The sequence below is a fragment of the Melanotaenia boesemani genome, chromosome 10 (genome assembly GCF_017639745.1).
Source record: "Melanotaenia boesemani isolate fMelBoe1 chromosome 10, fMelBoe1.pri, whole genome shotgun sequence".
NCBI lineage: Eukaryota > Metazoa > Chordata > Actinopteri > Atheriniformes > Melanotaeniidae > Melanotaenia > Melanotaenia boesemani.
Window position 1 is genome coordinate 25,575,241 of NC_055691.1, and position 141,938 is coordinate 25,717,178.

At 37.8% G+C, this 141,938-nt stretch overlaps 11 protein-coding genes across 14 annotated transcripts; 7 read left to right on the forward strand and 4 right to left on the reverse strand.

The window, feature by feature from the left end:
- Window positions 1–4,612: 4,612 nt before the first annotated feature.
- Window positions 4,613–17,408, forward strand: stra6 (signaling receptor and transporter of retinol STRA6). Of its 2 annotated transcripts, XM_041997350.1 has the most exons (18): window positions 4,613–4,684; window positions 4,782–5,181; window positions 6,248–6,314; window positions 7,181–7,263; window positions 7,958–8,091; window positions 8,494–8,660; window positions 9,485–9,610; window positions 11,239–11,309; window positions 11,773–11,852; window positions 12,066–12,127; window positions 12,460–12,622; window positions 12,802–12,877; window positions 13,283–13,416; window positions 13,778–13,895; window positions 14,246–14,347; window positions 14,431–14,594; window positions 15,086–15,223; window positions 16,276–17,408. In XM_041997350.1, the coding sequence occupies exons 2-18, from the start codon at window positions 5,111–5,113 to the stop codon at window positions 16,512–16,514; spliced, it is 1,995 nt and encodes a 664-aa protein (XP_041853284.1). In that variant the 5' UTR covers window positions 4,613–4,684; window positions 4,782–5,110; the 3' UTR covers window positions 16,515–17,408. The 2 variants fall into 2 exon arrangements, with proteins under 2 accessions (XP_041853284.1, XP_041853285.1); XM_041997351.1 differs by lacking the exon at window positions 4,613–4,684 and having other exon boundaries at window positions 4,756–5,181.
- Window positions 17,409–17,720: 312 nt separating this feature from the next.
- islr2 (immunoglobulin superfamily containing leucine-rich repeat 2) lies at window positions 17,721–22,104 on the reverse strand. Its single transcript, XM_041998243.1, has 2 exons — window positions 21,644–22,104; window positions 17,721–21,047 (listed from the first exon to the last, which is right to left on the reverse strand). Exon 2 carries the CDS (start codon window positions 21,036–21,038, stop codon window positions 18,894–18,896), a length of 2,145 nt encoding a protein of 714 aa, XP_041854177.1. The 5' UTR covers window positions 21,039–21,047; window positions 21,644–22,104; the 3' UTR covers window positions 17,721–18,893.
- Window positions 22,105–24,329: 2,225 nt separating this feature from the next.
- On the reverse strand, window positions 24,330–36,744 carry sema7a (semaphorin 7A). The gene is made up of 14 exons (XM_041996417.1): window positions 36,332–36,744; window positions 35,997–36,136; window positions 35,331–35,372; window positions 35,136–35,231; window positions 34,841–34,943; window positions 34,559–34,669; window positions 33,864–34,006; window positions 32,622–32,800; window positions 32,261–32,369; window positions 30,369–30,564; window positions 30,057–30,169; window positions 29,337–29,482; window positions 29,112–29,170; window positions 24,330–28,191 (listed from the first exon to the last, which is right to left on the reverse strand). The coding sequence occupies exons 1-14, from the start codon at window positions 36,459–36,461 to the stop codon at window positions 27,770–27,772; spliced, it is 1,989 nt and encodes a 662-aa protein (XP_041852351.1). The 5' UTR covers window positions 36,462–36,744; the 3' UTR covers window positions 24,330–27,769.
- Window positions 36,745–37,548: 804 nt separating this feature from the next.
- commd4 (COMM domain containing 4) lies at window positions 37,549–40,741 on the forward strand. The gene is made up of 8 exons (XM_041996419.1): window positions 37,549–37,611; window positions 37,880–37,951; window positions 38,066–38,131; window positions 38,218–38,257; window positions 39,333–39,452; window positions 40,170–40,250; window positions 40,369–40,545; window positions 40,676–40,741. The coding sequence occupies exons 1-8, from the start codon at window positions 37,609–37,611 to the stop codon at window positions 40,714–40,716; spliced, it is 600 nt and encodes a 199-aa protein (XP_041852353.1). The 5' UTR covers window positions 37,549–37,608; the 3' UTR covers window positions 40,717–40,741.
- A 1,029-nt stretch (window positions 40,742–41,770) lies between these two features.
- On the forward strand, window positions 41,771–45,164 carry neil1 (nei-like DNA glycosylase 1). The gene is made up of 10 exons (XM_041996418.1): window positions 41,771–42,215; window positions 42,545–43,026; window positions 43,108–43,227; window positions 43,921–44,029; window positions 44,114–44,207; window positions 44,299–44,420; window positions 44,506–44,533; window positions 44,620–44,690; window positions 44,766–44,979; window positions 45,066–45,164. Exons 2-10 carry the CDS (start codon window positions 42,572–42,574, stop codon window positions 45,077–45,079), a joined length of 1,227 nt encoding a protein of 408 aa, XP_041852352.1. The 5' UTR covers window positions 41,771–42,215; window positions 42,545–42,571; the 3' UTR covers window positions 45,080–45,164.
- On the reverse strand, window positions 45,157–53,242 carry man2c1 (mannosidase, alpha, class 2C, member 1). The gene is made up of 26 exons (XM_041996416.1): window positions 53,010–53,242; window positions 52,448–52,573; window positions 52,246–52,369; window positions 52,078–52,148; window positions 51,810–51,987; window positions 51,524–51,713; window positions 50,331–50,437; window positions 50,137–50,247; window positions 49,951–50,043; window positions 49,720–49,836; window positions 49,550–49,645; window positions 49,296–49,441; window positions 48,847–48,970; window positions 47,802–47,923; window positions 47,633–47,718; window positions 47,411–47,557; window positions 47,216–47,295; window positions 47,034–47,128; window positions 46,853–46,957; window positions 46,603–46,759; window positions 46,279–46,422; window positions 46,072–46,181; window positions 45,910–45,989; window positions 45,675–45,817; window positions 45,446–45,549; window positions 45,157–45,374 (listed from the first exon to the last, which is right to left on the reverse strand). Exons 1-26 carry the CDS (start codon window positions 53,108–53,110, stop codon window positions 45,263–45,265), a joined length of 3,069 nt encoding a protein of 1,022 aa, XP_041852350.1. The 5' UTR covers window positions 53,111–53,242; the 3' UTR covers window positions 45,157–45,262.
- A 4,396-nt stretch (window positions 53,243–57,638) lies between these two features.
- On the reverse strand, window positions 57,639–70,550 carry ca12 (carbonic anhydrase XII). 2 transcript variants are annotated; one of them, XM_041996179.1, is made up of 10 exons: window positions 70,408–70,550; window positions 70,161–70,181; window positions 67,822–68,001; window positions 66,749–66,891; window positions 64,575–64,670; window positions 64,412–64,475; window positions 63,441–63,598; window positions 63,145–63,271; window positions 60,103–60,187; window positions 57,639–58,836 (listed from the first exon to the last, which is right to left on the reverse strand). In XM_041996179.1, exons 1-10 carry the CDS (start codon window positions 70,469–70,471, stop codon window positions 58,758–58,760), a joined length of 1,017 nt encoding a protein of 338 aa, XP_041852113.1. In that variant the 5' UTR covers window positions 70,472–70,550; the 3' UTR covers window positions 57,639–58,757. The 2 variants fall into 2 exon arrangements, with proteins under 2 accessions (XP_041852113.1, XP_041852112.1); XM_041996178.1 differs by having other exon boundaries at window positions 58,778–58,836; window positions 60,103–62,547.
- A 6,541-nt stretch (window positions 70,551–77,091) lies between these two features.
- si:dkeyp-73b11.8 (BPTI/Kunitz domain-containing protein) lies at window positions 77,092–79,860 on the forward strand. The gene is made up of 6 exons (XM_041997491.1): window positions 77,092–77,195; window positions 78,145–78,336; window positions 78,903–79,079; window positions 79,214–79,258; window positions 79,425–79,503; window positions 79,617–79,860. The coding sequence occupies exons 1-6, from the start codon at window positions 77,129–77,131 to the stop codon at window positions 79,705–79,707; spliced, it is 651 nt and encodes a 216-aa protein (XP_041853425.1). The 5' UTR covers window positions 77,092–77,128; the 3' UTR covers window positions 79,708–79,860.
- Window positions 79,861–82,423: 2,563 nt separating this feature from the next.
- On the forward strand, window positions 82,424–96,293 carry usp3 (ubiquitin specific peptidase 3). The gene is made up of 15 exons (XM_041997536.1): window positions 82,424–82,860; window positions 83,112–83,172; window positions 83,773–83,910; window positions 84,279–84,362; window positions 84,548–84,629; window positions 84,911–84,990; window positions 88,305–88,418; window positions 88,705–88,818; window positions 88,980–89,129; window positions 89,314–89,417; window positions 91,583–91,663; window positions 91,783–91,901; window positions 92,003–92,116; window positions 94,240–94,307; window positions 94,971–96,293. Exons 1-15 carry the CDS (start codon window positions 82,770–82,772, stop codon window positions 95,437–95,439), a joined length of 1,869 nt encoding a protein of 622 aa, XP_041853470.1. The 5' UTR covers window positions 82,424–82,769; the 3' UTR covers window positions 95,440–96,293.
- A 2,169-nt stretch (window positions 96,294–98,462) lies between these two features.
- On the forward strand, window positions 98,463–104,112 carry fbxl22 (F-box and leucine-rich repeat protein 22). The gene is made up of 2 exons (XM_041997537.1): window positions 98,463–98,900; window positions 102,123–104,112. The coding sequence occupies exons 1-2, from the start codon at window positions 98,563–98,565 to the stop codon at window positions 102,469–102,471; spliced, it is 687 nt and encodes a 228-aa protein (XP_041853471.1). The 5' UTR covers window positions 98,463–98,562; the 3' UTR covers window positions 102,472–104,112.
- A 27,752-nt stretch (window positions 104,113–131,864) lies between these two features.
- LOC121647632 (circadian-associated transcriptional repressor) lies at window positions 131,865–140,810 on the forward strand. 2 transcript variants are annotated; one of them, XM_041997231.1, is made up of 6 exons: window positions 131,865–132,011; window positions 133,919–134,381; window positions 134,713–134,788; window positions 135,606–135,684; window positions 137,135–137,261; window positions 139,203–140,810. In XM_041997231.1, the coding sequence occupies exons 2-6, from the start codon at window positions 133,959–133,961 to the stop codon at window positions 139,596–139,598; spliced, it is 1,101 nt and encodes a 366-aa protein (XP_041853165.1). In that variant the 5' UTR covers window positions 131,865–132,011; window positions 133,919–133,958; the 3' UTR covers window positions 139,599–140,810. The 2 variants fall into 2 exon arrangements, with proteins under 2 accessions (XP_041853165.1, XP_041853166.1); XM_041997232.1 differs by having other exon boundaries at window positions 139,206–140,810.
- The last annotated feature ends 1,128 nt before the right edge of the window (window positions 140,811–141,938 follow it).

The window sequence follows — 141,938 nt, forward strand, 5'->3', positions numbered from 1 at the left end:
ATATTTCTCACTGTTACTTGCTCTGAAATGTCGGCAAGTAAATATAATATTTAATCAATAATATTGAACACAATAACCCAAATATTAATTCAAATGGGTTTTGTATTGTAGTACATTATTCAGTGATATATTCCTGCTTGTGCACAGATGTGATAGATTGCTAACACAGGTACATGTTTCTCTAAAGAAATCCTGGAGTCAATGAGTTCAAAATTAGGATGGTTGGTTTTGAATCAGTCTTCAGCTTTATGAAGACAACAACTTCTAAACACCAGTGGTAGAAGATGGTAATCGTTTTTATAACTCACAATAAGATAATCTTTTCTCGCCATGTTAAAGAAGTTTGAACTCTCAAGAAAGTGTAAAAAAAAAAAACAACAACAACAAAAAAACAAAAACAAACAAGAGATAAAAACTTTTGTTTGGACAAAGAGAAAGTGAGAAACCATATTTATATGCTATTTATATGCTTTTTAGGATTTTCACCCTTCTCTACAAAAAAAGAAGTCAAAAATATTTTCAAAGAAGGAGCCACTCACCAGCTTTCAGATTAACCATTCTTCAGAAGCACATTACGTTTAAATAAAGAAAATGATCAAATTCAGCTTCCAGTAACAAATGAAAATTCCACTGCACATTTCAAGATGACTTGACTTGGATTAAAGGGTCTTGCCCATGCTGGCTTGCACAATGTAATGGTATTATCACAATTAGACGGATGTGTCAGCATCTGCTTTCCATCGAACTGTCTGGGACTCCACTTTATTGCAACAAAACTGCAGCTAAAATGGAACTATGTTTAAGAACAGACTGTGACTATGATAGTGACAATTCATTCTGTCATGACACAAATGTCATTGGGAAAGACACAAATAACTTCAATATTCATCCCAACTGAAAGACATCCACGTGAAAATGGCCTGAGTATTTGCATTGATAAAACTATATTGCATAACCTGAACACATTAGTCTCTACTATGTTTCACAACAGCTTTTTCTCAGTTTGCATGCTGTAGTACTTTTATGATGCTTTCACCATCACAAGATAGAGACAGATCAAAGTCCCAACTCCGCTCTGGATGAGGTGTCCAGCAAAAAGAAGAAGAGCTGAAGGAGAGAATGCTATTTATTTAATTATTGAACTTCTCAAAGGAGGGTGTATGGTAAAAAGCCATGCAGATGCAGCCAGAGGTTCTCCAAACTATGAACAAAAGGTAAGATCCTGATTTGGGAACTGACTTTGAGAGGATATGTACATTACTCTTGAGTGATATTTTTGGGAAATTAAGTACCAAATTAGACCAAGGTGATGCACAAAGTCCACGGTTTATTTTTATTTATAAATGTATAAATATGCGCGCTATAACTCGGTATCAGCTTTGACATAAACCTTCTTCCACGCCTACTTGACGCTGCGGCGGTGCACACACCTGTGGTCGGTAAGTCCAGTGCATCAAAGTTTATATGTTAGCCACTTCAGATCAGATTTAATTCAACCACATGTTACAAACGTTTTTTGTTAGCCTCGCCAGTGAGACTCGAACACGTGAAACAAAAACTATGTTGAATCGCCGTGGAAAAGTTACAAGGTATTCTCGTGCACACGCAGAACAGGTGACTCGATTACCTGTTGTAGCTTTCAGGCTGAGGACCTTTGTTCAGAGGATCAAGCTCCTCTTCAAAGGCATGAAATATGTCCGTGAAGTCAGTATGAAACCGAATCCGACCTGGTTGGTGCCTTTCAAGGAAAATGAGTGAGGCATGCGCAGCTCTGTGTCTGCTGCTCAATTGTGTTGAATTTTGAAAAAGGAAAATAAAAAAAAAATAAGAAAAAGGTAAAAACTGTATTTGAGTTCCAAAAATAAATTCCCCTCAACTCAACAGAACTCATTCTCATGCAAGACTCGGCCAAACTGTGCACAAACCATAAAATTAATTTTTAGATATTATAATCGTGCATGAACCTAGATTTTGTCTGGAGAAGGCATGTTTCTGACATTCTAAACCTCTGAAGGTATTTGGCTTAATTAATTTGCTTGACTTGTCGCAGTTGATGTTGTGGCTGTTTACATTGTTAAAAATGGATTAGTCAATCAGTAGCTCAATTATGTTTGTTTTCACAAGGCTCATGCTTAACATAGTTCCTATAGCAAAAGGCTTTTGAGCCGACTTCCTAAACCTGATACAAGTGAACTGTCTGGCTCAATCAAACTGCCTCTCTGTGATGTAACTGTTCAAAGCATTCTTTGTTCAGTGACCCCTTTATTTGCTGGGCTGCTTTTGCATAGGGAGCACATTTGATTTGGTGGCTTACTCTGCTTGAGAACCCACGTTTTCTCATGAGTGTTAGAGGGAACATTTTGTTGCTTTTTTTAAAACTGTGTAACCGTAATCATGTCATAATGAGTGTTTTCTGACATGGAAGCAGTGTTGCAGAACTGGCTTAACCTCTGCCAGAGCAGTTGAATATAGGCATTGATCTCTTCAGACATGTTATACAGCATATAAACCACCCTTTGAGTCATGTGGTGTTGCATATTCATATAAATACGAACTCTTTCATTGTTTCTTTATTCAACTTATTGGAGAAAAAGACTTAACTGGAACTGTGGTGTTACCATGATCCTTGACCTCAGTCTGCCTAGTAGCACTCACATGCTTGTGGTTAAATTATGTGGGAGGCCCTCTGTGATTGCAGAAAAACTTAATGTCACTAGGAAAGACCAACAGCCCAAATGTCTCCTGAGAAAAGAACAGTAGTACTCTTTTGAGTCTTTGCAGTAAAATGATTTGGTCTCAATTGACTGGTTGAGATTATGATTGGCAGTCTTTACAACTCTTGTGGGAGACAAGGTTCCAAAACTGGTTTGGTTTAGGTAACAAAGTAATTAATAAGGTAAAACACCAAAACTGGGTTAAAAGAAAAATACTAAAAGGTGCCCAGTGTTTTAAGCATTGGTAACGAGCTGAGATTGAGACCAGGCTTGAAATCCTCTCATTTGGAAGTGAGGATAAGTGCATGCTTGGCATACTTACACAGAAAATGACTTAGAGTCACATGACTAACAAATAATCTAAATTGTTTAAGATAATGAAGATTCAGATTCTCTGTTATCATCTACACAGTAAAACGGGTGATTACTTTGTGGAATGATGCTCTTGATTTGATGGACCTTCTTCACATAAAAGTTAAAAATGACATGTTACACTTTCACTCTAAGTATAATGATTTTTTTAAACATTATGACAGGGTTTTGCAGGGAAGTAGTACTGAATAATTTTTCAGTTAAGTTGTCAGAGACAAAAGTGGAGAAAATTTTAATATCTCTCCCTCCAGTTTTGTTTTGTTGGTTTGCTATTAACAACAAATAATTATCAACAGTTATGCAGCTCTGTCGACAGGTAAAATAAAATAATTCATCTAATGTATATCATTATGATGCTGAGCTGTACAACGAACTGTGACATCCCAGGCATCTAGCAACATTGGTAATTTAAGCTCTAGCAATAAGAAGCCAAGAGTCTGTTGAAGATACTGCTGTGAAAGTGTTGCAAAACTGTAAATGGTAAATGGTCTGCATTTATATAGTGCTTTTCTGTACTTGGAATGATACCCAAAGCACTTTACATTATATATCACTTTCACCCATTCACACACATTCACACACTGATGGTGGAAGCTGCCATGCAAGGCACTAGCCACAACCCATCAGGAGCTATTTGGGATTCAGTGTCTTGCTCAGGGACACCTCGACATGAGCTCGACAGGCCGAGGATCGAACCGGTAACCCTCAGGTTTGCTCTTCCTAAAAACTTCAAACTGAGCCACTAAAGATAACCAGCAATACACTCATAGACTTATGAAAGATCAGAGAAATTGTTATTGAGAAAGGCAAAGAATAGACAGACTTGTATGTAGAAAGTGATTCTATGATTGATTGTACTGGACAACTGTCTGGTACAGGATGGAGCAAGGTTTGGCGTTTGTTGGACATTCATGTTTCATAAGCTGACTATAAAAAAAAGAATCCAGAATATCAAAGATGAAATTCCTTTCCTCGGGGCAGTTTGACAGTACCTGTTATTAAATCCATTTCACTTGCATACTGTATCATGTACTCTGAAAGAATAGATTCATCCTTTTCTCAATATATACTCCTCTATATACATTATGATCATGATCATTTGTAATACTGTATAGAGTTTAGTTTTGAACAACAATATATAATCCCTTTAATTTATAGCCTTTTTCAGATTAATATGTGCTTGGACACCATTATCTTCTTTTATCAGTAAAAGACAAAGTACTGAGGTGAATGAGCCTTTCTTTGATCCTTATCAAGCTTGGGGGTTGAGAGTTATTAACTGGGAGTTTCCCTCCCTCCTCAAAATGGGATCTTCCATCCTGCTTAACGTGGTTCCATGTTGTAATAGTGACTCACACGAATTAAATATGGGTAACCTTTTGCAAATGCATTTGAACTATGACAGAAGGAAACAATGTGAGAATTTCCCTGTTATCAGCTTGGAACTCTGATAGCTCTGATTGGACAGGCTCGATGCCTGCAGCTACCCACACAGTAAAGCTGGAGTTTTATAACTTTGCACACCTGACCACTTCTACCACCAGCCACTGGTCCAGCAACACTACTTCAAAAGTAGATGTAATCCCAGTAAGCCACAGGTGGCCTTCCAGATTGGCTATTGGCTTCCCAGATCTCCACATTTCTCCCTCCTCTCACACACTGCCCCCTTCTCACTCTCTTCTCCTTCTTCTCCAGGCTCCTGGTGTGGTGGTAACCCTCAGCTGAAATAGGGACCCAAAGCAGGGTAGAGGCAACACACAGCAGCCGGGACCTGTCACATTACTGTCAGCACTACTGCTGGACCCGGGCACCTGAATACAGGCTGTGAGGGAGGGTAGCAGAGTGTGAGTGAGAGTAGACCAAACACAGGGAAACAAGGACGTCTCTGCAGCAGAGTCCAGCGTGGGCCTTGGAAGACACTTTTTCCCCTTGAGGCAGAGGGATCACAGCTGTGTGTTGCCAGAGACTGTTGTTAAAATTATTCCAGTTCCTCTGCAAGTTCTTTTTGAAAAAGAGCAAGCACAATGGATAAGGATGCTATACAGGACTATGAGTACCCTGACCTGGATCCTCTGCCAACAAAACTTGAACCAGAGTAAGTAAAGTTTTTAGTTATTGTTATAAACTTGTGTTCTTTCAACTTTGTCATATTATTTTAAATGTTATTTAAGTTTTTAATACTTTATTTTTTTAAAAAAATCTGAAATATTGAATCAATCTGTACATCATTTAACGTTAAACAGTAGTTCTTCTGTCTTTTGTTTGAATTTAGTAGTGAGGCACACCTCCCATTGAGATATTTGGTGACACTTATGTATTTGGTGACATATTTCTACAGGGCCAGTGACAGTGTGTGGTCCTGTTACAGTTAAACTTACTTGTCATGTTGAGGCTATATTATCGTCAGGTTTGTAGAGGTTTAATGTTTCTGTAGAAACTAGTTGCTATTTGATTTTTAAATTTTATCATGTTTTTTGCAGGAAAGTATTAAATTATAGTGTGTATAACCCAAAATATCCAACTGTATACAAGCCAACTTATCATCCACAAATTATAAAAAATGTAGTCTGATCAAAGCAAATTCTTAACTGATCATATATTAAACAAATTTCTATTAGGTCTACCTCAGATCAACAATGTAACAGAAATATGATGAAGAAGCCTTAATATTTAAAAGATAAATCATCTGTTGTGTAAATCAAGTGACTGAGTTGCTTTTCTGGGGCCACCACTGTAGCTTGTTAACTTATTTGGAGACCCTAAAATATTCTGCGTGTCTTTAAAATTTATATTCTGACTTATATTGTTTGGATAAGCAAGAGATATGTGACATGTTTAGGTTTACAGATTATACAGTATATGAAGAACTGTCCTACATAATTTTGTCAGGCTAAAGAAGTTGTTTGAGGCTGTTTTTCTGAGTTGCAATTACCACCTCATGTGCATGGGAATGTGACTGTGGGCATTTGTTGTTTTCCTGTCACGCTGATACAATCCGTTTAAATGCAAATCTTTGCTGCGGGATTTCAGCCACAAAGTTTCCAGCCACAAATGGTCCTGACAGGGACATGTGAGAAGTTTGGTGAGGTGCAAAGCTTTAAGTTTTAAGGCTCAGATTGCTTGTTTTGCTAACATGTGAATGTTTTGTTTACCCCTTGTAGAAAAATCTCACCATGTGACCCCACTGCTGATGACATGCTCTATCATTTATGCATCACTGCCATATCTGTAAGTCTGCCATCCTGTCACATTTATACTGTATGTCCCAACGTTGCACCATTCATTGTCATTTATCTTATAGGTGTATGATATAACAACGTTTTTATCAGGTCATAAAGTGTCTTTAAGATATCATTGGTGTCATTACCTTCATAAGGTTATGCAAGGCAGGCTCTCAAAGTCAGTCTTATCTGATTGCTTTTGTTAAGTAAGTTCTGTGTCTCCTGTTTGTCTGTTAGTAAAAAGATCTCTGAAAATATTTGGTAATCTGCCAAGGAACAAATAATCCTTGGTGTGGAACAAAAAGAAGTACCACTAAATACTTGTGCTTCTAATAAATCTTAATAAAGGTGATTATGTCTTTTTTTATGGATATTCTGACTAAAGGTTTTGAACTAATATATCAGATTTTGAAAATGGTGCAAATTTGCTTCAGTTTTCCCCTCAAATCATCCAAATTTAACATGAATCTCTTATGTTTGTTGTACATAAACTGTGATTTTGGATCTCTCCTCTTGTACGATTGCATGGTGATGCCATTTGGTTTTCAGATTCTGTACTGTCATCTGTTTACAGATGATCCCGATTGTTGCTTCAGAAAGCCTTCATTTAAAGTGAGGCATTCTTTCCAGCCACACATTTCCTAAATGTGTCACAGGTCATGACAGGTCATTGAACCCACACTGATCAGTGATCCTGACTAATGACAATTCATTCAGACCACATCCATGGGGAGTACTAATGAGACTGGGGTTTGGCCTTTTGTGGTACAGACTCTTGTCATTTTTAATGTAGCTGAATGAGATCTAAACTATGGGGAAGCCACAGCTGCCTGATGCTCTGCAAGTGAGGATAACAGATATTTTCTCTTCTAGCTGGTCATCATGCTGATCCTAGCCATTTTAGCCAGGCGTGCAAAGGTGGGCGACAGACAGAAAGGTCTCTCAGGTTTACTCAGGTGAGTTTTATTTACTGCTTATAGGACAATTGGGGTATTAACTTCCAGAATGGTTAGCCTGAATAGTCATTCTGTTTGTTGTTTAATTAAACTGCACATCGTCTTTGCTGCTGTCAACATTTTCCAAAAGAAGTCTACTTGGGCCTTATTTGCTTCCATTCATTATTTCACCATAGTATTAAGTTTAACCTGGAAACATTTTTATTTAGATGAGTAAACAAACCCATCTAGTTAGCCATTTGGCATTAGAGGTGAAAGCTCAACATTCCAGATAGTGTTTGTTACTTCAGTTGCCAGATCATAAATCAAAGATGGGACATGGATGTTTGGATTATTTTAATTTGGTCTAATTTAATTAGCTGAACATTTCTAATAAACCAGCAAAAAGTTAAGTAACAACAGTTGTATTGATTTGACCATGTGATGGGCCAATACACACAAAATCTGTTCACTGAACACACCACTGGAAAAAAAAAAAAAAGAAATTGTTGTGCAGTGTAGCTTGTGTCAGTGTAGTTAATGATGTGTATTTGACACTAAGGACAAATGGAAGCCAAGAACAGCCTGAAATATCATGTACACTTTAAGATAGTGATTCAAGGACCAAAGGTTTAGCTAAAATATAAAAATACAGGGTTTTGATGATTTCTCATTTGATCAGTGACCACTGAACACCTGCTGCTTTATTTTACAGTCCTGTCAACTTCCTGGACCATACACAGCACAAGGGCCTGGCAGTGGCTGTGTTTGGAGTGCTTTTGTGCAAACTGTGGGGTCTTCTCATCTCCCCAAATCCCCTCCCTTTCACAACAGACTCAAAGAATAAACGTGAGCTCATTATCCTGGCTGAATTCATTTTTTCACATAGACTTTCTCTTTTTATTGCATTTATTTATCATTCTTCTGCTGTAGAAGTGCAAAAAAAATGTCAACAAGAACTGTTAAACAAGTTAAACTGAGACGTGTCTCCTTCAGTCTTTGTTAAATATATGTATTATATAACTGGATTATTTTGTTTCCATCTGCTATTTTTGACTCAGGCGTTTTGAGCAGCTTTGTGTCTGAAATTACATAAGAAATGACTGTAAGGAGTCGGTCCCCTGCTTCTTTACTCAAACCTCGATCAGAGCAAAGTTCTCTTTACATGAGCTTAGGGCAAAGTTTTCTACTTTGTGTAGCTGAAGCTGTTGTCATGATCTTGGTTTTCACACATTTCTGCTGTATTTGCAGAGAACTGGGTGATTCTGGGAGTCTTCTACTACCCCGCACTATACTACCCTCTCCTGGCATGTGGCACTTTACACAATAAAGTTGGCTATGTACTTGGCAGCCTCTTGTCATGGACACACTTTGGTGTATTGGTCTGGCAGAAAATTGACTGTCCCATGACATCTCTGGTAAGTAACAATCCTTTTCATTGTCAAAATGAGCTCCAGTTCACTTCACTGATTAGAAGAAAAAACACAAGGCACTTTTAAGTTTCATCATTTCCACCATCCAGTTACTCTCTGTATTGTGTGTCTGTCAGAGGATTAAGGATTATTTCAAAAGCAAAGCTGCTTTGTTCTAGTCTGGAAACCCATTGACTACCAAACAAGGCCCGTTTTGTAGTATTTGTAAGAGATGGGGTTTGAAAAGATGAACATTAAGCCTTCAAGGTAGATTCTTGGACACACATTTGAAGCTTTAAATGTTTCCCAATTCCAAATCCCAGATTTTGTACAAAGTTTTGAAAGTTTTCTTTTTTTTCTTGTGATGTGAATGGCTACAACTCAAAACAATTAGTTCCACTGTCTGGTAGTCTTAATCTTGAGGTTTTGTCACTGTTAATCACTTTAATGTGTGTCAGTAAAGATATATTCACACTACAGATTGTGTAATGGTTGTCTTATTCATTTAATGGTAGTGAAGGCTGAAGCATTTGAGCTTTTTCACATTATGAAAGTAAGTGAGCTTTTAAAGAGTTATGAGGAAGAAATCCTTGAGAGCGTAAGATTTCAGAAAAGATTTGGATTTTTTTTTCTCATTTAATGATAACCATTACTTAATGAGGGTCTGATTTTTCTGTGTAGTGAGTGTTTACTTCAGCAAACATGCAGACTCTCTCCATCACATGCTGCGACACAGTCATTACTGTCAATGCAAAACCTATTTTTAGTGTCACTTCAAAACTCCTTGGAGTTGCTGAGTGACTTAAAGTCTTCTTTTTTTCCGTTTGCAGATACACAAACACTACTCCCTCTTCTCCAGCCTGCCCCAGATAGCCTGCTTAGCATTTCTAAGTTTCCAGTATCCACTGCTTCTGTTCAAGGGCTTCAAGGGTACAGAAAAGACCAATGCCACAGAGGTAAGGCTTGATCTAAGAGCAGTTCCTCTGACCTGTCAGCTACAGGATGATTGAATAGCTCTTGCAGCTGTGATTGTTTTGCCTGATTACTAACTCAAAACAAATGTATATGTTCAAGCTAATGAAAAAAAGTAGCAAAGGCGCACATTTCATCTGAATCTGTGCACGTGATTCACCTTTTATAAGCTGCCTGCTAATCAAGAGGCTTACCATGCTCGTTCAGTCTAGGCTTACGGAAAATGTCAAGCCTATGCAGCACACCAGTGGCATAACCATTTTAAGTAGATTTGACGTAATTGGTTTGCGATATGTTCTTGATCAGATTATGAAAAGGTTTCCTTGTTTTTTAAGAGGGAGACACACAATGCTGGTTTTATTTGATGCTAATCGTGGCAAGGGTGAGACAAAGTTTGTGGAGGTGATTGCCTGGATTTTGTGTCACCTCTACCCCGTCTCCCTCAACCTCTTACACAGAAATGAACCCAATAAGCCTCATCGTAAAGAGGCTTTCTAAAATAACTTTCACAAATGACAAAATACAGTTTTAATTCGTCAATTTGTGCTGCAGAGTTTTAAAGGAATTTGGGACTTCGTAAGAGTCAACTAAAGCATGTACAATTAGATCCGTTTCCCAAACTTTTTCAGGGTCAAAACTGTAATTTGGGAAAAATTAACATGAACATCACTAGAAGCCTCATGGATTTCTCCAGGTCAGGCCTTTACTGCAACTGTTCTCCAGTATAGCTTGTTTGTGGGGTTTTTCCTGCCTTTAATTTAACTCAAAAAGTTAAACAGAGTTTGAAATGGTTGAGGTCAGTTAACAGAATCAACCATAGCAGATTATTCCCCTTCTTTACTCTAAAATCTCCAGGATTTTCTAAGTGTGTTTTCAGACATTTGCTCTCTGTAATGTGATAGACCGTCCAATCAGCTTTGCAGCATATGACTGAATCTGAGCAGACATCCATGCACACTTCACTATTCATCTGGCTGCTTCTGTTTTCTGTCATATAATCAATAAATGTTAAAGACACAATGCTGTTGGAAGCCATTTGGCCAAGCCCTCATGCCAGTACTTTGTTTTCCAAATTATATTGTGTGCATCAGATTGGGGACAGTTTCAAATCTAATAGCATTCACAAAATATTTTCTTTAATTTAGTTAAAAAAATAGAAACTTTTGCTGATCTCCTGGAAAGCATTTTTCTCTTGGCTGGATAATATTATGATTTTTTCTTTACTACAGAGAAAATCCTCTGATCATCCACCACTGCTTTCCTCTATAGATCCTGTATCTAGGCTTTTTTTTTTAAAGAACCAGGTGCTCAACCCTGTGATGTTTTTCTCTTTAGATGTACTAACCTGTAGAGCCAGCCACTATTAGAAGTTTTGCTGTCTTTCTGATTGATTTATTTTTGTTTTCTGTAATCTATGGGTGGCTTGCTTCAAGTGCAGTGGGAGCTACTTTCACAACATTTTGTTAAATTTAAAAATATGTTTGGATGTAAAAAATTCTAAAGACCTAGGCCTAAATAAATTCCCTTAAAATACTGTCCCGCTTTACCACACCATCCTTACCTTTGCATGATCTACTGATATAATTTTGCTTTTGATGATTTTTTTCTGAAGGATCTCAGCAGCAGCTACTATAAAGACTATGTTAAAAAAATGCTTAATGAGAAGAAGCCCAGCAAACTGAGGTAAGAATTATTGTTGATTAGAAAGTCACTTAACTTGCCGTGTTTTAGGATAACCCTACTTTTGTGTTTGTCTTAACATTTGCTAAGATGTGCAAACAATTTATATCAGGTTCATATTGTGTATCTAAATACTATTTTAAAGGTATTTGGATCTGGTTGGGTTTTGTCCTATAAGGTTGGCATGATTGCAAATCATTGTAAACTGGGCCTCTTAACCTGTTAGTTGTTTCACCTTTAAGCTTTTAGTCCTAACTATCCGACAGAGACTATCTTAAATTTTTTTTTATCTTGATTTTACTGCAGTCCAAATATATTTTCTTGAGCTTGATGGATTCTAAACTGATGGGGAAATGGTACATTTATAGAAATGTTTCCCATTTTCATGTAGAGTTTAAATTTATTTATTTATTTACTTACTTACTTATTTACTTACTTACTCGCCTACCTACCCTTTTACCTTCAGCACATCAAGCTCGGACAAGCCCAAACTCCCTCAAAGAATAGTTGATGCTGTGAAGTCATACATTTACACACCAGAGGACGGTAAATATGTTGTTTTGATTTTATTTTACTATTTTTTCTCAGAAGTTACGTTCAGAATCAGTCTTTTTATACAATATATATATATATATATATAAACACCAAATAACATTTAACTTTTTGGTATGTGTGTGTGTGTGTGTGTGTGTGTGTGTGTGTGTGTGTGTGTGTGTGTGTGTGTGTGTGTGTGTGTGTGTGTGTGTGTGTTTCAAACAGCTTTCCGATTCCCCCTGAAGTTGGCAATATGTGGTGTAGTATCTTTCATAGCCCTGTATCAGGTAACTATCACATCTGCACTTACACTTGATACATTTACTCTTGTGAATATTCGGTCAAATATAATATATAAGAATACAATAACACATGCACAACAAATTAAATTACCTGCAGTGTTTATTAAATCTTTATTTATCGCTGACACATTCCATAAACTTTAGTCAGTCTTTTCATGAATAGACCATGTGTGCGACATTCAAATGATAGTTTAATTGTTAACATTTCAGCATAGTGTAGGACCACTTTTAACTCCCACATCCAGAAAAACCTTTATATGGTCATAATATTGTCAAGTTTTTCTCTGTAATGAGGAAAAATCTTGATTTCTTTTCAGATGGGTCTTGTATTGATCTCATCAGTGGTGCCAACTCTCCAGACCGCCCGGTATGGAGTGGATGAAGATATTGCAAATGTCTTAGCCGGCTTCAGGATTATTCTGTCTCCTGACAAACACGAAGTTGTTAGAATTGTGGTGTATTACATGTGGTGTGTGGAAGGTGAGTCACATCAGAAGAAGCCAATTGGTCACATGATTTGTTGAGGCTTTTTTTCCCTTCTTAAGCTACATGTACTTTAACATGCTTGCCTCACATACTTTGTTCTGTAATATTTATGCTTTATTGTGTTTCAGTGGATGACAACTATTTAAACTTGTCATGTGCTGATTTCCCTGCAGTGTGCTACATTTCAGCAATGACCCTGTCTTGTTTGGTCAACTTGGCTATGCTCATGCGGTCTATGGTTCTGCACCGGTAGGTCTGAAAACAAAACAGCATACCAGCTCCATTTCTCTTTCTCTTCTGCATTTTCTTTTCTCTTGGCTGAGTGTCCAATAATTGTAATTGTGCTTTGCATTCTTGTTCCTTCATTATAAAAGCAGGCTTATTATAACATAATGGAGTCCTAATCATCCAGAGAAAGCATTCGCTCTGTGCTAACTGCTGCTACAAATGAAAATGACTATTATCTGAAGATGAGAAATGAAATGCTGCCATTACCATAAGCGGCAGTGTAATAAAAGAAATGGATTTCTGAGTCGAGCATTAAATTGTATTCCAGTTAAATGGCCTCATTAATCTACCATATGATTTTATGCATTTAGCGATGAATGTATTGCACAGTGCTACAATGTCTTAATTCTGTTTTTCTTTCTTTAGGTCAAATCTGAAAAGTCTGTACAGAGGAGATATCTACAATGTCTACAACTGCCAGCGCAGTATCAGGGCATCCAGACCAGCACTGGTCTGTTGGATGGGATACACCAGCTTCACAGCAGCTCACATCTGCATCGGTACAATTACACTCTGAGCACTGAAGACAAAGTGATGATGTAAACATTTTTATTCACTTCTTTTACATTTACATCTCCTCGTGGTGTTGCAAAACTGGATATTGTATGTAATATAGTGGGGTATGCTGTGCCACTTAAATATATTGTACATGCTCTAAGGAGCTAGTTTATACTCATCAAGTGTCTGTTTTTCTGTTTATTTTCCTAAAATACCTTTTTCTATAAACTGGTTGACTCAGCTAGAAACTATCTGGGCTTTTTAAGGTTTAGAAGAAAACCTCTCTTCTCTATTTGAGAGAGGTTGTGCTGTAGAATAGTTGGAGTCTGGACAGGCTCTGAAGTTCTGGTCTGTCCTCTGCAGGCATGATCATCCAGACCTTGGTGTTCTTCCTGTGCCTTCTGATCGCCGTCTTCCTCATAATCATACCCATCCTGCACAGGCAGAATCTGATTCTCTTTCAGATTTTGTGGAGCATGTGGTGAGTGTTTTCACATTTGCTTTTTAATAGACAGCTTTCCAAAAGCACAACTCCGCACTGTGACATTTCTTTCTTAGTTTCTAATACATTTTGTAGTTGTAATTTTTAATCTAATGATTAAAGCCTCAAGTTTAATGACCAATAAAGACTCCTTTTTAAGTTTTGTTGTTGTTGTTGTTGCTGACACCTGAAGCAATTTTCAGTAAAAAAAAAAAAAGAAAAAAGGTACTTTTTTGTTCACAGAAATAAATTGGATTCACATCATTTCCTGTTAGCTGCAAACAGTGTTTTGCACCCTTTGTCTTAATTTGTTTCACTGCAGGAAATGTTTGTGGCTTTTGTTCTTTCAGGCCCTTCTGGCTGATGATTCTCTTGGCTGTGTTGATTCAACATATCACCGCCAGGTTTTGCTTTATCAAAAAAACAGCAGGCACAAGAGACTTACACAACAGGTAATGTACTTCTGCATCCATTTTGTCTGTCAGTGCTCCTCGTTTCGTCCTGCATGTTTGATGCACTTTAACTTATCTTACAGGGGTAATCTGTTCCTGCTCACATACCTGCTGTTTCCTGTCAATGTTCTGATTGGGGTCCTACTGGCTCTCTGGCGAATGATTATCACAGCCCTGTTTAACATTGTCCACATGGGACGTACGGACATCAGTCTTCTTAACCGCAATGTGGAGGCATTTGACCCAGGTGAGCTAGATATTCTGCACTATGGATAAATGATGATCAACATAGTTACATTAACACTGGCTATCCGAACACACTGAAAGACAAATAAATATATATTACCAGCATCCTTTCATATTTGTGTTGTTTTTCATGTAAATTGCATGGAAAGCAGTTTTTAAATGAGAAAAAGCCTTTTTTCCCATTTAAAGGCTAAAAATTTGCATCCTGTCGACTTACCTCTTTAGCCAGCTCACTGCAGCTGTATGATATCTGTATTCTGTGCAATGCAGGGACACTAATTGCACACTGATGTCTGAAATGCTGAAATGGCAGCAGATATAAGACATCTGTTGTCAGGAAAAGCAGGTGGTTTAAAAGAAAAGGAGGGAAAAAAAAGTGTGATTGTGCAGCCATTATGTGTGATTGCCTCAAAGCCAACATGGAGTGCAGTTCTTTGTGTTTATTGCTTTTGCCCTGTCAGAGTGATCCCCCCTCCCTCTGTCTTCCTGCAGCTTACCGCTGCTATGCTCATTATCTGAAGATTGAAGTGAGCCAGTCTCACCCTGTGATGAAGGCCTTCTGTGGGCTGCTGCTACAGTCTGTGGGCCAGGACAGCAAAGCTGCGCAGGCGTCTCGGGATGCCGAAGAGGGTCTGTAGTACAAAACTCAGTCCACATCATCTGTACTTCATTTTTTGTGCCGTTATTTTCTTTCACAATAACTATAAGCAAACTGTGCATGAGATGAAGTCTCATTTCAGGTGTTATTAATATACATTTAGAGCTCGGTGCAGAGTTTCAGCCAAATTCTATATTACATTCATTTAAATTAACTACATTTTTTTTTTTCATTTACAGTCAGCATAACACATCGTCAGATCATAACGCTCTCATGCACACTGAGATGATATGAGACCTTCACAGTTCTGATTTAATATGCCCTGAACAAATTGAGTCTCACTGTAGAATAATTCACAGTCTTGCTGCTGGTCTCAATCATATCTGCACTGCCCATATGACTCTGAGCTCTCATCCTCTTGCACAAAAAAACAACCTATTCAATACTTAATATGATGTTTTACTTATACAGATCCAATCAATGTATCTAATCTTTTTTTTTTTTTTCATATTAAATTACCAAAAGCATAAACAACTGCTTTTAGTTTAGCTGTCAAACTGCAGTGATACTAATTACACAAGGAGGAGGTGAGTGATGGTTACCCACGCATGTGGTGACAAAAGGACATGCATTATGGTGAGAAATTAGCTGAAAAATCCAATAAGACTCATCCGTTGCTGTGACATGAAGGTGCAGCTGAGTTCAATTATAAATGTACCATAGACATGGTGTGTGTTGGTATCTAGAGAACAATACAATTATCAGGAATCATCTATTGTTTTACAGAGATTATTCCTCCAGTTGCTGATTACAAAGATGAGCTACAGTAATTGCCTGTTACATATTCATGTATCCTAGAGGGATTTAAGCTTTCAGTATCTTAATAGCAAGCCGATATGCTCGCACAGTACTTACAGGATTAGAATATGATTGCTTTCTATTATTACTCTTTCTGTAGTATCTAGCTGGTCCTGGGTGACCTATATAAGAGTCTCATTTCTGCTTGGATTTTTTTTTTTTTTTAAAAAAAGGTAATTATTTATACGGCTATAATGCCCATGATATAATTTCTAAATGTCTTCAGGGATCCAGCTGGTTCAGCAGGAGAAGAAACAGCACAAAGTGTCCAGTGCCAAGAGAGCCCGCAGGCACTGGCAGCTCCTGTACACCCTGGTCAACAACCCCTCCCTGGTGGGCACCAGGAAGCACTTCCAGCATCAGACCACAGAAAGCTTCCTTAATGGAAGCCTTAACCGCAGCACCAAGGAGGAGAGTAAGAAGGAGGCGGCAACCAAGGAGGCAGCGGCCACCGCCAGCAACTGAACAAGAATACAATCCTAACATTGTATTGGCTGCAGAGGCTCTAGGTTTGAGTCAAATACTGTTGTATACTATTTGTCCAAACCTACAGTATATGTGTCTGCATTTGGCAATAGAAGTGTGTTCTAGCTTGATGCCTCATGTAGAGATATAATGAATCTTTCCTATTTATCTGGAGACTGAGTCCTTTCTTTGCTCTTTGTGTTATCTTATTTGTATTTAAGGGCGTCAGTCTTAGGTCTGATGGGAAAGCTTGGGTGGCACTGATTCATCTAAAATAATTTTCAGTACATTTATGTGGTTATTTTGGGATAGAACTTATCTGCCCTAGATTTTAACCTTATCACGTTTTCCTATACAGTGCAGAAGATGCAAATTTACACTTGCCGAAACTACCACATGGATGTGCAACCCACTGAAACATCCTTTTTAAAGAGGGTATTTATATAGAAAAAGAGAATTATTTATGAATAAACAAATTTAAGTATTTTAATAGACTGGCCAATGAACGCTCTTTTTTTTCAACTCATTTGGCTACATTTTGTGTAATTAATTTAGTAACCTGTGCAATATAGGAGCTACTGGAGAATTACGCCTTTTCTCTGTTTTGTTTGTAGAATATCAAGTCTAAAACCACTTGCTGCTGGCTAAACTCTTTTCTGGTTTCTCATGTTCATCCCGTTGCTTGTCTCTGCGTTTATTTTAAGTGCCGACTGTTATGTAAAAATATAAAGATCCGACTTTTTCCTTCTGATTCTTGTGAAAATAAAGCAAAAACAAAAAGCTTCTCTTTTATGATCTGAAGACCTAAATATTGATTTAAATGCAGATGTATGAAATGTTGCATTTTGTCTTTGTTGAAATTATATAAGGAGGACAAAGAGAGGTGTGTGTCGATTGGCGCTTTAAAAATAGTTTTTTTAAAATCTACATTTAGCATTAAACACGCTTATAGACTCTCTGATTTACCTACAGTAATATTTATTTAATATTATTTACCTCAAAGAAGTTGCATAATAAAACTGTCAAAAGAGGAAAAGGAAAAATATTAGATCTGGATTTTTCTCTTGTTAACTGGTGATAGCTGCGTATATATATATATATATATATATATATATATATATATATATATATATATATATATATATATATACCTGCGCACATCTGCGCTACAAAGTCAGTTCATTTCAAACAAATCCAAACAGTCCGTTAAGTTTAATACGTTTTATTAATTCCACTTACATAAAATTATATCAAAAATCTCAAAAGATCACTTTTCCGTTTTACATGGTTCACAAAAAACTCACTATATGCATCAAATTACAAGAGTGAAGCCGCCAGACGCCCACTGCGCCACTTTTTCGTGCGACTTCACTGAAACGGTCGTAAAAAAAAGAATATTTCAACATACTTGGCTTTACATCACAGGTAAAGACAGTCACATCTAAAGTCCTACAGACTACACTACGAAAACACACACAAGGAAATACGTGTGACATGCCATAGACACGTTCATTGTAAAAAGCGAGAGTACAGCAGGTAGCCGTTGATTAAGAGGTCAAAGTCGCACATTTTTAAAGTCTAACATTACGTGGAACAACATGTTGTTGGTGAATAACCCGGAATTTTTTTCTGTTAAACACAACTGAAAGCACAATCTCCCTTTTGGACTCAGGGCAGCGGGTATAAGCGCCCCTGTGTGCGCACTGACAGTGCGAAAGTCAGAACGTCCGCAGCCTTTTCCTATCCCTATCACTCATCGTAATACTTTGTTACACCAAATGCGGGATTAGTTCTGTGCATAAGTCAAGTGGAGCTGAAGTTCCGACACCTGAGAGGATGGTAAATGGCTCTCCCAGAGCCTTGCACCGAGAGAAAGAAATTGGTCCCTGATGCATGTTTAAATAAAGATCGTTTTATAAAATATGGCACATTTTTGCGTGTTTTTGTGCTCCCCAAAACTGTGGTTAAAAAATGTATATTTTCCATTAATACGCCCTGCAATTAACTCTCTGTGCCTTGCATTTGCACATTTTTCGCGCCTGCCCATGTGCGTGTGACCTACAGAAAGGGATCATTTTGCTGCTTTCCGGTTAGTTTTGAAGTCTGATGAACTGATTAAATTTATGCTTGTGCCGTGCAGTCTATTTTTTAAATCCCACAATAGACTACAAATGTAACATGACTTCACAATCTTTCTGATTAGAGGAGGACTTTCTGAGGTAAAAAAAAAAAAAAAAACAAAGATTAATGACTGGCCTTTCTTTGAAATCATACGCCATCGTTTTTTATGTGTGGCAATGATACGTGAGTTACCTGCTTAAATGTAGGCTACTTAAAAGTAAACTTTTTTACAAAATTCTCGTAGGAGATCCGTGGAGATCAGCGGCTCGGCTGCTTGTAGTTGCCGTTTATTTCCTCCGAGATGTTCACGGCCTCTGCTCCGAGCGGTAATCTATCACTGTATTCGGATCCCACCTCAAACTCCTCCTGGTTGGTTTTGGATGATGATCCGGGGATGGACTCGGTCACCACGCTCCCCTCAGCCTCACCTTCTCCGTCTCCTTCCTCTCCCTCCGCTTCTCCCTCCCCTTCGCCTAACTCGCTGGGGTTGTAGGTTTTCTCTGACTCCACGAAAGACGCCCTGGGATCAAAATCTCTGGTCATTTGTTTCTCCACCTGATCCGGATTCTGAGCTTTCATGATCAGCTTGTAAGTCTTTCCTTGGTACTTGTATAATAGATGGCAGCAGGTGGCTCCCAACAAAGGAACAGTGGCCAGACCCAATAGGAAAATGCTGACAACCACGATGATAAGTAGGGAGGGGATCTTCTTTCTAGTTGTAAAGACTACTTGGACTTGACAGTCCTGCCCTCCATAGGTGAGACAAAGAGTGTAATTTGTGCCAGGTTGTAAGCCATGGAAGCGGTAGGTATTAACCCCTTCCTCTATATTGGACCACTGAACCACTGAGTGTCCATTTCCTGTATTTATACAGAGGTAGAGCATGTCTAGTGTGGTCTTACTGGATGAGGACTGTAACAGACCCAAAGGCTCTTTGTTCACCGTTTCTTGGTCTTCAGTTTGACTGAGATGAAGGTTAGATTTGCTGCTAGGGAGCTGCAGTGGATTCAGCTGCACTTTGGCCTCAGTCTCGGAAACTTCTAATGCAATAACTCCAAAATCAAACGTATACTGCTTCAGGTCTTCCAAAGTCATGTTAAAAGCATGGTTAGAAATGTATTCACTGCTGTCTCTCACACCACACTTGCTTGCAAAGCTGGAGTCCTTAGAAACCCCTCCAGCAAGCTCTGTGTCATCAGGTGTGTCTTTTGAAGCATCAGGACTGCCCTTTGTTTTTTCATTGTGCTTGTCCCAGTTGATCACATTGTTTTTAGAGATTTTGGGGTCTGCAGGCTTTTTTCCAAATGGGCGGATCTTGTCCACAGTTGAATCAGGGATTGAGTTGCTGCTTTGTTTTTGTTTGCCTGCCAGAGCCACTTTAACACTGCTCTCTGCCTTACCTAACTCGTTTACCGCAGAGCAGCTGTAATTTCCGTCCTCCTTTTTACTCAGGCGGGGGATAATGAGAGAGCCATTCCTAAAGACTTGGAATCTGTTGTTGGTTGTTTTATCATTTACAGGCAAATCATTCATTTCTCCGGTGGAGGGCAAGGGGAACAGATGATTTTCATTTCCTGCTGTCACCTCCCAGGTGACCAGTGGTTTGGGACTTCCTTTTGTCTCACAATTTAAGATGACCGAGACACCTTCATAGAGATCTGTGTTGTCGACGTTTGGTTGATATGTTATGGTGACAGCAGGGACTTCACAGTCCAGTTTGGGAATCTTTGCAACCATCACACCCTTCAGAAGTTCAGGGGTTTCACATTGAATTAAATTTGGGTCAGGGACAGAAATTTTGGTTGTTGCCATCCAATCCCTCAGCCACTCCAGACTGCAGGAGCAAGTGAATGGGTTGCTGTAAATCTGCAGATGGGACATAGAAGAGAGGGCACTGAAGGTACCCTCCACAATGGTGGTAAACTTGTTGTTGTTAATGCGAAGTGACCTCAGGTCTTTGAGTGTGGAAAAAGCATCCTTTGGAAGGTTCACCATCTCATTGTTGTTCATTTTCAGAAGCTGCAGGGCTGTGAGGTTTCGCAGATCTTCCCATGGAAAGTTAACAATTTTGTTGTGGCTAATGTCCAAGTTGCGAAGCTGAATCAAGGGGGCCAAAGTGCCTGATTCTATAGTGACTATTTCATTGTGAGCCAGCCAGAGAGAGGAAACCTGAGTGATATTAACGAAGCTTTTACTCTTCAGCAATTTAATCTTATTGGCTGAAAGGCTCACAGTGGTGACATTGGAAGGGAGGCCAACAGGTACTACTAGCAGGTCTTTGTAAGCACAGTCAGCAAACTGGTGGGAAAATTTATCCTGGCAACTGCAGAGCTCGGGACAGCACTGCACAATGCCAATCACAACAGTCCACAAGGCAAGGAGCTGCAGGAGCTTTGTTGCCATTTTCTGCACCTGGAAGCATCAACAAGCAGACATCAGAAAAGGGAAATGTTTTAATGAAATAATGATAAATCATTGTATAACAGAAAAAAACTCTAACGCTAAACAAAGTGTATTGCAACGTTAAAAACAAAGAGACTAATCCCCAAAACAGAATCTGTTAATAATGCAGTGACTGGCGTATTAATAAATAACGTTTCATTGTTTTCATTGCAAAACATAACTACACTGTTTAGAAGTATTTTATAAACATGGCAGAAAAATATAAATGCAGATTTGTTGTTTGTTATATGTGTAGACGTTTAGGGGTCAGATGAGCGCGTTTCTACAGTCAGGTCCGGGCAAACTGGCGCTGTCCATGGTGTTGAAGCGATTTTTGCTCTCTCATTTAATCAAATCCTGTTTACTTTTAGCAGTTAATATATTCGTATTTCACTTAGGCTTGTGATTGTACTGAGTATATTTCACTTTTGCACAAATGTGACACCTGGAATTGATGTACAACCTGAAATTGATCTTTAATATTAACTTCGATCCGGATGTTGATCAAGTTGTTTTTCCTTAGCTTGCCTAAAGTAAATGCCCTATTAACTACAGAATAGTCTTACCTGTTCAATGTTAACTTCAGTGCCCGTGTCTTATAAATGACTCCCGGAGTTTACAGTCCTCTAAAACAACTTTAATGGTGGAAAATGCTGGAGTCCTCACACATCGCGGGTCCTTTCACACGGTTTTTGCATTCGTGCACAGCGCTGCTGAAGGACGGCGGCAGAAACATTTTTCCCGGTGAGTTGCTGCTGCAAGTCCGTCGGCGCTTTTTCCCTCTCCAACGAGTGCGGGGTCCACTGCGCGTGCCCGCGGCTGCGGAGCGAGAAAAGGAACCATGAACGCGCAGCCTCTCCCATCTCTCTTCACTATTAAAGATACAGAAGCTCCTGGTCCTCCGCCCTCAACGAAAATTCATAATTTAGCAGCGTTGTTTAATTTATCACTCCGACCCAAACCTCTGACCTCATTCGGTTTGTCTGTGCAGTTTTGTCTCTAAATAAAGCACTCGGACAAGAGTTTGCAAACCACTTACAGATTTCAAGTTTTGATGCGAGTAACAGGCTGCACACACAATGGCTGCATGTGAAGTGATCTTTGATTTAGAGAAAAAGAAAATAATAATAATAATAATAATAATAATAAAAGAGAATAAAAAGTAAAAGGCTTAAAAGAAAGTCAGTAAAGAGTCATGTAATAGAAAAAATCCAAATATTGGGCCATAAAGTCTCCTGATGATTTGTTGGCGTCTGCCATCTATAAATGTTATTTAAACAAACACAAATGAATGAATGAATGAATGAATGAATGAATGAATGAATGAATGAATGAATGAATAAATAAATATGTGGGTAGAAGTTATTTTTTTTCCTTTGAAAATATTCTTACTGTTGCAACTGGAGCATAGTTCTTTCAGCTTTCTCCCTGGGTTTCTTTAGGTGTGTGTTGTAACTATAATGACGCGCAATTTGTGATCTTGAATAAACATTACAATTCATTTCAGTTCGATAAATATTTGGCTCATGATTTGCGCTCCGTTTCCTGCTTAAATACTGCCACCTTCTGGTGTGCAGACTGAAATTTTCCTGCCAGTTTAAGAAGCAGATACACCATTACAGGAAAATAAGATACAGTGAGTTTAAAGACTAAAATGTCACTCAGATTTACTGAGTCATAGTGAAAGAAAGCCAGAAAGCCATGTCCCTTTAGTCTGATGGCCTGTCTAATGTTTTGACACAAACAGCTTTGTACATTTTACATTTCATGTAAACATCACTTATATACATGCTGAAATCTTCATGAAAGTGTTCTGCTACTGGTTACTTTCAGGGCCGTAGACCTCTATCTTTCCAGGGGAGACCCTACTTTCCTCAAAACAGCAGCGCCTTCATAAATCCCTTCTGAAGTACTGGAGGTCTAACACAAGGTCTTCCAGGAAATCCATCCACCTATTTGGGTCTAACAGTGGTAATTCTTCTCAAAACAGCATCAATTTAAGAGTGGAACAACACTCACCTTCTCCAAAGAGAGTCAGTATTTGGTCCTGTTTGATGTCGAAAGGGTCTAAGTCCCTCTAGCTATCCTTAAATAAAAGGATGGGTCGGGGACCTTCAAAAGTGAATCAGGTTTTTCCTCAAAAAGAAAAAAAAAAAACCTGAAATCTATTATTAAAAAATAAGAGGCAAGATACAAGTAAATACAATCCTAAACTAGAGATTGATGCCTCTATGGAAAAGATCTGCCGCCCTGGAATAAAAAAGGAGAGCTCTCTTATTGGCGCGTGCTGCTTTTTCAACTTTCAACAGCCCTGCTGTAAGTGTGAGTGAGCAGGTTATTTGTAGAAAAGAGAAAGTGGAGGCTGCAGGGACTTTTTGAGGTCTGAAGTTTTACAGTTTTAAGATACCTTTAAACTTTCAAGCTTCACAAATAAATGTAAAAATTAGGAAGATGGTCAAGTTCAAAATTAGTTTTCTCAGCTTTATAATGGAAAGACTTCATTTATTAACTGGTATAGACTCCATTTCTTGTCTTTCTTGACACAGACAGTTCTCTCCTTCTTCAAATTACTCTCACCTTTCTTAGCGGTTTCATTATCTCCTTGACTTCGTCTGACTAACTGTACAGTGTTAACACCATACAAAGAAGAGTGTAAATCACAAATTTAATTATGATACAATATTATATTGATTCAGTGGATCATATCCATGGAGTATCACATATTCTGCCACAATACAGTTCAGGAGCCATTGATCAATATGGCAAAGTTTAAAATAGGTAATAGTTTTTTGGTAATTTTGCTATAATAAACAAAGTAATACAGTCTGACTTTATCATAGTTACATGCCACACCTTTGGATAGTGACATTTTCCTCATCACATCAAAATAAGACACTGTGGTTGCCCCGTGACCCAGAATTGGACTAAGCAGAATATAAATAAATAAAAAAATAAATAATCTTTATTTATACAGCACTTTTCATAGTAAATGTTACAAAATGCTTTAGAGATTTTTTTTTAAAAAGTATCAGCCCTAGTTACTGTAAGGTTGTAAACATGTTGAATTCTGTGTGATAGCAGTGACCTCTGCTGTTCAAAGCCTGAAATTACAGACACAACCGTACTAATTCTAAACTTTAATGGGCCTGACATCTGATATTTAAAAAAAATCCCTGGATCAGGTTTTTGCAGAGAGGAGGGGGAATGCTTCAGTTTCCACCAAAAACTTCTGTTGTTTTAGCTTTCTTCTTGTGCACTTTCCAGTGTAAGTTGTTTTTCTTCTTTTTTGTTTTACTTTCCAGTGAAAGTGTAAGTTACTCAGGAAATCTTAAATGCATACAGTCTAAAGAGATCAAGGTTTTCTTTTATCAGAAAACAGCATAGCCAGCAGGTCACACTCCCTGTATCTGCCAGCTTAGACTTCTGCTTGGCACCATCTTGTCTCCTGGCTACAGTACAAGATAAGATACTGCGTTCTTTAAGTAGGCCTAAGTTAAATCCTATCGGTGATGCTCATTCATTGTTGTTATGGAACCATTTGACATGTTTCTGTTTTCATTCCACAACATAAGATGAGGGCCAGGAATTTATTATTATGGGTGGACACACCAGACAAACTCACATACATGACGACATGTGAGGCAATAGTTCCACCCATACCATGATGTCCATCTACAGGCAAATGAGAGTGGTTGGTCATTTCTTCCAACCAAAGTAACAACAGCAAGGTGTGGACATATCCTGTAGCTAGCATGTTGGCATTGCAGCCAAGTAAAAGCTCAGAAGTATCATTAGTTCTGCAGGCATTATAGAAGTGGAGAGTGTTGTTGAACTCTGTGTGTAAACAGGATGTACTCATTTGGTCACCGTTAAGAGTGCTGAGACTTGAGATCCAGGAAAGGCAGATTAAGCTCATGGGTCTTAAAGCACTGTCTGACCTCTCACCAAGCTGCAAGTACCTCACTGAGTGTTGTGATGGAAGAGTTTTCCACTGTGATGAAGCACAGAACTTCCTTGACACCACTTCAAGACTGAAAGAGATATGACTCTGAGATACTGTTCACAACCCAGTTTTAGCTTCATTTTTTAAATAACTAAATCAATTCATAGCATTTATTAAATATTCAGTATTTTTAGTTAAAGCAGTACAGAAATAAACATTTGTTTCTTACAAAGTAAAATCTCTATTAGAGCTAAAATAATTACAAAAAAATATTAAAAATTAAACAAAACAATAACAATAACACAAATGACAGAACATATCCTTCAGTGCCTTGTTTTCAAAAGATCTGGAATACTGTAAAAAATTAAACAAAGTAATAGATATTAAACAGAAAACAAGACTGGTGGTCTCCTCTCTCTTCAGTTCTAAGAAGAAGGCATTCACCAGTTAAAAAAAGCTTTTCACATCACTGAATACTTCTCTATGTGGTCATATCATGTTAACATTAGCATATCATGCTAGATAAATGATACAATCCAAAAACAATCTGCAAAATCATAATGCTCATCCTAATTAGCTTTGATCCAGATCCAAACGTTTGTTTTCTTTTGTTGCCTTTGCTTTTCTGAAAATGTGTTTGTATCAAAATCCAAATTTTTCATTAAACAATTCAATTGATCTCTTTTAGCAATTAAAATGTAGTCTGCACTATTATCAGTTAAATACAAGGTTTAAATGAACTGTAACAAAGCGTTTTTCTAAATTACCTTTAACGTTTCATATCAGCTTTACTCATATGCAGGGCTGCACATAACACAAAAATGTATTATCTTATTATGTTTGCATTCAAGAGTATTGCATTGTTTATATTCCAGTAACATCTTTTACACATATATGTTGAACTCGCAACACTGAAAGCATTAAAAGGCACAGTAGCTCATTTAATTTCACAACACCCTGGGGATTTGTGTTTTTAAACATTTTAAATTTTAATGCTTTTTAAGACTTATTGCTGAACTAGTTCCCTGATCAACCTTTTCTTGTATTACTAATAAAGCAGGTTTAACATTAATCATTACAATAACACATTAAAAACTTCCCTGGCAGATTGACAAAAGGCAATCATGCAGTGCATGCTCACGCATCAGCATGAGTTGTTGCTGTCAAATGTTTGTTTTCATACACTCTGCAACTCTAATTAAACTGCACATTTTTTCAGATGCTTGTCCAAATACTGGCTGCGTTGAAACAGGATAATTTAGTTTCCCCAATCCAGGTCCTCGGGACCACTTGCTCTGCATGTCTTTGGCGTGCTCCTACTCCAACACACTGGATTCAAATTAATGAACTTCCTCATCAAGTTATTTTCAGCCTGTTAATGAGCCATTCAGTTAATTTAGTTGTTAAAGTAGGATTACATCTAAAACATGCAGGGCAGGGGTCCCGAGGACCTGGACACTGATTTAGTAGGATTCCTGAGCTGCTTCCACAATTCCGTAAAATCCTCTCATACAATGGAGGCAGGAAAAGAAGGAAACCACTCAAGAGCTTTACAATTTTGTAGTTTGTGAGGCTGGAGGAATATGCAAGACATTAAAACCACCCTAACACAGCAGAAACTTTTATGCAGTCAAACATTGGCATGTGTTCTGTAAAAACAGACTAAACTGTCATCTATAAGAAACTCCAGTTCATAGATTGCTTGTATCACCTTATTTTGCTTTAACTAAAACATAATAATGGATTCAGTTTACATTGTGCTTTCTTCATGACATCCAAAATGCTTAAAAATGAATCCTTCATTTGCTCCTCATTCATACTCTGTAGTGGTAAGCTACATGTGTAGACACAGCTGCTCTGGGGGAGACTGACAGAAAAAATGGCAGCCACACCTGCTCCAACGACCATTAAAAGAAATATTCACCAGTAATGCTGACACTGGAGGCAAGGAGGGTGAGGTGTCTTGCCCAAGGACACGACAGATTGATAGAGATGAAGCAGGATTCGAACTGCCACCCCTCCAATTATTGAATGGCCAGCTTCACCTTAGCCACTACTGTCCCCACAAAAGAAGCAAAAGAAAAATGTTTCTTTGCTATTTTTCTTTTTCTTTTGGACAATAATAATAAGAATAAAAGTGTTTTTTTTTTTTTTTTTTACAAATGGTTGAGACGGCATTTCATAATATAGTAACAATAGTGAAATGGTCCCCACAGTAAGGGGATAAGAAAGACTTGCTTTGGGTATTACATACCGAAACCAAGTAATAGAGATAACCCGGGCAGGTTTACTTCCACTAAACTTAATTAAAATTTATTATAGCTATTGAAAAATTTGCTCTACTAAATAGTAGAGGGGGCTGTTAAAGGGTTACCTCTCTTAGAGCATCTCATACAAGTTAGCAAAAACCCTTTCAGCTTATACACTCCTCACAACATTCAACATATGCTCTGCTGTTGACCTGTTGCATTCTTTTCACCTCAATTACCTTATCCTGTTCTGGTTTCTATTTAAAACATACTTGACTGTGAAGGGTTCCTGTGGACTGTTCTGCCAAGCACAGCTAAATGTTTTCATATGCACAATTATGCTGACATGACTGGAGCTTTCATTTGTCCAGCAGGTTCACTGGTTTTAAAGTGAAGTATTCATTAGTGCTGCATCTGTCCATACCAGAAAACAACTTAAAAGAGCTGATAGCTGACCATCTAGCTAGAAGGTTTTGTTATGTTTTAATTATTTGCACAAGTTATGTGTAAATTCCCCACACTGCTACGGCCTGCAGTGTGACCAATATTGTCTGTGGAACAAGACCTGATGCTTTGTTTCCTTCATTAATATGGTTGTTTCTTTCAATGTGCTTTTCTTTAAGAGGAATTATTTGCTCTGTAAGCTGATATGTTTTCACCACTTTCATGTGGTCTCTCTCTTTGGAGAGGCAGTCATAGTTGCCATAGTTTTCCTTTGCCATGGAAGGAATGAGGTGCAGACAGTTAGAATGCATCTGCAGACAAGGACTGCTATGGTTTCCATGCTTCCAGGTGTACACAGCATGGTAAGAGTCTATAGGGCAGGATAGGTAAAAAGGGACACCCTGGTGGACTGAATGAACTGTCCTTATATTCATTGTTGAAGCATCGTCTCGTTTGGACCGTATTACTTGCTTTTGGTCTGAAAAAAAAAAAATTAAAAGAAGGTTCAATAGAGATTTATGGAGCTAGTGTGTTTAAATATGTGAAAGGAAGTAAAAGCACATATCAATTCTAACTGTCTGTATGCACATAATATTTAAAGTTGCACAACATAACTTCCCAACTCTAAAACTCCATGCTGCTGACTTGTTTTTATGGCCCAGTGTCATTTATTCTGTTCATTCCTGGAGCCATCATTACCCAGCAGCATGCTAAGGTTGACAAACTGCAATTCACAAACTTAGCTGGCAAATCTGCCAGTTCAGTTCAGTAGTGTTGCTTTAAGCACTGATTAAACTTTTAATTATAACTCAACTCAACTTTATTTATAAAGCCCTTTAAAGCAACCACAGTTAAAACAAAGTGCTGTACATAAATGGACAAGCAAATCAAATCAAGTTTTAAATAGTTTAAAAACAAGTCCATATTACAACATTTATTTTGCTTTTCTTTTTCACAACTAGCTGAATATCCAAAAGAGATACTCAGTTTTACTCACTGGTGAGATTTTTCTAATTACTAACCAATCATGGAGGGATGGTAGGTCCTTAACTTTACATTGTGTAGAAAAACAGTGCTGTAGTTGTCTTGCTGCCCATGTTTTTTGTACCTAATCATGTTAATGACATGATTTTTCAGTCTTCCAAAATTAATTTGTAATCATGATTTTTATCAGTAGTTGGAGTTTTATTATGTACAGCATTCACATGTATTTGGTTGGTATTTCATTGTTGCTTTAAATGCAGTGATACAAATACACAACTAAATAAAATGGAATTGGAACAGATACAAAACAAACAGGGATAGAGACAAAAAATATGTCCCTATCCCAACATCATAGAGATTTGAATATAAAGTTGTGCACGTAGTAGGAATTATGACTATCTCATCATTAGTTACCTTCTGTTGTTGGAGGGCACACACTTATTTGTCCATTAATGACATTTTGAATCCCTCCACTGTGTAAAAAAAAGAGGTATCTTCAATCAGATTTATTACTGTTCTTATTTTTGATTCACTTTAACTTCCGTCTACAGGTCACACTGACAAATGCTACAGGCATTTAATTCTGTTGTAATATGAAATGTTCAACAGAGTCTTGCTCGGAATACAGTTCACACTTACGTGACAGTTGGGGTGCATCCTAATGCAGTCCAGGAACAATACGGGTCCCGCGCCAGGACACATTCAGCACATGAGTTGTTATACTCTTCACATCTCTGGAGGTCCACGATGAAGATTTTCTCAGAAAATCCCACAACTAACTTTTTCTGAGCAAATAAACCAAAAAGTTAATTTTAGTTTAAACGTTTTAATTTAAAAGCTTTAAACACAACTTCCTCACCACTTTATCATGCATATTTGAGAATATATAAATATGAACTTTTTGCCTCTTGCCACATTTAGTCTCCACCAGCTCCTTAGTAAAATACAGGCTTTTTAACTAACTCTGTCTTTCTGCAGGTATTAAACAAAGAATACTGTGTTTTTACTAGCTGTAAACAGCTGGAAGCTGTAGCTGCAGAGAGCATGATAACAGCCGTGAGACTGATCAAAGAACCATCATACAAAAGCAGCAAGATAAAAGATGCTTTTGAAGCTGTGCAGAGCCAAGGGAAAGAACAAAAGCAGTGATAATGCCCCGATGCAACACTTTTTTTCTAATATATTTTACAAATTTGATTCACTATTTATGTAAAAAAATCTATTTTGTAAAAATAAAACATCCAAAATCGGAAGAAGTTGTGATTATGTGAAAAATTATAGATGATAGGAACATGTGACACAAACCAATGCCATATCCAACATGTCACATTTACAAACTGCATTATTGATGAACTGTACCTTTATATGGTCAAGCTTCATTGCTTGTATGGTTGAATTGTTGGGGAGTTGGGTTTCGGAGATGATGAAAGGCTCTGAGCCAGCTTCTAAGACTTTATGGATTTTACCGGAATCTGTGGGGACAGGGATTTGAGATAATGTTATCCTGGGACTGATAGCATATAGTTATTTTACGCCTACTGTTCTTAGTTACAGACAATGCATGCTTTTAGGTCAAAGCAACACAAAAGCACCAATGGTACTGACAGGAAATGCAGTTCTGAATGCTGTCTTCAAGGTAAACTGTGCAACTTTCTCTAAATCATGACTTACCTGTACCTAGGAGCAGAACATTATATGTGTGCTGGTCTGCTGCTTGGACCTGGTCAACAGCTATTTTAGTGTAATTATTGTTGCTTATGTAAAAGGGTGATGTGTAATGCAGGGAGTGAACCCAGTCTTTCATTTCTGGGTGATCTTTCACAATACTGAGGGTGGTCTGTGGCAGAATCCTGCTGTTCTTTACACACTGCAACACACAAGAACAAAAGGTTTTCTCAATAAAAGACACATGAGTTCACCAAAAGGCATGTGAATGTTTCTCAGACCAGGAAAAACACAATCCACTAATCAGGTGACACAAAGATGGAACTTTCTGGCTGTGAGAAGGAAGACTACTGCACATCAACTCATGATACTATTTCCACCATCTGTATATTTAAACATGGCATGGGGAGGATCATGCTATGGCAATGCTTTCTGCCACAGGGACTGGTAGACTTTTAGGAAAAAGTGAAAGATGGATGCAGAGTGAGTTAAAATCTTGACCAGAACCTAAGGATTTCTGACTGAGGTGAAAGATAACATTCAAATTAGACCAAAAAAAAGATCAGAAAATGACCACGCACTCATATTTCCCATTATAAATGTTTCTGCCAATGTTGCGGCAAAACGATAACTTATTTGAGGGCTGCTGTGGGCTAAACTCAGGGTTACCTGCCAGACGTGCGTTCCAAAGTATTTCCAAGCACTTCTGTGTCAGTAGCGATACGTTTATTCTTTCCATGCATGGTTCCAAAACAAATCCAGACAATGAGTAAACGGTATTCTAACTGAAACAGACTTATACTATAAATTATGTGATACACGGACAACAGAAAATGTGACCACCACCAAGCTCACCCCACTTCATCATTCATTCATCCAAAACACCTGTGAGTTGGTACCTTTCAAACTTTGTGACACACACACGCCCACAGCAACACACCCACCACCCAGATGCCAATGCTGCATGTCACCTGTGCCACCTCATAAATATACAAATATTTTAATATGGCTCATACAGCCAAGAAAGATCTGACAATAATGATATTTCACCCTTTTGTTCGATAAACACAAATTTTTGTTTTGTCCTTGTGGAGAATTTGTGTAAACTGATGTAAAAATTAATTCAAAAGGCAACATTTACTGTACAAGTGAAAGAACAAGACATTCAGAGAGACATTGCTGTCTGGAAGATTTCGGCAACGCCCATATAAGGGTGTTATATAAATAAATATTCTGTAATTCCAGCGTGATGCCCAAAATACACTCCAAACCAAGCCATATATTCAATCATAAAGCTTTAATAGCAGATATTTGGTTTAAGTGAGGAATGGGACTCAATAAATTCAGCATACTGAAAGTGCTGATCTGCTGCAGTTTGAACATTTGAGATCATGTTTATCTCTTAAAACCAAAGTGAGTTTTTAAAACTTGGCATTAACTTGCTTAATATTTACAGTAAAGAAAATGCCCATATATACATATACTAAACAGGCTGCAGCAGCAGAACATTCTGCAGGAAAGCAGGGGTGGTATGTGTGCACCCCTTACAAGCTAAATAAATCCAAACTGTTTATAACAACACAAGGAAATTCTGTGAGTGCAAAGCACAGTTATGGACCTCTTCAGCACCACAACCTGGAGACAAACAAACTTTCTGCAAAACATTATGTTCTCCAAACAAAGAGATGGAAACAATGAACATAACGATTTGCATTCAGACACATATTTTCCACATCTCCACCCATCTTTGGTCAGAGTCTGGTGTTTTTCATATTTTTTTTCTATGAATCAAAATAATCTGACCAGAGTAAATGGGACTCAACTAAAATACACACACTAAAATAACAATATTTTGTTCTGTTCCTATAAAACAACATAGCAATAAAACAGATCCTTACCGCTCCTGGCCTGGGGTTAGGAATGTCCTTGTCATAGCCCTTGAAAGTTGAATTCTCAAATATTTCTTCAATCTTTTCTATTGAATAAATACACACTGCAGTGGAGTTCCTAAAGCAGGAATGGGAAAAACCGAGGTTAGCATAGATAACAACATAGTTGGAGTAATACACTGTGTCTGTTAACTATTGGAACACTATGAGTAACACAACTAATGATTAATAACTGTTGACATTGTGTTGTAATCTGCTCTTTCTGGAGTTTTTGCAAAAACTAAAAAACTGGAAAATCTCCAGTATTTTGATGCTGTCAGTTTCTCATGTTTCTTAGTTTCTGACAATAAAGGAAGTGAAACTGTCGCACCAGCTGCTTGTAAAAAGCGCATAGACTCTTGTATCACGCCAGTCCTTTGCGTGTATCACGTAGACATCTTGGAGGTGGTTGAAATACAGGGACTCCTCTGGAAAACCACAGACAAGTCGAGCCTTAAGAAAGGATGTCCACATGTTCTGGAAGAATCTTTTTGAGCCACCTTCATCTACCTGCAAAATGAGATAGGTGACATCAGGACGATGCTCTCTCAGCTTCTCAAATTCAACAGCTAGGGGTTATTTGATACCAGTGACATTACAGCTACAATGACTAATGGAATAAAACACCAAACCGCTGATAGGGCAAGTTTTGTTTGCAGGGGTGTTGTAAACACGATCCCACTTAAATAACCACTAAGATTTGATTTGTGACTATAAGAACAGAAGTAGGATTGAGACTAACCACATCTGGTAGTAGGATGATTACTTTAATTAAATATGTTGTCCTCAAAGCCTGGCGTTATATCTTCAAAGTAGTCATTCTGCTCACTGTAATTACCCCTGGTTTTGATCAAAGAGTAACTAAAAAATTCCCAGTGAAGTTATTATAGTACATACAACTGCAGCGTCTGATTTGATAATGTAAACATCAAACAACCCTAATATAACATTGCCTTTTTTGTCTCCTTGGTCTGGCAAATTAAGGAGAGGTTATTTGGGAGAAACAACTTGCAGAACAGAAGTGACTAATGTCACACACTGTCACAGATCAATGAATAACTACAAAAGACTGCAAAAGGTCTGCAAGGATAAACTTGAAGTTTGCATTAAGTAACAATAAAAAGTTACATTAACAGTTATAACAAATAGATAAATAAAATGACAATAAAAATAAAATATTATAACTGTGATATTACTGTAAGTATAATAAAAGTGTCCATGGTGATTAGCATGGGAGCTGACGGTATATTTTTTCTCCATGTTGCAGGTCAGCATTTAAATGTACAGCTGTGCATATGCTGGGAAAGCAAACCAAATGTTAATTCCTAGGTTTTACAGAGAAGCTCAAAGTATCATTTTGCTGTGGCTGCAGCTTCTCAAGAACAGGCAGTTTACTGGTTTGTGGTCATTACAAAGTTGCTCTTTTATACTATGATGACTTATTTTTATCCTGTTTGGGGTTTTCTCTACTAGGACAGTGTTCCCAAACATAGGTCATGATGAGTCACTGAGTGTTTTGAAATAGTTGAAAATTTAGCCCTTTGTTGAGGCTTTTTACCACTGTCCACCATACCTTACAAACTCTAGCAACCCGAGAGATCCAGGGATCAGCTTCTGGGTTGTGGTCCGAGTTCCTTTCACGGAAAAAGATGTAAATTTTCTCATTGTCAGGGTCATCTTCTTGCTTTACCCAGGATGCACAGATGAACGTGGGCTCTGTGAAAGGGGGATTGGTTTACTAAACAGTGTGGTGATAACAGACAACACAAAAGAGATTGCCAGGCCAAAGAAAACTAAATGCAGCTGTGCCTTAGGCAGCACAATAGCCAGCTTAATTCCTATCACGCACATGTATGCCTCAGTAAACAAATCCATCAAGTTGCACTTTACATCTGTTTGTCCACAATCATAATACATGTAATGGAAACTTTTTATTCTATCTATCAAGGCTACATGTTTGGAAAACAAAGCTGTTTTTGAAAAAACAGAAATGTGTACACATGGCAGTAAACCGTGCTTTAAATATAGATGTCCCTGCAATAAAGCTGGACATCCAAAAGCAAGAATATTTCACACTGATGTTCAAGTTTACAGCATAGAAGATCTATGCAAGGTGACCTTTTGATACAGGTTGGCATCACATCACTATGTTTTCTTATCTGGACATGTCCTTAACATTTTTGTATAGCTCCACATCGCATTATTTTCGTTTGCTGACATAAAACAAATGATGATTACATTATATATGACTTGCAGTCTTTTCCTCACCTGAAACCCAGTTATCGTACATCCAGACATTAGTTCTGCTTCCAGCATTTCGTCTGAACTGTAATGAACTCCCATCAACATCTAAAGGTGTTGCTGCATAAAGATCCCCTTCTAAAAACAGCAGAAATAGGAAGCAAAATGTCCAATTATTCAGACAACTGCCCTAAAAATGCAGTGGCTTGACAGGGCAGCTTTAACTTGCAGTTACAAAAGACAGAAGCAGTCAGCAGCTCTGACTTTAAAAACAGACTGTAGACTTCTGAAAAGCTGCATGTGACATACCTACTGTGAGCGACAAGCAGTTCTGAGTGTAGACAAATGGAGAGACACCTGTCCCCTCGTAACTCTCCACTATCTCATGAGACCGATTGTTTACCGAAGGAAACTAGACAGAAAGTCACAGAAACGAAATAAAAGTTATCATGACCTGTAATGGAAAAAAAGTAATGAGAGACCAGAAACCAAACACTCAACTTAATTATTCAGCACGGTTCTCAATTAAAGTTTAATTAGAATCATTAAAAGCTTCACTGTGTGTTTTGTGTCCATATGCTCAGTGAAGTATGCAGGAACTCACAATTTTCCAACACTGTGGTTTGTTTCCATTTGTTCCGCATACGAACAGGCTATCCTGAAACTTCTCAATGACAGTGATAACATTTTTACAGGGACCCTACAAGACAGAGATTCTTATTAGACAAAACAGAGTCAAAGCTTCAAAACTTCATTTTAACAATCTGCTCATAAGCATATTTCTGTGAATGTCACAAACCTCATCACACCACTGATGGCCGTTCGGTTTCAGAGGATAGTTCTGTCAGGGATACAAATTGGGAAACACATTTGATAACTTATTAGTGAAGGTAAAATAAAATAAAATAAAATAACTTAGAGCATATAAGCGGTCAAGATAATGAATGAATGAATTTAGAGCATATCACTTAAGGTAATGTCTTCTGTTAAGCTGCTTCTGCTCAAACTAATATCCATTAGTGAAAAGAAAAGATCCACCACACTAACTGGCAAAAGTCTAAGTGACCCACTTATCAAGAATACAAGAACTGAAACTATCAGGATCTCTCTTAAACACGTGTTCACCACCAGCACTTATTCAGCAGCATAGGCTGTGTAAAATAATAATAATAATAATAAATACACACGTCTGTGAACGCTGACAAACAGACTCCATCTGTAACAATAGGTCTGGGCCAACCATCTGTTACAGTAACATGTTATTATGATCCCATGCTGCTGCATCACAAACTGACTGTCTCAACCCAGAGCTCTAGTTTACAGAAAAACTGTCAGCACATCAATAAATCATTAGGTAAGTGAATTGGCGGCAGGTGAATAATTGAACCTTTCAAAACACCAAAAAAAAAAAAAAAAAAAAAAAAGTCTGCAATTAAAAAGTTTGTGTAAGCTCAGAAACACTCACCTCTACTATGTGGCAGTCGCTCACATCAAGTTTTAACACAAAGTCCGAACCTCCCACATACAATTCAGCTGTATCATCCTGGTATGAAAACACGCTGTGGTTCTGATTAACTGCATATTCAAATCCACCACTGATTATATCTGAGGAAAAACGTGGCATTATTATACTTTAGCCTACAGAAATATTACACTGAAATATGAAGTGCGCCTAAAATCCACCATCATGGGGAGTTTTAACTGAGCTTGAATTGCCAAATAGGTTATGTGCACAGAAATTCATTTTCTCAATTGATGTGATATAAATAGGCTAGATAAATAAATAAATAACCTTCCTACCATTGTTTAGAATTCTGGGTGTATTTTTAGACCCAAGAGTTGGTGTGTCCTTCAAATGGAAATTAAAGACTACTTGGAAATTCACAGCGACACGCAAAAAACTTAAACAAATATAGGCAGAAGGATTCATTTTCCACAAATGTTAGACTGCTATTTCTTGATTATGAACGAACTGTTGGCGATTGATGTCTCATGTCGCTCCTTGGCTCAGTCTCCTCCGCAAAGAAAATCCTAATTTAATCATTTTCTGTGCAGAAAAATAATTGCCAAATAAATCTTTCACAAAGCTATTCCATGTTCTCAAAATGGTGCGAGGCGTTAAGGTAGACGCTCATCGTTAATCCACTTGACATCGTTTGTCGTTTGCAGATAACCGGGTTTGGGCGGCACGAGGATGTCTCGGACCATGTCCTGTCCTGGTGATCTGGACAAGACTTCTTTGGCGCAGGTACTTTTCTACGCATAACATTTGTGGGTGGGGCTTATCAACACACATAAGCTGTGTCCCAATTCAGGGTGTGCAGACCCTGAATTGAGACACACCCATAGAACATCCACAAATATACACATGGTATACAATGTCGTGAAAATGACATAGAAAGCAACACGGACATATAAATTTTCATTCGTTTTCAGAGGTAAATCGATGCAATGTCAGTCTTATAGCTAAGTCACGAAAATGCATTCTGTCGGACGTCCTGTATTAAAATAATTTTCTGTTCAATGTGATAAGTTTTTGTTTAAATGCATTTTGTCTTTTTATGTTATAGATATTGTCCTTTTACCTGTAGCACGACTCTGTGTCTTATTGTCTTCCATTTCTGCATTTTTAAGGTTTTAGTTATGTACAATAAATGGCAGCCTCTCTCAGACCAGTTGGAGCATCCACATGCAGCACAGTTTCCCACGATTGACTTTTTTCTTATCTGTAAAAAGTTATATATATAACCATTACATATAATAGACAATCACGTATAGTTGACCTGTTAGGTAGTTATCCAAAGTGTACTGGCTTTTCTCCATAAAATTTTATTTAAACATTTCAAATATTGCTTTCCATGCTCCATGCACCAATAACTGACAAGTACTCACCTAGATTTATTCCTAATTAACTTATATTTCACCGATTCCCTTTGCATCTCTATTCACTCACCATCACTTTTTTCCCCCAACGGATGTGTGTGTTTTTTTAATCACTGTCCGTCCTATTTCCTTAGTTTGTCCAATCAGATGCGAGAGAAACGAAGTCTTCCTGTTCTCTTCTTTCCCTAACAACAATGGTAAACATTTTTTAATCATTGCGTTATTTTATGCAATTTCGTTTATTTATGATACGGTTTGTGTCACACGCAGTTCAATTGCATTATTCTAAAAATATTTACGCAATAACTTAGCTGAACAGAATCGATATTTAAGTGTTGCTATGACGTAGCTAGCATGCAAAGCTAATAGCATTTCATGATAATCTAACTAATATCATCTGTGAAAGCAGCGATTTTTGTTGTTTTATACAGTCTGAAAACATCTGCGATCCTTTCTCTGTTATAGCGGTTCCGTTTCTGTGGAGATTTGGATTGCCCTGACTGGGTACTTGCCGAAATTAGTACATTAGCAAAAATTGTAAGTACACTTACTCCGTAGAAAAGTCAATGCAGTTTTCGTGTCAGTTCTTATATTTGAATTATTGTTTAATGTTTTGAAATTGAGTTTGTCTTCCAACTCATTCATTCACAGTCAAGTGTCAAGATGAAACTCCTTTGTGCTCAAGTGTTGAAGGATTTGCTCGGGGAGGGTATTGATGTGAGTAGTTTTATAAATTCATTATATGAGGACATCACATTTGCACACACAGAGATAAATGTCTCATTCTGTCTCTTTTCTTTTAGTTTGACAAAATTGCCAAACTGACAGCAGATGCAAAGTTTGGTAAGTGTCCCTTCCTCTGACACTTTTGACTCCTTGTCTTTATTGCATAATCAGTTGCATTTATGCTACTAGACTCCCATAATCAGATGTATAACAATGTTTAAACCCTTCATTATCTTTTAATGCTCATCACTATTGCCCTTTTCTTTTCTTCCACAAGGAAGGGACTGTTTATTAATATTTGTAGTATCTGTTTCATCATTGACATGACATTTATCATATTTAATTTTTTTAGTCCTTTGTGCATTCATCTGGAGTTTCTACAAAAATTATTCAGCAGATGTTAAAATCTAATTTTAAACTCTACTTTAGTGAAAGTCATTTAGTAAACATGTAGAAGTATTCAGAGAGATGTAGAATCTGAGAGCTTCAGATAAGTGTTAGAATAATGAAGATTGTCCAGTGTTGCAGTTGTCTGTACTCTCTTGTCTTTGTTGTTGTTTTTGGTGCTACGTCTTCTTGGTTTTAAAATCTGTTGTTGTCATCCCTTCTCACCTCAATCTAACTTTCAGCCAATCAGCATTTGTCTTAACATATAGCATCATTTCTGAAGTCTGTGCATTTTGAGCTATTTGGAAGACTGTCAGCCTATCTGAAAAAAGACCCACAGTCCTTCACTGTGTAGGTGCTAAGAGTGACACAGTCTCAGTTAAACCCCTAAATGGGCTTCAGCTCTGAATATCGGTGATAATTGTGTTGCCCTGCAATCAAACAAGACAGGATTCTGCAGTGAAATTCACTGCCTGGGTTCAGGAACATCTAAAGATCCAATTGTAAGTGAACATAGTTCACTTATAGCTGCATCTGAAAATAAAAGTTTAATAGTCCTGGTGCTAAACTGGGCCTCCTCCAGTCTACACTTATGTTACTTTGGTAAATTATTAAACAAAGAATGTAAAACTGGAACATGTTTAGCTTTTTCATTTCCCAAACACTTAAAGTTTAGTTTAAGGAAGTAAAGCAAAATGGCACTTCCCACTCATGTTACTGACTTGTTTGCAATATTGAGATGCTTACTCATGTTCTTTTAAGTACTTTACAACTTCTTACAGCTTTTTATTCACCCATCTTTTAGAGAGTGGAGACATCAAAGCGAGTGTGGCAGTGCTCAGCTTCATTTTGTCCAGTGCAGCAAAGCATGACGTTGACAGTGAATCTCTGTCAAGTGAGCTGCAGCAGCTTGGCCTCCCTAAAGGTTAGTCTTTCCACTTGTTTCTTTGACTGCCTGTTGGAAAAGTTGGCTTCATGCTGTATAATATAATATGTTGTTACACAGACACATGCTAGATTTTTGCACCAGGAGCCAGAACAGATTGAAAACACCATCCAGCCAAGTGGGATTAAAGTATCTAAACCATTCCAGTGAATAACTGGTGCTTATTGAGCAAACGCTATTGGCAGGACTTTCCCTGTTTGATTTTAAAATATGAGGCCAGAAAGGGAGTTGATTTAAAAAAATGTTGAAGCACTATACTCCCTTCTATCTAAAACCACATGCAAACCTTATCACTTGAGTTTAGCAAGCAGTATATTGTTTACATGAGGTCTTGTGCAAGCTGTACTCAGTTGGTGCATGAAGAGAATAGACTGAGCACAAATAAAGTGAGGACATTGTAGATGGAGAGAAGAGGGTTTGTAGTGCATTATGGCATTTGACCATAGATGTTATCAAACAGCCGCAGAGGTTTGCTGGCTTGAAATTGTAATTCATTTAGCTGGTATAATGCCTCAGTAGACACTTTATATTGAGAGATATGTTGATGTTTTTCAAGAATTTTGCAGTCTTATCTGTCTATAATCGGAATGCTATTTTATTGTACAGATTTAGTACCTCTTCTAATAGTGGATTTAGCCAATTTCAAATGCTTGCTCACTAAAATGCTCCATTAATAAAACATTTAACTTCCTTTAGAACACACTACAGGGCTGTGCAAATCATACGAAGACAAGCACTCTGCACTTCAAGACAAACTCAGAGAGACCAGCCTGAGGTGTGAGTATTTAATTGAAGACAACAAAAATTGTTGATGACTGAGTGCTGACTGCTAGAGAGTTGATGACTGAGTGCTGACTGAAGAGTGCCACTTGTTCTTCCTTGTAATGACTTTCAGTGGGACGACTGGACTCTGTGTCTTGGCGTGTTGACTATACGCTGAGCTCCAGTGAGCTGAAGGAGGTCAACGAACCTTTGATACAGCTAAAACTGCAAACACAAGGAGCAGAGTCAGGCTCCACAGAGACAACTGTTGTCTCTGTTTCTGCTGACAAGTTCAGAGTCTTGCTTGCTGGTAAGTTTTTCCTCCGTCACAATTAAGCCTTTTTTTTTTTCTTCTTCTTCTTCTTTCGTTTCTTTCTTGCAATTCCCATTTTGCAGTCTAGAATTTTAGAAAGATAATTGTATGTATTGTGTTTTTACAGAGCTCAAACAAGCCCAGGCCATGATGAATGCACTACAATGATGAACCAGAAGCTGGACAAATTGTGCTAAAAAAAAGCTACCAAAAGTGCCATACTTAAATCATGTACAGTATTAAATATTTGTGTAAATTTGTGCTGATTTTTTTTTTTAAACCACATTAGTGACAATTGGTGAAAATGTTTCCAGACTATGAATTGTCACTGAACTTAGAAAACTGAGTGGCTGACTTTTGTAAAATATTGTTAATGCATTATTTGACTAATTTTTGTTTTAATTATTGTTGCAAATATTTTTTAAACATTATTATTCATTTACTCATCTACATTTTATCCTTAGATTTTAGTAGCATTTATTAGGCTCTGCTTTTAATTAATAGAGCTACATTATTGTGGTTATTATTCCTTCACAGCTTACAGATAATGCATTCACAAACAGGACACAAACTCATACAGGGTTACTGAGTTCAATACTGAGAAAATAGCAAGGGACCTTGAAACAGGTCTGGGTGTCCAAGCAAGGGAGTTGTTGTGAATATTCTTATCTATTCCCTCCAAGCAGAGCAGAATTATTAAAGAATAGCCTTTGTGTGAATATTGTGGGAATGGAGGAACTGAGTCAGTAGAAAGGCAGAAAAAGATAGCGAAGCAGAGCATAGTATCTTCTTTCCTTTCAGCTATGACGCACCTCAGATGGAGGACCTGGAGGAATCAAGTTCCAGGAGGAAGGAGGGACCACCTTGCAAAATACACATTCACATGAATGCACACCACATGCACGCACATAGCCACAATGCATTGTATCAGTATAAATGAGGAAGATAACTTAGGTAGGCGGGTCTTTTGGCTGAACCGAAGGGTCCCGACACTTCATGTATTAGTGGACCAGAAGCTAAGCTAACAGGCCTTCTCTGACAGAGATATGTATTGCTTCTTATTACTGGCTCAACAAAGAATTGTCAATTCTACTCAATCTCTGGTGTTTTTGCCTTCTTTTAAAAATGTAGATTTTTGAACACTCTTCCTTCTGATGATTTATTTACAGGTGATGAACAAATCTTTTAAAACCAACAAATAATATTTTAAAACTTCATTATGTTGATAACATGTATTTTACCTTCATATACTAATAAAGTATAAAGCAGTTGTTGCTACTTCCGCTATGCCTACAAATCCCATCATGCATCAGCAGGTTTGTTTGTGCTCGTGATGCTGTGATTCATGTAATGCTTCTTAAGTACGTTTGCTAGCCAAATTTGAGTTCGTCTCTTCTGGATTTTTGAGTGTATCATTAAAAAAATGACGAACAATTACAGTCATTACGAACGTAGTCCGTGTATAATTAAAGAAAATATCTCGCGATATCTTCAAACGTCTGGCACGCGCAGATTGCACAACTTGTTGGGTAACAGACGCGTGCTTTTAAAAGCCTTTTGGCCATTACTGTTATTATTTAAGACAGCAACACAGTCACAGTACCGAGTATGTATTTGTAGTATTAACTCTGCTGAACAAACAGTCATACTCTCGTTTCCTGGTTTTGGTAAGTGTGAAACAGAGAAACAGTGTTTTGTCAGGTTGAGTTGGATAATGAAAGTTATAGCAAACGATGTATGTTTGATAAGAAACCGATGTTAAAGTGTCCTGTATGTTGTACAGTCAATGCATTAACTGAGGTGCATCATGTATTCAGATAGTTTGTTGTTGAATGTGCATTGCTTTGCAGCAGTGGTTGGTGCTGATTATATAAGGTTTGTTTAAAAGATTTAGCCTCCAAGCTGAAGAAAAATAACGTCATAATACACACCCATCCCTAATTGTATAATGTGAACAGAGCTCGTGATGTAATCACAAATTACTTCTTCTCTCCAGTTAAAGCACATATTTTTTTCTTGGAAAATGCCTGAGGGACCAGAACTCCACCTGGCCAGCTTGTTTGTGAACAAGATGTGTGAAGGAGTGGTATTTAGTGGACCTGTCAAAAAATCTGAGGTCAGCAAGTGTCCTGATGTGCCCTTCACCTGTCAGGCATATCGCATCACAGCCACTTCCAGAGGGAAGGAAGTGAAGCTCACATTGATTCCCATCAAGAGTGATGATGCAAAACAGAGAGCAAAGCCAGGGCAAGCAGACCAGCCCATGGATATAGTTTTTCGCTTTGGGATGTCGGGTTATTTCCGCTTTACAACAGAGGATGAGCTGCCCAAACATGCTCATCTGCGTTTTTACACCAGAGAGAAGCCTTGCAGAGTGCTGAGCTTTGTGGATGCACGCAGATTTGGCAGCTGGCAGCCCAGTGGGATGTGGCAGCCTGACCGAGGGCCCTGCATCATGTTTGAGTACAAAAGTTTCAGGTTTGTGAAGCTGAGTCTCATTTGTATCACCCGCACAACCAGAATACTTAACTCACACTTACAGGTACAAACTCTTTGCAGGGACAACGTTTTGTCACATCTGCCTGATCGGGCTTTTGATCGACCCATCTGTGAAGTCCTGCTGAATCAAAAATACTTCAATGGTATTGGGAACTACTTGAGGGCTGAAATTCTGTACAGGTAATAACCATGCACAGAAACAGGATGACAAATCTGATGCTTTAATGTATGCATTATTCACATTAATCATCTAGCAGTTTATTTGTAATAGTGAGCTGCTGACTCTGTTTTAGTGACCTAGTTGTCAGCTTTGAGGATAATAAGGATAAGTTGAGAAAACAGATTTGGATGCAGAACTGATGCATCCATAGTCAGCAAAACTGTAGTATTTTAATCTACAAGGACACAACAATCCTTCAAATTTGCACATTTGTCTACTTTGCCCATGTCTTACCTTGACAGATTAGTGGTTTATGGAATAAGTAAAACATCAGACATTGTACACACACAACATAAAACTCTTGATACACTTGTCACATGCACTGTTACAAGTAAACTGAAAGAAAAGCAACAACCAAGTGAAAATGTTGCCACGGATCTGCTTAGTGGTTTTTGGGGTTATTTTTCATGAACTCAGATAATACAGAGTAGAAAAGTGCTGTTTCAGTGGGATTCTTGCAAGTATGAATAAAACAAACCAAACATTTATTCTCAGAAGCTTCAAGGTTGGTTCCCCTTAGATAACACGTGAATCACTACTTTCACACTCCTTCCATGGGAAGGGATAACAATACAGGCCTGTTTAAAAACAAAGGAGTGCTGTTGTTTAATAAAAGAATGGGTCTTAACAGCTGGATTTTTTTTTTTTTTTAGGTTAAACGTTCCACCCTTTGTGCCTGCTCGGGATGTGCTTGAAGGCCTTGTCTCAGATGATTTATTAGAGAAAGAGAAGCCCTTGAAAAATGAGATCCAAGACAAAAAGGTGAAAAAACCAAAATGAACATTTTTCAGACTGGCTGCTGTACCCATACGCTGCATTTTCTAACAAAGTCATTCCTGTGAAAAGACCTCAGTAAGAACCAAGAAGAAAGGACTGAAACAAGAGATGAGTGATCTGCTCAGGCTGTGTCATACAGTACCACTGGAGGTTGTGAACCTAGGTGGGTCTTAATGTGTGTACTGTATTGTCCACTTAAAAAAAATCAACAGCAACATGAAATACCTCCTATTAATGACAGTTTTTTGTCTTAGGTGGTAAGGGCTATGACCCTGAGAAGGCAGACTACTCGGCCTTTCAGGCTTGGCTGCAGTGTTATTACGTGGATGGAATGAAGTCTATTCGGGATCACAATGGGAGGACTATGTGGTTTAAAGTAAATAAGGAAAAAAATTTTATTATAAATCTTTAAAAAAAAAAAAATTCCTCCCATATCAATTCACATTTTTTATATGTTTCAGGGAGATCCAGGTCCAATGGCTCCCAGAGGTAAGTAACACACATCCTGCAGCACATTAGCTAAAGTTTTCATCAACATCAAATTTCAGGTATTTAACTTATATTTTGTTGTGAAGATTCAAAATCACCCAAAGCAAAAAAGAGAGCCAAGAAAGAAGAGGACCATGATTACACAGACAGAAAAAAGGTCAAACTCACTTCTTTACTGTCCAAAACTGAACTAAACAGCAGTAGCTTTTAACATTTCACACTATTTCTTTAGGTGGCTAAAAGTCGTTCCGTTGGCAGAAGAAAGACAAAAGCAGACAAAGAGGAAGGAGCCAGAAAAACACCAAAAAAAGAAAAGGAAGGAGTTAAAAAGGAAGCGGAGTCAAAGAGAGGAAAGGTAGAGAAAATCCAGGAAGTAAACACAACACGGCGTGGAACGAGATCAAACTCACGTAGGAGGAAAAGCAGCCCTGCAGAGCCAACTGCAGGTAAACTCGCCAAAACAGCTTAAAATGGAAAACGCCTCTAATGAAAAAAAATGTAGAGATTTTTATGTTAGATTTTCTCATTGCAGGTCCCCAGACATGAAAATGACAGCGTGACCAGAAAGGGCTGAAAATCCAGACATTTTTATACTTTAATACACTCTTCAAATAAAACAAAAGTTGTTGTACCAAGGTGTTTATTTTATGAAAAGTCATCACTTTGCAAAAGTCTGACCAAAGTACACATTAATATTCCACCTGCCAGTTCTTTTTCACTTGCAAAACATCACAAGATGAGCAGCAGGGTCACAATTTGAAAGGGTTTGAAGTTCAGAGTGATGCCATCGGATGTCATGTCGGCTGGCTGGGTGCGGTCTTGCCTTTCCAAGAGATCACAACTGAAAGAGGTTTTTAGAGGAAATTAGGAAATAAAAATGTTACAGAAGAGAACAAAAGTAGAAACACTTACTGCCAGGCTTTTCTGACTGGAAGGGTGGTCCGCAGTGTTGCACTGACGCTGCTCCCATATGACTCATAGAGACGTACCACAAGGGCCCTGTTTCCATCCTCAGCCTATTGTGGTCAATAAAAGGCCATTTAATCAAGCTAGTTACAGTTTACAGTTGTGGGATTTTTATAAGTTTTCAAGCAATAAGTCTTTTATTTATTTATTTAAAGCTTGATGTGAAGTGCCTTACCTGCTTAATGGTCTCAAGTATGACCGATTTAGTGCTGACAGAGAAGGCGCTCCAGGGTACAGGGTCAGCGCTGCACTGCATCAACCTCAGAGGGAAGTTGAGGTTGTATGCGCACTGGATTACAGAGGCATCTTGGAAGGATCCTGTACAGAAGACATTATCGTGAGTTAGATGTGTGTTTAATGAGCATCACAAGTTTGCCACAGATAACGGCATAAAGATGAATAAAACTTGCCTGTGTGTGGCATGATGGCATAGGTGAACTGATGAGTCCCCATGTCAGCAGTAGCATCTGGTGCCTTAGGTGCTCGCAGTCTATGGAAATAAGTATTTATAGTTGGATTCAAGTACTATTTCAGTTCAGTGTTATTGTTTAGGAACAATGGGGAAACCTCACAAGGACAGAGTCATTGTGTTCTTGTGGATGGAATAACCGTATTTGCAGTCATTCAGAAGTGCAACTCCAAAGTTGTGCTCTGACAAGTCGGCCCATTTGTGACCCCAAACCTAAGAAAAAAAGCACAATAAAAACATGTGAACACAAAAATATTAACAGTCGTGGTTTTTAGTAAACTGACAGAGTGTATTATGATGAGTGTCATACCTCAAATCGGGCCCAGTCCCACGAAGTGTTCCAGTGTGTGGGTCTCTGCAGGTGGCCAAACTGAATCTCGTACGTAGCATTGAGGCTGCGTACTCTTACAGGAAATTCAACCTTGAGAAACTTGTGCGACTCAGCCCACTGCACCTGAAAGTGGGAGATCCAACATGGTGTATTTATTTATTGTTTAGTCTGAATTTACATTACAAAGCAAAAGTAAGTGTAAGAAATCTTGACTGGTAGTGTGTGTCTTATTGTGACAAAGGATGAAGTTTTATTTATTTTTTTTACATTTTACACAAGTTTTAATTCCAGATGTCACAGCACCTTTGTGTTGAACCTTATATAAGGACACATGGCATCCATGACGATCTCCTGGGTGACGGTGCTTTTGTCGCTGATCCTGAGGGTGAAGCTGACGCTGCCTCGAAGTCCTCCTGAAGTCACCACATGAACAGGCTGCAACACCTCCACTACTGGCTTCCTGTAAGGTTGTTTCATTTGTCATATATTTGTTTTTCTATATACTTCTCAAAACTATGATGTTTTACTGAGAAGCAACATTAATGACTGAGACCTTGTCTGAAGATGGTAGTCCATTACATCCCAAGCATCCCAGTACAGGGGGACATCATCAAATATAACAAACTGGTTTCCAACACAGCCATCAGAGACTGTTTCTCTGAAACGCGCAGAGTCTGTTATGGAATATATAAGAATATATGAAACACTGACGTTAAAATGTTGTTTTAAATTACCTGTTTGGGCTGATCAAACACAATGATGCCAATGTGCCATCTTTGTTTATCACAGTATGCAAAGTCCCATTCTCCATAAGGACAGTGCCATCAGACTGTAATGTTAAAAATAATAAATAAAAAATTAGACACATTCAAATTAATAGATCTAAATTGATTGTTTATTTATATACAATACATACCTGAACAGTGACAGAAACTGGAGTCACTGGCTGTGTATCTTTGACAGGAGACATACCGATGCTGGGAACTCTCACTAGAGCTGAAGTGCCACAGACATTACAAAACATGTATTAAATTCCAGGCAACCTGGAATACACTACATACATATATCTATATCTACAGATATAGACACACATTCAAAATATCAAATATACCTAGACCAGATTTGTCAGCACCATCTGTAATCTGGATGACTTCATGGCGCTCCCAAGGCAGAGAGTTGAACACACCGACAGAGCTGCCCTTTGACCCCAAAGCTTCCCAAGCCTCACGCAAAAGGAGCGCACCGTCACTGCAGATATCTATGAAAATGAGGGAGAATTAAACATTAAAATGTAGGTGATAGTAACAAAAAGTTGAAACAAAAAAATATATACCTTCATAATATCTGAGAGCATCCTCCACAACCATCCCTATGCAGCTGCCAGGAATCACATCATGGAACTGGTTCAGAAGAAGCAGCCTGCAGAGCAAATCAAAGTAATATTGTCCAAACTATTTAAAACTGTAAACCATTTTTTTTTCTATTTTCTCTAGTGACCAAACCTCCAGAGCTGCTGTAGCTTTTCCTGAGGATACTGAAAAGTCTTCTTTTGGCACAAGGCTAAGCTGCTAGCGATCTCAACATCGTGAAGCAGAGTCTCACACCGGCGGTTTTCTCGCTTAATCTACAGATAAAACACACACACTTAAACTTGAGAGAATAAAAACACCTTAGTTTATTAAATCTTGTAAAAGCACCAATTTATGTTTGACATAATATGAACAACTGTTATTTCCTCAAGTGTCACTCTGTGTATCCTTGTATAATTCTGTCTCTAAAACATCTGGTACAAGTGCGAAATGTAAACAGAAATATAAAATGTAATGATTTGCAAATCAATCTCTGTATTTAATTTTAAATTAAACAAAGACAGCATATTAAATATTGAAACTCTAACTCTATAGTTTTTATATATATGATTTCTAATAAGCTCATTTTAAATTTGATACTAAAACATGTACCAATAAAGACTGACAGAGGAGTATGCTTACCAGTGTTCGACATCTCCTTTTTTCTGCTAGCAAAACTCTGAGACTTTGGTAACTAAGGAAACCAGTTTGAGAAGTTCTGAACATAAAATGTTTTTCCTTTTTGCAACACCTCCCAAAATAATAATAGTTTCAGATGCTCATCTGCTCAGTATTATGTGAAAAAGAAGAAAAAAACCAAAACACACAATCGGGGATGTTCACTTTTTAAATGTGTGCAGATTTAGGTTCCCATCATATTAAAATGTCTAGATTTGGCCTGATAGACTACAGTATACTTATCCTTTCACCCCAGTTAAGAGTATCTTAATTACACCATTAAAATGAGACTTTGATTTCTTTTGATGATGGGATAGCTGCAATGTATCTGTAAATGTGTTGCAAAGTCATGAAATATCTAACAGAACTTATTTTAGAGGTTCACTACAGTCAGAGTCGAACCACTTAAATAATGGTGTAGATCGGGAATATATATATATATTTTTTTTTTCTCCTGAAACTGTGATTTACAGCATTGAGCTTGGCAGAGGCAGAGCTCTGAGCAATCTTGTTTGTCTACCTGGGCCTGAGTGGTGTAAGTTCCATTATGCAGCTCCAGGAAGAGCTCCCCACTCCAAGTGCACAGAAGTGCTGAGTCAGCCAGAAGCTTTGAGAAAAGCTGGTCAGGACTGGACATTTGGACCCTGAGAAACATCCAAAATTGGAGATGGAAGTGAGCAATGTCATTTCTGGACACACATTAACTATTCATTCTGACCAAAACATGACTGTATTTTTCATCATTGTAACCAAATGGCATCATAATGACACCAGCAGACATGGCTCATATCCCTTTAATTAAAACAATGTTTTACAAGTTCTGCCTTTATACCGACACACCCCTCAATAACCTCATCCCAGAAACGACAGTGTGGGAACCCACAGCGTGGGTATGTTTTTTCCTGCACAGTGTGGTCTGGGTCATTGTTACTGGTAAGTGATAAGTGAAAGTGAAGGTCAGGAACTGACTTGGGAAGTCCATCTGTGTCCTGAACCAAGCGCAGTCTGTCAAGCATCAGCTGTGTGGGTCCACCACCGCCATCACCAAACCCAAACAATGCTGCACTGTGATTGGCTCTGCCTTTGTCCTTGTTATTCTTCACAGTTTTTACCAGCTGTGGGCAGTGGAAAACGCAGAAACAGTGAAATTTAGTAAAAGCAGTAAATTCTCTCCTCACAGACCCAACATTTAAAATGTTATCTCTTATGTAAACTTAACTCACATCCTCAATCTTGCCTTTCATTTCATAGGAATTTCCAGGTGGGAAGTGAGTCAAAACCTTGGAGCCGTCCAAACCTTCCCAGAAAAATGTGTTGTGCTTGAAGAAAAATAAATTCAAACTGAATTTCAAAGCTTTATGTTTTCTTAAGCTCAAATGTGGTGTTCACTTACAGGAAAGGCATTGACCAAATTCCAGCTGAGCTTCTGTGTTAAAAAGTTGGAAATACCACACCCCTGCATTATTTGAGGAAGCTGAGCAGAGTAGCCAAATGTGTCTGGAAGCCAGAACTGTAAGAAGAAAATCAAGGATTGATTATTTATTTTAATATACAGATCAGCAACAAATGTAACTTTCATCTAGAGGTTACTGCAGGTTATGCAGACATGCTTTATGAACGCTACCTCTGTGCAACACCTTCCAAATTCCTGGTGAAAAAAGCGCTGGCCTTCCAGGAACTGCCGGACCATGGACTCACCTGAAGGCAGATTGCCATCCTAAAAAGCAAATATGTTTACTAAATCATGACTTAGGACATTATCTGCATTATAAGGTCTGAATGCATGAAACATTTTTAGGAGAAGGTTTACCATTTCAACCCATGTTCCTCCAACAGGAATGAACTGGCCTTTCTTCACATAAAACTGAATCTTAGAGTAGAGTCCTGGGTACCAGCTCTTTACCCACTGGAACTGCTGGGCCTGAACCAAAGGAAAAATTGTCAAAACTGGACTAGACTGCTGAGAGAAGAGATTAATATAAAACCATGTTAGTCTGGAATTACCTGAGAGCAAGTAAAGACGAACTCTGGATTTTTCTCCATTAAGTTGATCACTGTCACCCAACTTCGACCACATTTGCGAATAGTCTCTTCATATGGCCACAGCCAGGCTGCAAATAATAATAATAATAATAATAAAGTGTATTTTGGTACAGGTGCCAATATACTTTTCTGGATGCATAATAGCATCTGGACTGACAGCGTGGTTTATCTTCAACATTTTGTTAAAAAAAAATTGCGAAGAAATGTGGGATCTATAGAAGATTATACCAAAAATTCTGGGAATTCTCTCCATGCAAGGGAAAAGGTTAAATCAAGACTAAATAGCCATGATCTTCATGCCATCAGGCAACAATGCATTAGAAACAAATTGGATCGTGTGGTGGAAGTCGTGAACATTTCTGGAAACCACCATCAGTAAAAACAATCCATCTCTGGGTCCACAAATTTAACTAGAACTGTACCAAAACAAAGATCCAAGATAAAGAAACATTGTCTTTTATGGGTGTAACAATACATACATCAACAATGAAACATCAATTCAGTGATCAACAGGCCAAATCCAGCTGTGTAACCAGGAAAAAGTCAGAATGTACTACCATGAATAATATAACTATATTCTGAAAATATTTCAAATAGGAGTAAGGTTTACAGTTTCCTGCTTCAATGTAAACAAATATTAATTTATATAAACAGTCAAGGAACAGGTTGTTGTTCATTTAAATGTCTAGTTGAGCTTAAAATTATATATTTTTATTGCATTTTGTGATATGATATAAATGGAGGAATTGCATTAAATCATTACGATATGGTGTCATATCTATTACTGGCTCCTGAATCGAATCAAAAGAATTTATATCTGCACAATCATTATTCACAGAATCAAAGTAATATTGCACTATGATCAAACTTGTCACATTCTTACTGTCTTTTCTGGCTTTAAGCTAATTTTATTTAAGTTCTTTTTGGAAAATTGTCGACTTTTTTTTTTATCTCTGTTTTAGAGTTGAAACTTTTTGGGAAATGGGATTTACACATTAATCAAACATTTAACCATATAAAACTAAGCTAAATAAGATGCATAGCAGTAACAGCAATTTTAATTAGTAAATTAAAAACTAAACAAATCCCACCAGACTTTCAATGCCTTTTGGCTGAATTGTGACAGCTTAAAAAACTTTAAAAAAATCTGAGACCTGAGTCTATGTGGCAGTGACCCATTGCATGGACAGTGTGCTGGCTGTCCCCATTCCGCTGGCTAAAGAACCTTTGAGCCAGACTGTGTGCGTTGGAGAAAGAGCTGGGATCAGCCGGGTCACAGAGGTTCACCATCTCATTAACGGTAAAGAGTGCCTGGTATCCTCGCTGCTCTCCTTCACCAAGTTCCTGGCAAGAAGGAGTGCAGAGACTCAGAATTTGCTTTAACCAAAGCGTTTTTCAATCCAAATATGTGTCATGATGCAGTGTTACTGGTGACAGTACCTTAACTATATCGATGAGCATCTCAAAATCAGTCAGCAGCTCCCTCACGTCCCTTTTAAATATTACCAGTTCAGCCCTCTGTACAGAAAACTTCCTGTTTGAGTCTGGAGCTGCAATCATGGACCCTTGACCAGCTCCAAAAAGTCCATTGCAGGCCATTTCCACATAAAGGGTGACACTACACAGCGAGATAAATATATATATTCAAGGGGGCGAAAAAGTTGAAAACATCAAAATGATTGTGGATGCAGCATCTCTCTTGACTGACCTGTGGGGTTCCTCATCTTTGAGGCAGTCAGACAAAATATAACTTGTCTTTTCACCCTCTTTAGTCAGACCCTGCAAGTATAAAGTTCACTCTGCAAGTAGTTCAAGCACAATCTTTTTGCGCTTTATAGTAATCCGATTTAAATAAATAAAAATAAAATAAATAAACCTGAACTGGCTGTCCATCTCTCCAAACCATTGCTTCTCCATCACATTCCCACAGAAGATGAACCTCTTTCCCTCTCCAGTGTTCAGGAACTGTCAGAGTCACCTTAAACCAGCATGTCCACCACCTTAAACAGACATCAAGCTTGGATTAGTGCCAGGACTTGAGAGAATAAAAGATCTGAGGAGGATATATTATCACTTACGTCTGTCCAAAGTTCTCACCAACTTTATAAGGTGCAAAGTTCTGTGTGGAAGCTTCAGTGAATGTGATTCTTTTAGGAGAGAGGAAGGCGGAGATGGTTTCCAGAGGACAAGAGTCTCCATAAAGCCTACAGAGACATAAAATTTAAACTGTGAAGCCTTGTTTGTATACAGTATGGAGCTGAACATAAATAATAAACAATTTCAATTTGGCTCACAGGCTTTTGAAATATGTGTAATCTGGGACTCTTAATTCAGAAATCTCCCAATCTTACGTTCAAAAACCTCACAGGCATTGTCTGGGAGCCTTTGACGAGATCCACATGCTGTTTGAAATTAAATTTAGGCATCCACAAACATCCCGTGGGCTTTCTGTTTTGAAAATGCCTTACACCAAAAATGTTGTTTACTTTAGAGTATTGTTCTGTGGACAATGAGTTATAACAGCTCGGCAAGGCCAGAACGAAGTTATGAAGCGACCCATATGTATTTCTATCCAACTGCACTGTTGAAGGCTGAAACTCTCTTGAGCAGGACCTGCAGCCACTGGGAAAGAAACCTTACCGTCCTCTCAGATTGCAGTCTGTGAAATACACATCAGAGATAAACTTCTCAGCTCTTTCGAGGAGTGTGCGTCTGTTCTTCAGCACAGGCTGGTGATACATCACAAGACAAGACAATAACACCTGCAAATCTGAAAATGCGAAGACAAGAACGGTGTGCACAAAAACAAGACATAAAAACCGTAGAAGATTAACCCAAAAGGTTCATACAGGACCCGGAAGTAAAAGAGTTATGCAGTAACAGCAATTAGCCACTAGATGGCAGCTCTGTTCAGCAACTGACAATCTGGAAAAATTGTCAGTGTTTCGTGGTCAATAACAGATCAGGTAATATCAGTATATATATATATATATATATATATATATATATATATATATATATATATATATATACTGTATGTGTATGTGTTTTGGAATTGTTAAGAACATTACTGGTGACCCCCCCAAGCAGTCCATAACCAAGAAGTTGCTGGGGGGCAAAAAAAGAAAAAAAAGTACCCAATGTAGATTAATGTACTGATACTGTGGATAGTATTATTGTGATGGAAGGAGTTAAATTTCATCTAAGAAGAAAAAAAGTAACCATTCTATATCCAAGTTATAGAAAACTGGCCTAAATGGACTGAATCTGTTTTTACTGTTAGACCAGATTTCAGGTAAAAGATTACTGCTCTTTCAGTAACTGGAGGTGTCTATCAGGCTCTTTACATAGTTTTCCCTTATCATATACTTGTCAAAAGGTCTTCATGTTTGTTGTTGATAGTTTTGTTTTGTTTGTTTATACAATACTATATATATATATATATATAAATATAGAATAGAATAGAAATACTTTTATAATCCCTTCAGAGAGCTCTCAGGAAAATTTGGGATATATATATATATATATATATATATATATATAGAGAGAGAGAGAGAGAGAGAGAGAGAGAGAGAGAGCGAGAGAGAGAGAGAGAGAAAGAGAGCCTCTTAAAATAATGCCCTAAGTAATTTTTTTTCAGGTTTTTCACGTAACACACACACACACACACACAAACTGAACAAAATGTTGAATGTTATATTTATTACCAATTTCATTCCAAAAAGGTTGTGACAATGGCTAACGATTGACATATTAAAACAATGTCTCCCAGTTATGTAACATGAGAGGAATAAATAACTTATGCTAATTTTTTAACATGCCTTTGTGAGTTAAGCCATATGAACCTTCAATGTGGTTAACAATAAAGCATTAATAACAAAAAAACTAAACACCATGCTGAGGTGGAAGGTTTATCTCATCACTTCTCCCTTCATTTCTTATTTATGGGGTTCGTCACAAATGCCTATTAATGTGGTAAATTGTCAAAGAAGTGATGACACTCAGTTGGCATGAGGTGTTTCATTGACTGGAGGTCCTGGAACTTACTTTCCTGGATTGGCAGAGCACATGGAAGCACTCTTATCCATGCTATTGGCTCATTTGACACCTGTACCCTCTGTGGCAGTGCTTCCCATGTGGAGTCCTCTGAGAAGGACAGTTGAAGAGCTTTCAAGTCATGGACAGTTGGATCCCCAGCTTTTTTGTTTGGTCTGATTCTAGTGAAGTAAGATCCATTCATTGTCAGGAACTGACCATGCTTAAACACCTTCACATGGTAAGGTGATGGCCTGATTCTTACAGTCTGAAGTATGATGACGTAGGCTCTTGAGGTGAAGATATCTGTTGCCATTTTGCATTCAACAGCATGTTGTCACACTCCATTTGTGTGTGCCCTGCAACAAGGTATTTCTGTCTTATCAATACTCCATATTTCCTTGCAAGCTCCGAGAATGCGTTGCCACACATGCTTTATGGTTCTGATAACCGCAACAGTCGCTCCACACTATGATCTCCTTGACTTCTGGATAGTCTTTGATCACACCTTCAAAGTGGTGTTATTGAAGATGTACAAAAGCTTCACTACTCAGGTTGCCCTGACATTTGTCCCAAATGTAGCAGTTACCTTCCTTAGATCCCAACTTTAAGAGGGTAAAGTTTTAGACCTGCAGTTTTGTTTTGTAATACAGGGATTTTGGACACAACAGCACAGCTTGCAAGTCCATTGTCCAATCGGACTCCTTATTCGCAGAATTCTTGTCACTGGATTTTTCTTGCCTTGATTCATCTTTCTGGGAGACACGTTAATCATACTCAGCCTTGCTGATATTCCCATGCTTGAATGAAACACAAACATCACACTGATCTTTTCGTGGAATGAATACGGAATAGATTCCTTCATGGAACACTTCTGAGAAATATCATATTTCAACAGCCCTTACTCCAACGGTTGCAGCTGCCTGTTAATATTCCATGTGTGGTTGGGAGATGGTTGTGCCTGGGTACAGGAATTTCTTGTTTTTGTAGGCCTCTGTGCTTCTGCAGTAGTGTGATCCACCATCAGTTTCAAGCTGTGTATGTTTGCTACTCTTAGGTCCAGTTTTAGATAGTGGTGCTGCTGCTTATACATCATGGTTGATGGTGTCTTTATCAGCCAGTTTGTAATGGTTCTATCAAGCAGACCAAGAGTACAGGAAAAAAGTGCTTTGCACACTCTGAGACTCAGAAACTTGGTAGGACAATGATGAATTGCATGTGGCTCACTCAGCAACTTATTTTTGCTTTATGTTATCTTTTGTGACCGAAGTGGTGCCGTATAACCAGTGTTCCTCCCAGGTGTTCATTGCCTAAATCTTCTGAAATATCCACTTAGCTGCTCATCTGTAATAACTTGGCGGTCTCGAGTTGAGATTCACTGACAGAACTTTGAGTTGCAGGGAGAACCCATTACCTTGGCTCTAACGTCTTTGCCATCTTTGCTCATGTATGACATTCTTCTCAGGTGTTTTTCCTTGGGTTAATTTTGCTTCCATGTTGCTGGAATTTATTTATTTTCCTTTCGACTTTGTTGTTTAAATCAGCATCCACATCTAGCTGTTCTGCAGTTGTTCCCACCAAAGTTAGGCTGTCTTCATTTTTAGAGGAAGAGGACTCATCACAGAATGGGGTATAGTCTGGCTTGGTGCTGGCATCATCATTAGATATGTCTTCTTCATGATGTAGGTGTGTCTGCTTGGCATTTTTAATTACATTAACGGGAGTGTTTAAGGTGTTAGGCAATCCATCTGAAACAGTCTTGGCCTGGTATATGCTGCTTTATCTCTTCAATAAGAGTCTCATTGTCACATTCACTGGATGTAGCCTGATGATGTCAGAATTGTTAAGTACCTGTCCAACCAAAAAAGAAAAAATTGTCAACCCTTTAAACTGTATAGTCACAATATGATATTTAAATTTTTCTTAAATCCTGTAATGTGAACAAATGGCACAAAAATGTAGATAAAATATTTAAAAAGGCAGAAAAGGATTAACATTATAATTTGTAACAGTCACAGATTCTGGCACCTTCCCGCTCTTTGCTAAATGCTAGCTTCATGGAATTAGCTTCTTGTGCTAACAAAAATGCTGACTAAAAGACAGAATAAGAAGAAAAGATAATTACACAATAACTTGCCATGTTGATATTAAAGTAAAAAGTCATCACTTACCAGTGAGGGATAAGCCTTGAATCATAGCATTACTCTAACGGCTAGGTAGATCTTTTTTCTTAAAGCAGCAGCCATTTTGAAAAGCTTATAGTCACACTGTCATTTATCTCAGGCTAAATAAAACAGCCTAAATCAGTGGTTTTCAAACTTTTGACCATCAAGATAAAATGCGTTGATGTTGGTGTCCGTGACCCCCACCCCACGCAACGACTTAGTGGTTAATTGTGTGATCTATCAAATGTGTCATCTTGCAGCCATCTTCTAAATGTAAAACTCACAGAATCTTCATAAATAAGGAGGATAACATGGTTTTTGGTGGTTCACTGCTGTGACAAGGTACCTGCATTCGCAAAATCTTTTTTTTTTTTGTGGCAGTAATGTCAAATTCAGATTTTTTTTTAAATATGGCATGTGTACCAACTTTGTTGTTCATGTGTTAATGTATTAAATAATTAATTAGCTAATTTAAAAGATTTGTCATTTCATTAATGATTTGACAGCCCTGGTAAACATCCCAAATTTATTTGATAGGCTAGATATGTAGGCTATATATTTTTGCAATTATTTGGGGACCCCTGAAATTATCTTGCAACCTCCATGGGGGTCCTGACCCTCAGTTTGAAAACTACTGGCTTAAATCGCACTCTTGACTTCAGCCATTGTAGGGGTAAAAAACATATGATTTGTTCATGTGGGGATGTAGATTACATTATCAGAAGTGGCCAACATCACAAAAAGATGATATAGGCAATAATAATTCTATCTATCTATTTATCTATCTATCTATCTATCTATCTATCTATCTATCTATCTATCTATCTATCTATCTATCTATCTATCTATCTATCTATCTATCTATCTATCTATCTATCTATCTATCTATCTATCTATCTATCTATATATGTATGTATGTATGTACACACTCTATATACTTATAGAAAATACTATGAAAACACAGACTGTAATTGACTGTAATTGAAAACCAATCATTGATTTTTTTTTTTTTAATTTTATTCTTGACAGTAGTTATTTACAATTACTGTACACAATGAAACAGCTTTCGACAACCAACACAGAAATAAGCTACAAATACATCTTGACACATGTCATGACACATTTTTCTTTTCTTTTTGTAAATGATAAAACATGGCAGCAATATATCTGCAATAATATGTAGCCACAAGCAGAAATGAGCAGGCAAGAAGTGAATTGGAAACGGGTGGTTTACACTTGATTGCAGTTGTCTGATGAAGTAAAAATTATTTGTGGACACTTTCACCAATTAATTTTTTCATTTTATACAGTATGATTTATTGAGTACTGACATTTGAGGATTTAAAAAAAAGAAAGGAAACTCAGAAACATCTACAACGATCTAGATGAAATGCATTGGCAAGACAGGCAGCAGGATGTCAGTATGATGTAATAGCTCTCTAGTGGTTAAACTGCAACACTACCACTGAAAGGCTCTCTGAAGTTGGGTAGTTAGTCTCGTGATGAGATTGGGGTCAGGAGTCAGCCCACATGTAGCCTGAAAACACAAAAGCCTTTATTTTTCGCCCCTCAGTATTATTCACATAGAAGAAGCTGTGTTTGTTTGGAGCTAAGCACCCTTTTATTATAAAATCCATTGAGCCACTCTAAGTACAGGGTTGGTGGAAATGTGGTATAGCCCTTCCTTCTCAGGCCATCCTTGACTCCTGCCCCTCTATTGTGTGGACTGTGGTTGGGCTTTTTCACCATACTGGGACGTCCTTGTGAAATGAGTGCCATGATCTGATTTGACCTGAGTTTCTCTCTAGTTCAGTTCTAGCCCAACTCTACTTGCCTGGAACCATCTGTGTGAAGCTCTCCTGTTCAAACTCCTGTTCAAATAAATAAAGGGAGGACAGCTGTTCCTCTTGACTTAGTGAGTCTTTATACAGCATAAAATATCCAGTATGGAAGCCAAGCATGTTCTGTCTGCCACATCACAGCAAAGAAATGTCTGACTGTGTCTTGAAAAAAAAAAAAAAAAGTGGTTCCCACAGCCTTAGAGCTGTGTGCAAACCTAATCATGTGATGTTGCATGCATCCACAAATGCCCAAAATGTGCCAAAGGACAATTTTTATTAAAATGTGAGTGATGTGAAGGGACATTGGTCTCATGGACATCCCATGAACTGAGGTCCAGAACAGTGAACTATACTCTTGAACCGTACTCGTCTCTGTCTCCAATAATGTATCCAGCAGTTTTGTGTCTGTTCGGGTCAGCAGCAGATCTAAAAGAAAGGAGAAAAAAATTAACTGGGCATCCATATAAATACATGCAGTTTGTAGTCTTGAATAGTGTCCTCCCTTGGGGTACATTTCAAGGCCAATAAGGATAACTGGCTGTGGACTTGAATATAAAAATATAGTTTGTTATTTTTCTGTAAAATATGAACAAGATTGCTTCTGATGTGATGTGACAAATCAAAGTCGTAATATTTTTGTCCTCATCTGAAACTAGTTTTCTTTTATAGTTATAATTTCTTAAGAGATTTCTTGAACTATTTTGCTTTAAAGACTCAGAATTGCCTTAAAAGTGGAAGGTAGTGATAGTGGGAGTTTTGACAGTTTAACCCTCTGGTGCATGAATTATTACAAAACAGTACAACAGTTTTTTAAATAAAATATTTTACTTCTACAGACATGTACATTGATGTTTTTCTGTTTTTTAATCTTATTTTAACTTTTACTCAGTGTATTGATTTTTCTATCTGATCTATGAAAATATTTATAAAATACTGAGGCAAACTTGGTAATTACAATGTGTGTATATATACTATATCAAATGTGGTTATTCTTTATATGTGGCAGAGTATTGGTGACTCACTAATATCCAATGAAGCTGCTAATGTACGCACCCCTGCATACATTTAAAAACAGCCTTTAAATATGTGTCTTCTGTAGTGGACACTATGCATCAAAGGGTCAAACATTAAACATTAAAAATTAAACTTCTCTTTCATTTACCACAATTATTAAACCTTCTTCTTTTAAGTCTGTTTTTTTTTTTTTTACTTTAGAAAAGTAGTAAACTACTTTGCCTTAGTTAACTTTTTGTGGCCTCACCCTTTCAGAGGGAGACGTGTGACAAGTATTACAAATGAGAGCTAAAAAGTTCTACCTAATGAGGACACGACTCTTATAAACTCCATGACTCTAAAAACCAAGATATATTGGTCAATTAAGTCTAACCATTCTCTTAAAATACTCTGAAATTGTTCATTTTATATGTGGAGTAAAGGCACAACCTATAAAACCAGTCATGGAAAGCTTTGCCTTATTGTAATAAAACCCTTGCTTTTGGTAAATTCGGACACATAGACCTTTCCAATGAGTCAGATAAACCTGGTCTGAACCCTTCAATTAACTTCTAAATTTATGATGAAAATGATCACGCTTGACTCATTAGGGAGGAGGAAGACAGCAGTTTATGGTGGACAGAGAAAAAACTCAAATGTGAGTATTGTTTTGTGTCAGTGGTTTTTCTTGTCACTTACCTTTTTTGCCTCAATAGGCAGCACATTAAAGAGATAATGAAAATTAATCCCATTGTGGAGCTCACCAGTATGGGAACCAGAATACCTGCAGAGTGAGAAACAGATGCAGACAGGTCCATGTAATAATGAGGGTTTAAATATTTATCTAAATGTTTATGTATTAACATTTAAAGTGAAGGTTAATTATTCCACAGGCAAGGTAAGGGTTGACTGGTTTCTGTATGTTTTTTTTTGTTTTTTTTTAACTAGTTTATCTTAAAACTCCACAATAGAGAACAATATTTCAAAAAGTCGTTTCTTCTTGATGCTGCCAAGATGTGAAATGAAATACATATGGTAGGATAGCAGGGAAAAAACACAAAATATACAAAAAACATACCAGTGTTTATCCAAGAAAGTTCATCTGAGTGACAGGGAGAGAGAAAGAGAAAGTGACAGTGAAATTCGAAGAGCAGCAGACATGTTAGGGATGGCACCAGCTACAGAAAATAATGAATTACACGTCACAATTAAAGCAAAAGTGTTGCTCTTTTAAATGAAGAAATGCCTTGTTTAGACACAAGCTGCATTTAAGCTCACACAATCATGAGCACGATGAGAATTTTCAGAGTTCATTTTAAAGTCTTGCTATTTGGCAGCTTTCCCAATTGATACAAAAGACATGTCTTCTCAAAATGGCCATTCCTGTTCAACCAGCCTTCTGTGACCCTGCAAAAAGCAAAGCTGCTGTAAAGGATAACACTTGGAAAAGTGACCAGTTCTATAGGTTGACAGAAATGTGGTTAAAAATATGAAAAAGATCTGTAATATGAAAAGTATGATGCTTTTTCCACTTAGTTGCTGCAAATAAAAAATTGAAAGTAATACATATAGACAGGAAAGTTTCATGACTTGAATGGCCTTTTCTATTATCTTTGGCTGCGTAGACGTGACATGTGAAACACTCATTCCATCTTTGTTTTTATAATAGTGGAGAAACCCTCATAGCTCAACATCCACATAGTCTGCCATTCTTTTACATGGCAGTGCATTATAGATTGTGAACTTCCCAGAAAGACACTGGCATCTGGTCCCTAAAGTCAGAAAAAATATGATTTTTGTTTGGTCTAAAGTTGGATCTAAATGTAATGAAAGTGGTGAGGACAACCCTGAAGAAATATGCACAAGCTGGAGGAGTTTAGAGATGGTGACTGAACAGCTTCCCATCAATACTGATGAAGGAACTGCTGACTGTCATTAGCTACTAATACAAAGATTCACAACAGTGTTAAAATCATACTGTGTACACAAAGCAATATTGAGCACTTTAGTTCAAAATGTTTAATATTTTTAGGGGGATTTTAAATAACTCAAATATTTCTTGGGTTGTAAATGATGGATCTTTGTAAGAAAGGTTTCTTTCAAGGTCACCTTTACCTAATTATAAGTATAGCTGCACAGCTATCAAACTATTGAAAAAAAATGGGATCCCTCAAACACAGTGAAAGCCTAAATACGAAACCTTATTAAATTTCCAGAACAAAAATATATGGTAGATATATCCTCTCATAATCCTGCGTACAGCTGCAGCTGATGACCTGTTACAAACAAAATAAATTAAAACAAAGAGCAAATAGCAAATTATCTACTGGAAAGTTTTTATATTTATGTGCACACACTGGAAAAAATAATTTATTATTAAATACATTAAGCAAAGATGGATTCAAGAAATGAAAGGCCCCAATAAGTCATTTGTTTTTGTACACAACTGCTTAAAATTATTAAAAAAAAGTGACAGTGTGAGCTTTCTGGAATATTTCTAATCTTCCCACTCCATTGGCAAAAGCCAAGGATGTGGATAATCCTTGCTAAGTGGTTTCCTTGGAGCAGTGGCTGGTGAAAGACCACCGTACTTCGTCACTGGTCCATTTTGTTTAACTGCAGCGGAAGTCTTCCTTTGATTCATCAAGGCTTTTGTCAGGGAACGATCTAACTCAAAAGCCTCATCAGTCGGTCGTCCTCGGAGAATGTGTCTGATGGTGGGAAGAGCTAAGTCTGACTTGCAGTCCAGGTAGCTCTTTAAGTTGAGCTCAGGAAAAACTGCATCTCTGAGAGCCTGAACCAGTTCATTTTCAGCATGGGAATGTCTGAGCTGATGCGAAACTCTCTGCTTCAGTGAGCCGTAGCACAGTGTGTCTTCAGCCAAGGCCAACTTTCCCACATAGCGGTTGGTCTGGCTCTTCTTCCACAGAGATGGATTCAACAATTGTTGTTTGGGTTTGGCTAGATTCTGCATGTCCTTGAGCTCGTTCCTCTCGTCAGCATGTAGCTTCTGTGAGCCACTTGGTAGGAGCTGATACAGCCCTTCATCAGCCAAGTCTGCTAGGTCGCCAACCAGCAGCTGCTGAATGATTCTCTTCCTCGTGAAGGGAGATGTGACTGTATGGGTACCATACAGTCCTCTGCCTGCATCAGACACAGAGCCAGTGTTGTTAAATATCCCACCACGTGGGGAACTGCTTGGAATGATGTAGGGCTTAGATCTTCACCATGCAACAGAGCTGCCCTTCATGATGCACTAAAAGCACAAGCCATCACCTGTTAAATACCTCAGGAAAGCGAGTATCAATCCACACTGCCATGTCAAAACAAATGCCAATAGAAAAGCACAGCTCTCAGAAAGAAGCTCTGAAAGTGAGTAAAACATGCACATTCGTGCCACAATATATGAAGATAATTACCATACAGTGTGGTAAACCAGGCAACCACATAAGTATTTCTCAGTATGTTAGAAGGGTGGTCATTTTATGCCTTAAAAGATGGCCTACTTTCAAACAGCAGCATTGCAGTCAATCATGTGTAAAGTTGATCAGTTTTATGTGCAGTTGCAAGCAGGTGATACAGGCAAGCCAAAGCCAGCGCGGCAGACCTGTGTGTTGCCCACAAATCATCAATACTTATCTTTTAGCTCATTTCAAAGCAGCATAATGGCTATATCACTTATGTGACAGTTTTTCTCATGCACCAACAATAAGGCAAGCTTATTTGGAAGCCCACACTTACCCTCCTTAAAAGATACCAGAACTACTCGGCTGTCTGCTGGCTGTGGTTTCCTGTAGTTGCTGTGTAGCAGTGCAGTGGCTGAGTCTTGAGCATAGGAGGAGTAGAGGGCTGTTGCAAAGGAAAAAAACTAAAAACACACAACAAGAAAAAAATAATGAACATTTTTTTCACACTTAAATTAAACTTAAAAGAGAGGCTTAAACAGCATTACAGGCATGAAAAATCAATGTAAAGCCAGTGAAACATTACAACTTTTATGTGACCATAAAAAAAAGTTGCACAAACTGTTGAAACACCTGTTTTTGAGAAATTGCTACAGGATTTCTGAACACTGTCCAGAGCACACTTGGATAACATGGAGGAGTTGTCAGTGAGCCATCATAGCGATAATATTCATCCAAACGTGCAGGCAGCAGAGTCCTGATGTTGAAGCCAGACACCTGCACTTTCTGATCTGTCAGTTGAAACGAGAAAGCCAAAAACGCTAGTTAATAATTGTTTGCACAGAATCCTCCATGGTCACATTAATGCACATTAAGAAGGTGAAAGATTCAAACCTCAAACCTGGACCTACAGTTTGAAGGAATTGATTAACCCACACACACAAAAAAAAAACAAACTCATTTTTGGTCATTTAAACTACTTATACTCATCTCCATTTAGTGGAGGTGGGGAAAAAAGGAAAGAAAGAATAAAGAAAGAAGAGGAGGGGAAAACACTATTTATTTGTAAATCAGAAGCTCCAGGAAAAGGTTTCTGCTTTGACAGATTAACATTTGTTGAGCGATACAATAATATAGTTGGTAATCCAGAGCCTCAAAGCCCCCTCTCATTATAAAATGTGACTGCTTGGCTCAGCTTTGGTCACAGTGACAAGTGGGAAAACACTCAGTAAGCAGCTCAAAAGTCAATGCCTAAGCTAAAATTAAACAGATAACATGAGCCCCTGATTTGAAGATGTTAACACACAGTAATACTGTCTTTTCAAGTGCTACTGTCAGATACGCCTTTATCCTTATAGTCACTTCTGGCAAATTAGTCCCACACTGAAGATTGGGAGGATTAGTTCCACAGGTTTGTTATGTATAAAACCCTGACATTGATTAATGATTATTGATTAATCATAAACTAGCACTTGGCTACACCAAAGAGGAATAAATCAAATATGGTTTAACTGTTTGTCTTACCAGTGATATATTATGGACATGTAAATGAGAGAAAACTATTTGAATCTGAGCCAAAAAAAAATAAATATAAAATAACTCACCTCTGTATTTGACACCATTAATGAACTTTAAGAACTGCTCAAAGGCTGGATTGAACTCCCCAATCTGCATAGAAAGCATAATTAGATGGTTGTGGCCAAAAAAAAAAAAAAAAAAAAAAAAGAAAAGAAGGAGCCCTTGCCCACAAGCTCCGGATAGTCTCACCTCGATCAGGACACCCAGCACAGCCAGACCATCAGATTTATCTACAGCCATGGATATATTTGCGTATTTATCTGAATTGTAATGTACAACATGCATCTGTAAGAAAAAGATAAATAAAATAATATGTCAAGATTATTTTTGGAAAGGTAAACAGACAAAAAAAAGCATGTGTAAGTAGCAGAAACATTATTAGCTGGAAAATATGATGTCTGATTCTGAACTTTAAAATGATCAAGATGTTTAAAAGTGGTGGCAGAAAATATATTGTTGTTATTCTACTGTAAAAGTACTGTGCTACAAAAGATTAAACTTTTCCTTCAGGAAAAGTATATATATATGGTCTCAAAACAATATCAGATGTATTCATGGTAGAAAAACTTTGCTTCTGAAGGAAACACTGTAGATTTCTATTAATTGTCAAATATTTTAGAAATAATTGTGTAATTTAAAATCAAACTTGATTTCTTTCTTTATAATTTTATAATTTGTTATTCATATTAATTTTTAAGTACCTCAAAATTGCACTTATGTTTCAGCAAATATTGCATATATTTTTCCAAATTTTGTATTGCATGAATGCCACACATTTTTTTAATTTCTTTATTTTACATTTGTTCGTTTGTTTGTTGTGCCAGTAAATGCTATATTCCATGCAAAAGTTACGTGGGACAAAGCATGAAATGTTCAGGAAGTGCAATATGTGAGTATCTATGTCAAGTATTTATTATAGAATCTAAATGAGTATCGGGCTGTAATCGTTTTCCAGTGATGCAACTTCATCATTCCAGCCAGATTTGATGATGCTGTACATGTAGACAAACGTATAAGTTTGCGCTATTTCTGGGAAATGTTTAATTTCCCATCATTCCATCCCTTGAAAATAACATCATCACAGAGCTGTGGTTCTGAAGTCTGGAGAGACTTGAAAAGTTACATGCTCTTGATGTGTCCTCTAAGAAACTCAGGTCAAACCACATCACCTTACATGTGGCTGCACTGCAGCTGAGGAATGATCACATAAAAAGCACACAGGTTCCAGTGTATACCCTGTGTGATTCATATTATGACAAAATACATAAAACAGCATCCTATTTTCACCTTCTTTTAAGCTTTACTGCCAGATCATCTGCTTGACTCGAAGCACCAAAACTGCTTTCAGGGTTTGACACATTAAACAGAACAGATAGCCACTCCTTTCCAGAGGTGGTTGAAAACCACAACATATAATTGTCTGGTACTTTAATTCCTTTAAACCCTACAGGGATAAGACACTGACATACTGTACTGCAATGCACATAATTAGGCTCACTCATGCATTCTTTTCTGGCTTTCAGTAAATGCAATAAGGAAAAAAATATGCAACTGCAATTGGAAGTACATTTAGATGATTTTAACAGATTTGCATAATGTTGGTTTTTTGTTGGTGCGTCATATCCATCAACAACTGCTGTTGATACACTTTGGTGAAGGAACATCAGCGGTGATCTTGGAGAAGCATTTGTTGTTGCACATTTCTCAACTACCTAGAATCATCATTATTCTTTGAAAACAATTATTCACAAGCGATTAATGTCCAAAGCAGCTGTCAATCTTCTCAGAAGTGGATGTCGCAGCAAGTTCATCCAAAGGTCAGACTGTACAATGTTTAAAGTAGCTGCAAAACACACAAGAGCTGCATTTCAGACTCTACGAGTCTTATTCGTGTGTTACATGCTACGCGTAAGAAAAGGAAAAGACTGAACACCTGTGGCTAAAACACCCCATAGAACTGCATTGCTAGAGACCTGAATGAATGATGATGTGGGCTTTTTTTTTTTTTTGCAGCCATAGGACCTGGACACCTCGCAGTCTTTGAACCGACTGTAAACTCATCTATATACTGTGTTCAAGAGTAAACTTTGAAACTGTGTCTGGTAGCTGAAGATTTTAGGAGAGTCATGGTACAGGACAATGACCTTCAACCGGATTGAAATTCTGTTGTGGAATCTATTGAGAACTTTGTAAAAACAAATAAAACAATGAACTGAAGCAACTTTGTAAAGTTCCTCTAAGTTGATGTGAGATACCATAATGTCATAAAAGAAAATGATTACTTTAAGTTATTCCTGCTAAATATGGTGCTACAAACTACTGAATCATGGTATTAAGTAAGAAGTTTTGGATGCTTTGTTTACCTCTGCTGCATACTGTTTACTGTTCACAGTGTGTTCAGAGCCAGCAGGTCGACCGGAGGAGCCCCAGTGGAAATGGAGCTGAGCTGCATTGTAGCGATGACGCAGGCTGGAGATGTGCATCTTTGAAGGCAATGATATTTGCACTGCAAATCAAGATAAATTAAATCACAATGTACATGGTAAGAGTCACCTCACTTCACAACAATCAAGAAGCATCAACTTTAACCTTATCTGACTGAGGAGGTCAGCGTGGCCCACTCTCTGCTGTCAAAGTGGTGTGGCTACATGAACATGCTTAGTGGTTGAGTGACGCCTGGTGCCCTCCACATGTTCGTCAGTGTGTCATGAATGCTTACACATGAAAAACCTGTGTCAGCTTATTTCAAACACACGTCACACTGACACCAGCATTCTGTGGTGTGGAAACCCTTCAGGTATGCACACGTAAGCGTTTGTCTGGTCTCCGTATTCAGTCAGTGGCAAATAGTTTACTTACGCAGATTTCTCAGTGAATCATCTCTTGGCAGACATTACATACATGCTCAGCAAAGACATGGATATTTTACATCTTCTGTCATAAACTAATCTAACCAGCTCTGCAGAATGAACATTTTTATAGAGTGTGTGAATATGCACATTTAAGACTAAATAGACATTGTATATGAAACTGAAGCAGGTTGTGTTTAGATGTTTCAGTCCCAGCAGAGACAATGTTCTTGCTTATTCAAACTAAACTTAGAGCTCTTTCTTTGCTTCAAAGGACAGTTATGATAATAAGGGAGTGATTATACAAAATTACTGTGGCTGATCTAGAAGGATCATCCTCCCATCATCTTATTTTTTTTCTTATTGGTCTGAAAATCAGGTCTCCAAGTTTATGTGGTCATTTCTAAATATGTACATCGCTTTGATTTAAGGAACTTCTACATTTGAAGCCAAAGAAAATTAAATATTTGCATTGTTTCATAAACACTCGACATACTTGTGATTACGCAAGTTTAAATTACACATTATTCCTGAAGTACTCTACATTGTGATGCATTTTATGACTCATTTGGATGATTTATACTCACAAGAGTGTCCATTATTTCCAAGAGTGAGCTGCTCGTTAAGTGAAAGGTTGTAGTTTTGAACCTCAATTGGACGTAAAGTGGGATCAAACCTCAACAGCTCTGACTTGATGTCAATTGGAGACTGGAAAGCTCCACCACAGTACGGATAATGCTTGGACCAGTGGTGTTCTCCTTCTGGCCCTGCAACAACACCAGTAAATCAACTTTAATGCATGAAGATGTTGCATCATGTAGTTTTTCTAGAAATCTCTCTCCTCAGATGACTAGTAAGAACTAAATTTCTTATATTTATTTATGTGAAACTACAGATTGAACTGCAGTCAATGTCACCTCATCTGGAAAGGAAATGTGGCACACTTAACTTTAAAAAATAATAAAATGGTCATGAGATATTTGATATTTTCATTAGACATGATGCTTGGTCAAAATTGAGGTTTATAGTTAGTAACAAATGAAGTTTGTCTAATATGAAACTGTAATAACAGCATGACAAGCCCTGAATAATCTCCCCCCGGCTGCCTATTTGGCACTGATTCATTATCCATCCAGAATTAATGTAAAAAAATCAACATTCACCATATGCCAGCTGACCATAGTTAAATATGAATGATGCAGCAGGAAGCCTGCCCCAATCTGACTTCCAGACACATGTAGATTGATCGTATTAGACACGCCAAAGGACATCAAGTGAAGCTGTAAAATCACTGAATACTCATTTGATGCAAGTCTCGAAGTTCAACTGAGGCCAATCCATTCAACAATAAGTAAGAAATGCACACTTATGGATGTAATTACCCACCATCCACTTCATTCCTGTTATAATTTGAGACAGCCTTTGATAATGGACCTTTAGTTGCATTTTGCGATCCCTTGGCAGTCCTTGACAGAGCGTTCATGCCTGTGGGTCATTTCTTAAATACAGGGGCCTTTCTATGTAAATGAGACCTTAAATTAGACGATTTGGACAAGGCTTTCTATAGAGTAATCTATTCAACAAAGAAGGCTAAAACAGTCGTCATCAACATCTAATGTTAAGATTCACTGTTTGTCCTCTGCTAGAGGGTGAAGTGTTGAAGTTAGGATAAATTGCATGACTCAGCAGCATGTCAACAGAAAGTGCTACCAGCCCTGAAGACAACTGACTACTATGACAAAGACCTCCCAGGGCTCTAAATGTAAGTGAGGATTAAATTCATTGTGCTGCAGTTATAATGAGGCCAGAGGGGGTTTCGTAAGTTTCCTCAACTCTTTGTTCATTAATCTTTAAGAACCTTGTTACATTTTTTTATTTATTTATGATTATTATTAAGAAGGTTAATGACTTTTGATTGCTTATTTAAAACATATATATGATGAAGTTGCTGTTCTTTATGCTGCCAAAGAAATAAAATTTTCGGTTTTCAATGATAATCATTGTTATAACAGAGTGAGCTGAGAAACGTCTGTCTGAAGTTTCTGTAGAGTAAGCACAATTCAATTAACCTTGAAAAAAAGTTGAGTAAGATCTTTCCTTGTTCATCTTAGGCCTACATGTGCCTGTACAAAAAAAATATCATTGGAAAACTATCCTTAAAAGAGGTCAGCTGGCCTGACTGATGAATAAAAACTATATAAAAAAAAGGATTTGCCTCAAGATTTGTCAAAACCAATGACATATAACTGGTACACTGTTCGGATTCAACATTCTGTCTTTAAATGCAACAGATGTTTGAGAGGTAGTGTCATGATGATGAGAGGCAATGCCGTGAGCACAGTTTATGTAAGACAGAGTCATGGGTCAAGAAATCCAAAGGCCTTGAGGCATCAGATCAAGGCAGTCATCTACTAATGAAGTGTTGTGAAAGCAGAATGCAGTTATGAATAAAAGGATATGAGGAGGAGGTTGGGTGGGGGTCAGTTGTCTCATATGGAATGAGGTGTTTTTAACCTTTCTGACCAGTAAGCCCGGCATTTGAAACTCTCACTACTTTTCTCTTAGTAATTTTTAAGCCAAATTAAGGCACAGCTACCATGTAAAAGAGCAGGAGCCAATCAGCTCTGAGTCAACTATTGAAGTGTTGAACAGGATTTAATTATTAACATTTCAAGTTATTTTTACTTTAGTCTTTATTTAATTTTTGATGTTTTATTCTTAGCTCATTAAATTGTTCAGATATAATTGATTTGCAGGGCTAATTTAATGACATTAAAGATTTTCTCATTCAGCAAAAACGTTTGTACTATTTGATTAAGAAAGAAACAATTAACCAAAAAGTATACAGTAAACTAAATTATGGAAAACTTTGCAATGCTGACATTCAAGCACCTTCAAAATAGTGAGGAAATATTAGCAGACTTACCACTGTATTTCCATTTTGCACCTGAAACACATATAACATATATTTTGTCACACAATCATATAAAAAACTTAAATTGATTTTTTTTTACTTAAAACAATAATTAACTAAACTTATGAATGAATAAATAAAAAAATGTATTTGGAGTCTAGTCTGCACATTACTGTCATCCTCCATGTGCAGAAGGATGGAGACACCTGCCTTGAAACATAAATGCTTCTGTTAGAGCTCTTCACTCATCAGACCTTACCCTGCAATACGCTGCACAGAGTCAACTGCAGCACAACGATGGGGGTGAAGCGCAGACAGCCCATCTTGACTTCCTCAGCCCAATGTCAGCCCGGTGCGGTGCAGGATCTTGGAGCGCCGGAGCGCCAGTCTTCTAAAATGCTTTTATACTCATGTCAGCTTCTCAGTAGCGCGCGCTGACGTCAGAGCAACAGCAAAACCAGCCGTCAGAGTCATCTAGTCACTGGAGAGTGACAGCAACAGAGCAACGACCGCATCCAAGTAAAATCACTCATTTAGGTTTCCACCTCAGACGGAGGATGCCTTGGTGAAATGCTGCGCTTAGAGCACGTGCTGGTTTTTGAAATGTGCCACGCTGAATGAGGACTTTAGGTGACGTGTGAGCGCTCACACTTCGAATAGACTTGGGTAGAGTTGATGCAAGTTTTCAGTCTGTTTTTTGTGATTGCTGGGCGCACAACCATTTAACACGCGACACACGCATGAAGTTCCCTTGAGAAATTTATGCATGATCCCATAGCTCTGAAGTAGCAATTCTAGCTACAACAAAAACAGCTAATGACAAGTTGTAAATGTTAAATGTAGCCAACACAATAAGAGGTCAACTAACTTTACTATAACTAGCCTAATATACACTCGTGAGACCACTTACCGTTTTGTCCCATAGGTTAAGAGGGATGCTGCCTATGCTGTAGCTATAAGACAAGACAAAAATCCAAAGGTGTTTTTAAAATCTTGAAGTCGTTTTGTCCTTGTGTTGTGCTAAGAGACCACTAATGATGACTTGTGTTTGTTTTTAGATTTTGCTTCCCTTGACAAAGCTACTTTTTCCATCTCAAGTAAAATAAACACACACAAACAAAAGCAAAAAAAAAAAAAAAAAAAAAAAAAAAAAAAAAAAAAAATCAGTCACCATGGTGACAGAGTGTCATATAAAGAGCATTGTGTTATATCTGTCAGTCACAGCTGATGTGGGTTGGATCCAATTTTAGGCTAAGTGTCAGTAAAGTTTTTTTTCTGTCTCTTTTCAATAGTACAGGAAAATATGGTAATTGTGTTCTATACCTAATCTGCTTTGATATGGGTCAAATATTGAATTATTAATCTATAATTGGGCTTCTTAAGTCCTGTGTAAAATTTCCCTATCCCTATCATGAACTTTGTTTGGATGGGTAACCTTGTCTTACTATTACTTCAGATAGTGTGTGATTTAGGAACCTGGAACATATTGCACAACACTGAAGAAAAGAGATATATAGATTAACAGAATATTTTTTCCTGCTCTTTAACGTTGACCCTGCTTGTGGACAATAATGTGGACTGTTATTTTCAGTTCTTTCTTTCCTCTTCTTCTTAGTCAACCTTTGGTGTTAAACTGCTATATCTTATCTACACCTTTAAACTGAGGTTAAAACATAAATCTTCATACAACATAAATAAGAATTGAAGCCTTACAGTGAATATTTCAGCTAAAATGTCTATGAAGGACAAATTAATTCAGAAGTAACTCAAAGATGGGTTCTTTTGAATTTTGTAGCTTTTCACTCAAGCTATCTAGAAAATTGTAGGCTGCATTTTGTCATTGTTGTAAACAACGGTTGTCTCAGTTTTCATGCAAAATGTTTTCTACTTTACACAGTGGAACTCTTGTCATTATTCCTCAGTTCATCTGGTTGCTGCTGAGCTGCAAGAAGACACAGCAGCATTGTAGTTACAAGGATGAAGAGTTTTCAGACATGTATTTCTGCTTTCAAACAAACTTTATTTTCTTTTGTTTGTTTCTGTTTCAGATTGAGTACTAAATTACAAAGATAAAGCTTTATCTACATTAATTTCAGAGCAACATACCATAAATAGTGAGACATTAGAACGGAATAGGCTACAAACTGAATAATATTGATGTGTGAAATAAAAATGTGCAGTTTTATTAAGAAGGCAAGTAATAAACTTGTTGAAAGAAAGCTGTCTAAGAGGATATGACTGAATTTCACCTTTGTTACTGACTTCATGTTTACTTTGTGTCTCACAGCTGAAACCAGCCATAATTACTTTAAGCAGTTGCCAAAAAATAAATGATAGTATTTACTATTGAGTTACTCTTCTGGAAATGTTATTTAGATACTCCTACTTGTTTTAGGCTGACTGGACACTTCTGTAATTACAGACTTTGAAATACTGAGATCATTTCTGTCTGAGCCTGACTATTATAACCTGAAACTAACCAACAGCTTAATTTCTCTTTACTACAATATATCTGGGATTTCCAGAATTTGGTGAGTTGGTTGAAAAGTGTCATGCCAAATAAAGTCTACTTTGTTTAAAAAGAATTGTGTAAAACTGCTTCCTGTATGAAACTGAAGAAGGGAAACAGGACTACAGAATAATTACCCATTTTATTACCATCACATCATCACCAGTGGAGCCAGTTAAACAATAATGTATCTGCTGATTTCTGCTTAAATACTGTATGTATAATACATACACCGTGTAATAGTCATCTAACCAGCTTACTTTTAAATTAACCAACAGTTTGCACATTTTACTAACACAATTTCTAACATCCAACAGAGTTGTTTAAACACCCCCATGATGAAGGCCATGACTCAAGATTTATCCTTGCTGCATTTTTGATCCCACCAAAGATCTCTACAACTTATTCATTAAATCAGAAATTGCTCAACCATTGCAGAGGAGTTTTATCCCATGGGTAGCCAGAAGGTTTTATTCATATAGAGCAACAGAAAATAACTTTAATTCATTCATATATATATATACATTGCAATTTGACTCTGGCATTTTTATTTTCAGAGACTAATTATGTTAATGAATATGGAGTTAAAAACAAACAAACAATAAATAAATTAACTAAAGAGAGTTTAAGGAGAGGGCTATATAAATATGAAGCCTCCTTAAATTATCTAAACCAAAGATGCAGAGAAAGATTGCTATGTTTTTCAAGCAGATTTCAGACAGACATAACCACATTTAGTCTGAAGAGAAGAATTTATGTGTCAGTTTAACAGACACATATGTTGTTTTTGGGTATTGTAAGTATTTCATGTCTTGCAAGGCTGTAAAGCAGCGTTTCAGCATAACATTATGCCACCAAGTGGTGAAAAAGTGAGACAACAAGCAAAAGCTGGTTTGCAGTAATAGTGGAGTGCATGGAAAGTTCTCGTTCATCCAGATCATGATATCAAACCTAGGATGAGTCAACTGGACTGGGTTTAGTTACTTGAAGAAAATTTTGCTCTCATCCAGAAGAGCTTCTTCAGTTTTAATAGTGGGAGATTTCAGTTAAGTGGTCTGAAAAGCCACTATGACCATTTTTGAGAGTTGTGACTCGCCTGAGATCACCTCAGTGTGACTATTGTCTATAGTTTCCCTTAAGGGAAGAGTAAAAAGGTGTTGTCAATCTCTCTGGGATAGTTGAAAGGATGCTATTGTAGGTAAAGGAAAGGAAAAGTCTCCGTCCTCCTCTGTTAGGTTTCTTGAACATAAATAGCCTTTTTCACTCCCTGCTCAAACAACCTGTCTACTCTGTCCTAGATTTTAACATTGTGGCCCTAAAAATGTGTCCTTTATAATAAAGATGAAGGAAAGAGTGGATTACTGGCCTGGTGAGTTGGCTCTCCTGTATTCCAGTCAACAGAGCCATCCATTTGTTTAGAGGTTGTTTGGTTTCCCAAACTCATTGCAGTCCCCACTGAAATGCAACATGAGGTTGTTTTAGCTGTGGATGTACTGCTAACCTAATAAGATACTGTTATTATTCTGTGTTTGACAAGTGCAAAAGATTCATTTGGATAAGGGCCACAGGCCAGAACTTGAATGTGGGCGTGCTGCATTGAGGAGCTTTCAGTCTCTGCACAAGGAAACTCACTCAACTAACCCAACCAATAACCCTTTAGATCACATTTTCTTGTGAGAGGTCTTGAACATGCTCTAAATGAAATAAATAGCCAATGTATTGTATAACTGCTGTCCCACAAGATGTTTAGGTCCATCGTTTGCTGCCATGCTGCAGGTAGAATAAAATTATAACTTATTTCTTTAACTGAGTGAGAATTGTAATATGAATACCCCCACTAAATTATTCTACCTAATTTAAACTTTTTCTATGTTTAAACATAAATTCTTCAGGTAATGTTTAAGAATTATAACTGCTTTAATTTGAAGTAGAATGATTGTTCATGTAAAATAAAAACACTTTAAAACGGGGTGGCCAAATCTGGTCCCCAAGATCTACAGTCCGGCAACCTTTAGATGTAACCCTTCTCCAACACACCTGAATCAAATTTCAAATATCCCCTAGTTTAGCAGAATAAAACTACAGAATTTTCAGCGTTATTACTGGGCTGTTTAAGTTGGGGCCACATGGCTATGGTAGACAGTTAAATATGAATGTCCCGGATTTAGGTTAACAATGCAGACACATTAAAAACAAATGTTGTGCATGGCGGGCAGGGCTGCTCAATGGCCAGTGCCCAGTCTACTACATCGGGGTGGGGTGGTGGTGGTGGGGGCTGGATTTAGGGCTCATCTATCCTCTAGTATGCTGTGGATGTCTCCCACAGGGCATGGTGGGAGGGATGTGGGTGTGTGAAAGGGAGTGTTTATGGATACGGAGTGGGGGGCCGCTGTGAGCAAGGGGTGGATAGATGGGAGGAGGGGGAGATGGGTGGGGGAAGAAGGGGGAGTAGGAGTATAGTAGGAGTGGTAGATGGTGCCCTGGTTCCTGGGGTGTGTGGCTGGAACATTGGGGTGGCTGTCTGGGGTGGCCTGGTCCTCCTGGGCATGGTGTGGCCCTCTGTCTTGGGGGTGGGTGGGAGATCTTGGAGCTTGGGGCCCTTCGTTCTGGCCGCCTTGGATGGCCTGTGCCTGGTGCGGTCAACGGCTGCTGATCTTGGCCCACTGAGGCCTGTGTCCTGTGATCGCAGGGGGCTCTGGCTGGGGCCTTCCTCTGCCTCCCTCGGGGTGGGTACGGGGTAGTCTTTGTGGTGGGGTGGCTTGGGTTCGTGCTCCAGGATTACCGCTGATCGCCCAGGTCTCTGGGCTGCCCAAGTCTGCCTCTAGCCTCTGTGGAGACGTGGTCATATTTGCACAAACACACTCATCTCTGCTCACTTCATTCCTCATACTCATGTGTGCTGACACAGTCACTGAGTTGTCCAGTGGGTTTATACACTAAGGGCTACGTTTGTTTAGGATTTCTTTCTTTTTCCTTTGTGTGTGTCTTTTGTACTTTAGTTATTGTTGTGATACATCTTCTTGTTGTTGTCTTGGTTATTTATTTATTTTTATTTTTTTACTGTCAGCTAAAAGCTGTAGGAAATTCTCTGTTGTGTAGCAGTTAGTTTTCTGGTGTTAGCTTAGATAGAACGACTGTTTCTTCTACTATCTATATCTACTGTATCCTTGTCTCCTCTTCCTTTTTTCCACTTTCCTTTTTTTTCTCCCCATTACTGTCCCCCTTTTTTTTTTTTTTCTGTAACCTCCGGTCAGGTCCAGCAAGATTACATAAATACCATAATACCAAATAAATAAGATGAAACAATATATTTAAACAAATAAAAAAATTAAAAATGAAATTATCCAGAGGATCCTCATACCCATAAAGCTTCTCTTGGCAGAGCAAATTTGTTTGGCACAAAACAGCAGCCAGACCATCATTCTGTTTCCTACAATGCTGGACAGGACAAGTTAAACAAAATAAAAATAAAAACTAAAAAAAGACAGAAAACTCTTATAACGGTTATAAGTGTTATAAGTATTGTTAAGTCACATTCTGCAGTAAGTTAAGCAGACTTAATTAGTCCGTTTTCCCCTTTTATTTAGTCCCCCCTTTTAATCTTGTACATTTATTCTTTTATTTTTAGTTATGTTTTTTCCCCATAAATGAGATAATTTTCTCCGTTTTGAAGTGGGTGTGTGGAAGGTGAGAATTTCCTGGTAATTTAGATTCTTTATGGGAATTAAGCTACTTTAAATAAATTAAATATAAAAAAGTAAAAATCAACAAAATCAATAAAACTTATAAAAAATATAATTTTAAACCCAAACTGTATTAGAACCTATGTATATTTACAGTGTTTATTCACATCTTTGCCATACGCATCATAGGTAATTTCTATTTTTGAATATATTTAAATAATGACAAAATAAACTAGACTTGAAATCAGCTAAGTACTTTTTAAAGTACAAAGTTTGTTAGGTGGGTACCTTATGCAATAACCAGTAATTATTAACAGTGTGTTGTGGCTTTTATTAAATTGGTACAGGTATCTGTTCATATTAGCCAGATTAAAGGAACTCAGCATTTGTGCATAAGTGTTTGTAAGTCATGGAAAAATCAGCCCATGGATTATTTGAGGATTCATGATCATATAGTCACCATACTGAGATTATTAGAATAAAAAAATAAGTAAAAATAAAAGTAAACCTCTGTTTGAACCGACACATGATAGCTCCATTGCAGATTTTGTACTATACAGATTATGACATAATAGTTTCTGTCCTAATAAAACAAGCTGTAACCTTTTGTTGACAATAAAGGTGGGAAAGGGAGGAAGTTTCTACTGTTGGCATTAACTTCTGTTTCTGAATGAGGGTGCCATCATTAGGGAAACGTTAGTCCAAAGGTTGCTACTAAGTACCCACTCCCACTGTAGTTTACAGATCTCAGTCACTCCAGGAAAGACGGCACAAAGGCAGGCAGCAAAATGAAGAACTTGCTGCTTTTAGGGATTTTTTTCTCGGCATTCCACATCAGCCACTCAGTAACTCCAGGTATGCCTAAAACTCCTTTTTTTATCTATTTTTTTAAAACTACAGTTCCATTGAAAACCATTATCAGTATTTAGAATACAGATGTGAGGGCTTGTACAGGCCAGGCTACCTGCACAGGGCCTCAAGTCTCTGAATAATGAAGATGTATATCAATGCTTTAATAAATCTAATTAATATTGTTTATGTCATTTTATTCCTCTGATCAGGAATAAAGCTTAATCTTTAGTCATTTCAGTGCAATATAGGGAAAATTGTATCTGAGACACGAGGACTACATCTTAAGAGACTGAACAACAAAGCAATGGAGTATTGAGAAAAAGTTTAGAAGATTATAGAAACCCTCATCAGTTTGTCATTCAAGTTAAAATAATATTGCATTTTATCTCTTCTTTTGAATCAGTGTTCATGTCATGACTGGCAGCTGAAATAATAGTTTTTACTGTTCATTCCTCTCCTATTTAAATGCTCCTACTAATGTTAAGCTGACTGGACAATTTTTTTTCCTCTGTAATTCAAAACTTTTAAACACTGATATCATTTCTGTCTGAGCCAGAGTATTATGAGCTGAAACTAACCTGCTGCTCCAGTTTAATTCACTACAACAGGCTATAATTAGGAAAGTACAGCACTTCCACTTTTTTATATAGAAAGTTAAGGAATAATTGTTCTGCCAAAATTGAAGTGTACTTAGTATTAAAATAGCAATTTAAAACCACTTCCTCTCTGTGAATTAATAAAGGGCAGCAGGACTGAAAAATAAATGACACATTTTATTGCCATCATAAAAATAGGGAGTGGGTCTCTGGTGATGGGGTTAGTTAACCATTAGTGATATACCTGCTCAGGAGTTCTGCTTAAATATGTATCATACAAGAACTGTGGAATGGCTTCAGCTTGGATGTTTGGCTAACACGATGTAACTTGTAGCTTGTTTTTTATCATCCAACAGAATTTTGCAAACTCCCCTTTGATGTAGGTCGTGGTGGAAATTTCCAGTTCTCTGTGTATTATGATGTTACCAGCGATACATGCAACCCGTTCTTTTACCAAGGCGAAGGAGGAAATGCCAACCGTTTTGCAAGTGACATAGAGTGCATGAGAAACTGTTCTGACAGAGCAGAGGAAATTTATCCTATGGATGGTAGGTGAATTCTGTATAACTGAAGTGATGAAAAAAATCACTTAGAAATCTCTTTTTTGTTTTTGTTTTACTATCCCCTCTCTGTTGTGAATATGTCATATATCAAAATTCAACAATTACATAGAGGCTGGTGAAGCCTGATTAAAAAGCGGAGGGAAAAAGGACCTTCTTTCAGTCCGTTGTTGGACTTTGAAGCCAGAATTGGCAGATTAGAGTTTTATGGCTCTATAAACTAGGAGGGGGCAACACAGTCATAAAGCCTTTATGAGTACAACTGAGCCAAAGGCATAGAAAGAACCTTATGACTTATGTGTCTCAACCAGATTGCAGACAGGGACAACTGTGACCGTCAGTTCACTAGACACAAATATTGTTAAAGTTTATTTATTTGTGTTTTCACAAGTAATTACATCATGCCCTTAGAGATGTTGGAAAGTCACTTTTCAGCATTTAGTAATAGCAATATATCATCAAGTGGTTTTTACTATTACAAATTAGCTTAATTAGCATAATTCCTATTAATAACAAATCATGCTGATAATAATTATGGTGTTTTCTCTTGACAGCATCCAAAGCATGTCACCTTAAACACGACAAGGGTGGATGTAACGGCAACATTTTGAAATTTTACTATGACCCAGTTTATGACAAGTGTAAGATATTCATTTGGACTGGGTGCTCCGGAAATGGTAACAGATTTCCTGACTATCAAACCTGCAATACCACGTGTGATGGCATCCATGGTGAGCAAACGGAGGACTTTTATGAAAATGGTTACTGATCATTAAAATGTTTGTATATGGTAAAAAAAAATGAAATTTCACAAATTACATTGTAATAAAAATTTCTCGTAAAACTGGTGTTTACTAATTCTCAGACGATGGTGATGAGCCAGAAGAAGTCGAGTCAGACACTCCTTATGGTGAGTAGAGACACAGTTTAATATTTAGTTTAATGTTTTGATAAGATACATAATCTTCATATCAAACTGAAGGCCTCTTATTTTCAAACTGCCAGAAAAGATCTTTAAAAAGACTTGCACATATGATTGATTAAGTATTTATCCTAACTACTGGGTTCTTCTACAGCAATCATCTTTGGAGTTTTGCTTGCTATCATTCTTACGGCTGTCCTCATAACTGTCATTGTCCTGACAGTTAAGTCAAAGTAAGAACATTTTTGTTTGTCTTTCGATCTTGCTACCTCGAACAACCCAAAGTATTACTACAAGCAGATGCTGATCTTTTGGAATTTTTCTAATATTTGTTGTTCTTCTTTAGGAAAAAGAGCACAAAAAAGAAGGCCAAGGGCAAAAGTAATGAACCCCAGCCTGACTCACCGCTTCAGGAGAGGGCGATTGAAATGACATAAAAAAATCATCATATTGTAGAGTTTTTACCAGCATGGCTTTGGGAACTACTATAATTTCTTTTTTTTTTTTTTTTTTTTTTAAGCAAATTCATCCACAAGTTTGAATGTGGATAACATTTAGACAAGTTCAACTTTGACTTTCTTTTGTCCCTTTGTTTTACTGGCATTTGTAATTACAATCATTTTTGTTCAGTATTTTACCTTTATTTAATTTTTATTACACATTCAGTAGTATTTTTTCTAGTTTGTGGGTTTCTTATTTCAGCTTTATTTAATCCTTTCAGCTAATAATCCTACATAAATCTAACTAACCAAACTGTGATCAAATGAGAATGAGTTGAAGAGTAGGAGCAAAGTCAATCAACTAAAAATTACAAAGCAAGATTAAAAATAACAATAATCATAACAGCAAAGTAATCAGTTATTCCAGGTAAAACACTAAATGTTTTACTGTCAGCTTCTCAATGGTTAAGGTGTCTTTCATTTATTTGCCTTAAGAGTGAGTAACTGGATGTTAGATTTTTTTTTTTTTTTTTTTTTTTTTGTGTGTGTGTGTGTGTCTCAAACAGAAATAAAGAAATATTGGATCCACTGATGGTCATTTCCTACAAGTTCCACATATTTTAGGACCAATTCATTGAATAGAAAAGAAAATAGCTGGTTTGTTGTCCCATTCCTAAAATAAAAAAAAAGGAAGAAATAAAAAACAACAAATTTTCATCCTTGAGAAGACTTTTGGGAGAATTTGACCCAAGTCAGTTTCAACTACCTATCTTTTTGTTTGCAATCACCCAAATCACTTTGTGTTAATGTGATTTCATTTTACAGTTTCTAAAACTTAATTACTGACTTTTTGTTTTTAAAGTGGTCCGCTTGTAAGATGTTAAAACACCACACATACGTTTCGATCTGTTTATGTGCAGCAAAGCCATTTGCACTCTCTGTTATTGTGATTTCTAGTTCAGCATTTGTAAATCTTTTCACAGTTTACTATACTTCTATTAGAATTTGTAATGTCTTTAAATATTCACACTCCTTGTACCTGAGATATAGAACCGTTTCTTGATTTTGCATGACATGCAATGTCTTATTCTTGGGCAAAAGTGTATATGATGCAATGTTTTATTAGTCAGTGTATGTAAACATTTACCAAGCATCTTTATTATAATTTTATTGAAAAAATATCCTCAGTGTTGTTGTTTAAGAAAATGCATTACAGAGACTCAAAATGGTGCTTTTTGTATACAGTTTGCATAGCTCAGGGTCAAACAAGGTAAAGTTTCTCTTTAAATTTGTTTGATAACTTCAATAAAATATACTTCTGTAATGTTTTGGTTCATTTTGAAGTTGATTTCTTCACATTATCTTCATAATGTAAAATTTCTGTTGTAACTTCTCAATTTCAAGATTTCAGTTTGGACTTACTATTGGGACTGGATTATTGTCCAAATTACCTATCATGATATAGGCAAATTTCCAGGACTCCCAGATCCAAAGGGGTCTTAAAAGCTTCAGAATAACTGCTTTTGATAATATAAAATACTTTTACAAAATTAGTTACAAATATATTTATCTTATATCAAGGTTCTTTGCACTATTAAAGTACACAACAGCAAGGGTAAGCTGTGAAAGATGAGTTAGTGTCCTTACATTGCCAAGATCTTGAGTCAAGTTTTACTGCAGCAAATATATTATTCAAGTCTGTATTGTCCCTATGTTGAAAGAGCTCTGAGTTACAAGAGTCTTTAAATAAATTATTACAAAGTAAGGTGTGCAGCATTGAGTATAGATTATGAGTATTATAAATTATTAAATATTTTAATTAGAGGGTGGTTATAAGAGTTAACAGGAACAGTGAACCCATTAACAGGTGGGACCATATGGATGACAGTGGTTCATCCATCATACAGCAATTGAGAATTCAAAACTCAATTGCTGTATGAACATACGCAATAATAAAATACTCAAAATTAACAGGACTTTTCCATACAAGGAAAATGGTAAAACATATCTCTTCTGCCATGCAGCAAACACAGGCTACAGAGACCTAAAGAGTCAAGAGAGAGAGAGAGAGAGAGAGAGAGAGAGAGAGAAGTACAGTGGAAAGGTGTAAAATGACCATAGACAAAGTGGTAACATTGAAAATAACTAAAAATGGGATACAAAACAACCATAAACAGATACAAAGTGACCACAGATAGATGAGTGAAATGCATTTGGCGAGTTAAATAAAACATATGACCAAACAAAATGTGTGTGTATAATGTGTGTATCATTTCAAAATATTTAAACACACACTGCCCATCTCAATGGAAGTTTTCAAGATAAAGATATATTTTAATTCAGTGTGAAAGGGTGCTATTTTTTAATATTCCAGAAAGCGTTTTTAAGAATGTTATCTTAGTGTAGGCTACATAAAAAAGAGATTTGAAAGAAAATTCATTTTAAGTTTTTACATAATAAAGTTCCTTTGTTGAGATATTTTATTACAATTTGGTGCTGAAATATATCAACGCATGCGTGTCTGATGACAAGTTTTAAAAAACTATTAGAGTTTCCTAATATATAAAAGTATAAATTCAAGATGTTGTGGTACCCAACAGAGTATCGAAATGTGCTGGCGACAACGGAAATGTAAACGACGCCGGAAGTAGTTAAATGTTCCTCTCAGGGGCTTTTCATCTTTGAGCTGGCTAACGGCAGAGCCGGCAGACTGTACGTCACTTCCTGAAGTTATTTCCATTTGTTTGTGGCGAGCGCCAGCAGTTACCTGCTAAACACCAAAGATAACCTTACTATTTTATCCAGTAACATGTCAATATAGGAGTTACAGTACTTTTGTATCCTAGAAGTTCTTCTAATCTGAAAACATGCTAGCTGTATAGGGGTTAGCAAACGTGTTAGGATTAGAAAAGAGGAAAACGTGCGTTCGCGATCAGAAATAGTTGATCAGCTAACGTTAGCTAGCTAGTTTAGGTTAATTGGCTAACTATTGTTAGCTACCCCGGTCCTGGTACGGTTGGTATTGTTGCGTTGATCGACTTTTCAGCAGTTCTAAGCTGATGGAGTGCCCTCATTTGAGCTCAAACGTAGGCTGTGCCTCCGATTCCCCCAGGTTCCCCAACGGTATACCGTCCTCTTGGTGTTGTAACGGTAAGAAAAATGTTTGTCTAATTTTTTTTTCATTTTTTAAAAAACAGTACTATGAGGAATATTTTTGGATCCATTCCTCCGGTTAGGCTACTAGCACAGCAATAGCTGTGTTAGCGAGACTCTGGCAACAAGTCAGTAAGCTGTACAGACAAGGGCAGTTTTCATATAATATATTTTTATGACACTTGAAGAAATGAGTTGCTTAATATAATTTATTAAATATATTTATTTATAAATGTTTTAATGCCCAGTTTGCAGGTCTAATAAGAGTCCTTGGATATGCCTTACTTGTCTGATGGTCCATTGTGGTCGGTAAGTTGATGTATGATTTATGCTTGTAACTTATCAAATATCTCTCTTTTCGCTTTTTATTATAATTTTCCCACTAATTTTTAATCTTTTTTGTAAAAACAAGAAATCAGTTAACAACAGTTGTCACTATCCTGGGTGCATTTCTAATATCCTTTCTCAGATTTCCCCAAATGACTAATGTCATTGCTTATTTTTTTTTATCATGACCCAGAAGAAAAACATTGTTGTCAATATAATTTTTGAACATTTAAGAACTGGAAAATTTACTAAAGTATAAGATTGTGAGGCTTGGGGCCTGCATTGCACTTTAGATAAAGAATAGTCTAAATGTAATAACTTAGTCTTTAGTATTTAAAATGTTAAAGATTAGGAAATGGAAAAGGGACATGTAAAAGTAACCTAACAAATGTCATAACTAAACTTAAAAAGAACGAGATCTACCTAAAATCACACATTGTTACTGGAAGCATTTCTTAAAATGGATGTTAAAATTGACCTTTTATCTACACAAAATTTTTGACCATAACACAACCTAGTGGCAGTTGAAATGGAGCTTTTGTTTTTTAGGTAATTTCTGATGTTTTGCTTAACATTGTTTAGATATGTCAATGGGCATGCTAAGAAGCACTTTGAGGAGAACCAAGGCATTGGCACCAGTCAGAGGAAGGGTGACAAACAGGAGAAAGAGAAAACCCATCATTCTGTGTGCATGGACTGTTGCAACTACAGTGTGTTTTGGTGAGTGTCTATCATTATCAGTTGAACTGTATTGTAAATCTTGTTTTAGAGCTTTAATCACAAAGGTTAAACAATCAAAGATTTGTGGTGTGGTTATGGGAGCCAAATGCTTTTCAAACAACCTTTCTGAATTTATTGACACTTGTTCAGATACTTTCTAAGAAATTCACCTTTTGTTCTGGTTGTAATGAAATGTTTGATGAAATTATGACCTCCGCTTAACTGTGACCGCTACTACAGTGACACATGATGTCTTTGTCATATGTGTTTTACAAGGGTGTATTCGGTCTAATTATCAATAAGTGTAATATTTTGTTCAAATATGTATATATTCAGTATTTACATAATATGTAATGTGGAATTTATAGTTACAGATGTGATGACTTTGTAATCAATGACACCAAACCTGGACAGGTGCAGAAGGTGAGGGAGCATCTTCAAAGTTTAGAAAAGTAAGTAGATTTTTTTCTCTTTTATTGTCATTCATTGTGTTAGAAACAAGACAAGAAAGCAATGTTAAAGCATACATGTACCTTCTTTCAAAAAATAAACTCCCATGTCTTGATGATACTAATGAAAGATGTTTCAAACATATCTTATTGAAATTGAAAAATACAGTGCTGTGATCTTTTCACAGTTCAGTGCTCATAGGTGAAAGGCAGAGGAAAAGAAAACTTCTGGAAAGCCCAGCTTCAGATGGCAAACTTTTAAAAGACAATGTAAGTAATACTGGAAAAGTAGCATTGTTTTCTTCTAATAAGAAGCAACTAAAAATGTGGTGGAAGATTTTAAATAAACAATTGCTCATTAAGACTAAGCCAGTTTTCCTTTTACAAGCCTACATTCTTTGTGTGTCCAATTAAATAAGCAATAGCTTAACACAGCTGTACAACAAGTAACTAAGAAACTGTGTTAGATTGAAACATTAAGTTTCATAAATGGTTTTCTTCAAGGTTCCTTAAAAATGAACATCTATTTTTATGCCGCTTTTGTCTTTCAGGATGGGGTGGCTTTAGGTGCTACTGGTCTGCGAAACCTGGGCAACACATGTTTTATGAATGCCATTCTGCAGTCCCTCAGGTAAGACTGTGCGGTGTGTGGAGAGTATGTGGGTGGTGGACTGACTATGTGGTCGAAACCAGTAACTGTGCCTCTGTAGGTCTTGGGCCCCACAACCAGTCATCCTTTATTAATATATTCTGGGGCACAGTTAGGGGGATTACAGAGACTGCCTAGAAACAAGACAGTCAATGCCAGGTTTTCCAGTTCACATATATTTTTCCCTCTTTGCTAAACGATTACACTGATTTTGAAGTAATTATTTGCTCAAAATCTAGTTTTTTTTTTTTTTCCCTGTTGCAGCGGGTTGTATTTCCACAAAAACATGGGGTGTCCCCCTTCAAGTCAGTATGATAACTTATAACATATAGACTAATCTGTCCGCCGTTTTCTGTGTTGCGCCATCTTGTGGCACAACAAATTGGTACAGATAATGAATGAATGACTCAATTGATTCAATGCAACAACACTAGTCATAAGGGCTGCGTATCGTCACTAATTTCCTGAATTGATTCGATTCACAACAGCTTATTTTGAGTTGACTTTGATTAAACTCAGTTCGATATCTATTCACTTACCACTAATTATCCAACAACACCTGTTTTTCTTGAATATTTAAGACAATCTCAGATAATATATATATATACACACACACACACACACGTGCTGTGTATGCTGCACCAACTGTCCTGCTAGTTTTAGACATTTTCCTGCAGCAACACACCTTATCCACATCACACCTGATCCATATCATAGCTTGTTTTCAAGTTCTGCACAAGCCCTAATGACCCAGTAATAATTTGACTCATGTGTATTGCAGCATGTAAACATGCAAAAGCAGGAGAGTGACGACAGGTCCACAGTTGGTAATCCCTTCACTAGTGCGTCAGGAAAGTCTTAATATTTTTAGGGGGTTTGAAATAACTAAGATGAGTACAGAAAATATGAATTATAAACTTTTTTAAATTGAATATAAAAACTCAATATTTTAATTAATTAGGATCCAATACTTGCAGGTCAACTTGCATTGAATAAAACGAAAGCAGTATGGGAGGAGTCTGCAGCAGAGTGCTGCAATGCCAGTGGTGCTCTATTTGCAAATGAAAACAGCACAAGAATAAACTGCGAAGGAGCAAAAAATCGGATCATCTCATTTTTAAGATCATTGAAAACCGAGAACATAATTAAGATTAAAATTCAATTAATCGCCCAGCCCTAGTGTGCACCATGTGTTTGTGTGTGTGTGTGTGTGTTTAGGTTCTCACTACCGTGGACATACCGTCATGTAAATCAGATAAAAAGCATCAGATTGTTTACTTTTTGATAAAAGGACGAAGTGTAAACCTGTTCTAGAGGAAATGTAAATTTAAATGACCATGTTGGATTTATTTCAAAGTACATATGTGCTTGGTGACATCACTTCCTGTTGTGGAACGCCATAACATCTTAGCGTTTGCTGCTAATGTGAGCAGTAATGCGCTGCAAAAGACTTTATAGATGAATATAATCCACACTGGTGAATGTAAACATCTGAATGTGACATAATCCCAGCAAGAGAAGCTGATTGTGGACAGAGAAAACACAGGAAACCAGTTTTGTGTGTGTATGTAAATGCTAAGATCTTGCCGAGCCTCAGTAAGTCACGCAAAAATTATGTAAAAAATAGATCTCCAAGTTTATCTATGTTGTATTTTGATCCTTTGAATTGATTGAAATCGATAAATCAATATTTTTTTATTTATTTATTTTTAAACGCAGCCCTACTAATCAACTGTCAATCAACTGACTTAAACTGTCAGTATCCGAGCAACTTATTACTGACAAGTCAACAGTCTAAGGCCCAATCCCATTTCTCTTTTGTTACCCCTTCCCCTTACCCCTTAAAAACGGAGCTAGAAGGGGTAGGGCTGAAAGTCAACCCTTTCAGCAATCACATACGTCATCAGTAGCCACTAAAGAACATTTTACACTGGAACTGGAAGAAATTTTTAATAAAACAAAACAATAAATATATAAAAAAATATTAAACATGAGGCTTAGACAGGGAACAGCTGCAAAACTGCCAGTTGTATTTAAAAAAAAAAAAAAACTAGGAAAAAGATATACTGTGCATTGTTGCTGTTTGTGAAGCTAGGCAAGGCAGTTTATTTGTATAGCACATTTCATGTAAAGTGCTTTACATAAAACAAAGGCATTATAGATATTAAGAAATAGTAAAAGGCAGCAACACATAACAAGAATCACAATAAAATAATGACATTAAAATGCTGAAATATCTTCCCTCATTACTGCATGTCAGACTGATCTATGAGCAGTGAATGAACCGCAATGCTGCGTCTTTTTGACATATACGAAGGGACACTGACCCAAAAGCAATGCGTCCCACTGGGAATCCTCCCAAACCTCTACATTAGCCGGCATTGCTCTTGATGTGTATTCCAGCGTGAGAAATCGGAGGTTTAGCGTGAGAGCGTAAGAAGCCACTCAAATGTGTGAGTCTCACGGCCGATGCGTGAGAGCTGTCAGCCTTGTAAACAAATGCGGCATACCGGTTCGCACAGGCTAAGAGCTTCACCACGGTCTCGTGGTGCAACATGCTGCTGTCAAATATGACACGAGAGAGATCACTCCGCAAGAGCGTTCAGATGAGATACTCCATAGTGAAACCTATTGTCATAAACAGTCTATGGTGAAGTAAGATAGGGAAAAAAAATCTAATGAAAACTATCGAGGCCGGCAAACTTGTTGCGCTCATTTTTTCTTTACCGGGCAATTAATTGACTTATTGCTTATCGACAGGCCTATGTAGGACGTAATGTAGAACTTTTGCGTGCAATTAAAATTCATTGTGTGTGCGAGCATATTCTCTTTTTCTCTGTGGCTTTTTTTGTGTGTGTGAGTGTGTGTTGTCCTGCACCTCAAGAAAGCGTGATGTGCGTAGAAAACCCTCTGTTTGAAGTGTGCCTCTTAAAAATCTTTGTTTGAAGGGGTATATAGCCCTAACACTTAGCCCTACCCCTCTATCCTAAAAGAAATTGGGACACCCCTACCCCTACATGTGAACACGCAAAACGGAGAGGTAGGGCTAAGTGGTAGCGCCAAGGGGTAAAATGGGATTCAGCCTACCAGTAGACTTGAAATCATAAATAAACATGATTTAGATTGAGGGATTGGATTTATGCATTTTATCCATACATCTACTGAATGCAATGATTCTGGCAAATTAAGATTTAACTCTTTGGCCACTTAGATTTCAGTTTCTTGGTATAAGTGCTGGTTAAGTAATTTCAAGGGTCACTTCATTTCTCTTATCTCAAAATGTGTTTCTTTGACAGTAACATCGAGCAGTTCAGTTGTTATTTCAAGGAGTTGCCCGCAGTAGCTCTACGCAGCGGTAAGACGGCAGGAAGAAGGATGTACCACACCCGCAGCCAAGGAGACAGCAGTGTGTAAGGTCCTCTTTTGCAGGAGGGATAGTTTCTGGGATTTGATCTAGCTTTCATTTTAACAAGTATAAACATGACAAAACTGTTGTTCATTCATAATCATGAGTTATATGATGCTCAATAATATTCTTTACTGTGCTACAGAAAAAAAAAAAAAATCTTGATTACAGTTAGACACAACACAAAGTCCTTCATTTTTTTAAAAAAAAGGCCTTTTATTGTCTTGAACCCAGATGTTTAAAGTACCAGACTGTGGAGCATGGTAACAAAATTGCTTTCTGTTTAACAGATCTCTGGTGGAGGAGTTCAGAAAAACCCTTTGTTCCTTGTGGCAAGGAAGCCAGACCGCCTTCAGTCCAGACTCTTTATTTTATGCCATATGGAAAATCATGCCAAGTTTCAGGTACATCAGAGACTGCCTGAATGAATCTGCTAATGCTGAACTTACAGTTGTTAAAGTTTGAGCTATTTGTTCTTTGATTTCATAACATTGTTGGCACTGTATAAACAAAAGACTTGTTTTTATGAATTTAACATCATTTAAAAATATCTCTGTTTGTACAGAGGCTATCAGCAGCAGGATGCCCATGAATTCATGCGTTACTTGCTAGACCATCTCCACAGGGAGCTCCAGTGCAGTCGCAATGGGGCATCTCACCCAGTCCCGCCACAGGATGGAGTCAGACTTTCCTCCACAGAGGGCAAATGCTGCATGTAAGTCCATCTAAACCAACAATGATTTTGTTTATGCTGTAGTTGGTGTGTATTTTTTGTTTTTTAGATTTTAGCTGTTTCACAGTAAATTTTATCATGACAAGTGAGCAGATTCAATACTTTTATTAGTTATTATTTACCCTGTTCAATTGGTTCATTTGAAAATGTGATGTTTTCTATTCAGAAATGGTGCCAGTGTTGTCACTTCTATTTTCGGGGGTGTTCTTCAGAATGAAGTCAACTGCCTGATATGCGGGACAGAATCTCGGAAGTTTGATCCATTTCTTGGTAAGATAGCTTTTGTTTAAAAATAACTACAAACAGATTAGGGCTCGGCACTATATCAAGATTTTCAAATATATTGAGATTTTTTCACACGCCGTATACAATGGGGGAATGTTTATATCAAGATAGCTTGTTTTCAGTTAAAATTGTCTTTTCTTTTTGTATTTTGCACAATTGTGTTTTTGTTAGCCATTGTTTTAAGAGCATTTAAATTAACATACAGGTACTTTAATTTCAGTCAACTGTTTAAATGCACATGTGCTGCCGATCCTTAATAAAAGTACATTTAGCTACTCAAGGCTGTAAATTAGAACTGTCTCTGGTTACTTGACAAAAAATTATATTGAGATATACACTGCTCAAAAAAATAAAGGGAACACTTAAACAACACAATGTAACTCCAAGTCAATCACACTTTTGTGAAATCAAACTGCCCACTTAGGAAGCAACACTGATTGACAATCAATTTCATATGCTGTTGTGCAAATGGAATAGACAACAGGTAGGAATTATAGGCAATTAGCAAGACACCCCCAATAAAGGAGTGGTTCTGCAGGTGGTGACCACAGACCTCTTCTCAGTTCCTGCTTTCTGGCTGATGTTTTGGTCACCTTTGAATGCTGGCGGTGCTTTCACTCTGGTGGTAGCATGAGTCAAAGTCTACAACCCACACAAGTGGCTCAGGAAGGGCAGCTCATCCAGGATGGCACGTCAATGCGAGCTGTGGCAAGAAGGTTTGCTGTGTCTGTCAACATAGTGTCCAGAGCATGGAGGCGCTACCAGGAGACAGGCCAGTACATCAGGAGACGTGGAGGAGGCCGTAGGAGGGCAACAACCCAGCAGCAGGACTGCTACCTCCGCCTTTGTGCAACAAGGAACAGGAGGAGCACTGCCAGAGCCCTGCAACATGACCTCCAGCAGGCCACAAATATGCATGTGTCTGCTCAAACGGTCAGAAACAAACTCCATGAGGGTGGCATGAAGGCCTGACGTCCACAGGTGGGGGTTGTGCTTACAGCACAACACCGTGCAGGGCGTTTGGCATTTGCCAGAGAACACCAAGATTGGCAACTTTGCCACTGGCGCACTGTGTTCTTCACAGATGAAAGCAGGTTCATACTGAGCACATGTGACAGACGTGACAGAGTCTGGAGACGCCGTGGAGAACGTTCTGCTGCCTGCAACATCCTTCACCATGACCGGTTTGGCAGTGGGTCAGTGATGGTGTGGGGTGGAATTTCTTTGGGGGGCCGCACAGCCCTCCATGTGCTCGCCAGAGGTAGCCTGACTGCCATTAGGTACCGAGATGAGATCCTCAGACCCCTTGTGAGACCATATGCTGGTCCGTTTGGCCTGGGTTCCTTCTAATGCAAGACAATCATAGGCCTCATGTGGCTGGAGTGTGGAAGGCATTGAGGCTCTGGACTGGCCCGCCTGTTCCCCAGACTTGAATCCAATTGAGCACATCTGGGACATCATGTCTCGCTCCATCCACCAACGCCACATTTCACCACAGACTGTCCAGGAGTTGGCGGATGCTTTAGTCCAGGTCTGGGAAGAGATTCCTCAGGAGACCATCAGCCACCTCATCAGGAGCATGCCCAGGCATTGTAGGGAGGTCATACAGGCACGTGGACGCCACACACACTACTGAACCTCATTTTGACATTACATCATTACATCCTGTAGTGTGTTTTAATTTAGAGTGTGACTCCAAATCCAGACCTCCATGGGTTAATAAATTTGATTTCCATTGATAATTTTTGTGTGATTTTTGATGTCAGCACATTCAACTATGTAAAGAAAAAAGTGTTTAATAAGAATATTTAATTCATTCAGATCTAGGATGTTATTTTAGTGTTCCCTTTTATCTTTTTTTGAGCAGTGTATATATTGTATATCATCATTCAGATAAAAATGTATTGATAAATGAAATTTGGTTCATATTGCCCTGCCCTAATATAAATGTTAAATAACCCTTCAAGTTTGAAAGGTTTTTTTTATTTTAATTTTTTTTTTTTATTAATAATTTTTATGAATTGATAAAAGTATCTTCACTCCAAAGCATTGTCTCCATTGGTGGTACTTAAAATCATAAAGTTTAAGGAGAGATAATACACCTGATGCATGATATTGAATTCTTTTTTTCCTCTAAACATTTGATTCAGATCTGTCATTGGACATTCCCAGTCAGTTCAGACAAAAGAGAAGTAAGGACCAGGAGCCTGGTCCGACATGCACCTTAAAAGGTAAGTTTCCTGCTCTCAAAGGTAATAATTTGCTAGATGCCCTTTCTTTGTAGAATTAAAAAAAAAATGTAATTTTTAAAAAATTTTCTTTTTATATGATATTTGTGTAATTTTGTCAGACTGCCTACGTAGCTTCACAGACCTGGAAGAACTTGATGAAACGGAGCTGTATTATTGCCATAAGTGTAAAAAGCGCCAGAAATCAACCAAGAAGTTCTGGATCCAGAAGCTGCCAAAGGTATGAGAGTCATTTTTATTCAAGTTTATTACATCTATTAATTGTGAGACTTTATTCACTAATTTATTTTTTTTATGTATTTATTTCCCACCAAATTGCAGGTTTTGTGCCTGCACCTGAAGCGGTTCCACTGGACTGCCTTTTTGAGAAACAAGGTGGATACATATGTGGAATTTCCTCTGAAAGGACTAGACATGCGGGGCTACTTACTTGAGGTGAGCTTGAAACAGAAGAAAGGTTTATCTGGAAAATTGACAGTATAATTATTTTGCTTGTACATTGTGATTTTTTTTTTCTTCTTTTTGGCAAATGGTATGAATCAGTGGTTGTTACTCAGACCTTTAAGAACAACCTGACAAAAATTAAAAGTAGTCCTTACATCACAAAAAGCAGAACTTTCTGGTTTTGTCAGTAGTTAAAACATTTGTGCTATAGTTGGGATAGGTGCATGTCAGAGGCCATAATTTGTTTCTTCAGTTCATACTGCGGTGAAAATTAGCAGCAGTGTTGTAAGGCTCCAAAATGTTTGCTTTAACAATAAACATTGTCAAAGATGAACACATCCTCTCCTAGATAATATTATTTTAATGAAAGTGGACACAAAAATAGCATCTGGGTGTGCAGGAGAACATGGAGATAATTATCAGTTAATGTTAAGCTCATGGCAGAAGACGTAACAGCTGTTGTATTATAGATGGTATTTTAGGACCCTAGTAAAATTAATGATTTGTATGAATAGTTTGCTGAAGTGAAAATTGTAATAATTTTGCCTGTATTGATTTAGACTTGCAGTATTCAGCATTATAAACTGTGCTTATACATGTACAACATTAAGAATAGTCTTGCGGAGTTGTAGAAGTCAATATTAGGTTTGTATACACAAAATTATAATGGTTCTTTTACCAAACTGGTGATTTATTCCAACTGAATTTTACATGTAGGTGTGCATGTACATGTAGGTTGTTGTCAAACATAAACAACTTATGGCCTTTGAGTAGTTATATTTAGAAAATCACAGGGGTCCTAAATTTGCACTGTGTATACTAGGGGTGGAGAGATTTGAATTGCAGTCCAAGACTGATGTTTGCGATGCGACTGCACCGGTAGCTTCCGTGTGCATCGGATACAGATGCTGGAAAATTGCGCAGTGTATCTTTGTTTGTCTGCATCGGTAAAACCCATGGTTACATAGATTATTACATAGTTTATCTCCTCTGCAACACATCATCACTATCTTTTGCCATTTTTTATTAAAACATTTTGGCATCAGAGCTTCTAGTTAAAAAATAATGTCCACAATTATCTTAAAAAAATGACAATGGCTTGGCTGTGGTCTGTGCTCTGTGCTTCTACTTTTTTATTTATTTTTTTGTAAGAGATAAAAAAGAAATTTCCTAAATAAATGTATAAGTAGAGAATGAGATTAGAAACAAATGAAACAAAAGTAAAAAAAGTTTTTTGTTTATGATTTAATATATTAGGAATAAAACAATCCTGTGTCCATATTGAATTACATCTTCTTTTAAGTTGAATTTATTTGTTTTCTTTATAGAAAACAATCAAGTGCTAAGTACATCCTTTACAGAGAAAGAGACAAAATAATTGTGGTGTTACTTAGAAACCAGATGCGGGCTTAAAAATTCTTTGTATTGTGTTGAAAAGTCTTGAATTGCATCATGAATCCTATTGAACCAAATTGCATTGTATGAAGTCAAATCGTTTTCACATCCCTAGTGTATACACTAATGTTTCATGATTTACAAAGCATAAAAGAAATACGCTATGTTCCTGTTCGCAGGAATGACATCCATGTGTTGTTGCACCATCTGTAGCAAATGTGTTATTCATTTTTGGATCATTGGAGGCACCTTCATTTGTAGTTTGGTGATTGATCTCCATCCAGCTGTGAAAGCAGCCAGCACTTGTTTCCATGGCTTTACAAGACGCTGTGACTGCTGATTTACACTCTTGTTTGGTTAATCATCAGTTGGATATTCTAGGTTGGAGCAGGCTTGTTCTCAGCATTACCTGATACCAGTGAAGTATCCATTATATTTAGACTTGCATGACATACAAGCTTCAAAAGGCTTTTTGTGCTCCAGCATTAAAAAGAAAAACATAAAACTAATCTAAAAAGTTAACTGCTGAATTTGTCTGCCATATTTTGATATTTTCATGGGAATTTTGAAGTTTAATGTGAGTATAGAAAAAATGGTCTCCTTGGAAACAGGATTTTTATGTACACACTGACCTACAGTGTGCAAAAATACATTTAATATTTGGTCTATTTTGTCAGTCTCCTCTACAAAGCTCACCTCTATCTGTTTTATGTTTGCAGCCAGAGAACTCATTACCAGGGAGTTGCCTGTATGACCTTGCTGCTGTTGTGGTGCATCATGGCTCTGGGTGAGTAGATGCTTTGCATCTTTCAGGCTTTTAGTTCATGATTTATTTAAGTCCCTCTGTCAAGAAAATAGAAAAGAGTTGGTATACATGAAGATTTTCTTTGCTCTTGATGCATCTTAGGTTACTACTAAAATGAAAAGGTATTACTGATATCCATTGCTCTTGGGTTTAAACTTAATTTGTAATCTAAGTGCTCTAAAGCTTGAAAGCATGTTTTTTGTTGCAGCAGTTTAATATGTCAGACTTGTATAAAGTTTTTTTTTTTTTTTAATGGTAGAAAATTAAAAGCTGAATCCCTAAAAACAACACTTATCCACAAATGTAAACATCATCTGCTGCCAGCTCTTCTAATTTTATTCATCTGTCACCCAATCACTGTGTAAACAATTCAGATCTAATTTTGTTAAAAAGCCTCGTGGACAGCTGCAGTTTAAAAATTCATGCAACTGCTGAACATTGAAAGGCACCAGACTGAGAGTCCTTGAAAGTGCATTTACATAAGCAGAGAATTAAACTGCTGCTATCTTAACTTTGACCTCTAAGTGGCAGTGTTGTGTCACTGCTGTGTTGTTGAGCTCAATGTGTCTTTTTCTTGCTCCAAAAGCAATAAATTAAGTTCTGTGAAAAGCCAGAAGGTGCAGCTTGATATGTCTGTGTTCACAGGGTTGGATCAGGGCATTATACTGCATATGGCAGCCACGAGGGCCGCTGGTACCACTTCAATGACAGCACAGTGACTCTGACCAGTGAAGACACAGTGAGAAAAGCAAAGGCTTACATTCTCTTCTATGTTGAGAGGACGGGTCAAGTGTGCGTCGACAAGATTGGCACAGATGGTGCAGCCACGTACAAGCCTGATGTGGACACAGCTTCCACAGACAGTGTTTCGTCAGAAATAGTTTCTCAGGACAAGGTTGGAGCAGACACAGTGGCCACAGATGTGGGTATGATGGATGGGGTAGCCACACACAGGAATATCCTGGATGAAAAAGCCCAAGATGATGTGTGCACAGACTTGGCTACAATAAATGAGGCTGACACCGTGTCAGGAGAGGCTGCAACAGATGGGGATACCTCAGAAAAGACCGGAGCAGATGATGGTCTCCAAACTATACAAAGTGTTGCACCATGATTCTGTCAGATTTCACCAGCTTAGTCTAGCTTGTCACCTCATTTTGGTTTCACCTCAGCCATGTTTGTGATATTTGTCACAGTGCTTGGTTATCCTTATTATTATTATAGTTAATTTTACCATTAAATATATTAATATCTCTTTTATGGACTGCTTGAAAGCCTCATGGTTAACTGGCTGCTTTTTTGTGTATCACTTTCTCAATGTATTCCTCAGTTGAGGTAGACTTTTCTCTGTATGTGATAGATTCCAAGTGTGATCATTCAAAATAATGAAGTAAAGTTTTAGCCTTGGAAACCCTTATTTGTTCCAGTGTTTAGTAGGCTGAAATTCATTGTGTCAACACACTGTCATTGTAACAATATCTGGCATTTTTAAATGTCTCATTTTCTTTTTTTCATGTTATAAAAGCCTTGTCTTGATTTCCATTTATTTTTAGTATTTTATTAGAGCCTGTTGGAAAGTTGTTTTAACTTCTTGACCACAATTTGACAGATTGATCTTAAATTTAATTTGTTTTGGTGGTAGTGTCATTTAACGTTTTATATTGTTTTAAAGTGAGTAGTGAAGGGACTTGATGAGATCCATTTCTTTATATGTATCAAGCAACATTCACATGATGGAATATAATTGGAAGTATTGTATTAAAGTTTGTTTCTCATTATGTCTTTAATTAGAATCCCTGCTTCTCTTGTAATGAGTGGTCAATCTGTTGTAATTATCAAGACAAGAAATACAAGGGCTTTTCTTTTTAAATTCTCTTTAAAGCATTTTTTATCCACCCGGTGCTAATGTGCTGTAAATGTTAAAAACTGATTGATTACCAAAGTCCTAATAATAAATATCAAGAATCATGTTATACTAAAGTATAGCAAAATTCAATTTGCATTCTTCACCCACCCCCCCCACCCCCCCATCATACAGTAATCTGCCATTGCTTTGATTTTTTTTGTGAAATGAATCACCAGGATGTGAATTGTCTATATATCCTCTGTACAAGTGTCCTAGAACCCTTATTGTGACGTCTAATGGTAAACAGCCTGTGATATGTTCCATTATGACTTTGAAGGAGAGCATATTTTTTTTTTGCAAGTATTTTTGTGCTGTTTCCCTCCCCTCCCTCTACCCTTAGCGCAGACCTGCACACACCCAGGCACACGTACACACAGCGCTCCCCTTGGGACATGTGCCAACCAGTAAGCCCTTTTGCTCTTACAGGAACAAGCTCTCCTGTATTCAGAGGAACAGCTGCTCTTCATCGCCTGCTCACAGGTGGCTTTGAGCTCGCCACTCTGTCCTCGGTAATGACCCAAGTAGCCTTTTTCTTCTTTTTCTCTTGGAAGCTAAATTCCAGCTGCTAATAATAAGCTCACATCGAGTTGTGATTGTTGGATTAGAGTTCTGGTTAAGGACATCGTGACACAGTGAGTCACAGTACAGAATGTAATCAGCCTCCCAACAGTGGCATTTCCCATCATCCTGCATTTTTTCTCAAAAAGGCTGGTGATTGTAACAAATGGAACAGGACAAACTCATAAGGTAGTGTTCAGTGATGACATACATGTCGTAGTATTTTGCTTTTTGCCAGCAGCACATCTTGTGTTTTGTTGCACAAACACAGTCATAGTTGACTGCGTTGCTCTAGGCAAAGTCCTACATAACACTGTTTGTTCTTGTGACTTTCACGCACATGTCAGACTTCCTAGATTGGAGCTATGACGTTTTTGCTGCACAGATGTTCTACAGTCCTAGAAATGGGCCATTAAAGTTGATGTAAGTTCCAGTAAAAATGTCTGCTTCTGTAAATATGATTTTGTAAAACCCAAAATAATTGTTGAATATGTTCACAAAGGTTCATTCATCTCATTTATTAGAGACTGAAGCACCAAAACTACAATAATGGTGTTTTCATTTTCTAATATAATTTTGTTTCTAACTCTAACTAAGCTGACGTCATCATCCTTAGTTATTTTAACATTTTTTCTTTCCATTTTCTTAAAAAACCTATTTTATATAAAAAAAATTTGAGTAACAATGATATGCAGACTTTGCTGGTTGTATGTTGTAAGAACATTTTTAAATACAATATAAGTTAAAACTTTATAAGCTAGTTAAAAACAAACATTTTGCAATGACCTATAAACACATTTAGATTTTGTATAATCTGAGATTTGATACAAATGTCTGTGTGTGTGTACATTTATAAATATACATATACATTTAAAGAAAAAATATATATTTCCCACAACTGGCTGCACAATTGGCTTTGATGTATACTAAATTAGCTCATATGTAGTCTAAGTTTGAAAATATCAGTCTACTTTTCATTTTTCCTTCTTTCATTTTCTGGTCAAGTTATTTCCATTTGTTGTCTCAAAGTTATCTTTTTGGCTGATATTTATGTCTTTAGATGACATTTGGAATATTGCAATTGGTTGGAAACTTAGAGACACTTTCTATTTTAGATGACTTTTCATTATAAGAATATTTTTTTTTATCTCTGTTATGGACACAAGATGGCATTACATATAAAAACACATTTTTAAAGTTTTGACTATTTAATAATTTGTTTTCCCTCCAATTTTTTTCTCTGTGGAAATATTGAATGTGAGAACCGCCTTCTAGTGTCAAACTGCATGTATACTTCTTAAGAATGTAAATAAAGTAATAACATTAAATATAGCGCATTTTAAAACATGTGACATTTTAATTAGTAATGTTGGTCCTGAAAGTTTTTTTTTTCTCAGTAAGTGGTGGAAGTATATCTCTTGTGTGTGTGTGTGTGTGTGTGTGTGTGTGTGTGCTGGTGTCTGTTTCATCGAAGTAGGCCAGGACAGTGTAAACATCTGGCTTAGCCCAGTGCTTGCTGCCTGTTGAGATCCATGACAGATGGCAAGGGAGCGTATGGCTCAGACACTTCCATCTTTGAGCGTACCGCAGTTGTCTTCCCAAAATAGCCTTCACTCCACGGCCTTATATGTGCAGGCCTTCAGCGTGTGCCTGAGGGGGCATCATGTATCTAGGCCACACAATACAGGCTGTGGGCTCATTGTTGCTGCCTACCAGCAGGCCTATCACCACCCCAGGGACGAGGCCTCTCTGTATGCCTCGGGACTGCTCACCATGCATCTTGCTCAACTCAACCGTGAGTGTCTCCTCCACCTTTTCTCCTTCCTGGACAAGGACAGCCGGAGGAGTTTGTCCCTTACCTGTCATCGGCTGCGTGAGGTCTTCCTGGACCCCTGCCTCTGGAATCTTCTTCACTTCAGTTCCCCTTGTGAGCTTAGAAAGGACAACTTTGTGCTGGGACCCTCACTGCGTTACTTGATGATTTGCTGGTACTCCAGCAGGGTCCTGCAGGTGTGCAACATTGAGAACTGGTTGAAGAGCTCGTTTCAGAAGGACATCTGCAGTAAACATGAGAGCCTGGTCAGCACTTTCCTGGCCCGTGTCTGCCACATGTGAGTGTTTGTGTGCAGGATCCTTCTGCTTTCTCAAGTATTTTGTTCAGACATTTGACAAAAAAACAGAAGAAAAAAATATTATTGTCATTGATAAAACAGACCAACAGAGGGTGACCAAGACAGCAGTAGGACAGTTGACATTCTACAATATTCACAAAAGCAATGTCTTGTGATATAAAAAGGTGTAAAATTTTTGTCACTGTGTCCCCGCCTTTTACATATATATATATATATATATATATATATATATATATATATATGGCTATGTAAGGATACATTGATGTGTATTTTTGGATTGTTGAATGGGTCTCGATGATGAGGACACAGTTTCGGAGGGAGTTTCAGGGTTACATGAGGCCACAACAGTGTCTACAATAGTTGTATTTTGAGGCACACAGCTTAGTCAAACTGCCATGTTTAGCAGCAGGGGAACAAAATCATTAGAAACAGATGGTTATCTGGAGCTGGATATCTACACAGAAAAATGACACATCTGTAGGACATAAGACTAATTCCATTAACTAACACAACTATGGGCATATATCAAATTATATTTACTGAATGATGTGACATTTTGGATTTGATAGGTCACATAGAAACTAAGCTGTTTTGGCTCTTGGCCTTGTGTGTGTGGCTGGCTCCAAGCAGGAATCAGCCCGGAGAGGCGTAATGAGGTCTCTGGATAATTTCTTCAAGGCAGCCAGTAATAACCGCTGATGTGAGGGAGCTCAGCCACTGCAGCTGGCCAGGACAAGAGGAGCGAGGAGGATGGGGGAGAGGGGCTAGCTCTGTGGCACAATGTATGACCCTGTGAGCATTTCCTGTACTGTGAAATTTGTGATGCAAGGCATGAGAGCAGTGAGATGAGTCAAAACAAGAACCACCTACTTTGTCCAGGGCTTGTATCTCAGTGCCTTTTAGATGCACTCTTAGCATACTGATAAACCCTCCCAAATTGTCTGGGAGGGAAAGAAAAGCAAGTGCACGTGACAAAGTGGGAGGGAACATGGAGAAGCTGTGGGGCTGATAAAAGAGTGATTTGGCCACAGACGCTCCAAGTCAGCTGCATATTGGAGATTTATGCAAGCAGGTGGAGCCTACAATTGGCTCTTTGTTGCTGTTTGAAGAATGAGCATGTGCGTCTGTATTTGCCTGCCTCTTTAAATCTGACGCCAAGCTCATGTCTATCTTTATCTTCATGGAAAAAACTGCAAAGCATAGAAGGTCTGTCGTTTCCTTTGGTGTGCAGTTTGAAATGCAATGCTCTAATAAAAAAGATGACTGGAATATATCTGTTATCAAAAACTCAGTTTTGATTATCTTGAGGTCACAGTGGTAGAATTACACAACATGAATTATCATGCTTAATGTGTCGTGCAGCGTAGGTTGCACAGTGGGTGGCACAAGAAGCCTTTGCTTTTATAGTTAAACATTACCAATAGGCTCATTCCAAACTTTTATCTGCACCATTTGACCAAATTGAAGCTCTCTCTTATGAAATCAGAAAAGCACATCTTAGGTTACTATTGGATTTATGGCTTCTGCTTCCAAAGAACACAGAATTTTAGCTGACAGCTGCTTTCAAGAATATTCTCCCTTAATTCTGGGAAACAGAGGACTCCCTAAACAAGCCCTTCAGCTTAAGAAAAAAAGGAAGATGCAGAGTAAATGTGCATCTTAGCTCCTTTTAGTGTTCTCTGGACACTGACCACACAAAATAAGCGTTAGGAAACCAAACGGGTCATTAGAGAGGTGATTACATGTTAGCGGTGTGGTGTTCTGCTCCTTGTCTGCAGAGACTACCCTCTAAGCTGTTTGTTTAAATGTGAACTTCATTGTGATGCTAACATAGACTAAAGGAGAAAAATAACAGACATTTCTGAGGCATAGTTAATAATATACCAGTGTCCTTCTCATCTAATTTTCTTACACTGATAAGAATCTACTTTTACCGTTTTTGTTTTTACAATCGTGAATTTTTATTGGGAATCAGTTTAGCTGATAAAAGCAAAATTACTATAGACACAACAAACATGAGAAAAGTAAAGCCACAAAAAGTGGAGTGTTCTTTAATTATAAATGTGTTTGACAAACCAAAATGAGTATGTAGATATATTTTTATACTGCCCAAACAATATTCTCCGCAAAGTAAGAGAGATTTATGTGCTTTATGTGAGTAAATTATGTAACAAAGGCTGATCATTTGTTTTTAAATCATATTATATCTGCCTCCATTCACTTCAATTTGTGGTTCATCCTATTTGCTAAAACACAAAGCTATTGACAAGCAAATGAGCATTTAAATACCTCTATTACTTCTAAGTAAATGGTTTCTTTCCTTTATGTCATTACCTTGCACATACCCCCCCTCCCACCAAAAAAAAAAAATAAATAAAAAAAATACCACCACCAATAAAGTGATGAAGCTCATGCAACAGTGCAGCAGAACACATGGATTGACTATGCTGTTGCATGTTCAGGGGTTACTGGGGCAGTACCCCTCGCAACACAGGAATATGTTCGGCTCACATGTAGTAAAGTGGTAAGATTATGTAAGTCTTTATGTAATCTGCATCAGGGAACATGAATGACTTCCCTGATCTGTTGCCATCTGAGTGTCTGTAGAGCTGGCCTGACGGTAGGCTGCACTGCACTCTTGATACTGCCCAGAAATATGCAGTAAACAAATCCACCTCACAGCTATACTGGATATTTGTTTTAGAAGTTATTTTTAAAGATATTGCAGAAGAGTTGCACCTTGTCATGCTATAATTCATGGAGCATCCTGTAATTGTTCTGCACAATAGCACTTACCTCACATATTCATAAAATGGTTTGAGAAGGCAGGAACACGGGAACCCCAGGGGGACAGCATAAAGAAAGGATGGTTTGGTCTACGTATTAAACTGCTCTTTTGGTACATAGATCATGTTACTGGCTCTCAGTGGTGTTGTTTACATACATGGCTCAGATCGGGCCCTATGATCCATAGACGTCCTATGTTACTTGATTCTGTTTCAAACATTAGCAGCATACATCTCAACATGAGTACACACACACACCAAAGAGCATAGTTTACTTAAGACTTGTCCTTGTCCAGACAGACTAATCTCTCTCTTCTGTACTTTATGACTTGATGAGTAATAGTAGGTGTTGCACTCTATGTGTTTGTAAACCTGCTGTGCTTAATGACTTAACTGACTGTTATCTGTACCACAGGTGTCCCAACCTGCTCTCACTAACCCTGTCTGGCTGCGCACACATCACTGACCAGGATGTGATCTCTGTGCTGCAGAGCTGCAAAAAGCTGCGCAACCTCCATCTAGAAAACTGCGTCCGCATCACCGATTGCAGCCTGCAGGGTGTGGCGACACATGGCACCAGTCTGAAGGTGGTGAAGGTGGACTTCTGCAGGAACATCACACAAGCTGGGCTGCAGGACTGCAAGAATATAAGACCAGCCATCCAGCTGAGTGCAGAAAGAAGTGCTGGCATGATCCCAGACAGCAAACCAGAGGAGAAGGTGCAGCTCAGGAGGACACTGCAGAAAGTCCTGCAGTTTTCCTGAGCTAAGCGCCTTCCACCCACACACTCTGAGACCACAATAACGAGCATCTCTGACTTTTTATAGGGACTTGGAAGTGATGCTTTTGTTCTAGTATGTGTTTAGAAGCACTGTTTTAAACACCTTTTTAAATAGCACCAGTGGAATATTAAAGCCTTTTTCTTACAGGCACACTACCCTTACTTACATTTGTGGTTGTATCTGACTCTTAAATACACACTGAAACAGTGAAGTTATATAATTTAATTCCCAAAGCAACTGACTCCTTTTTTGCTTTCTCAAAAATATCAAGTCTTACATTTGGTATAAAAATACCACCAGCAGCAAGTTAGCTTAGCTTTTCACAAAGCTCTGAAATATGGGAAACAGATAGCTTTGTTCCATTTAAAGTTGGGGGAGAAAAGTCTATGAATATCAGTTTTACTCGCAGAGAAATCAGGTTTTATCTGTTTTGTATTTACAAAAGCATTTTGACAAAATTACAATTTGCTTTTTTTATGAGGGAACATTCTTGATTTGACTTGAAACCCAGTCCAGAATTCAGAAGGTTGTTTCTCCGGACGAAGACATATTACTAATATATGCTACTCATCAGTTATAGAAGTTGATTCTTTACTTAATTTAAAAATACAAATATAGTTATACAATAATATTCTATTACATAATAAAGGATTGTGCAGACCTACCTCAGTAAAAGTAAAGTATGCGAAGAGGATGTAGCAACAAGTGTCAAGTCAAAGTACTGGTTTAGCCCGTTATACTGATAAATCATTTTGTCATTATTGTGTTATTAACAAACTTCAAATATGTGAGGAGCATGTGATTGCTGCTGCAGGTAAAGCAAGGCTGAACAACTTTAATAATAGTTTCACAAACGAGATATTCTGAAGGTTCGTGAAATTATTCATCTGAGAAGAAAGAAAAACTAAAAGTCCTGAAACGAGAGAGAGAGATCACTGGCTGGACTTCTGAACTGTGACCCTGACTTTGTGAAAGATGAAAAAAAATAGTTTTGAAACCAACTTTTCTACTTCAATATTTGTTTGTTTTGTGTTGTTTTGTTGGTGTAGTTGTTTACATGTTTCTGTGTTATAGTTTTTTTCTTACTTTTTTTTATAAAGTCTGTGAATTGTAAATCAAAGAATTGTGAATGTATTTAAATTACTAATTAAAAGTTAGTAAACAAAATAATTTTTACACTTTGTTTCATTGCAGATAGAAATAACCAAAGAAATTTAGTGTTTTTTCCTGTCAGATTCTTTGATGCTTCACTAAATTTTGTTTTTATTTTCATGATGACTTCAAGTTTAACTAACTTATGAATGGAATAGTTCTTTCACCTGCTTTGCAGTGGAAACTTGGTGTGGGTGTGGCTTTTGCTAAACTAATGTTGCACCACCGGTCTGTCACAGCGCAGCAACTGCCAGTACAATTATGCCTTAGGAGGTAGAGATCAACAAAGGTGACATGAGATTATTTTTTTGCATTTTATTCTTTCTAATAAGTGTTGTTAATTATAACAATGTGAAACAATGCAAAAAGGAAGCTAAAGAAGAGACACTCAAATATTTTAGTTTTAATGATTGAATATTGTGTATTCTAACAGGTCATTTTATATTCTTTTGCTCATACTTAAAAGCTTATAAACTTTTTTGTGTCATGTGAGTTTTTGATTAACTAAATAAAAAAAGTTCTTTCAAAAGCTACTGGGTAATTCAAATTTATTTTAAGCTACTAAACTAAAAGTACAAACAATGAATTGCTTAAGTGGAAGTTTAAGGTATAAAACTAAAAAACTCAAGTACAAGTAGCTAAAATATTGTACTTTGTGTGCATTTTTAATGCGGTTTTGGGTGGATTAAATGTTACTTTTCATGTCAAATATTAGGTTTGGTCGTTTCGCATGAACTGGTTTAACACACAGTGATGTGTGTGTGTTTGTGTGTTTTACAAAGCCTGAAGCCATGTAGATAAATATAATTCTGCCCTTGTATTGACACAGAGGCTCAGTGTTTAGGAGCCAGGCAACAAAAGCTACATTGGTTACTATTTAGAAACTTGCCTTACTAGCTCTGTTTGCCAGAGCAGGCAGTTAAGAGTTATGAGTGCCTGGAGCAACGATACACAATAACAGGACCGAGTGCCTGACATGTAACAACATGACCTTATCAAAGCGTCACTCTGCTCTGCTTGGCTCAACAAAGGGTGGCGTTTTCATGCTTGTATGATTTTCAAGGATGACAGTCTTGAAAGAGCAGTTGCCCAGGAACGTCCTAGAAGGCACTCCATTCTGCTCTGAAACCCTTTTGTGATGGAATTGCATTCTTTACTGATGCTGCCTGCAACGTAGTAGTCATTTCTGAATTTTGAAAGAAGTATGACGGCCCAGACTTCACTCTGGAGGAATCTGGAGGAAAGTTATCCCTTGTACCAGCTGAACAAAGGGCAAGTTTGTGTCTGCAATGTTGACCATCATTCTGTTAGTTACAGTCAGAGCTAAAGAGCCACTTCATATGTGTCATTTGTTATTCAAATTCACATGAATAACCATAAAATGGCAACAGGGAAATCTAAAGTATCTACTATTCAAATATTATTTCAAAAAATGCAAAAGTAGCTTTTTTTTATTCAGATCTCTACTAATGCACAAGCATTCAGTTTGATTCTTACCCTGTTTTCACTTTTATCCTGTAGATTTTTTTTTAATCTGAAAGCTGCTGAAATATAATACTTAAAGATAAAACGTGGACCTCGAAAAGTGTCTGTCTCTAATCTGGAGGGTGAATGTTGAGAGGAAGCAGAGTTGCTCTTCAAACAGACCGCATGTTGCAATTATATTCCTCTTTTATGAGCATGCTCTGCTGGAAATTTTCTGTTCACATTTCAAGTGTTTTATGCTGAATATTGAGCCAGCAGTTTTGTGGCTGAAGCACAAAATCAAGATGAAGCCTTTTATCTTCATGGCGCTGATCCAGTGGTTATATTACAAAGGGGAAATTTTATTTGATGGCCTGAGGAGAGTTACAGACAAAACACTGTGGAATGTGTCATCGCCTAATTTCATTGATTCGGTCTGGGATTTCACCACTAGAAATGAAAAACTGTTTAAACTGTTTAGTTGAGATGAAATGTTAAAGCTTAGAAAATTTAAATGCCACCTCTGTATAAATGTATTCGTAATACAGTACATTTATACTCAGGAATGTAGATGCATGAGGAAGAGTCTTGCTCACTGATATATTAATGTATCATGCAGAATATCATGTAAGTTTGTTATACAATTAGTATCACTGATGCATTACAACAATAGCTCCCAACCTGGGGTCTGGGACCCTGCAAAGAGCACAGGGGGTCCCGGGGGATTTAACCATTCAGAGCCATTGTGATTAAATTAAGACCATGTCCACGCGGAGAGGTGAGTGTGTCTGCTTTTTTTTAATTTCGACATTTTGTTCACATGGAACTGGAATTTTGGGAACCTAAAAAACACAAATTTTTAAACCAAATCCCAAAAAGAATAAATAAATAATAAAAATAATAATAATAATAAAAAAAAAATAACACATGTAAGCTTAGGCAAAACTAAAAAGCCACTTAAAGCTACAACTGTTGCATCCAGTCCATTTTTATCCATGTGACAGGGTTTAGTGAGCTCAGTTAGCAGGTGGGGCACTTTATCTCTATCCTGGTAACCTTGATGTTCCTGCCACATAATAAAGTAAGGCTATATGTTGTTAATTTAATTTTTACTTCACTGAAGGACAGGACTCAGCCAGAACACATTATTTATGTTGAGAATCTTCCTTGAAAGCACAGGCAAGGCAAGTTTATTTGTATAGAACATTTTATGTACAAGACAATTCAAAGTGCAGGAAGCAATAACAAGTGCATTAAAAACAAACTTATAAGAAATTAAGTAAAAACAGAAAAAAAAAAATCTAACATAAACTAGAGCAAATGCAAGAAATAGAGTTTCAGTGTGGAGAATTTTACTGATGTTTTGATTAAAGGCAGCAAATAGAAAAGTTTTTAACTCTTTCAGCAGACCTGCAGTTTTCTGGGAGTTTTTTTCCACAGAAGTATAAAAGCTGAACGCTGCCTCTCAACATTTAATTCTGACACTGGGAACAGAAAGTAGACCTGACCCTGATGACCTGAGGGATCTGGTTGGTTCATAATGAACCAGAAGAATGTATTTTGGTCCTAAACCATATCAGTGTTTTGTAAACAAACAGCAGAATTTTGAAGTCAGTTCTTTGACAGAAAGGAAACCAGTGTAGAGATCTGAGGACTGGAGTTATATGATTTACTATTTTGGTCTTAGCATGGTTTCAGCACGGGGTGGGGCCAGTCCATGGCTTTTTAGGATTTGCATGAAGGGGGTCCTCAAGAAAAAAAGGTTGGGAAACACTGCATTAATACATTTTCGTGTTGCAGCTGAAGCAAAATAAAAAAAAAAATGAAGTATCTTAAGGATCTTTAAACCATTAGTGCAGTACTTGAATACATTCAGTCTTAATTTCTGTTGCTGTTGAAAGCAAACAAAATGAGGCTCAGCAGCATCTGTTACACCAGGATGATGTTGGAAACATTTGAACCAGCAATTTTTTAAATCTGTGGTACTGAGTGTAAATCATGTAAACTGCAAATCAACACAGAATAATTAAATATGTCACCCATGTTGCATTAGAATAACAAATTTCATTCAAATTTTTCAGCTGAGGGAAACAGGTAACTCATCATTTTAATTAGAGGCCCTACTCTTGCTGAGAAGAGCTACATAAAAAGATGAGAGACTACAATGTTAATGATGAGGACTGAAGAAGCCTGTTGCATTTTAATGCAAATCAAAAGACCAAAAGAAGCAAGTCTATCTTTCAATAATTCATTTACTGGTGTAATTTGTATTATAAAAAGTATGATGTGCAGGTGCCAGAAGCATATACAACTCCACTAAAAACAATAATAATATGAAGGATATTCACACTTCTAATGAGACACTTTTTTGTTTTTCTGTAAAGTTCTTTGGAGGGTTTGTTCTCTGAACAATTTCACTACAAAATTAAAACTGCACAGGAAAAGATCCTGTCCAGTGATTTTGGTTTCACAACTAATAGCTTCACGAAAAAAGGTCTCTTTCGAAATTCTCTGTTTTTCAATCTAGACTTGAGATTAAGCACTGCAAACAATGTCAGACTCAAAATGGACAGTTGCTGTAAAGAAGTGATGTAGTAGAGCCACAGTGCAACTTATCCTGAGATTTAGGAGGCTTGAAGACTCTCCAGTCATCTAGTTTAGGTGCAGCACTCTAGATGAATATGCAGCCTACTCCTCGGGTCATGTTTCCTTCTCTCAGAGTAGTTTGAAGTACATTTAATTACAGAAATATTCTTCTGCGGCCTCTCAGTGGGCTTGAACACCAACTAGTGAGTCACTTGTTAACTACAATCTTCAAACTAGACTATAAATCAGCCTTTTAAAGCAGGAAAATCCCCTTTTCCTGCTTCTAGGTTGAATTGAAAACAAGTGATTTCAAGCCTATTAAACATGTTTTAAAATAGAAAGCTTAAACAAATTTTTCCTAAGGTCTCGTCTTATGCCTGTGGGATAGAGTATCAAAGTGGATGACCTTATATAAAGAGAACAGGAACACATATACGGCACAAATAATTTTTTATGTAAAAACCAGAGCACATTGCATCCTACCACTATAAAACTTTTGATAATTGTTCTCAAGATCACGATAAATGAATAAATAAAACACCCCGTTTTCTTCACTCATCACATCCTAATGCAGCATGTGAGGCAGCCATGATTAAGGGTCTCTGGTATTGATGGGATTCGTGTAGCATGAGCCTTTTACCTCCTTGAAACATGAGCTGATAACGACAGGAAGCTGGCTGTGATACGGGAGCGGGGGGGTTGAGACTATGGGGGTGAAAAGGAAGATGCAGATATTTGAGTCCTGAAACCTGAAATCAGCAGTTTCCTGACAGCCTTATAAGGTCAGCTACTCGAAGCGTTTCCAGCCTTCACCTCCTGATTACTCACTCATGGAGGAGTGTTGGGTGACTTTTTCAGAAGGGTGGACAGAAAAGGAAAAGAGGGAGGATTTGTGTTTTAAGATTATAAAGTACTTTGTGTGATCACGAGTCTGTGACTTAGTGCGCTTCCTGGGCTTGGATTGAGAAGGGAGTCTAGTGATCTCCATATTTTTCACTACAAAGGACATTTGAGCCTCAGAGCTATAACAGATGCAAGGTCATTAATCAGCATCTGTGCTACATTTAACAACCCAAAGCTTTAAGAACCAGAGACAGGCTGTGACCTGAGATAGTAGGGTGGAGAAAGTAGTGAAAAATACTACACATTAAATTAAAGTATAAATAAAGTATTTTCATTAAGACTTTGACTTAATTTATTTGATTTATTTGTTGTGTTCTTTTAAAAATTTGATGTATTGTTAAAATATTGAATTTTGAATAGTTACTGTAATCTTTTAATAGAAAAAAAGTATTTAAAAAGTCTTTAATGAAAACACTAGATAGAAATATTGTTTACCAACACACAATCCACCCATGATTGCTACGATAGCCTACAAACTCGATAGGTTTGAACCAGCTCTTCTAAAGAATCCAAGCCTAAATAAAACAAATCTCTGAAGACAGCTGGATCTTGAACCTCCCATTACTAACAGCAACCACCAGACAAGATATGATAAGGATGCAGGGCTTAACAATATATGACTGCACATTTTATAGCACATTTACAAAAAATAAACATGTAACAAAATAAACAAATAAATAAAAAACTACAATGTTGTAGCCTCCTTAAGAACATTTTAATACATATGATAGCAATAGAAAATCTGTAAAAACGAATGTAATTCACCTTGTTCATATTACAGTGTTATCTACTGCAAATGAGCAGATAACCTTTGGAAAGACTGCAAACTTTCAAGACTTTGGTGTAAAGTTTGTACAACTTGACCAAAGTTTTTGACGTGAGAGTATGTTTGTATGTTACTATGAAATGGGACTGAAGTGGGTAACTGAGGTTTAATCTGTAAAGTAGAGACAGTAAGATTATACTTCAGATTTAAATCTGAGATAAATGAGATAACAAGATTAAACACATTTGTGTTGTGAGGTGTAATTTCCCATTAGTACAGCGCACACAGAGTGATTAAAAGTCTGGGGTATAAATTTATAAAAACATTTACTATAAGGAAATTAACCACAACTTCAGTCCCTCTGATTTAAAGTCTACACAGATTATGATTGTTTTCTTTCCATCATTATAAACCTACACATCAATCCTCACACATACTGCTGTGATCTATGAGTGAGTAATGTGAGTAAACATACGGACACAAAGATTGTGTGGGTGAGCAGCTTTTTACAATCTTTCAGTTCTGTGGCCTTTTCATTTTCTTAATTACCAGTCCTATTTATGATCTAAAACATTCTAAACTAATATATAAGATAGAGCGTCTGTAAAACAATATAATGTATGTTTATAATGTATTTTTTGGGAAAGAGTAATTGAACTAAAGCAGGGAGTCTTTTTCACTATCTGACTGTATCCTAAAACTTGGTACCAGCTGAGCTCCCCCATGTCTTTTCCACAACAAAGTCTGAACTTGAAAAGTGACAGAATTTGTGAATTATAATCTGTTTATAGACCACAGCCTTTTGTTTAAGTAATCATTCTTCATATTGGTGAATAGTATAATGCTATACCTGTTCACTGCACAGCTCAGCTTCATTGATCAGTGTGACTTATGTCGGGTTTGTTTTGATGTTCATTTACAAACTAAAGCTGAATTTTGTGGTTGTGGTTGAAGGAGCACCATGTCACTTCTGAATAAGACAGTTGTTTACTCTTTTACTACACTTTCTCCACCACAGAATGTCTGTGTTGCAATGCGAATCATGTTGTGCAGGCCCAGTCCATGCAACTGTCTTAAGCAACAGTAATCTGCATAAAGCTTTTATTTGAACCACTATGAAATGTCTGTGGTTTGAGCTGTTTTTCGATGCTGAAAAATTTTGTCCTATCATGGTCCTCTTCTTTCAGCCTTACATAAAAACCTGACTCTGTAAACTAAAATTGCTCTGACTGCTATGTGCAACTAAATATAGAAAACTGCTTTACACATTTCCACTTAAAAAAAAACAAAAAACATTGAATGGTGCATTTGTTGTAATTAGATTATTATTAAAATTCTATTTTCTGTCCTTTGTATTTCTGTACCCATTTCTCAGTCTTCCAATGTAGCTAACTACAATTCAATATTATATAAACACAAGTGTGGATTAAATTAAATTTGATTTCTTACAAATTAAAATTTTCCAATGGTGTATGACATAAACTTTACCCACTGCATCAACAGTCAAATCCTGCCTCTACATAGAGCCTGAACATTTCAAGGCTCACTTCACTCTTTTGCTTTAGTTGGATTCTTCATACACTGAAATAGTGTTATATTAACTGAAAAAGTCTAAAGAAAAGTGTACTCTCTCTTTAACCACCCAAAAGAAAAAAGAAATCGATGGCCTTTGTGGTGTAGATGCAGCTGGGGTTTTTTTCTGGCGTATAACTGTTTGGTAACAAATGTTAAAACTTTCAGAACCCCAGACATCTGTTCAGAATATTCTTAAAGTTTAGTTTAAATTAAAGTATTTTTGCACGTGTGTACCGCAATGCATGTTTGTGCTATGCTACACATCCTGGAGCAGGTGTGAATCTGTCCTCAGGCCCCTGTCTGCTGCAGATGGAGAGAGCAGCTTAATAATGTAGCAGGGCTTTGAAGCCCCTCTACTGTCCTGGGATATTTTATTCTCCACATTTCCTGCGAGAGTAACTCAAAGGCTTCATGCCTTGGGCCTCAATCCTTAAGTAGCTCTCTGGAGTATCTTGTAGCACAGGCCACACTCGTGAATTATTTAGATAGCAGTGGTTATATTTATTCCATAGGTGTTCCTCTCATCCAGAAAGTAAATGATTTTGCTTTCATATAAAATAATGTTCATGCTTAAATTTTCTATAAATGTAAAAAAAATAAAAAAATAAACCACATTTTTGCAGGAACATTAAAAAGACTAGAGCTGTCTTCTTCTCACGACTGAGCTGATATTCTGTGAGGTTTGGTGCAAACATGATGGGCCTCAGTGGTGAAGCAGATAAAGAGGGTAGAAGGGATGATAGAGAGCAGCATCTTTGCAGGGAAAAGTGGGAAGCTGGCTCAAGGACACGTGGAGTCCAGGGACGACACAGTGTTTGCATCTGTCAAAGCATGACAGCTGAAGAAAAAAATAAAAGAATTTTATAAAAAAAAAAAAAAAAAATAGACATGGGAACTGTAACGCAGATGGAGATTTGACTCAGTCACTGACAGTCTCTCACCTCCCACTTTCACACACTGTGAAACATCATCAAACATTTCTCCTGGATTTATATGCAGAATTTTTTGAGTGAACTCAATGCCCACCCTTCCAAAGCATGAGCTTTACAATCCTAACATTAAATCTGAAACATTGCTAAAACTGAGCAGAATATAAATTATATCCTTTTTTTTCTTAGTCACTTTAATCGGCCTCAGTGCAGACCCAGTATCCATATACTCTCTTGTGTAAGGGCTGTTTCCTTCCTGTCACATTTGAGGCATCATGTAACAGGTTTCACTAAAAAGAGAGGTCTCGAGTAATCCAATCACTTTGTTAATGGCTTCCAGGAGATAAATGGCTGCTTTCATTTTTTCATTGTCTATATTAAGAGCTAGTTTGCCTTTTCATTTATAATGCTGCAGATTGAGAGACTATATTACTGCAAATTTGCCACAACAGCTGATGTTAAGTAAAAACTTAACATCTAAACTGCATGTAGCTGTTGTTGACAGACAGTAATACACGCCAGAAATCAACCTCTTTTCATAACAATATGTATTTATGCACATATTTCTCTTCCTCCTCCTGATACCTTCAGTATGATCTAATAATCCTAAATTTGATTTCCCTGTGGTTCCTTGCTAACTTGTTTTCGCCTGAGGCACACATGAAATAGGAGGCAAGAGCACACAAAAGTGGGGCTAGTGCTCCCCTGTGAGACAGAGGATGGGTTTATTTGTGGAGCTATTTCTGTTTCCGTCTGTCAGAGCATCCACAAAGGCTGCTGAGCTCCGGCCGGAGCGCATGTGAGGGAGTAACTGGAGCACTAAGGGGGAAGAATGAGGAGACGCCGACGATGCTCCTTGGCTGGGCTTCAGGCAAGGACAGAATAAAAAGCAGAGCAGGAAGTGATGGAGCACACTGAGCTGATATCGTACACCGCATGCTGTCTGCTTGTTCCCCATGAGGCCTGGTAATTAGACAGGCAGTATGAGCGCCCTCTGTGTCTGCTGTCGATCACAGCCTGCCGAAAGAAGCTTCATACTTACATCTCCAAATGATCGCACTTTGCAGGCAATGTAGGAGGACAGCCAGCCTACTCTGACGTCAGCATGGATGGGGGGGGACAGAGCTGCAGATGACATGTGCAAATAGGAGTGGGAGGCTGAATGAAGCACACTCGTGAGTCACAGCATGGCCACATGAGCGAGCTACTTATAATCACAGGCTTTCAACTCGAGTTCATAATGTATTCTCTCTTTTGTTGTCAGTGCCATAATTGCAGGGGGGAACATGGATGAAAAGGATTAGAAACACAGAGAGACGAAATGCCTCTCACTGGTGAGCAAAAGAAAAGCACCAGCACCAGGCTGTGTTACCTTTGACTGTCTCTCAGAAAAAAAAATCCAGATGCAAGCACACTATTTGACTCTGCCAGAGAATTATTTTAAATGTCTTTTATAAACTGCAAGTCGCTGTATGTGATCATCACAATTTTGAGTCAAAACCTGAAACCCACCTACAGGTGATCATCTCTTCACAAGGAAATATTTTAGTAGGAAATCCTGCTTTGGTGTTTATATAGATGTTAGACAGAACTCCCTACACATTTGTGTGCCCAAAACATGGAGTACTGCACCTATAGGTGGTGCTGGCATAAGTTCACTCTAGCCTTTATCTTAAAGGATCAGCCCAGAGTCATAATTCATTTATTTCTGTTACTTCTATGTGCCACTTTTTAACACTTTTTTCCTTAATTTTCTTCAAACTGATTCAGCATCATCTATAGAATGTATATATATATATATATATATATATATATATATATATATATATATATATATATATATATATGAAATTAAACAATGCCTTTTCAAGCTTTCACCCCATCTTAAAAAGCTCCCCCTTTTAAATTCTGTGATTTTGCTGCACCAACATCAAGACAGCGGTATGCCCCAGTTCCACAGACTTCATTGTAAAACAGGTACATTTTGTGATACTATAAGGTCTTTATATGGAGCAAAAGTTGCTGTTCCCTGAAGGTGCTTGCTGTACATATTCAGTGGTGAACCATGGGACCTTTGACCTAATTTAACTAATTTCCTGGAAGGATGTATGGCTCATCTGTGACATTTTACTGGTTCCTTGTGAATGTCTTAGAAAATTATTCTCATGTCAGGTCAGACAGCTCATTTCACAACATGTCTTGTCAAATACTACTTGAAAGCTGATGACAAAGGTCAGTCTCATGTGGGAAGAATAGCTACAAAGTTTTTCCCCAGAAGCTCTTTAGAATTAATAAACATACGCAATCAAGAGTAAATTCAATGCAGCTTAAACTGTTTGAAGTTAATTATAATTATTATTTATTATACACAAATGGTTTGTTTGATTTCTTACGAAAAATAATGCACGGATATTCGTACATCTCATACGCAATCCTGATGATAAATCAATGAAGGAGCAATTTTTGTGTTGTATGCAGGATTTTTTTGGTTCCTAAACAAACTAGCTATGGTACATTTACCATTGTCACTATGACAATTTTGCTCTCTATTAAAGCAATTGTAATAAGTAAACCTGATCACTGACTCTTGGATTGTTTTATTTGAAAGGATATTTAATTTTGCTATTATCAATTGACTGCTAATATTGCTAATAGCATGAAGTGTGTAAAGGGACACTGAACAACCAGTGAGGCGCTTGCATTGAATGGGTTTCCAATTCAGACATTCTCACTCGATTTAATCAATATTACCATTGGTTATCAGCCCATTCGTATGGGACTGTGGGCTGTTGTATTAATCCAAATAGCTGATAAGCTGCACAGATACTCCTAAGCCCATCCGATGGGAATCCAGTTCACCAGCAGATCTCAAATCCTCAACGTTACGTTGAATTTTCTGGTAAAACTATAAAATTAATACTAAAACTATGAGCAAAACAACAAAGAAAAGGCTGCTTCGCATTAACAATGGACATTTAACAAATTCAATTATGAATAGAAAAACTAAAAAGTCTTTTGTAGTTGGTTTGGTGTGTATTTATAAAGCGCTTTTACCCAAAGTGCTTTACAATATACATCACATTTACCCATTTATACACTGACGGCAGAAGCGTCATGCAAGGTCAACCACAACCCATCAGGAGCAATTTGGGGTTCAGTGTCTTGCTCAGGGACACCTCGACATTTGCTCAACAGGCCGAGGAACGAACCGGCAATCCTCAGGCTACAAGACAACCACTTTACCCACTGAGACAAACCAAACCCATATACTAGGTCCTGCAAGTGTTTTCTGAAACTTAGCATTTGCAGTTCTCTGTCAATGAAGCAGCCAACTGGAACTATGACGTTTGGTCGTCGGTGCCCGTCACGCCAAAAATCCCCAAACTCGTCGGTGGACACTAGTTGTGAGGGATGCTGTCAAACTGAAGAATGAGTCCTATCGGGCCTATTTGTCCTGTACAAAACTACAATCTTTTTTTCATATAAATTATGGAAATTAACCACAGGCAGAGTCATTGATTAAAGACCCCCCTCTGATTTTTAAGCGTTTTAACAAATGTATGGTGTTTGCCTCAAAACATATAGAGAGATACATGATCATCATTTTCTGTGTAAAAAATGGTCTTAAACCGATTTTCACCAGTAAAAAGAAAGATTGTGCATATTAACTTATTAATTGAAGGAAATGACTGAATTCTACATTTCTGTGTTGTAAAATTGATGAATTTCTAGGATTTGCAGATAAGGTGAAGGTTAACTCAGAGTCAGTGGGTTTTCAATTGACACAAAATTAGGAGTGGCTGTGCACCCTCTTTTATTAAAGAACAAGGATCAACGAATGTCATGGCTTTCAAAATTTTCTCAATGACGCCCCAGTTGATGGTTCATTTGGCATCTGGCATCGTACCTGTACTGTGACTTCTGTCCAGCCAGTAAAAGACAGTCTTCTCTTTAATGTTGTCTTATCTCTTGCTCTTTCCCTTTCTCCCTTTCTTTTCCTCTCTTTCTCCAATAATGTGATAATGTAGTATGTTCAAAGCAGCCAGTGTGTTGATATCTCCTTGCTATTGTGTGACACAGTGCATAACTCAGCTGCAACAACTCGTGATGTCCCGTAAGAAAAATTTGTGAAGTGCAGTTTCTCAACCTCAGCATGCTGCTGGGTAACAACGGTTCCATAGTGTATTTTTAAAGCATGTTTTTGTGAAAGTACACAGAGCTGATGCTTGTCAAGCTGATAAATATATGACAAATTCTTTCTAAAGATAAGATAAGATCCTTTATTGATCCCACGGTAGGGAAACTTCACTGTTACAGCAGCTCAAACACAAAGTAAAAGAGACATTAAACAATAGACAAAATAAAAAACAAACACACAAAAAATAGTATGTGCAATAAATAGTAAATAATAATAATAATAACAGAAAAAGAAAGAAACAGTATTTACATACACAGCCTCATCCAGTTTGATGTACAGTGGTGAGGTGTTGATACATAAGTGAATATGGATATTTAGAAGATATGAATTAACCCTATTAGTAAATTAGTGGAATGAAAAAAAGACCAGAAAGTGCATAGCTAGGGCATCAGTAAACATCAGTGCAATGATTAAAAACATCAGTCCTACTGAGATATGAAGACGTTTTATTTAAATAGAATTATAGTGCCGCATTAAACAGTCTGATGGTGTTTGGTATGAAGGACCTGCGGAAGCGTTCCCTACACCTTGGATCTCTGAGTCTGTTACTGAAGGAGCTGCTAAAGGCCCCCACACTCTGATGCAGATTGTGGGAGGTGTTATCCATGATGGTGGACAGTTTGGCCAGAGCCCTCTCAACCCCCCTCTCAACTGATCTACTGTCAGGTTATTAATATGAAAATGAAGAAAACTCAACACCACTGCTTCCATCTGGACAAACAGTCAGGAAACAAAAATCATGAGTAAGTTGTGTTTGTGGACTCAAGAATCCTAGATAATTATAATAACAGGCATCTCTCACATTGATTATTGTTAATGTTTATGGGTCTAGCTTTGAAAAACTGTCCGTCTGTCTTCAGTTTATTAAACATCACATGGACCAGTTAGAAGTCAGACCTCTGCATTTGAGCATATTAACCTCATTCTGTTTGTTAAACACGGAGGTGGTACCCTCATTGTTTGAGCCTGTTTTTTTTTTTTTTTTTTTTTTAAGTGAGACAGGACAACCTGTCAAATTATACAGGCAAACTATGAAGGAAAGTGTTAGGACATCTCTGTGTGAACCGAATCTCAAGAGAAAAGGTGTGACAGTTTTACTGATAGAGGATAAAGTGAATGTTTTGAAATGACAAAGGCAAATCTCTGACCTTATTCAAACAGACGTATTTGAGAAAAACCTGAAACAAGTAGCTGTGTGAGGAAAACAGTAAATATTGTTGATGATGTGTTGTACAGAAAAATTAACAAAAATTTCTTAAAGCTGATGGGCAGGACTGATCCAACTGTTACCTGAAATGATTACCAGTTATTCCTGCTGGTTACACCTCATACAAGGTTCATGATCAAAGGTCCACAATTCTTTTGCAACCCACAGATATTGTGTCTCATATCATATTGATAATTTACAGTAATACTGTACCAATCAAAGGTTTGCTTGATCTAATATTAGGACTCATGATAATCTTGTGGGGTTTTTTTAAGGGCCAGTGTTGCGTAAATTAGGTAAACACCCAGAAATGCAGTATACCACAGACATTCTAAAAAAACACCGATTCATACATAACAGAAATAAGGAATGAACTTGTATTTTCACATATGCCAGCATGCTAAAGGGGAGAAAGGTACAGAGTTACGTCTAAATAATTTTGAACCACAAAGTGAACATTTTAATGGAAAACTTCTTGTAATATAATTTTATTTTGATTAGTTTTTAGAGTTTCAATCAATCCCAGGGGAGTAGCTATCATGACAACCAGTACTTTCCTGGGGATGTTGGATAAGAGTTTATTCACAGCAGAGAAGAAAATGTCAAGCACTCCACTGGCAGCTTGAACCAGAATTAATGTTTTCATAAGGCATGAACAGAAAAGCTCCACTGAGGACTGGGACAATTAAAGGTCATTGTGTGTTAAGTGCACAGGCGTTACTTCTGAAGTGTTTCCGGATCAGGTGTAACAGAGAGGTTGTGCAGATAAGTGGCATCTGTTGTCATTTTGTGTGACGCTGTTGATTTCTGGTAGGGATTCAGGGAATTCAAGCTCATTATATCAGTTACTGTAAACCACCATGATGTAATAAACCTCTAAATTAGGTTAGTATTTAAAATGGAAATGGAAGATTCTGAATCCAGATTTCCACCAATAAATATGCACAAGATACCTAAATTGGGTCCTCACAGTGGCTTTCAATACATTTACGAGCGCACAAAAATGTACACAAACTCGCCGACCTGTTCAAAGCCCATCCCCCACTCCCTGTCTGTCAGTGCTAAAGGAATACCAGCCTCACAGCTCCTGGGCTTAGCCATCTGTGACAGTCTGAACCTCCTGACCTTGCGGTCCCATAAATTAGCCATTTGGCTGAGACTTGAAGAATTAGTTATATGACTATGCACTTAGCTCTGTTTTGAGGCCAGTTTCTCTCCCTTCACACACCCCTCCACCACTGTACACTAGCATGAGAGAGGAACAAGGAAAAAAAACCCAAATAAGCTCATTTCCATTACGTCATCTATCCGACATATATAATTATACAGTTTTTTGTGCCTGCTGTTTATATCTTGAAGCATCATTTACAGCATACGGTACTGTATAAGATTACTGCATGTTGTGTAGCAGCAACAGCTTAAGACAACTTAAGACAAAATGTTTTTGTGAGTTATTAAAATCAAAAAAGAGAAAGAAAAGAGAAAAAAAGTGCCCTGTTTTCCTGTTTCTTGACTTTGATATTTGCAAAGGGCAAATATAATCATGGTTGCAAAGAGATTTTCATCGCAGGGGAAGTAGAGAAAGTGTATCTGGAAAAATAACCCACACTCACTGCATGGTCACGTTTTATTGACTGAATGAAAATACCACAGATAGGATGGGCTTAATTCCAGCCAACCAACACGATATGAAATCTTAAATAGAAGCACATTCAGTGAAAGACATAAGGAAAATGCAATGCTTTAGGGGAAGGAAAATATATTATTCAGAATTATTAGCCTTATACAAAAGATGATTTATTTAAGGGTAAATTTCTATAATGCGTCTGGATTACTTTGTGGCTACAGCCAAAGCAATTAGCTGTGTGGCTATTAAACTGTTAGAGTAAGCCCATCTCCTATAGAGCTGAGCTCCAAACAATGCCTCCTTTGGAGGTTGGTGGGCTGTGGGGGAGGTTTGGGCTAAAATTACTTGACAGCATTTCATCCTGACGATGAGATTTGTGCCCAGAGTCCACAGAATAATCCTCCACCACCTCCCTCCACCCTGTCACCACTACTCTTTAGGCTGTTGGCAGATTCATTTGCGCTTGACCTAGTTAATGTCTCTGGAGGGATGGAGGAGTAAACACACATGCAACTGTTCCTCTCCAGAAAACCTGGAATTTTCCACTTAACACACCCAGCTCACAAGCCAAGCTGCAAGGAATATTTTAGGTATGTAACCTTGTAAATGGAGAAAATCCGAAGAGTTAACAGCTTGATAACACATTGACATCATACCAGGCCTAGTTGGGAGGACTCTTCTACAAATATGTTCCCAGTGTCAAAATAGTCTGTGGTGTGTTTGAGTTATTAATTTTCATTAAATCTCAAATACTTGTGGTTGAGGGTTTAACGATGTTAAAGACTCCCATATTCTGACTGTGGAATGAAATCATGGTTCAGATTACTTTTAATTTACTTTTTAATTTGTTAAATATGCCTAATTTGAAAATAAAAATGGGTTAAAAGATGGTTACATCTAAAAGAAGTGTTATTGCAGTGAATCTAAAGGAAAATTAACAAAGACAATAATTGAAACCCTAAATTGGGTGCAGAAATGAATAAGATAAATTAATAAATAAGCCTTTTATTTTTTCTTAATTGGAAATATGATTGAAACATGTCCTTTTGTGTTAATACAGTCCTTTATCCTCAAAAACAGTAAGCATCTGTATGCAAACACTTGATAAAGGCTGCATTAAGAAAACCCAACACCTGATCTGTTCATGAAGATTATTTTTAAAGCTAGTTTTGCCACTATTACTTATTTTCAGTATCAAATAAACAGCAGAGTTCTTCCATCTATAAATTGTCCTTCTGATGTAATGATTATATTTTAGGAGAATGAATCATAAATGCTTGTTTATATCGAAGGGAAGATGCAGTTTACTGCTAGCAGCCCTGATCTTGCTTTGCTAAAAATAGCTGAAAAGAAGGTGGAAAAGTGAGTCATTATGACTGACATTAAACTGTAGCGTACAGGCCGCAGGGGACAACGATTTTACACAATTGTCTGAGAAAAGAGATGATTATTTTGTCTGGACGTATAAGTGTCAGTCCTATGCGGCATGTTTCAGCTTTCAGCCTCCATATGTCCTGATATAGCCAGTAAATGTGTTGAAGTCCTCTCCAGTCTGTACGGCCTTAAAATGATTTTGATAGCGGACCAACATACATACATACACAACATGTTAAACTTTCATCCTGATTCACTGAATGGATATGTATACTTAGGCTAATATGGTTGCAGCCACATACCCACCCTGCCAGCAGAAGACACTGACGCACACTATATCTTCCATGACAATATGGACTTTGCTATGCACTATTATGGCCAGATTAGTGTGCTAATTTGGTTGTACATGTCTGATCAAAGGACTGATTCTCAAAAGTAGATTCTCATAATGATGATGTATTCACAGATAAATGCACAGATGCTCAGGCTGCAGCCCTGCGTGCTGAGAAACGTATTGCTCATATGCAGAGATTGTAAACGAAAGCAGAACAGAGAGAAAACACATAAAAAAAACACTCATCAGTTCATGGCCTTCCCTGCCTGTAGATATGGCTTCACCCAAATTAAGGATTAGAATGCATCGGATTTTATAGTTATTTTATAGGCAAAATCTAGTAGGTTTCGAATCAATTTGCAAATCAAATGTTTGAAAAAATAAGACCATGGACCTGTGTCTTTTTCTGTTTTTGAAGAGCTACAGTGATTTACACAAAGAAACTGAAACCTGTAACCATAGTTTAAGTGTAAGAAACAAAACCTGACAGAAACTTGTTCTTGTGCTAACACAGCAGTCCTGCCATCATCACAGGAGGACCAAAAGATCTCCTAGCGTAAGCTAACTTCTCTTTATAGCTGGTATTAACCTCTCATCAGTTCATTACAGTGCATGCAAATTAGCTGTAAAGCCCTACTCTCCAAGCCGGATTGCTTCATCTAGTATTTGATGTGGAATACACAAGTTCGTCCAAACATGAGACCAATAGTATAAATAAAGAAAGAAAATAATTAAGTGAAATATGATCGTTTCAAGTTTAGACTGAAACACAAGTCATATACTTCAGAGTTGGGTCTGTATTTCAGTCCTCCTCTTGAACTTTTTATGGGAACATACCACTTGTTGATTAACTAGTACTGTAAAATAATGTTTTGAAAACTAAAGTTAAAGGGTTATCTTGTGTGTGAAAGCTGGCATAAACAGCTCTTGACATGTGACGACTGGTAAATGGGAAAATGAGCAAGATTTATCATCTGATATTTATCAGATGAGAAAAGCGGGAGTTGTGACCACTTTGCCGTCCCAAGCACAGCAGAAAATGAATGCAAATTAGTGTGTCGACAAGAGTGTATTATTTTCATCCGTACTAAATTGTAGCAGGAACTAATAGATACATAGGACTATTTCAACTCAGTAGATACAGGACTGAATACTGAATAACATCCGTTGCTCAAACTCAAGTCAGAAACTATTGGATGTTTGAAGGTTTTTTTTTTCCCAGTGTGAAAGCGGCTTTCAAAAATGCTACATGTAACATGCTACATGTCAAAGAATGGTCCTACCCCATCAGTGGTGTTCTATTTAAATATGTGACTTTGCAGACTTTAAGTGTTGAAAATTTTCCAACAGGCGCCATTCTGGAACTGTGAAAGGATAAAAACAGCAGAATGGCCTCTATATTTTACACATAAGCGTCACCAAACCAATTTGGATATAACCTCTTTGTAATTGTCAACATTTTGATAAATTTCTGTCTTTATCTTTTTCTCTTGTAAATATCTCACTAAACTTACATGTAACTAGTTCTTTCCAGCAATGGAAACAGGAAAGGCCGAGATGAGATCAATAATATCAGCCAGCTGCATATTATCAAGGGTGAGATGATGCAAATGCTTTCACAACCTGTCATTACTTAGTGAGATACTGGAATTGAGTAATTATTAATGTTGCAATAGAAATTGTCAAAGAAGAAAAAGCACATATGGATGAGTCAGTTGTAACAACACACACAACTTTAGGACTAGAGAAGCTCAGGGGAATTCAGCTATTATTGATTTTCTCCTAGCTGTGAAATTCCATGTATTTAGTGAGACTTATACAAATTTCCCTTGCTCATTTTCCTTTATGATAAACTCAGCAGTATACACTAGCTCTATATTGCAATTACTGCATATTTCTCTACATTTGCTTTGAGGAAATGGGACTTTCTTGTAATCCTATAAAGAGGTCTTAAGCAACAGTTCTATTACTGTACTATAATATAAAATACAGTTTTTTGTGCCTGCTGTTTATATCTTGAAGCACCATTTACAGCATACAGTACTGTATACGATTACTGCATGTTGTGTAACAGCAACAGCTTAAGACAACTTAAGACAAAATGTTTTTGTGAGTTATTAAAATCAAAAAGAGAAAGAAAAGAGAAAAAAAGTGCCCTGTTTTCCTGTTTTTGACTTTGATATTTGCAAAGGGCAAATATAATCATGGTTGCAAAGAGATTTTCATTGCAAGGGAAGTAGAGAAAGTGTATCTGGAAAAATAACCCACACTCACTGCATGGTCACATTTTATTGACTGAATGAAAATACCACAGATGGGATGGGCTTAATTCCAGCCAACCAACACGATATGAAATCTTAAATAGAAGCACATTCAGTGAAAGACATAAGGAAAATGCAATGCTTTAGGGGAAGGATACATATATCCTAAATATATATATATATAACCCAGAAGCACATACTGTACTAAAATGATTTAAAAAATAGAAGTAAATAACAAAACAAACAAACAAAAACAATCCCACTTTGGATCAAATAATTTCTTTTTTTTTTCTATCAGCCCTTCATTAAAAAAATTAAATTAAATTAAAATTGAACTTTTGTACATTTTTATATTTTACAAAATGTACTAAAATGTCACCAGTAAGTAATCTTGAGAATCAAGCCTTGTCTAGGAAAGTGAGGTTTCAAACTTTGTACTAATATTATGTTAACAGTACAGTAGTCTCATTCTATGAAGTCATGATCAAGGCTGGATCACACAAGAGAGAAATAGAATTAAAATAAAAATAAAAGAAAAGCTTACATTCATCACTGAAGGAATTAGAAAAGGGGATGTAAAAAAATTGTTAGAAAAGGCTGTGAGGGGACAGGAACAGGATTAGTATACTGTACATAGAGTGATAGGAGGTGTGTGAGAGTGAAAGAGAAAGTTGGGGGCAGGGGAGTGGGAGAGTGTCACGTGTACACAAGATTAGCACGAAGCTGCAGTGGGAAAGTCTCCAGACACAGCAGCAGCAGCAGTAAGTCAGACCCTTCAGTCCTTCAGGTCATTCATGCCTCTTCTTCTTGTATGTTCTGTAGAAACCACTATTCGACACCTGTCCTCCCACTCACTTTATCTAACCTCGTCCTCTTCCAGGCTTTGCTCTGGCTCTCCACCGCTCACATGAGAATTGTGCACCTTGTGCTGATTGCTCAAATACACAAATACACTGGTTGTACTTTACATTAAATATTTTCTATCAATCAAGATGATATTGAATAAATTAATCTTTGCATGCATATCCTCAGTAAAGTTACTCAAGGAGATTGCAGTAACTGTAAAATAGCATTGTTACCATCTAAAAAACATCTGTTTTTCATCTGTCACAGACTCATTTCTTGTCATTAATTATAGGAAGTGCAAGGCACAGTCATCATTTAATGAGGCATTATGGTGTTTCTTATTTAAAGCAGGTGACGGAGGAAAGCTAACTCCTCTTTGTGTCCCTCTCTTAGTACAGCTCTTCCTCAGAGGAGGAAAAACTTGGAGAGATGCCAGGTACTTTTTTAGTTTAAAGGTTGGGATGACATCCAAACACAGGGCTGTAGTCCTAATATGGGCCTCACGATATTATGCAAGTGTATGTCTGCAACAGAAGCACAAAAAAAAAAAAACAATAAAAAATACAGAAAGCCCACGTTGAATCTTTTCTGTTCCTATTGGGGAGGGAGGCAGAAACCTCACACCTGGGGCAGGGCCAAGGACACGTGTTGGCCACAAACAACCCCCGCTATTAAAGATCTGTTCTGAGAGGAAATTTCTGAGGTTGGATTCTAACCACACTGTAAATGTAACTTGTAAATTGTCTGTGACTTGGCTGCAGAAAAGACTTCTCAAGGTGAAATTATCCTCTGACATTTTAGCTCCTGGGTAAGGACACGGTGACTCCACACCAGTTCATAACACCATTACGCTGTTTTTGCACCAAAAACTGTGAGCTTTAATAGTTTTTTTTAAACATGGGTACATCTGTAGAATGAGATGATTGAATTTTTTTCCCACTGCAAGTAGGATCATGTTTACCTTCTGTACTTTGGGGGCTACAGTATAATCAGAACCAGTCCAAAAACCACCAAAGCTTTCCAGGGAACAAGTCTTTAACCACAATAACATGAAGAAATGGTATTACACCACAGTCATCAAACACATACAGAGTGGGCTGCCAGCTGTCTTGCAGACAGGTTATATCAATCAGTCTTGTTTATTGAATGCAAACTTTTACTGTCAGCTTCAGAGTTTCTATGGGTGACAATAGGGTCGGTAAATATGCATTTCTGTGAAGACAAAGTGAGTTGTGCCAACTCTTGCAACCCTGAGTTCAGCACCCTCAGGGAAAATTAGCGTGTGCACTTAGATGTTGTGTTCCCATCAATGCAGACTGGAGTTAGAACAGTTAAATAACTGAATACCAATTAATCATTTACCACTACTCAAAGGTCAGATGTTAATGGGTGTTAGATTTTTTTTCACCACTGTAGAAAGAGCTTTAGTGACATTGAGCATTACTCTACAATACTGTTATGACAGAAGAAAAACAATTCCTAGACCAAAAGACCAGCTGATGTTAAAGATCAAATGTTTAAAACCACTCTGTTTCAGTCTAACATAATCCCCTCATTCCTAATCTTATGCATCTATATGCATACATTCTTTACATGATGAAAAATACAAGAAAACATTTTTGCTGCTAAATTGAACAAGTTTTTTATGTTTCATCCAGCAAATGTAGCTATTCACATGAGCCACAAATTTCAGCAAGTTAATCACCAGCGTTTTCTTTTATTGTCTTGATATATGTATCTGCCATGTATGACCATAAGCTGTTTTCAACTGTCTTCTGTTTTATTGTCACAAAAATTTATTAATTAAACAAGAAAGCAACGCCAAGTCCAGAAAGGATTTTTTGTGTAGTTTAGAATAGCACCAGATGCGACGACTGTGCGAAGTTAAATGTCCAATAATGCTTAAGAAACACTGATAAAATTTGTGAATTGGATCAAAGCAAGTTTTTCTTGTTTCCAATGTAGTTTCAGTGCTTGTGCAGCAGTGATTAAAGCCGTACAATGTAGGATCTTATGTTGCCTAAACCCAAATAAAACCCTAAACACTTGTTGCTGCATAAAGTCCTTGTTATGTGGTCAAAAATAAACACATCAGATCATTTGCTTTCAGGATGTAACATTTACACAATCAGAGCTCTAAAGCCCAAACCCACATTGTCCCACTGTATTCCTCACTTGTGTGTCACTTTAGATTTAAGTATCAGCTATATGAATGAATGTAAATGTTCTTCCTGATAACATACCAGTCTTTGGGTTACCACATGTACTACAAGTTAAAAATGCAGTAGCTCTACAATGACATGTTTTGTCATTTAAAAGTTTGGCCACACCTTTGAAAAAAACGCATGTGTATGCTTCTGGGAGAACAGGCCCAGGTTGAAGTTTCACATTAAAGCTCATTACTGACACAGTATGGAAGAACTATGATCGTGAGCTCTTCTTTGTGTGAAGTTGGAAGGTTGCCTGCAAAGAAATTATCAGCTCATATTACATCACTTCTAGATGGGATCTCACACTAAACCGCCCACGTGACGATCCCATAAAAGTGGTAGCAGAGGGAGCGTGGGTAGCTCTACTCTGGACATGAATTTGGCTGCCAGCCTGCTGTCAACCATCTCATCAGCTCTCCACAGGGACCCTCTGATAAAGATGTGGTAACCCTATCAAGACGTCTTGTGTCATACATGTAATGACTACTTTGTTATCTGCTTGTTTCATGCCACATGAGGACAGATTCTCTTTTTAACAGCTATAGACAAGTGTGAGAAGAAATGTCAGTACTTTTCAGTTTGTTTTTTTTTGTTGTTGTTGTTGTTTTTTACCTCTCATAAAACCCCTTATGTAACCTTAACCTTCACATTAAGATTATATTTTATTGCTGCTTCAAACTCAAACCATTACATCATCTGGAATCAATATGAATGCATTTGCTGATGGCAAAGATAAGATGTAATAATTTTAACTCATAAAAGACTGTCATTAAAGGTCTTTTTGAAGTGGAAAGCAGCACTGAGAAGCCCATTTCTGCGGAGTGTGCACTGGCTTGCGTTCCAGCCTTGTGCAGGAATTATTCAATGTGCTGCAAAGGCAACGCTTGTGGTAAGCTCAGTCCTCTGCATCATGCGTAGCCCTCCTCATCTGTGCGTGGAGAGCGCAGGCTGGAGCACTTACATAACCTAGTTAAAATATACCCCAGTCACATGTAACATTCAGCCCTGCAGATAGATATCCCACTGTCGCTGAGCCTCTCTGGCAGCCGTTCAGACATTGGAGTGTGTATAAATACACATACACACATACACATGCACTTACAGTCATAAGAGATTTGACAGTGATTTGCTGCCAGACATTTTCAACTGCTTGCATGTGAACTGTCTGTGTGGAAAATGGTCAGGGAGCTTTCTCTCTGGATGAAGCACATGTGACTGAGAGAAGTTGGACCAGGAAAAGGCGCAAAGGGAGAGGGGAGGGTTCATGACGGAGTGCTGGAAGTCCAACCCTTTAAAGTCACAGAAATTCAACCAGTATCACTTCTCCTCTCACTGCATAACCTCAAACATTAACTCAAAATATGATTGGCTGCACATACTACTGGCACACCCACCCCCCACCCCCCGCCCCCCCTACACACACATTGCTGCTGAAGCGTGCCCACGCTGCATGCAGTCACATTTCAGCTGTGTGGGTGGGGTTAACTCGCGGAACTAGCATTTACTTTACGGGATGACATATCTGGAGGAGCAAGCTGGTGAAATGTGGAGGATGTGCTTTTTTTTGTTTGCCAAGCTTAACAAGAATTTCGGGGACCAGACATAGGATCTTTGTCTAAATTTAGATCCAGTCTACAGTGATGTCTTTTACTCTTACTGTCACATCTGTGGAGACCATAAAAAAAATAATAATAATTATAAAATATTTGTTCTGGGCTGAAAACTACAAATATGGGATCCAAGTTACAAAGCTTAGTTTCAACTAGATGTTTTAATCCTTTTTATAAACAGACTTGCTTTGTGTCTGCAGATAGGAGGTGGCTTGAAACAGCTGGTCACAGGCTTTGTGAGAAATTATGTAATCCTGTTATTGCAAGGCTACGAATTGCTTCAAGGATGAAATATTCTGTAGCAACAACTGTGCTCAGTCTGTGGCTATCTTCACAGCCTGATCCATGCTTTCATAGCTCACATGTTTGTGTTTACATTTCAGCAGCTTTAGTTGCTGTTAACATAGTTATGAGGTTTCCATTTAGTCCTCCCTGAGAGTGAAACCTGTGGCGGGTGACACTCCTGCTATTAGTGATATGCAGACATAATGTGAACAATACTGTAAAAAGCCTGCTTAATGTTATCCCAATTTAGAGACACACTGCACACACACACACACACACACACACACAAGCATACCTTCTTGTACACGTCATCGAAAGTCAGGGAGCAGGACAGCATATGGCCCAAAGCCAGGGTACACCAAGCTGAGTCATAGGCACAAGTTCTTGCAAGGGACAGCTCTTTGTAAGACAAGATACTAACAAACATGTGCCGCTTCCTGTTGCACCCAAATACTCTTACATATATGCCCATATCAGCTTGCAACACACTTGCAGGTAAGAACACTCTCACCACACAGTGTTAATTGAAACACAGGTCACTCCAGGCCATCAGCAAGTACTGCACATGTTATTGCATTACATACACAATGAAGTCAGAAAATAAGAAACAGATTTTGAAATACTGTAACTTATACTCACATGTATTAAAATCTGAAAAGGCCACATGGTTTCCCAATTTATTTCACTCCATAGGGTGAGGTGTGGCCAGGATGTTACACCACAAGCACGTGCTGTATTTCCTTAAAAGAGAAGGTTAGATGAGGACAGATGTTCAGAGTATACCCTGTAATAAAGTGGGTGTGAGTCTCTGATTGGGCTTTTATATTCTTATGAATGAGAGCAGGAGACAACCTGTCTCTGTGGGATACAGACTCAGCCTGCCTCTCTGACAAATTGAAAATCGCAGCGTCGGTTTGTGTCGTGTGACTCATCTTGGATCCTGACAGTAGAATGCACAATATAAAAGAGCTGCTTTTGTGAAAAGGCTGCAGATTGTTACTGTTGTACTTCATGCTAATGAAAAATTGAAAAACTGCTGAACAGCTAAATGTAGCAGGATTATTGTTCATATCTAAACACATTCCTGGAGATCACACAGAAGATTTCCTGAAGTCAGTAAAACAATGTATAATTAATGAAGATTAACTCTTCTAACAAAAGAAGACTGAGTTGCTGCTAAGTCATATAAACACATTGGTTTCTCTGCATTTAATACTGCATGTGTATGATGAAAATACCTCTTTGATCCTAAAGCAAATGTACGTGTCTGTTTCCTGTACTTTGAAGTGGATGTGATGTATTTCACAGTGACATGGCAGGCTTAAAGACAACAAAGGGAAATTAGAGTTTGCTGGGAAGCTGGAGGAAGCTCTCTGTCGTCTCAAAGTCTGGGGTCAATGGAGGATTCGAGCCTGGGGAGCAGAATGACAGGAGACTGTTTATGGGATGGTTAAAAGATTGTTGAGGCTTACAGGACAATTAGAATTCAACATGAGTGGCTCACTGTGCCAGCAGCTGTGTCATCTCGACCAGCTTTTATGGGTGCTCTGGTGAGTGTGGAGTGTATTCTTCACAGCAGGATGTGATTAAAGGCACAGCAGTACAGAGTAAACCCTGCGTTTGGATTCAAGGCAGCTGGTGCCCTTGTCCTGCTTGTTCCTTATTTTGACAGAAGCACATAAAACAAAAGTATTCACAGAGACTCCCCTATGAAGACTTAGCCACAAATTGCTCTTCGAATCTAATTGCCATGGTACAATCTCATTACAGAAAGTACAGAAGACCAAGAAGTCATTTTATGCATTTTAGGTTAGACAAATTTGCAACGGGTTGTTACAGCAGTCTGAGCAGCAGCGTCCTTGGGTCTGCAACTATTTCACCAAGCTTTTTCTTTCCATAGTGTAACCTGTTATCACGGGAGGTAGAAGGGGGGAAGAGATGTGTCCTTTTAAATCTTCTTCATCCTCTTTGTCAATTGAGAGAGACGAGGAGAGGAGGCTGGTTGTGCTTTTGGAGTGGGTGTCTCCAAAGCACACGTGATCTCGTTTGCTGTGAGAAGGTTTGTGACTCACTGGCTCCAGCTCAATACTCGTCTGGCCCCTGACAGAGAGTACTCCTTATAATCCCACCCTCCCCAGCAAACAGGGGTCCTGTGAGTCATGAATAGAGTCACTATGCCTCAAAACAATTTTAAAAATGCATGTTGAACACTGTGTTAATGCCAACTGCATCCTTGATAACAGTTAGTCTTGTTTGTAAAGATTCAATTTCAATTCAGAGCAAAATTTATGTCAGTTTTATTTTTCTCAGTTAATATGTTACGGACAAGATGTTTGAGGCTGAACAGTGTGAAATTTGCTTAGTAGAACCTTTTTACAGAAGCACAGTCTTGTCTAGTTGTGTCTGTGTACAAGTTATTTTTTTTATGCCTTGCATTCTGTGAAAGAAAGAACCCTGGCCCTGAGCTTTTTACTATATTCCTAACCAGTTTACATGTCATTTAATGGCATGAAGGAATTCATAGAGAGCTTTGAATGCTTAGAAAGTACACAAAAATGTGCCTGAAGTGGTGTTCTAGTTCAATGGTTCCCAACCTATTTTCCCAGAGGATCCTCTTCATGCAGCTACCAAAAAATTGTGGACCCCCCACACGCCCCATGTTGAAACCTTGCTTGGTTTTATTCTTTCATTAGCTAGCTTCTCATTATAAATGATGCATTCTGGTTGACTCCTTTCCAATAGTAAAACAAAAGTTAAGGTAACTACCAACAAATAGCCTGACTTTTTTATGTTTTGTTTTTTCTTTAAAATAAGGATGAATCAGCTGCCCTGTGGCATTTCTCAGGCATGTTACATTAATGAAATGGTGCAAATGTTTTTGGGCAATCAAAACACTGTTTCTATATGAATGAAAAACCCAAATGATAAAAATAAATAAATAAAAAATGCAGGGGTTTATGATATCATAATGTTAGAGCACACTCATAGTAGAACTCATGTTTAGCTGTGAAAGTTAAAGAGATGAAAATCATGATTTTGCTTGAACAATGCCTGTTACTATCAGTGAAATATTGTTATTGGAAGTGTATGTGGTGTATGTCGAAGAGTGTGACAGGTTGTTGAGGAAGTACAGAAATGTGTTCATGGAGGTGAGACTCTTATCGGTTTATCATACTTCAGTAGAGGCCACTGTTAAGTAACTTACATACACTTCATTATTATACAATTCTGAATGGCATGCAGATGTTTTTATAGAAAAAACAGCTTTAACACACTTTGGAGGAAAATGTAGCCTACATTTTCCCCCCAGTTAGTTATTGTCCAGATTCAGTTTGAAGCCTAATTACTAAATTAGTTTGAAAATTATGATGCACTCCTACTGAATAAACTACCAAAATTAGTTTTTTGCTTTTTCCAACTGTAAAATGTTAACATTTATTAACACTCGTAATCTAATGATAGGCTCGTGTATAAGGTTGACAGATCAAGGCACTTATGCTTTGACCTTATGCAGCCTTCTTTTTTTTCTTTTAGTATTTTCCTCTTTGACTTACAACAATTCAATGTAGAAGTCTTACTAAAGCCATTTATATAGCCTATAGCTACGTTGTGCTTCCTTTGCTGTTATATAGCCTGATTAATTCATTTAACTTCTTGGGAAATTATTACGTAGACAAAGGGGAAGGACAGACCCTATGCATTCTGTCTGCTGTAGTGTCCTTGAGCAAACCCTGCCAGTGGTAGAACTGCTGACGGCGCTTTTACCAGGCTGGCTCAGTTTACCGACATGCCTCGAGTCAGGCATCATCATCCAGATGATAATGAGGAAGAATGCCTGTAGACTGACCAGGGCCAGCCTTGGCTTGACTTTTCGCCCAGCTGCTGAAATGAAACCGATCCGCGTGTCCACGTGTTTGTGTCATTTGCATATGTAAACCAGCCTCGCCTATTGCTCCGCGGCTGCACCGAGCGAAGGCGCTGATTCGTTACTCGCGGCTGCTCGTAGGGCAAATGGGAGAGCCGGTTACCGCTAATCCCGCCCTCCCAGACACGTTGCCTTGGGAGAAGCAACACGGGCCGATCACTGGCTCACACGTCGCACGTCCAGCACATCAGCTGCTCTCTGCTCGATAGTCCTGCCGGATTTACCGCTGAACAAAGGGGAGAGTTGGACCAGCCACCGCATCCCGAGAAGGTAGGTACCCTCCACATCTCCAGCCACTTGGATTCATATCACAGCCTCTTTGAGCTTATGTGTTGGTGTGAAGATGAAACACTTTGATTATATTATTTTATAAAGAGTCCAGAGGAATTTGATAGAGGCACGATAATCGAGAAAACCAGAATTGCTTCTGTTTTGGCAGTTTGATAGGGCTAACAGTCATGGCGGAACCATAACCGTTGCCCGCGTTTCTCTGTGTGCTTTTATATAATCTAACAGCAGATGCTGCCAAATTTACTATGGCCGATGAGGAAGTCTATTGTGTCTCTCGTCCAACTGATCTGATTTACGCGGATAGTACTGGTCATTCACTATCTCCGTTTTCCGTGTTGGGAGATAACGTTTGACCTCTGGGTGACGGAAATTTTCTCAGTTATTTTAAGGTTTATGGTGTTAAATAGTTAAATGGTTAGGCATCATCTCTATCGGTGCCCCACCTACACAGGTAGATGAAGAGTATATTTATATATGTGTATATATATATATATATATATATATGTGTATATATATATATATATATATATATATATATATATATATATATATATATATATATATAAGGACTCTGTGAGAAGGGGATTTGAATTTTTGTCAGTATGGAGAGCTGCGGGTCTGCGGTGTTGAAGTGGAGGCCCTGGGCATGGATATTTGGACAAGCCTGGCCTGTTTATGCCGTTTTAATACACAAGTGGATTAAATAACTGGTGGATTTTTTTTACTGTATGTACAAGAAAAGTTTGACAATGGACACGCAACACTTTCAATTATCTTAAAATTATACGAAAGGCTCCCCCGGACTTGCTAGTACAATTTTAATAACTGACCAGAGTTAGATGTTAAAAACCCTGTATTCAGATATAAAATCCATGTTTTCTCAAAGACGATTATTTATAGTCTCGGTTGAATAGGAGTCCTCTCATAATATGCAACTTAAAACAGCTAGAAAAGTCAAATTAGTATCTTTAATAACTGTGTTGTGTTCTATAAATGAACGAGTCTCTGTTCCACCCTTTTCTTTTTTAAATAATAAGATCAGAAGGTGGTCATCCTGAAACAAAGAACTGGAGAGAAATTACCTCTTCTACCCCTAAATTGCACAGGAAACTAAAGACATGCCAGACGTTAACCATTCAGAGACCAAAAATAATGTGTGTGGAAAATGCTGTTCTCACTTCCTTTATAAACTAATCACAGAGGAAACACGTTGAAACTCCCTCAAGACATGTAGCATCCAGGAGGAGCATTTAAGTTTTTTATTCATGGGCTGTTCCTTTGATTGTTAACAAATGGTGTTTTTTTTTGTTTTTTTTAATCACCTCACAAGTGTCATTTGTGCTGTTGGAAGGTCTGCAGTCCACTGAGGCACTGGTTGTCGTGGTGGCAGACCCCTGTCCCCTTTCAATAAACAAGCTAACAGTGTTTATGAATGAATGTGATGGTTGCAGCTGGGAGGCCAGCTGATAGAACAGCGGTGAGGAAAACTAGGCTGGCGTTTGTAAAAGACATTTGTTTGATGGGTGGCCTGATGAAGATTTTGGGCCTTGGAATATCATTTTGTTGTTTGAATCTGATAGTGTGTTTCGCCTGTGTTTTCTGGTTCAGGTGTTGCACCTGCAAAACAAACAGGTCATTGTGGTCTCAACAACTGTAACCTGTCTGCCACCATCTGCTCAGAGTGATCTGGTGCTTCTCTCTGTCTTTATTCTGATCTGCCTAGTTGGAGATGCAGTGTTTTTTACATTGATTCACTGACATTCTACTGGGTTATTTTGGCTTCATTGATTTAAATTTTAGCCATTTTTTATAGTCATGAATATAATCACAACTGTCTTTTACTTCTTTTTGGCTAGTTTGACTAAAAACATCCTTCTCTCCATCAGGACAGTGATGATCAATGCTAGTTAGAGCCTGCAGTTGAGGATGTCTGCTACAGATTCGGACAACTCCATTGACTGGCTGGCTAGTGACAATGAGGAAAACGAGAGTGAACAAGAGTCTGACTGCACTACAAAGCCCAGCCAGACAGAGGCTTCCTCGTCCCCCAGCAACCCTTCACACCTGGGCCCGTCTGAAAGCAGCTGCTGTCGGAGCTGCGAGTTAAAAGAGGGCGACAGTAAGTGGAGTGAGGTCAGGGAGGTCTCCAGCCGGGGATCTCCCGGCTGCATGGAGAAATGGGACAGAGGCATGATAACTGGACTGTGTAAAACACAGCAAGGAGGAAAAGTGAATGGCAAAAACGCTCAGCAACTACTGAAGAGACCTTACAGCTCTGCAGAGGAGCAGTCCAAAGAACGGCAGCTCATTTCCAACACATCGGAGAAAGACCAGATTTTTAGCAGAAAGGTGAGCACCTCTTACTCATGCTTGTTTCCCACAGGAGGTGATTGACAGCGTCAGCAAAACTATGCGCCCTATTACCCAAATCGACTTTGCTGCTGATTTTACAGAAATTACCAGAAAAGATGACTCTCCCTTGTATCTGTTGGAGGAATATTTGGCATGTTTTCTGAGAAAACAGTCATTTCATCATAAAGCAAACATAACCAGTCAACTATCTGCATCATGATCAATATTAAAACAAATAGCAGTTCAAGTTGGTCTAATATCAACATTGCAAAAGGTTTTTGAGCATGTTTTATCACCTGCCAACAAATCAATCTTTTATCATTTCCAGTGCATGGAGCTACAATGCTACATCCATCCCCTGTCATCAATTTTAAACGGCCTTCGTTCAGGGAGATACAAAGAAAGTAAGTCAATCATTTCATATATCTTCTGTTTTTTGTCCTATTTCCATTAAGTATTGTACATGTGGATTCATTTTGAACTTAAGGCTTTGCACATTCTCTCTTTCCAACCTGGATAACCTCTCATGTTGCCACAGTTCACACCTGAAATCGACTGATTTTTTTTTTTGGTTCCAAATATATTTTTGGATAAAAATGAGACAAATGTAAGTTTTTTTTTAAATGGGTATTAGATGACACTTCATCTCTCCCTCCTCCTGTTTCCTTGTCTACGAGAAAGAGAATAGAGTGAATGAACAGTGTGGCAGCCTTTGTGGAATATGAGATTTTAGAGTGAGATGTCTACATCATGTATTGTTGTGGGACTATTGAGTAACCACAACTATTCCCCATACACCCTTTGTAATCGAGCTCATTCTGGGTTAAGGTTCGCTTCGCAGCTGAATGCTCTTGGAAATTTTATATTATACCTACTCAGAGGAAGAAATGTCACACTTCATCCTTCCTTGTAAACTTGGCAGAAGTAAGTGGGAACATACTGTACCACACTCTCCAGTCAAGCAGCTGCTGTTTGTGTGTTGTCAGTTAGGCATTATAAGGGCCTCTGGAAGATACCACCATGTCCAGAGAGGCTCTGAAACTGCTTAGTTTGGGATCTTGGTTGAACCTAAACCTTGTGTGACCCAATGCTTCCTGGCCACAGAAGCAGGGAGTCTGTTCCCTCACACAAACATTTCACACAAACCCATCTGCTGCACAGACTTAGCCCTGCTGTCGACACAGTTCATGAGGCTCACGCTGCAGCTTTCTTCTTTTCCAGGACTCAGCAGTTTCCAGGAGAGTGTGGCCATGGACAGGATTCAGAGGATCATGGGTGTCCTACAGAACCCCTTCATGGGGTAAGTCTGACCTAGATACAGCTTTTGATTTAACAATGGCTCTTAGTATTTCTCCAGTGCATGTGCATGTTTTTGTAGATGTGCTTCTTCTAGCCATGAAACCTTGTGTTGCTCTAATGAGGTTTCAAACCTGGATCAGAATCTCAAATTAAACACAGAAATGCTGTTTCTTGTCTAAGTGGTCTCCGTCATGTTTCTGACACATGGCTCACAGCAGGTCACTGCTACCCCCACACATTCAGGATAAATTTACTGCAGAGATGGCTGGGTCACACTTTAGCCGGGCATCTCGTTAAAAATGTATCAGGCTCCACTGTGGGAGAAGCACACTCGTGTCTGCTTGATTAGCTCTCCACTGGCCAGACAGTGTAATGGAGTATGATATCATCCCTTTAAAGGAGAGAGTCTTAGTCCCTGTAATACAATAATCTTAAAATGTGTCGATGATTCATAAAATAGAAGCTAGCCACCTCTTTGTTTTAATAGGAATACATTTTTTACTGTTTTATTCTCAATATGGTGCCTTGAAACTAAAGTAAAATCCATCATAAGCCCAACAAGATACCAGAGACAACCATATAAAAGAAAGTTCTCTGCAAATACATGAAAGAAAAGCAGATTTATATAGATTTTTACTCTGAAATTAAAGCAGCATTCCCAATACTTGCGCAATGTCTGTCTTGCTGGGCCACACTGTGCGGCTTTGCATCAAGATATACTGCTGAGTCTGGCATAGACTAATTGAAGCCTTCTCCCACCAGCTGCCACCTTCTTATGGGAGACAAAGAGTGGGTGTGGCAGCCTCCCGCAGACAGTCGGGGCAGAGGCTGGAAGGTGGACTAAACCCCTCCTTCTGTTGCTCCCCAGTGCCTGCGCTGTGTTGCCAGCTGGCAGTCCCTGCAGCAACACAATAGTAGATAGGATCAAAGTGACTTTTTTAGCAGTCACTGTTGCAGATAATCTTTCACATGAATTTTACATGCTCTGTATGGAATATAGCAAGAAGGTCCTGGTCATATGACACAGGCTATAATCCCTACACACCATCTGGTTTTGTCAGGTACAGGAGCAGGACTCTGGCTATGCCCTCCTGCAACGGCATCACAGAGTTTATTTCCACAATGACGCTGTTGGATACCTTTGTGGCTTTGGTGTTTATATTTAGACACGAGCAGCACTGTTATACGTCAAACCACGTGTGAGCTCTAAACATGTGAGAAATGTACTCAAGACATCACCCCCCTACACATACACACACACACACACATGGAGAGCAGGCTTTACAGAGTAAATGTGTTCACTCGCTGTTCGAAACTGCATATTTCCTGTGTGTGCTTGATGGAGAGATAACATTTCCACGAAGAGGTTGGCAAGATTATTAGATTAGTCAGACACACATGAAGCACTTGTAAATATAGTGTGTGTGTGTGTCTTTCTTTTTTTTTTTCAGGGAGAAATATATTGATATCATTCTGAAAATGGAGGAAATGCTGAAGAGCTGGTTCCCTAATGTAAAACTCCAAGACCAACTCACTGTCACCCAGACAGAGGAAGCCGTTGCCAGCAAGAGGCTTAAGGTAAACTTGTAAAAAAGCAGCACTGTTGTGTAAGCACTCTTCAGTTAGACATGGGCTGCTGCCAAGAGCATATGGTGACGACGCAGTGAAAGAGCGACTGAAATACCCATTATTATTTAATCGCAGGCCTGGGACAAGGAAAGGAGGATTAAAAGCTATTTTTACTGCAGAATTACTGCAGTCTCAGGTTCACTAAGAACAATGATGGAGGACAAAAGGTAATTTTGGAGTAGTGTCCCTCTTGGGATAAGAGAGGTCAATACATTGCATTTAATTGGTGTGGATTTATTTCTGAGACTAATCCTAACACCCCCTCACAGAAACAGGAGCCTTATGTTCAGTTTGAAATCACCATAAAGAAGCTACTTCATCATTTTGTTACTGCTTGTTGTTTTTGTTGCGTTAATCTTTACTTTAGCAGATAATTTTGATATTAACTATAAACTGTGTTGTCATTAGTTTTGTGAAAAGGGACTCTTGAAATAGAGAAAGCAGTCTCATTGTAAACTACTGTATATAGTGTGTCATTTAGCATTTAGCAGATCAAAAGGAAGACATTTCATTTGAGGATTTTTGGATAGCAAGACAAAGCTAACATCGAGTCTTTAAGGTGAAACGCAGCCTCAAAACTATGACAGCTAATGTTGCTGGGATTTTATTTATTTACAGGCAACTTTAAACTTTTTCATGATTTGGTTAAAAGCTATTATGGAAAAAAAGTGGTGCATTCAGTCTAAATAAAGCACAAACTGTAATTAAATGATAGATTTAGTCCATGATTCTGTAACATCAAGTATTTGTGGATAAAGCCTAAAATTTGCATGTCGCCATAGCTACACAGAAAAGTACTAATGCTAAATTATTATGAAGCTCATGATCCTGTAGTAAAGATAGTGATGTCAAGTATATGGCTTATGAACTTTAAACTTTTAGATCATTTCTACTTACAAGGTTGTAAATTGCACAAGATGGGGTATTCGTATGGAGACATGTTATAAACACGGGTAAACACACCCCCACTTAAGGATGCCACATGTTATCGTTTAATTTTAGTGCTAGATGGCGTGGTTAAAACTTAAAATACTAGTGCCATATCATATACTTACTGTTGGCATAATGTACCCAAATCAAATAAATTGGTATTAATGGCTCAGGCAGCTTTATTTCCACAAGAGGGATCTTTCTAGTTTCTGCTTTTTATGGGATACATGACGTAAGTATGCAGATCCAAAAACTGTTCCACTATTTCACAGGAACTTGAACATCCTGTCTCTTTTCAAGACACCTCTAAAAACATAAATGTGCATTATGTATTCAGAATGCATTAAGAAAATAAACATTTCTCTCATAACCTTCATTAAAGGTCTGTCTATATAATTAACCTAAGAACATGATTAGAGAGAATAGAAAATTGCTTTCTAGAAGCTAACGACTAAAAGGGGAAAATGTTTTGACAACTTGGCCAAGACAATTACAACACAGTACTAGTTCCTCCTAAATTTTAATACTTGTTTTCCAAGAGTAAATGTATTATTATCAGAGTAAGAGAGAAATAATGTAGTGGCCTGTGGAAAAGTTGAGTGATGTTGGATTTTGTTTGGAAAGTTTTTTTTAATGAGGGTCTGTTGGGGCCAGATATATATCACCTGGCAACCCTTAGTGGTACTGACCTTTAGTGAACTACACATCATCACTTGTCATATTGAAACAGTTTAAATATTTAACAGTTTTCTTGCAGACAATAGTCACATTTCTGAACATTTGTTATATGTTGTCCATTATCATTCTATCTTTTTTTTTTTTAAGATGACTTTAATACCTAACAGTAGCTAAGTAGTAGTATACTAGGTAGTCTCTGGCTCATTCGTCGATCAATGTACATTGTTGGTGAGTGGTAAATTGCTAAAAGACCTAAATTAAGCTGTGTTTCATCTTTCCCAGCAGCTGTCTCCAGTGACCACCTCTGCAGCAGTGAGCCCTGCGACGGTCAGTGATCCTCCAGCCAGCATCAAGGCCCTGAGAGTCACAGACCTGACCCCTCCTGGAGCCTACTCCGCCAATAACCTGAAATGGCTCCACACGTCGCCCATCTGCTCCCCTACAGCAGAGCAGGCCCAGGCTGGTCCCAGGCACCTGCTGACCCCCAGAGACAGAGACCTAACGCAGGACAATGCTGTCTCCTCCAGCACAGACAGCCACACTCAGACAGACTCTGTTCCCAGAGGCCCTCCACCAGGCAAAATCAACGCACCCTGCCTAGAGAGGCTCCTTAAATCAACAGACAGCATCATCACACGCAAGGGGACAGGGAGTTTCATGGACAGCAGCTGGTCCTAGTCCGAAAAGAGGGTTGGGTGTCCAGCTGTATCTGGTGCACAGCCCAGCCTCGCCTTGCCCAGCCTGCCGGGAGCCAGTCAGCTCGCTTAGCTCATTCCAGCCTTCAAGAGAGATGGGAGCATTTAAAAAGGGATGTCACAGATTCCTCCTCAGTGTGGAACGAGTGTTGACGAACATGTACTCTCTGCGTGGCAACGTGCCCTCTCTGACATGACAAGTGTCTGCTTTTGTTCCCTTTTGTTGTCTTTTCCCTGTTTTTCATTTGCACTCTTGAATTATGTGTGTGAGAGTCAGAAGGATAGATTTCACATGCCCAGATACCCAGAGCAAGTATTGTACATGACTGAACTGTTCCCACTGGCTTATAGGTGTAATAATACAGATATTGAGCATTTTTGAAACAGCAGTTATGCCTGAAAGGGAGAGACACACAGTGGACGTTTGAGCTGGAAAGAAGGATATTCAGATATCCAGACATGTCAGTGCTCTACATATTGTTGTGCTGAAAAAGTGGGTGAAACGTGATGTTGCCCTCCCTCCCTCCCTCCCCACAACTCCACTCTTAAGTTTATTGATGTGACTGTTACTCTTTTCTTTATTAATAAGTCTTTTGGTACAACTGTTCTACCTCAGTGAGCACCACGTCATGGTTAGTGAGTAGGAATGTGAACACTATGCTCAAAGTCTGGACCCCCTCACCAGATCCGCAGTGAGCCAAACAGCCTCCGACAGCGAGGTATGCAGTACAAACAGAGGATGCTCTCTCCATGGGGATGCTCCTGCGGCCTGACTGGTGCCATTGTAAAGAATGTCAACTGCAGATTTGTTTTTTTTTTGGGTTTTTTTTTGAGTCTCCCAGTAGAAGGCGAACAGTGCCTGTAACGTCAAGCTGTGCCTGTAAGCCGGTTTAATAAAGAGAGAGAAGCATTTGGAGTACCTGCTCCTCTGTGGGATGTACAAATCAGGAATTTCACTCTCCTGCCATTTTCCTGTATTGAGTAAGTTATTCAGATTTGCCAACTACTTTCTGTGGTGGAGTAGAACAATTGCTATTTTATTTTGCCACAGAGCTGGACAGTATGTTAGACCAGCAGAGGGGCGAGGTATTTGTCCGTGTAAATCTTACAGAGAGGTTGTCAATTAACCCTGAAAAGTGGCCTTTATAGTGTGAAATTTTATACTTTAAAAATAAACGTGGTTATATTTGTTTGATGCAAAGACTGCTTGGGATTATTTTCTTAACAGAGACTGGCAAACCAGTAAATGCAGAGAACCACTGTTGGATTTTTTTTCACTGTTTAGCCTTTATGCTTATTTCTTCCTTCACTCATATGTGGCTCACATTTGAATTTTAAGACACAAGACATTTGCATCAGCAAAAAGAAACTATGAAGTATTTCTTTTTCTTCCAAGATCCAAACTAGCTCATTATGCATCAAAGTTGAAACAGTGCTGCCTGATTTATATCACTGTTGGACCAATTATCGGGTGACTCAATGGGGAATTCTCAAAAGGAGCTTACTTCCTGAGAGAATAATAAGATTTATTGATTCAGAGGCAGGGTGTCATTTTCAGTACCTCAGTTCTGCTGTGCAAAGTGAAATTTCTGCCTTTACAGGAGAAAAATCAAATGTACCAGCTCAGTTTCACTTCACATTTCTCAGAAAGTGCTTCCCGCTGTGTGCTCGCACATGCCTGCAGGCAGCCCAGCACCGGTAGAAGTATTGACATCATTTACTTAAAATATACTTCATTAAATGGAAGATCCTTACAATAGTTAGTGTGTGACTGCTTGGTCTATTTTACTGGGATATAATTGGATTAATACTTGTGCATCAGTGTGTAAGTACTACTTTTTCAACAGCTTTATATAGAGTATCACCATTTTTCTTTGTCTTTTGGACCGTTTCCTCTAATCTTTGATTTTTGCTGAGTTCATTTAAACATTTAAGATTAAACCATTTTTGGAGGCAAAACTAAGGTAGCAAAGACTAAAATGTTGAAGTTCTCTTTGGGAGTGACAAGAATGGATAGAATCAAGAATGAGTGCATCATGTTAGATGTTATGGAAACAAAGAAGGATGCTAAGGTTGAAACTACCAGGCAGAAGACTAAAAATGGAGATTTGTGGATGCATTGAAAGAGGAAATTACATTAGTTGGTGAAAGAAAATTATGCAGAGGAGATAGAAGCAGATCATTTGCTGTGGCGACCCTTCAAGGGAACAGTTAAAAAGGAAAAGAATAAGCCAAAAAACACTATTTGGTGAAGCTGTAAAAGCTGTTAAATTTGTTAGAAACCCCTTTAACATTTTATATTTTCAAAGACTTATATGATATA

Coding starts and splice junctions, on each gene's coding strand:
- stra6 (XM_041997350.1), top strand. CDS start 5,111: ATGGATAAGGATGCTATACAGGACTATGAGTACCCTGACCTGGATCCT. Junction 11,310..11,772: donor AAGAAGCCCAGCAAACTGAG/GTAAGAATTATT, acceptor TTTTACCTTCAG/CACATCAAGCTCGGACAAGC. Junction 12,878..13,282: donor CGGTCTATGGTTCTGCACCG/GTAGGTCTGAAA, acceptor TTCTTTCTTTAG/GTCAAATCTGAAAAGTCTGT.
- islr2 (XM_041998243.1), bottom strand. CDS start 21,038: ATGGCAACAAAGCTCCTGCAGCTCCTTGCCTTGTGGACTGTTGTGATT.
- sema7a (XM_041996417.1), bottom strand. CDS start 36,461: ATGAATCCTTCTGCCTATATTTGTTTAAGTTTTTTGCGTGTCGCTGTG. Junction 36,137..36,331: donor ACCCAGAATTCTAAACAATG/GTAGGAAGGTTA, acceptor GTTTTTCCTCAG/ATATAATCAGTGGTGGATTT. Junction 29,171..29,336: donor GGATGCACCCCAACTGTCAC/GTAAGTGTGAAC, acceptor TTTTTTACACAG/TGGAGGGATTCAAAATGTCA.
- commd4 (XM_041996419.1), top strand. Junction 38,132..38,217: donor TGCTCGGGGAGGGTATTGAT/GTGAGTAGTTTT, acceptor CTTTTCTTTTAG/TTTGACAAAATTGCCAAACT. Junction 38,258..39,332: donor GACAGCAGATGCAAAGTTTG/GTAAGTGTCCCT, acceptor CCCATCTTTTAG/AGAGTGGAGACATCAAAGCG.
- neil1 (XM_041996418.1), top strand. CDS start 42,572: ATGCCTGAGGGACCAGAACTCCACCTGGCCAGCTTGTTTGTGAACAAG. Junction 43,228..43,920: donor AGGGCTGAAATTCTGTACAG/GTAATAACCATG, acceptor TTTTTTTTTTAG/GTTAAACGTTCCACCCTTTG. Junction 44,421..44,505: donor GGAGGACTATGTGGTTTAAA/GTAAATAAGGAA, acceptor TATATGTTTCAG/GGAGATCCAGGTCCAATGGC.
- man2c1 (XM_041996416.1), bottom strand. CDS start 53,110: ATGTATCACCAGCCTGTGCTGAAGAACAGACGCACACTCCTCGAAAGA. Junction 49,837..49,950: donor TTGGAAGGTGTTGCACAGAG/GTAGCGTTCATA, acceptor TTCTTCTTACAG/TTCTGGCTTCCAGACACATT. Junction 47,719..47,801: donor AAGCTACAGCAGCTCTGGAG/GTTTGGTCACTA, acceptor TTTGCTCTGCAG/GCTGCTTCTTCTGAACCAGT.
- ca12 (XM_041996178.1), bottom strand. CDS start 70,471: ATGGGCTGTCTGCGCTTCACCCCCATCGTTGTGCTGCAGTTGACTCTG. Junction 64,476..64,574: donor TGCTGGGTGTCCTGATCGAG/GTGAGACTATCC, acceptor CTTTCTATGCAG/ATTGGGGAGTTCAATCCAGC. Junction 63,272..63,440: donor TAGCAATTTCTCAAAAACAG/GTGTTTCAACAG, acceptor GTGTGTTTTTAG/TTTTTTTCCTTTGCAACAGC.
- si:dkeyp-73b11.8 (XM_041997491.1), top strand. CDS start 77,129: ATGAAGAACTTGCTGCTTTTAGGGATTTTTTTCTCGGCATTCCACATC. Junction 77,196..78,144: donor CAGCCACTCAGTAACTCCAG/GTATGCCTAAAA, acceptor ATCATCCAACAG/AATTTTGCAAACTCCCCTTT. Junction 79,080..79,213: donor CACGTGTGATGGCATCCATG/GTGAGCAAACGG, acceptor ACTAATTCTCAG/ACGATGGTGATGAGCCAGAA.
- usp3 (XM_041997536.1), top strand. CDS start 82,770: ATGGAGTGCCCTCATTTGAGCTCAAACGTAGGCTGTGCCTCCGATTCC. Junction 83,911..84,278: donor TGCAACTACAGTGTGTTTTG/GTGAGTGTCTAT, acceptor TGGAATTTATAG/TTACAGATGTGATGACTTTG. Junction 89,130..89,313: donor ACAGAGGGCAAATGCTGCAT/GTAAGTCCATCT, acceptor TTTTCTATTCAG/AAATGGTGCCAGTGTTGTCA.
- fbxl22 (XM_041997537.1), top strand. CDS start 98,563: ATGCATCTTGCTCAACTCAACCGTGAGTGTCTCCTCCACCTTTTCTCC. Junction 98,901..102,122: donor CTGGCCCGTGTCTGCCACAT/GTGAGTGTTTGT, acceptor TCTGTACCACAG/GTGTCCCAACCTGCTCTCAC.
- LOC121647632 (XM_041997231.1), top strand. CDS start 133,959: ATGTCTGCTACAGATTCGGACAACTCCATTGACTGGCTGGCTAGTGAC. Junction 134,789..135,605: donor TTCAGGGAGATACAAAGAAA/GTAAGTCAATCA, acceptor CTTCTTTTCCAG/GACTCAGCAGTTTCCAGGAG. Junction 135,685..137,134: donor CTACAGAACCCCTTCATGGG/GTAAGTCTGACC, acceptor TTTTTTTTTCAG/GGAGAAATATATTGATATCA.